At 44.6% G+C, this 119,169-nt stretch overlaps 1 protein-coding gene across 1 annotated transcript; it reads left to right on the forward strand.

Moving 5' to 3' along the window:
* Positions 1-44,272: 44,272 nt before the first annotated feature.
* ST14 (ST14 transmembrane serine protease matriptase) lies at positions 44,273-79,650 on the forward strand. The gene is made up of 19 exons (XM_075280124.1): positions 44,273-44,443; positions 64,811-64,970; positions 65,067-65,194; positions 65,301-65,371; positions 66,149-66,294; positions 69,047-69,082; positions 71,109-71,349; positions 71,511-71,650; positions 71,745-71,842; positions 71,941-72,050; positions 72,367-72,497; positions 72,881-72,985; positions 73,209-73,319; positions 73,404-73,517; positions 74,789-74,917; positions 77,259-77,445; positions 77,527-77,804; positions 78,107-78,243; positions 78,706-79,650. Exons 1-19 carry the CDS (start codon positions 44,405-44,407, stop codon positions 78,865-78,867), a joined length of 2,523 nt encoding a protein of 840 aa, XP_075136225.1. The 5' UTR covers positions 44,273-44,404; the 3' UTR covers positions 78,868-79,650.
* The last annotated feature ends 39,519 nt before the right edge of the window (positions 79,651-119,169 follow it).

Raw genomic sequence — 119,169 nt, forward strand, 5'->3', positions numbered from 1 at the left:
AAACTCGATTCCCCTCCCACCTTCCCTGGCGCCTTTTTTGCACCAATAACAGCGCTGGGGAGGTGGGACAGGAAGTACGACAACAGGGACATTGAAAAAAAAAAATACTAAAATCCCATTGGCTGCCGAAAACATGTGACCTCAGATTCCTAAGAACAGCGGCGGCCAGCTTTGATTCAGACAGAGCTTGCACTTCGACAGGGACGGAGGTCTCCATCCATTTAGATAGGGATTAGATTCTGGTAGACAGGGATAGGAAGGAGAAGAAAACCAACAGCTTTTTTAAGAGCTACATTCCGGTGTCTTGTCAGTGTCCATCACATTAACGTGGCATTGACAGGCTCAATCTGCGCAACCCAGCTTTCCACAGTGTGGAGGATCCTGAATGGAATACACTGAAAGTGTATTCCCAAATACACTCTATACCCCAAATCCACATGCCAACAGTGTGCCCCCACCCCTGAAACTAACTTGAAAACACTGTGTGTATATCCCCTAACAATAACATTGGGGCTACATACACCCTCCATTTGTTGCTATTGGCATATAGTGCCAGGTTCTGACTGGTAATTGAAAAAGGATACTGGGGCTTTCATACCACCCTCAATTCCTGCTATTGGCATATAGTACCAGGGTCTGACTGGTAATTGAAAAAGGATATTGGGGCTTTCATACCACCCTCAATTCCTGCTGTTGGCATATAGTGCCAGGGTCTGACTGGTAATTGAAAAAAGATATTGGGGCTTTCATACCACCCTCCATTTGTTGCTATTGGCATATAGTGTCAGGGTCTGACTGGTAATTGAAAAAAAGATATTGGGGCCTTTATACCACCCTCAATTCCTGCTATTGGCATATAGTGCCAGGGTCTGACTGGTAATTGAAAAAAGATATTGGGGCCTTTATACCACCCTCAATTCCTGCTATTGGCATATAGTGCCAGGGTCTGACTGGTAATTGAAAAAAGATATTGGGGCTTTCATACCACCCTCCATTTGTTGCTATTGGCATATAGTGCCAGGGTCTGACTGGTAATTGAAAAAAGATATTAGGGCCTTCATACCACCCTCAATTGTTGCTATTGGCATATAGTGGCAGGTTCTGACTGTTAATTCCAAAAATAATTTGGGGATACATTCACCCTACATCTCAGACTCTTGCCATATTCACCCAGGTTGTCAGTGCTGCACCAGCTCGTTCCCAGACAGCTCGGCCCAAAAAACCCATTACCTATATAGAGGATTCGGACAATGAAGACGACATGTTCTAAATCTAATCTGTCTGCACCTTCTCCTTAACTAAAATGAAGGCAGCTATTAACTTTCAAATAGCACTGCACAAAGGAAGATCTTATCAGCTTGTCTCATGACATGCTCCTAAAAAGTGACATTTGTGTATCGTAATGTAAATATAGTTGTAAGCTTGTTGGGTTTTAGGCACTGCCAAGTTATTTATTACCACCCGCTCCCTTATAATGACGCCAAAGTCACTGTGGGTGTTCAAAGCTCACAGCTTTTGTTGACATTTGTCTTGCTCTCTGTCAGTACCAGCTCTCTTTTTGGATACTGTAAAGTTACATAGACTTTATTAACAGCTATAGAAGCTTTAGCCAGGTTGTGACTGTGTGTAACCCCACCAACACTAAGTGGGATACATATTAATAGTCAGTCTATGCACGCTAAACGCATCACTTTAGCATTTTTTTTCCCTCTCCCCTAATATAACAAAGGAACAGACATTAGACCTATACCGGGGTTCGAGGCTTGCAAAAATCCAGTATTATTTGCTCTCCATGATGTGAAGTATGCATTTGACTCTTGAAAAGCAACCAGACATCAAGTCAGCCATGTGTGCCAGTGTGTTACTTGGCATGCCTTTGCTGGCCCCAACTGTAAGGGTCACTCTCCATTTCCTTCATTTTCCACTCCCCTTCACACCATCTGTGGTGAAGCAATGGGATGCACTGAAGTGCACCCTCTAGCCTCGTGTGGGACCGGGACATCAGATGCTACTCCATCTTCCTCGTCTTCCTCCGCCAGCCAACGGTGCAAAGATGAGAGGAGTGTGCTCTGAATGTTTTCTGCCTAGCAGAGGCTAGTTCTCACTTACAAAAATGGCCACACTTTGACCTGTATATCAGGCACAATGGTGTAGGTTTCTAAGAAACATGGCACCAACAAGTTGAAAACGTGGGCCATGTGTGGACCGTGTTTGAGTCTGGCAAGCTCCAGATGTGCTACCAGGTTCCGGCCATTATCACAGGCGCCAAAATGCCAGGGCCCAGGTGTAGCAGGGAAAAAAACATTGCCATCTCAGCCAGGATGGCATCCCTGACCTCGGAGGCACTGTGCTGTCTGTCCCCCAAGCTGATGAGCTTCAGCACGTCCTGCTGACATCTCCCCACGCCAGTGTTTTAGCGTTTGCCGCTAGTAGCTGGGGTGGAGGTTGAAGCGTAGTAGGGTTTCAGTCTACTCCTGCCATGAATTTTGGCCTGGGAGAGGAGATAGGCCACCCCAGTTTGCACCCCGGGACCAGACTCCACCACATTCACCCTGCCTGTCATTAAAGATAAGCAGTATCCCTGACCACAGGCGCTTGTCCATGTGCCGTTGGTCAAGTGGACCTTGCAGCAAAGCGCAGAGCTCTGGGCCCGACTGATGTTATGGGACACATGCAGGTGCAAGGCAGGGACAGCACACCAAGAGAAGTAGTAACGGCTAGGCCCAGCATAGGGAGGTGCCCCAGCTGCCATCTGATGATGGAAGGCCTGGGTATCCAGAAGCCTAAACGCCAACATCTCCATGGCCAGCAATTTTCAGATGAGGCCATTAAAGGCTTGGGCATGTGGGTGGCTTGCGCTGTACTTCTGCCTGGAATTAAATGCCAGGGAGATGGGGAGTGGCTGGGAAGAGGTGCATGCTGGTGCAGGCAATGCTGGATGCTATGCTATCTGCCTAGAGTAGGTTGGTCCAGGGTTCTCTTACAGCTAATTGCCAAGGGAACTCAGATGAACAGCACTGAAGCCAACTCCTCTGAGATCCCAAGGGAACTTCACAGGACATGTGTATTGCAGAAAAACTGATTAGAAAATAAGTGTAGGGCACAGAGGGATCGGAGAGGACAGAGCTGGGGTCGGCCAGGCACTCCCACAACATGCGCCTATACTTGTCCCTCCTGGTGACACTAGACCCCTCAGTGGCGGTAATTTGGCCAGAGGGGCCATTAACGTGTCCCAGACCTAGGAATAAGTCTTCCAACAGGCTAGAGTTTTGCAAGCCTTTGCCTCTACCCACTGTTTTTGCTGCTTAGCTTCCTTCCACATCTACACTGCTTTCGCCCCTACACATCACCCCAGTTTATGTCTCTGCTTCCACCCAGTATTTTGGTTGATTTAGCTTCCCTCCACATCAACAATGCTTTCGCCCCTAAACCACCCCAGTTTATGCCTCTGCTTTTACCCAGCTTTTGGTTGATTTAGCTTCCCTCCACATGCACACTGCTTTTGCCCCTAGACATCATCCCAGTCCATGCCTCTGCTTGTACCCCCAGTTTTTGCTGCTTAGCTTGCCTCCACATCCACACTTCGTTTGCCCCTAGACATCACCCCTATCCATGCCCCTGCCTCTAGCCATAACTCTGCCACCCATGGAAACTCATGGTGCAGAAACTGAGGGAGCTGACTTTGAGGAACCCTTGGGTTTTGTAGATGGAACTCCATCAAAGGTCTCTGCTGCTCACACACCCTGCTCAACAGACAGTATCTAGGGTTTGAGCGTGTGTGGACGACGGACAACAGTCAGTGTTCGGGCAGATGTAGGCCTTGCTGGAGTGTCTTGAGGCTAACAGTGGCTAGTGTAGACTTGGGAAAGTGGGTGTCCAAGTGCCGCACTTTCACCCTTAGCTCCGCTAATTTGGGGTATGATTTTAAAAATCGTTGCACCACTACATTGTACACGTGGGCCAGGCATGGAATGTGTTGGAGGCTGGCAAGCTCCAGCACCCTCCAACAAGACAAAAAAGCCTGGCCCCAGGGGCAGTGGGGATAAACAAATTGCCATCTCATCCAGGATGGTAACCCTGGCCTCAGAGGCAGTGTGCTGTCTGTCCCCCAAGCTGATGAGCTTCAGCACGGCCTGATGGGGTCCACTTGACGGCGGAGGAGGAGGAGGAGGGTGGTGTTTCAGCCCTCCTCCCAGGAATGTTGTGTGGGGAGACAAGTCAGTCCACCACATTTTGCGACCCGGTCCCTGCCTCAAGTACATTCAACCAGTGTGCCAAGATTGAAAGGTAGCGTCCCTGTCCGCATGCACTTGTCCACGCGTCGGTGGTCAAGTGGAACTTTTGTGCAAAGCGCAGAACTTAGGGCCCGCCTGATGTTACGGGACACACGCTGGTGCAAGGCTCAACTCACCCTAAGGGCCAAAATCACTGCTGGTGAATTTTGTTCCGTTCAAAAGGATTCTGTGTTTACATTTGGCTCAGTCACAGCTCCAGGACATGCCTTTGAAGGTAAGGTTTCCTTTAGTGGCTCCATCTCAGCAGGATGATGATGATGATGATGATGTTGTTGATGAAGCTTTGTTAAATCTGGTGTCAGAAGGGAAAGTGGTTTCTGATCTACAGCTAAAGTACTGGAGCATGTTGTTTGGACTATTAACACCTGATCAGAACCCTGTAGAAGTAATGTAGAGTCCCATATTAGAGGACCATTACCGGTAGTAGTGGTTTCAGCCAATTTTCCACCTTTGCGGCCCTCTAAATAAAAGTTAACCCCAGGACTTGATGCAAATGTTATCAATTTCACAGTGAAAATCAAGGTCAATGTCTGGGTCCTCAGTCCCATCCACTGCATCAATCCAACACAATGAGAGTGATGGTTCTGGAACCACTGTTTTAGGGGCAAAGTGTTTTAAAGGGGCTAACACTGCTGGTGCAAGGCTTTACTCACTCCAAGGACCAAAAACACTGCTGGTGCAAGGCTCTACTCATGCCAAGGGCCTCAATCTCTGCTGGTAGCTCAGCTTGAGGTCCTGTAACTTTGTTTGGAAGGGCTCACGTTAAGGGCCATAAAAGTGAATTTTGGAAGGTCTTACCACATCACTCACACACGCACACATACACAATGACAGTTGAGGGTGAGGACTAAAGGATTTCCCATTGCCTATTCCATCTGTGGTTGTCATGGTTTAAAGAGGTGGTTGTTAATGTTTGTTGAGCTAAAATTGGGGTTTGTATCCATCCATTTGGGGAGTAAAGAAGGTTTACAGGTATTTTCCCACTTTGATAGAGTTTTTTTTTGAATATGTAAAGTGTGTAGTAGTTAGGCTGTGATGTTGGGGTAATAGAGGGTCTTTGGTGTGTTAGATGCCCCCAGGCATGCTTCCCCTGCTGTCCCAGTGTCATTCCAGAGGTGTTGGCATCATTTCCTGTGGTGTCATAGTGGACTTGGTGACCCTCCAGAGACGGATTTGGGTTTCCCCCTTAACGAGTATATGTTCCCCATAGACTATAATGGGGTTCGAAACCCGTTCGAACACTTGAACAGTGAGCGGCTGTTCGAATGGGATTTCGAACCTCGAACATTTTAGTGTTCGCTCATCTCTAGTCATTATTTATTTAGGGCCATAACATGGGGGTTCCACTACCACATTAATGGTAGTCCAATAATCAGATAACATAAACCGATACTGTTGCACCCTAGTAAGTAATATTTAAGGTTATATATTCAATTTATATCAGCATGCTCAACAAATAAAACATAACTTAATATTGCATTTACAGTAAAAGGTCCCTGTATTGGATGCTTGATAAAAAAAAAAAACATTAAAAAAAAATTATAGTAAAATTACTAATCACCAAATTTGAAGTACCGTTGCTGAGCTACAGCATTCCCAACACAATGCCCCCCCCCTTAGCCAATACAAACCCACAAGTCTTTCACTCATATTCCAACTGCAATACACACAGTCACTCCACATGCACAATCCAACACTGATATCCAAACTGAGATACACGCATCAGAGGATTAGATACACAGATCAGCACACAGTATCACATGCCAGAGGATTAGATACACGCGTCTGCACACAGTTCCACATGCCGAAGGATTAGATACACGCGTCTGCACACAGTACCAGATGCCAGGGCATTGGATTACATGCGTCTGCAGACAGTACCATATGCCAGAGGATTGGATACGCGCATCTACACACAGTTCCACACACCAGAGGATTAGATAGGCGCGTCTTGCTAAATCCCCATCTTGTGCTGCTGTTTGGGCTAAGGGAAAACAGATTATCTTCATAATCTTCCATTCCCCCTACGCCCAACAGCAGCACAAGATGGTGATTTAGCAAGTATAACCCCTACTAGGGTGGGTGATCTTGGCAGGCCAATGCCAAGAGAGAATGCCCGAAGGCTACAGAGTCCGCAGAGCGCCAGTCCAACCTATAGTGTCTGGCAAAGGTCAGCTGCGAACTCCAGGAGGCAGCAGCACATATCTGCTCCAAGGAAAGAGAGCGTTTTTCTGCCCAGGAGGTTGACACCGCTCTGGTAGTGTGGGCACGAACAAAGTCCGGCACAGGAAGGTCCTGGGTGTGACGGGAGCAGATGATGGCTTCCCTGATCCATCTTGACAGGGTTACTTTTCATGCTTTGCCTCTGTTGTGGCCAAAAACATTAATTAGCAGATTCTCCGACCTTCGGAAAAAAGCTGTGCGATCCAGGTAAATACGTAATGCTCTGACCAAGTCCAGCTTGTGCATCCTTTCCTCCCACTCAGAAGTGGGAGAGGGAAAAAAGGCCGGTAAGGAAATTACCTGGTTGATATTATGACAGGTAGGTACCTTTGGCAAGAATCCCTGGACGAACCTTAGTTGTACCCTATCAGGGAAGAAGGTGATAAAAGGTTCGGAGGCCGCCAGGGCCTGTAACTCTCCAACCCTCTTGGCTGAGGTTATTGCCAACAGGTAGGTAACCTTGTAAGACAGGTATTTCCAATCCACTTCAGACAGGGGTTCAAAGGGGGGAGAGCAAAGCCCCTGTAGAACCGGAGGCTGTATCTGGGGGCGGAGCCTAGCGGCCCCTCTGAGGAACTGCTTGATTAGAGGCTCTTGTGATAACCGGGTCCCTAGGAGAGAGGAAAGAACTGAAACCTTAACCTTCAGGGTGGCTGGTGATAACCCCTTCTCCAGGTTGTTTTGTAGGAATTGCAAGACGGACTCGATGTCAGAGATGCGCTGTTTATCCGCACACCAACTCTAAAATATCTGGGAGATCCTTTGATAGTTCCAGTTAGTTGATTCTGGAATGGGCCAAAGTTCTTAGAACGCCCTGGGACAATCCTCTATCTCAGCATATGGCGCAGTCAACCTCCAGGCAGTGAGATTGAACCTGTCCAAGTCCTGGCAGAGCTGTCTGTTTAGAGTTACCAGGTTTTGGACTGGTGGAAGCCTCCAGTAGGTCCTTCGACCCATTAGAATGAGGTGGATAAACCATGCCCTTTTTGGCCAGAACGGCATGATCACTATTGCCGAAGTCTGGTGCTGCCTGAGTTTCGCTAATACCTTCGGAATCATGGGAATCGGAGGAAAAACATATGCCAGTTTGAACCTGCATGGTATTGACAGGGCATCCACCGCCAAAGGATTGTCTTCCCGGTAGAGGGAGCAAAATTTCTCTACTTTGGAGTTGTACTGGGTGACCATCAGATCCACCTAGGGGAGACTCCACATCATGGTGAGATGGTGAAAGATGTCCTGATTCAGGGACCATTCGTCTGACGTCACTAGGCCTCTGCTGAGCTGATCCTCGTACCAGTTTATTAGCCAGCCCAGCTCGTTTAGGAAAGCCACTGTGGAATCCAAATGTGTGGCGAGGACCTCCCTTGACAGGGCTTTTAGGAGCCAGTCGTCTAGGTATGGGACTATGAAAATTACTTGGAGGCGCAGGGTGGCTGCGACCGGAGCCACTACCTTTGTGAAGGTGTGGGGGGCTGAGGATATGCTGAATGGGAGGGCCATAAATTGGAAATGAGATAGCTTTCCATTTAGGTATACAGCAATTCTTAGGACTCTCCTGTGAGGAGGATAGATGGGTACATGGAGATATGTGTCCCTTAGATCCAGGGTGACGAAGTAGTCTCCTGTCTGCAGAAAGGGGAGGACCAATCTGATGGTCTCCATACGGATCCGTACCTTGTGGATGAATCGATTTAAGTATCTGAGATCACTGAGATCAATGATCATGCGCCATCCGCCTGAAGACTTGGGTACTAGGAACACCGGAGAGTAGACACCTTGACCGAATTCTGAACGGGGAACTGATTCCAAAGCAGCTTTGTCCACGTACTCTGGACGGACTTTTCTAGATGAAGTTGTCTGGTGCCCTGAAGAGGGCGGGTTCTTACATATTTTACTGGTGTTGGTGAGGAAAAAGTTATTTTGTAACTGTCTCAGATCACTTGTAGGACCCAGGGATCCTGAATGAGACGGGACCAGGCGGACACATGTTGAGAAAGGCGACCGCCTACCGCCGACGGAACGCGGGGGAAGGGGGCAGAATAGTCAGAAGGATCTTTTCTTCTCAGGGTCACGGGAGGACCCCTGACCTCCGCCTCTGGACTGGGAACCAGGGCGCCTTTGTCCTCGAGTGCTTCCTTTGGGGAATCTACGGTCACGAAGGGAAGATCTCTGTCTACCACCGGAGGGCTGAGGGAGGTTCTTCCCCTTCGAATCCAAGAGGCCCTCCATTATTCGGTCTAATTCCTTCCCGAATAGCTTCCCTGGCTCAAAGGGAAGGGCACAAAGACTAAATTTGGAGGCGTTATCCGCTCTCCAAGGTTTCAGCCATAGTGGGCACCTGGCCGCGGTGGCTAGAGCCATGGCCCTGGATTCCAACTTTGTTTGGTAAAAGGTCGCTTCAGACAGGTATTCGACCATAAGAGATATATTTGACATGGATGTCAGGAGGTCATCACGGTGAATTCCTGAGTCAATGTCTTTCTCCAGGGAAGAAAGGTCAGCACGGAGACTTGCCACCACCTTGCTGGACCAGGTCTGAATTAGCTCTGAAGGACTCGGATCTTCTAGCTAATCCCTCATCTCCGTCACGGTCCTTAGACCTGGTGGTTTTCATCAACCTGGGCATCTTTTCAATTGGGAAGACTGGTTTCTCAACTTTCTCTATTTCTTCCGCCGAGGAAATTTCGTCCACTATGGTGAGGTCCTACAGAGGGGGGAGGGACACCTGGCGGGGCTCTCCCCACGGTCTTTTTGCTAGGTGCGTCATAGACTCTTTCACCTCCCTCATGGATTGCTCTACGAATTCTTTGACCCAGCCAACAACATCCCGAAGGGGTGTGTTTTCTGATGGGGGCCCTCTGCAACCACGGCAGCAGTGGTATTCGTAGCCATCAGGTAACGTGATCCCGCACTTCCTGCAGTCTAAGTGCTTGCGTTTGGAGGCTGACTTTCTCCTAGGACCCACGGAGGAGGAAGAGGAGGACATCTGGAAGAGCAAAATAAATGTTAATAACTCAAACAAGAAATAAGCCTCCCCGCCATACCCGAGCCACCTACGCCAAAATGCACCGCAAGGGTAACACAAGATTTGCTAAGGAGCAACACAGTAGGCAGTGCTTGTGCACCGATGTGAACAACATAGCTCTAAGGGCATGGGGGGTTTAAATAGCCTGGGAGGAGGCGGGGGGGGGGGGAGCTTACCATGACCCCGCCCCCTAACCCTCCGAATCTCCCTACTCCTGACAGATACACTCAGCCCCACCAGAGCGCAGTGACTCCCCTCATCCTGCTTATCAGATGGGCTGTACACCATGGAAATTTTTGTAAACAATGGGGGAATAATCTCACAGAGCAGACAAAGCAGGGTTGCTAAAGCAATGTATCTAGGAATTTTCTTGAATTTACATAAGCTAGTAGTATGGATAGGATCCTTCAGATAGGAATACCTCTTTAAGGCTAAGGTACCATGTAGCAAGCTGCACCTGAAGAACACTCCATGGTGGAAACATTTTTTTCTCCAGTGTTTTCACAGGCAGGCCACAGAGTTTTCCTCTGCGGACTTTCTTCTTCTATTATAACTGTGCAAAAAATGACAGCATTTCGGTTGGTATAATTGACACGCTGCGATTTACAAACAAGCATTATCACAGCATTTCTGCTACAGATATTTCCTGGCAATGGGTGGATGGGATTAGCCAAAATCCCATCCACTTAGCAGTTGCTGTAAAACACGGTGTTCGGTGTTCGTTGATGCAGTGTTTCTGCTTTGAGGGGGTTTCAATGGGGCCCCAGCCTGAGGGTGAATCTGTTCTCTTTTGTGTTCACAGAGCCAAGAATTAACCCTTTAATCCTATAACTTTTTTCACAATTTAGTAGTAGGGTTGCTAGCCCACGCAGATAATGAAGAAACTACCGTACACTTCTTCCATATAGTAGATGCAGGGGTATATTATACAATGTTCCAAAAGTTCATTGTGACTGTATCATGAAAGTGTTCAAACAAAACATGTCCCAGAGATGTTCTGGTAGTGAGATGCGACTGCGACAATATATGGATGTTTCGGACAACCTTGGCCTTTTTCAAAGTCTAGAAGACAAACAGCATACAATTATATATGTATATACATTCACATACCCATAAACATAGCTGGGATGTGTATAATGCTACAGTATATTAGCCAGTTTACAGAAAAAAAATATAATATGGTCTGTTATTTTGATAATTAAAGTTACAGGATAATAGTCCTTAAAGCAGTACATATAGACATGTCCCAGGTGGTCTGCAGGGTCTGGCTTACATTATAAGTTAGCGTAAATTACAGGAATGATTGTTAAGACATGATGCTCCAATACAGAGAGGGAAAGGATGGTGTACGATAACTAGTAATATTCTAGGATGCTTCTACTCATAAGGGCAGAGTATATAGTAAAAGCCAAATACATACTAAAAACATGTATGTAGTAAACCCAGCAGGGAGCCATAAATGACGACAAAAAACATGGAGTATTAAGACAAGGAGGGGTATAATGACTTCCAAAAAAGTAGAAATTATAGATGGAGTGAAGGTGCTGTGCAGCACAAAAAGGCAACTTTTGTCACTGCCCATTGCCGCGGCTGGGTTTATATCGGCTCCCTGGTTGTGGGGGGGGGGGGGTGTGTGCATGGTGATGTCACCCCGCACCATAGTTATGTATACACCTCATCGTGTGCGACTCACATCACGCCACAGTGAGGTCACAGGAATGGAGGAGGTCTTGTCAGCGAAGGGCTAATTATGTCTCATGTGCCGCCATACTAGGAGAGGAAAAGAAGCTAATGGGATAAAGGAGATACAAGGGCATATGTATGTAACTGGATTATGAGATGTAATAGGCAAAATGCAAAAGGTACAAGGACATTAACTGAATTACACTAGCCTCCACTCGAGGCACATTCTCATACCACTGGAACACAACACCAGCAAACAAGGGCCCTACAATCACTTAGGGACAATTATGCTATCATTGTGAAATCCACAAACAAAGGGGGAGCTATTGTCATTATGAACCATACAGACTACATTGAGGAGATCACCCAGCAGTTATCAGATGCAAACATATACTGGGCACTAAGTATAGACATAATACCACTCCTAATTCATACCTTCCAATTTTCAAAGGACAGACAGAGACCTGTCCAGGTACCCGACAGTTTAATGTCCTTTCCAGTTGCCCCTAATTTGATGTCCCTCTCTATCTGACCCCAAAGGTTAACATTTAAAATAAAAACCCCTGATACTCCACTCTCCTTGCTGTTCTGTCTGAAGTCTCTGCTCACGGAGGTTTGGAGAAGCTGCAGGCGCGATTTGAGTGATATCACATCGCGCCTACAGTTCCTGGGGCTGGAGCACACAAGGGCACGTGGTGAAGTTGCTTCACCACTGTAATTCATCTGCATCTTAGGGACATAGATGAGCTGAATAAAGTCGCCACCCAAGGCAGGAACTGGACTGTCCCGCTGAATTTGGGATGGTTGGGAGTTATGACAATTGGCTGAGAGGCCAGAAGTCCACCTTGGTCACAAAGGCCTCCTTTTCTCTATTTTTTACTGCACATTACATGTAGTGGTGGCCATTTTATTTCACCCAAGATTAATTACAAATGTTTCAGTTTTGGTAAAAACCGAAACTTTTGGAGAATTCAAGTTTTTTTTATGAATGAATTTGCTCATCTCATAAATTTGCATTGTAGATACAACTTAGTAATTCGTTACTATGGAATATACAACTGCTGCTATAGAAATATGGTAACTGGTGCTCAGCACCATATTGTTCAATGAATTTACGCCAGACAACTAGCAAATATAGCCATACTTTTCCCTTTACAGCTATAAATTTTCTTCTTTCCATTATAAAGTAATAAAACTATCTGCCTTCAGCCTTCATATTTACTGGGCTCGCTAGAGGGAGCTCAGTACATAAGAATGAATGCAGCCATCCCATCATTAAACTCAATGGTAGCGCTAAATATCTTTGTGCTGAGCTCCCCTAGTGGTAGCTGTTAGAAATTACAGCAGATCTCTGTTGAGCAGTGGCAGTGAGCAATAATACATTTTATTTATATAGCACCAACTTATTCTGCAACTCTTTACAATTTGTAGGGTTCAAATACAAACAAAATGAGGCATTGCAAAGTAATAGTCAGTTTACACAATGGGACTGAGGGCCCTGCTCGCAAGAGCTTACAATCTATGAAGTGTGTGTGTGTGGCATAGGAGGTAGTATTACTTATACAGTGATTCAGCCGTTTTTGTGATAAGGGTTATTTTCATCACTCATGTAAATTATGCTACATGAGCCATCACCAGAGAGTGTCCTTTAATGCACAGATGATACCTGGTCATATAATGTTACAGTCTGATATGGCATATCTTATGGGATTGTAATCAGCCAGCTACTCCACTGCAAGAAGGAGAAAAGTACTACCCTGGAAAGATAGAGCATGAGCCCCAAGGGAGTCCATTGCCCGCCAGGAGGATCAGTCAGCAAGGCCCCCTGAGAGACTGTAATAACTGACAGTGCTACAAAGGCTGTAGTTATACCCCTCCTGCTACTTACCCAAGTTCTTATAGAGACAACATCCCTACTGCATATGATCTACCTTAAGCAATAGTTCAAGAGTCTGTTGCTATATTCCAGAATCATAATCAGTAAAGCCATTCCTGTTTTACTCTGAGCAAATTTGTCGCCATTCACCTGCACCTCTTACAGGATAATACAGGAACGTGAACATTGGATGCTTAGTTTTAGGGATTCTAACTGCAGAAGGGTTTAGATTAGTTTTTTTTTTATAGGCCTGTCTGAAAAGATGTTTCTAAGATTTATTTGACGTTGTAGTAGTTGGGAGTTAATCTGATTGTCCAAGGTAGAACATTTCAGAGAAATGGTGCAACTCGTGAGAAGTCTTGGATATGGGAGTGGGAAGTTCTAATAATAGGGGATATTATGTGGTATGCTTACATGGTATGTACATCACTGGTTTCATGTCAGCCATTTAACATTACAGTATAATGCCTAGGAACTGCCATTCCTTCTGCCCTGGAATCGTATAGTCAAACAGTAGATATTATAAAGGATTATCTTATCTTATAATGTCATACTTTCAAGCCTTTACATGAGAATGCCTGGGGTGTGAGTGTCTGCACTCGTTTTTACCAGTGATACTACCCAGTGCCACCCACTAAAACAAAGACGGGATTTAGGGTGACCACAAGCAAACGCTGCTGCACTACCTGCCAGTCAAAAGTTTCTTCTCAGTAGAATGATTGTACTTTGACACAAAAAAGGTATTTTTACTATTGCCCTGCACCTACAACAGCATATAAGTGGTTTACAAGCAATTTTGGTGGTGGTAGATTCTTCAAGCCCTCCATGCCAAGAAAATGCCCTATGAACAAATACTCTAGGGCATATTTCCATAAACTCCACTTTTAGTTAATTTTCATGTGGTAATCCCTCGTAAAAAAAACATAATAGTTTGGGAGATATGCCCTTGGCTCCGTGGGGTTTACTCTTCGCCTCCTGTTCACATACATTCACAGCCTATATGTAATGCTGCCTACAATCTGCCAGTGAGAATGGAACATTGTATGAAAGATTTGCCTCAGATGGCAGACACCATTACAGTTAGCTGGATCGTGTTTATACATTGGTGGGCTATTTTACCACATTGGAGGGCCTAGTGCATACATTTCTTAACTAGTACCCACAAGGATGGAAAGAAGAATGATTATGGCAGTGCATGCTTTTTGTTTTGTGTGAAATCATACCCCGAACCCTGCCTAATCCCACCCAGTCCCTTGGTGCTCCCACACAGTACGAAACTCCCTTAATACCCTTACACTGTGTAATACCCTCACAAAGTATATTGACCCTCTGATGCCCACAAATTATAATGCCTTCTCAGAGGTTCCGCATAATATATTTTATTTTAAATATGATTTTTATTGAAAAGAAGAAAACTTTTACAATATAAAAGAAAAACAATTACAAACATAAGAAAAACCGGCAGAGGTCCAATCAGTAGAGCAGGAATTACAAGTTGGAACTTCAGATTGCAACCCAAATACAGGGATGACACAAACATGACCAAATAAACAAAGACCAAAGGACCAAATACACAAACGCTACAAAGACACCAATTCTACGAGAGGACAAAAAGGAGGAAAAGATCCGCAAAGAATGACGAAGAGAGATAGAAGCTCTGAAAGAGAATGAAGAAGGGAACATATCCAGAGAGGTACAGGAAAGGAATAGTGAAAAGAAAGAATAAGAGAGACGGGATAGAGACAAAAGAGAACGAGAAAACCAAACAATAACATAAACAACATACCTGAATACAATACTGAAGAAACACAAAGTACAGCCAAAAAGAAAATAAAGCCACCTGGCATAACGGCACAGTAGATAGATAGTGATCAAGGGGTCCCCATGGGAGCAGCCTGAGGCCGAAGAGAAAGAGCTCCCTTATTAGACTCCACATATGAGATCCAAAGGGACCACTGGGATCGAAATTTGGCGTAAGTATGGTTTTTATTGGACAACAGACGTTCCAAGGTGCATGCTAAGTTCACATGGTGGAATAATTCAGCTACGGTTAAACAAAGAGCGGACTTCCACTGACGAGCGATCATGGCCCGAGCTGCGAGCACAATCTGCCCCAGAACGACCTGCATCTCTGAGGGAAAACTACCAACATCTAAGAAGCATAGGGCAAGACCAGGAGAAGGGCTGATATCAAAACCGGCTATGGTGGACATGAAGTGAAATACCGCTATCCAGAAGGCTCGAATCGGAGGGCAGTCCCACCACAAATGCAAGAAGGAACCTACTTGGCCGCATCCCCTCCAGCAGAGTCTGGAACAAGAAGAATCAATGTGCGCCATTTGGGTTGGGGTCCTATACCACCGCAGCATAATTTTCAAGGCCGTTTCTCAATGAGACGCCCCCCTAGATACACGTTTAACAAACCCAGCTGCAGCATACCAGTCCAACAGAGGTTCTGGCAAGATCCGCTTCCCAACGGAGCAGGTGAAGAGGCTTGACCCGCTCCGGAGGGACAGAGAAAAAGCCATAAAACACAGACAACCCACCTCTAACAGGCGAGGACCTATTCCACAGCTTTAAGGCTAGTCTGGGAAAGGACAATCTAGAGGGCTCGTAGGATTGAAAAAAATGACGCAACTGTAAATATTTAAAGAAGTCCGTTTTAGGGAGATGGAACTCTTCCTGTAACATAGAGAGTGACTTAAACCCGTCATCAGAGTACAGATGGGCCACTTTATAGAGACCCCTAGAGACCCACCCACGGAGTCGCAGTTGAGGAAGAAAAGAGGTCAAATATAATAGGGGTAACTTCGACAAAGGGACCAGGTCTTCCCTGGAGGTATACGACAAAAAGTAGCGCCAAGCAGTCACTGAGGCCCTAATACTTAGCAAGGGAGGGGAAGTGATGGGGGGGCTCAAATCCTTAGGACGTAAAATACTCATAAGCGGGGCATCCAGAAGGCTTTCCTCAATTTCGGCCCAACGCCATTTAGAAGTCTCATCCCACCCAACCTTAAGTTGATCAAGGATAGACGCCATATAATATTTCCTAACATCTGGGACACCCACACCCCCATGGGACCAAGGACGCGTCATCACTTTCAGTCGAACCCTGGACCTCTTACCCTCCCATATATATTTGGATAGAATAGACTGTAGTTTAGTAAAATATGAGTCAGGGAGGGGGATGGCAACTGTGCGAAACATATACAAAATTAGAGGTAACACCATCATTTTGACAATGGCAATTCTGCTAGCCCAAGACAACATCGGTTGTGAGAAGGAGGCAAGGAGAGAAGTAATCTTGGTCAGAAGGGGGATATAATTGGCAGAGAACAGATCAGAACTAGGGGCCGTCAGGGAGATGCCAAGGTAAGCTAGGGAATCATTCCATTGGTAGGGGAATTGAATACTAAGGTCCCGTCTCAACGAGGGAGAGATGATAACAGGCAAAATCTGTGACTTAGAGGAATTTACTTTATAATAAGAAACTTTACCAAATCTCCTTAGGACCTCCATAGCAGCACTCAAGGAGGGACCGGGGGAAGTCAGGGCCAGTATAACATCATCAGCATATAGGCCAATTTTATGTTGCTGGCGGCCCACAGTAATACCCTCAATATTTTCCGCCGTCCGAATGGACTCCATCACCAGCGCAAAGATAATAGGGGAAAGAGGGCAACCCTGGCGGGTACCATTCGAGATCCGAAAGGGCTCAGATAAGAAGCCCGATGAGAGCACACGAGCCGACAGGTGGGAGTATAGAGCTAGAATAGCAGATTTAAAGACGGGTCCCATACCAAACCTATCCAAAAGGCTATCTAAGTAATCCCAGTGGACCCTATCAAAAGCCTTCTCAGCATCCAAAGCCAGAAGCAAAGAAGGCATACCATCCCTTTCGGCTTTTTGAATAAGGTCTATGAACCTCCGTGTGCCGTCTGGAGCCTGCCTACCAAATACAAAACCTACCTGGTCAGGGCTAACTAACTGGGGGAGAAGGAGGAGCAACCGCTCAGCAAGGATTTTAGCGTACAATTTGATATCTGTGTTCAGAAGGGAAATAGGTCTAAAATTAGCCGGGACAGTGGGAGATTTGCCAGGTTTAGGGATGGTCACTATAGTGGCTGACAACATTTCCTCCGGGAAGCATTGCTCCTCCGCCGCCTTCCTGTACACAGCTAAAAGATGAGGGGATAAAATATCTGCGTATTTCTTGTAATAGATCCCTGAGAAGCCGTCAGGGCCAGGAGACTTTAGTGGTTTCAGCGAGGCTATAGCTTCCGTAACCTCAAACAAGGTGATAGGAGAGGCCAGGGAGACAGATTGCGCAGGGGAAAGGCGGGGCAGGGCCACAGAGTCTAAGAATCTATCTATTTCCTCCTTAGAAGGCTGGTATGTCTGGGGATCATCCCTAAGATTGTATAGAGACTTATAATATAAGCGAAACTGCTCTGCAATGAGGCGGGGGTCAATTACTTTAGTACCCGAGTCATCCACAAGGTAGGCAATACGGGTTTTGGAGCGTGACTGTTTGAATTTTTTGGCTAAAAAGGCACTAGCCCTACTGTTATGCACGTAGGCCTGACATTGAAAACGCTTAAAAGCTAAGTCCTGTTGGCAAGCCAGAAGGCCCTGCAATCGGAGTTGACATTGCCTAATCTCCGCAGAGACAGTAGGGGTGGGATTAAGCTTATTAATTGCGGAGAGGGAGGATAGGGAGCGAAGTGTAGCATCTATGTCTTTAGACCGTTCTTTTTTTGCTCTCGCGCAGGCCTGAATTAGTATCCCTCGCATATATGCCTTATGGGCATTCCAGAGCACATGAGGGTCTGACACGGAGGGGGAATTGAGGGAAAAATATTCCCTCAGGGCTTCACGGAGGTGCTCACCATAGGAGGGGTGATCTAGGATATACTCATTCAAGCGCCACTGGGTAGGCAGAGCAGTGGAGAACTTCTCATGTAAGGAGAGGGACACCGGAGCATGATCAGTCCAGGTGATCAACCCAATATCAGTAGATTCTGCCTGCATCAGCCCAATTTTATCAGTAAGAAAAAAGTCAATACGGGAATAGGAGGAGGATGAAGAGGAGAAATAACTATAATCTCGTTCCCCGCCATGTTGGCAACGCCAGACGTCATAAAGGCCCTGGTCAATCAAAGAGGAGGATAATATAGGGGAGCGTCTCTTGGGGTTGGAAGAGTCTAGGGAATTATCTACTAAGCAATTAAAATCCCCACCAATGATCAACATACCAGTAGCAAAAGTTCGGATCTTGGAAAGCACAGATTTCCAATATTGCGCCTGGGAACGATTCGGGAGATAAACAGTTACCAAAATATATTTAACATTATTAATAAGGTAATTAAGCCCCAAAAACCGACCCTTTGGATCAACTAAAGTGGAGTCAAGGGAAAAAGCTACTGAGTCCCACACAGCAATAAGAACACCCTCACGCTTAGCATCGCAAGAAGCCTGATATATATGAGGAAAAGAGGGGTTAGAGAACCTAGGGCTTTTGCCAGCATAAAAGTGAGTCTCCTGGAGAAAAAGCACATCGCAACGAAGGCGACGGGCCTCTCTCCAGACAGAGCTCCGTTTACAGGGGCTATTTAGACCCCTAACATTAAGTGAAGATATACGGAGTACCATAATAACAAACTAGAGAGGAATGGCAGAAGACCCAGGTGGCTATACAAAAAAACAAGGATGCATAAAGTATATATGAACAGGCATAAAAACCATACGACATTCTAGGTATAAAACAAGAACAAAAAATGCAAACAAAATAGCCCACCACAGTCCATTCCTTAGTAAGATGGGAGGGCCGCGCTGAGGATTCAGGAACAGATGAGAGAGATTCAACAGGGGCAAGTTTCCATTTACGGAGGAGGGACATGCCCGCCTCCACATCAGGGACGGAATGGAAAACCCCATTGCGGGGAATCAGCAGTTTGGTAGGGAAGCCCCAACGGTACCGTATGCCCCGGTCTCTGAGGATCTTGGTAATGGGAGCCAGTTCATGCCTGATCTGCATAGTAGCTGCGGATAAATCGGGGAACAAGGAAATTGATGCAAACGGGGCTGGTAAGGTACCACATTTTCTGGCTTCCGCAAGAATCGAGTCCTTAATCTGATAGAAATGGACCCTCGTTAAAACATCCCTCGGGACATCTACAGGAGCAGAGTTTGCTTTTGGAATACAATGGGTCCGATCCAGGGTGAGCTCCAGTTCAGTGAGTTGCGGGAGAATTTTCTTAAAAAGACGCTGGACATAGGCCACCAAGTCCTCCGATGCCACATCTTCGGGGACACCACGGATCTTAATATTATTGCGTCTAGACCGATCCTCAGCGTCAGCAGCTTTAATTTTGAGCCATCTGACCTCCGCTTCAAGGGTGTTGTGAGCGTCAACCAGGTCATTACGAGCAGACGAAAATTCCTCCATTTTATTTTCAAGATGGTCAGTCCGCTCTCCCAAAGCATCGATATCCTGTCGCAATTTGCCCACCACAGAGGAGACAGTCTTGTTAATCCCCGCCTGTAGAAGAACAAGCATCCCTTTCAATGTATCACACGTTAAAGGGTCTGAGGAAGCTGGGAAATCAGAGATGTCCGAGTGAGCAAAGACAGAGGAAGTATCAGAGGCAGGTAGGACATCAGCAACCCGTTTACACAACGGCTCCTTGCCAGATGGAGAACCCTGAGAAGACACAACAAAACTTCTCTTACCACCATCGACCAGCAGGGGAGGACGTTCAGCTGAGAGAGAGCCCTCTTCAGGTAAAGAGTCCACCAATTCAGACCGTGGAGGCGACTTTGCTGGGGAGCGGGAACCTGATGGTGAGGAAGGCAAAGAGTGCGACATGTTGCTCAAGAAAAAGTCAGAAAGCTTCCTAGGGGTTTTGGAGGAGGATGGTTTCTTCCGAGGCATAATAGAAACAACAGGAAAGGTCAGGGACGCAACTGAAGCTGGTAGAGCAGGAGGGTAGTTCAATGCAACAGGAACAAAGTTTGCGGAGCAGTGCAGGAGATCAGACAACAGCAAATTCCAACAGGGCTGTGGGGGCCGTATAACAAGAAGCCTAATAATCAGCTGAGAGCCGCCAGAGGTGACACTGTTAGCGATTTAAACAAACATGGTGAAGTAAGTGGCCGGCAGTGAGGACACACAGGCAATTGCAGTTCCACGGGAGCCCAGTGTGAGGAGCCCCCCCCCTGGTGGTGGAGTAGGGGCTCGGCACTCACAAAGGGCTCAACCAGAAAAGGCAGGGAGCAGGCCAAGTAATATGCAAAGTCCAGTCCAGGTGGAAGATGAGGAGCCCCCCCCTGATGGTGGTGTAGGGGCTCAGCACTCACTTAAAATCTCCAAGTAATATCACTCAAGCAGGGGAGCAGGAGGCAATGTCCAGTAAAGTCCAGGGGGAAAGAGAGGAGCCCCCCTGATGGTAGTGTAGGGGCTCAACACTCTCTCAACCCCCCTTGAAGCTGCAGAACACAAGTGCACAAGTGCAGAACACAAAATGGCCGCCGTCACTGCCAGTCCCAATGCAGGAATGCACAGGCCGTACAACAGGTTCCATACAGGCAGAGAGCAGACGCAGGACACCGGAGGCAGCGTGCAGGAGCCAGGAGAGACACCACTCACCTCTACACACCAGCCGCATCAACAGTTCGGAGAAGGAGGATGGAAGCCAGCCGCCGCGATCCACGAGAGGGAGCCGGAAGTGAAGATGGCGTAGCAGGACAGGCCGGTGAGTAGGCCGCAAAACCTCCAAGGTCCACAGGTCCGGGGGGAGAAGGAAAAAACAGCCCAAAATGTTCCGCCAGGGTCCAGGGATATACCGCCGGGTGCCACCGATCTGAAGCAGGCAAATGAAGTTCGGATGCCGAAAGGAGAAAGCCGCTGATGCCGGGAGCTCCAGCAGACGCGTCCTCTCTCCTTGCCGGCTAGCCACGCCCCCCAGGTTCCGCATAGTATAATGGGCAGTAGCCCAACAGTGTAAGGTGCTTTCAATATCCCCCACACAGAAGTCTTACACAAAAAAAAAAATTTAAATGGTCACCAAACCCTATTCCCATAGCTATTGGACGGCCTCCTGCTCCTTTTTGCTGATAGCACTTGTCACAGCCATAATAGTGAGCAGGGACCTCATTGCTGCCAGATCTGAGATGGCTGACGGGGGCTCCCACTCTGCTGCTACAAGGCTTGGGGCAGGTGAACCATACACCCTGAGTTTACACAACTCTGGTCCCACTGTGCCAAACCCACTCTGAAAGAAATCTAGGAAAGAAAATAGGTGTGCATTAGGTTCACATCTTCATGGGAGGTAACAATCAGAATCTCCATTTCAAATATCAAAAATCAAAAATCCCAAACAAAATGTCCAGTATACTTAAGATATTTAGACTGGTAAAAGGAGAGACACCAGAGTAGAGACCCATTCTTTCATTTTTATGTTCTTATAAGGATATAGACAAATGGAAAGATCAGCTGAGACGTGAATGTACATACATGTCAGAGTGCACATGTAGGTGAAAAATACATATTTTGGTCCTAAACCCACCATCCCTCCTGCTTCTCATTCACGCCAAGATGGCAGTTCCAATCAGATGCAATCACAGGTAGCCCAGGAAAAAAAATCCATATCCATCACATCCAATGACTCAGAGGTGATGTTTCCTCATCTTCTGCATTCAGTGTAGACTGCTATTAATGGGGCTCTATCCTTGAAAAAAATCATTTTTAACTAATCACATCCTTGCATAGCCTTTAGAAAGGCTATTCCACACGTACCTTTTGTATGTAAATTGCCTCAGTAGATTTTGAATAAATACGTTTTTATTCATATGCTAATAGCCTCTCTGTGCACCCCGGACTTCTATATATACAGCACAGGTTGCTGCTGCTGACTCCTCCTCCCTGCTCTCATACACAGCAGAGAGAGGAGAGCTGACTGATAACTTCCTGTGCAAAGATGATGAACTGTTTTCTCTATGTTGAGTTTGAATAAATGGGGCAGAGAAAAGAAGCTACAGCAGCTAGACACAAACTCTGGAAAACAGAGCGATAGTGTCTGGTCCAGAAAGATATATTTGAGTGGCGTTGGTGTATCAATGATATTGAGAACCATATCATTATATGAGTTGACCAAGACTGTAGATTGAAAACAAGAGGAGTCAAGGGATGAAGTAACAGTGCAATTATAGAGGGCAACAACAAGTTGTGGTCAGAGTTAGAGAGGCTGCATAGAGAGCATAGGCAGATAAATATGATGCCCAGTATTTTTCCCTTTGTGTGAGTAGCAGAGGAGGACCATTGAGAGAAACCATAAGAGGTGGTGAGGGACAGGAGATTGGAAAAAACGGATGGGTGGTTTAAGGAAGTTTTACGACCAAAAAATTATTTTTTGTTTAAAGGTCTGTTAGTGCTATTAATTGGTTAATAAATGCACCCATATACTTTTATCAGTGTTTTGAGTGTTTACTGGGTGTCTTTGGGAGCTCCTGGTATCTTCTGCATTTGTTTAAATGGTTCAGCTTCCTTCTAAACTGCTTCCACGCTAGCTACCTCTCACCTCACTCTCCGCCATTTTCTCTCTCTCCCTCCCTCCCATACACCTCCTCCTTGTCTCTCTAGCTATCCCGCTCACAACTACTAGCTCTTCACTTCCTACTCAACTCCTGACCCCATTATATACTTACCACTCTTTTCCTCCAGTCGTCCTCCTGTAGCACACCCATCCTTCTTTACTGACTACCTGCACGTGCTATAGACTCAGTGCTGCTCTGTAGCCGATGATCCACCTCTACTGTTCAGGTCTATGATGCGGATCCCACACCTGAGTAGTAGAGGTGGATTATCAGCTGCACCAAGCAGCGCTGGGTCTATAGCACGCGCCGGTAGTCACAAAACAGGGAGGAGCCGTCCCACAGGAAGAAGCCTGGAAGGAAGAGGATAGGCAAGTATCATGTAATAGAGTAGTAGTAGTAGTCACGTTCTATTTCTGGAAACTGATCGTCACCGGATGACCAGCAAAGGTCCCTGGGGTGGTAACATGAAAATATACATTTTTGATAATCTACATAGAAAAAAAAAAAAGGAGCCCCATATAGGACTCACAATGTACTTTTTTTTTTTCCTTTCAGTATGTCTTTGTAGTATGGGAGGAAATACATGCAAACACGGGGAGAACATACAGACTCCTTGCAGATGTTGTTCCTGGCAGGATTCAAACCCAGGACTCAAGTGCTGCAATGCTAACCACTGAGCCACTGTGTTGCACCTTTGATAAACTATGTTATTTAGAAACTAGGCGAGGGAAGGTGTTTAGATTAGCATAGGGATTTAAATGTATCCCTGTCAATTCAATCACAGTCGGTGAAGGATGACCCCCGTATCAGTATTGGTTCCAGGGAAATATATAATAAAATACAACTTTTAATAACAATACTCTTAAAAACTTCTGACAATGCAGTAAATGTCAGCTCACTGTGACCAAGCCAACCCAACAGGGCTCTATACCCTTTTGTAGTTACAAATATTATTTATTGGACCATTAGGGACAGTTGTATGGTGAGTAGATCCCCCATTGTAGAGGACTACTCTCTCATGCTCATAAACTGGGTTGGTTTGGTCACAGTTCATTGTGGGTAACGTTTACTGCATTGTCAGAAGTTTTTAAAAGTATTATTAAAAGTTATATTTTATTTATTATATATTGCCCTGGGACTAATACTGTGAATATATCCCGGACAAGGGAATGTTGAAGTCACCCATGATGATGGTGGGGGTGTCTGTGGTCTGTGGATAGGAATTGCATTAACCACGTGGTGAAATGGTCGATGAAGGCAGTGGTAGGTCCTGGTGGTTGGTATATGATAGCCAGTTGGAGGGTGAGAAAATGCAAACACAGTGTACTTCAAAGGAGGGAAGAGTGAGTGCACATAGCAGTTGGATTGGCACAAAGGAGCAATTGTCAGACTGGAGGATGCCTACACCAGGTTTGCTGTTGGGGTGGAGAATGTGCAGTAATTGCAGACTGCCATAGGAGAGGGAATGTTGTGTCTGAGGGTGTCAGCCATGTATCTGTGATCCCAAGGATGGAAAATTCACAAGAAATTAAGAGGTTGTAAATGTAATAAAATTTATTACGCATGGAGTGAGCATTCCATTATGCACCGAAGAGGGCAGGGGGAGGTGTTGGAGGGGCAGGAGCAAGGAAGATAAGTTTAAGATTTAGAGGGTTCTATGCGCTGGTTGTGTGGTAAGAGGGAGAAGATCTGACAGTAGGGAAGTGCTGAGATGGTCCAGGATTAGGAGATAAGTCGCTAGAAGAAAGGATAAGCAGGGAGAGAGATATCAGGTCTAAGTAGGAGAGTAAGGAGAGATTGAATATTTGTGGAGTGGAAAGCATGTAGGTGTGAGAGTAGCTGTGCATAGAAGATTAGATGGTGGGGTAGAAGAGATGGAGAGATAAAGAGTTTGTTAGGCCTCGCTCACATCTGCGTTGGTAATCCGTTCGGGGAGTCCACATGGGGACCCCCCAAACGGACTATTGAACGCATTGGCAAGCAGTGTGCAGTGAAACCACACGGACCCCATAGACTATAATGGGGTCTGTCAGGTTTCCGCATGATTAATGCAGACAGGAAAGCACATGGACCCACTTATAAGCTATAACTTAACTTTCACTGTACACCACTTGCCAATGTGTTCAGTAGTCCGTTCGGGGGGAGGGGTCCCCATGCAGACTCCCTCGAACGGATTACCAATGCAGATGTGAACCAGGCCTTACTTGCAATGGTGATTTGGGGTGGAAGAGTCACTTTTACAAGTAAGAGAAGAACAACAGTGAGTAAAGTGATAAGCATTCTTGTTTGTATTAATAAGGTTTTGTTTTGATGGTTTTATGGTAAAATTTTGCAGTTACCTTCAGTTCCAACTCTGGTCTGTGCACTTTAGGAGTTGCATTTTGTGATGGTGGACACAACTGGCCTCTGGACTTTATTTATACTAGTTAGTAATATATTAAAGGGATTCTACCATTAAAACCTTTTTTTGTGGATAAGACGTCGGAATAGCCATTAGAAAGGCTATTCGTCTCTTACCTTTAGACGTGGTCTCCGCTGCTCCGTTCCTTAGAAATACCAGTTTTTACCGGTATGCAAATGAGTTTTCTTGCAGCGATGGGGGTGGGCCCCAGCGCTCAAACAGAGATGGGGACGGGCCCCAGCACTCAAACAGGGATGGGGGCGTCCCCACCGCTGCCAGAGAAGTGTCTCCAAGTGCCGCCTCCTTCTTCCTCTGCAGCGTCATCTTCAATGTCTTCTTCCGGCGTAGGCTCGTAACTTCTAGACCTCAGGCCTTGGACAGAGCAGACTGCGCAGGCGCACATGTCACAGGAAAATGACTGCTTGAACAGTATTGTTAGTAGCCATTTCCCCGTGGCCTGTGCGCCTACGCAGTCTGCTCTGCTCTGCTAGAAGTTACGAGCCTGCGCCGGAAGAAGACATTGAAGATGACGCTGTGGACAAAGAAGCAGGCGCCGCTTGGAGACACTTCTCTGGCAGCGGTGGGGACAGCCCCATCGCTGTTTGAGCACTGGGGCCCGCCCCATCACTGCGAGAGAACTCATTTGCATACTGGTAAAAAACGGTATTTCTAAGGAACGGCGCAGGAGAGACCACGTCTAAAGGTAAGAGACGAATAGCCTTTCTAAAGGCTATTCTGACGTCTTATCCACAAAAAAAAAGGTTTTAATGGTAGAATTCCTTTAATTGTATGTGTTACAGGTGTGAATAGGGATGGGAAAACATGGAGATAGAATCAGAGACAGGGAAAGGATCAGCTGAGAAAATGGGGAATACACAGGAGGGAATAGAGACATTTATAAATACCGTCTATCTTTGCACTTGCCAGTAGTTTTAGATATATCTATGAATTTTAATCTTCTAAACTTCATAAATATGGATACTTTCTAGAAGCTTCAAAATTCTGACTCATCACGAGACAAATATTTGGCGCAAAAATGGAGACAAGTATTTGGCGCACACATCAAAGACCCTATAATTCTTGATATAACATAAGTAGACACAAATCATCTCTCTCTTATTTAGAGAAATATGTGGCACATGACAGGAATTTTTGGTGCAATTTTTGTCGTAAATTCTTTACATTATTTTAAACTTGGTCTATTTTGCGCAGGAAATTTGCAACATATTCACATATTCAAACGCACTTCTAAACCTCGCCCATTCAAAAGTGTTGTATTTTTATTTTCTTTTTGGTGTAGACTGTTCATAAATATGTCGGAAATGCTGTGCGGTATGAATTTTGGCGCAAATGTAGACAGGAAAGTGTCGGATTGATAAATGTGCCCCAGGGTCTTCAAAGCTCATATAATTACAACAACATAGGAGGACATCATACCAAAAGAGGTGATAATAAAAGAAAGCAGAGGTGCAGGTATGATGGAAGCTGGAGTGTTTTAGTCTCTGAGTCCATGTGGCAGGAACATACCTGTGGAATGGCGATAGAAGAAGAGGCAGATGAGAATGAAGAATAGTGGTTGCCATTGTCTATTACATTCTAGCCTAAGTCTGGTCTGTGCACTGTAAGAGTTGCACTTTGGGATGTTGGACAAAGGTGACAAAGACCGAGGCTTATAACATAAACTGCCCACATTGTTGTACACCTCTTCACACTAAGCTAAAATTTCTTTTTCTAAGCTACCCTTTCTACTCTATTCCTCAGAACCTGACCCTCCATCCCGAAGTTACACTGCACTCCATACACTTAATATCTTTATATTTACAGATACCGGCTGGTGACGGGCTCATACAGCTTCAGTTATATAACATACCTGAAACCTCCCAACTTTCAAAGAACAGAAAGAGGGTAATTTAGCTCCACCCACTTCTGTTAACTCTGCCCATTCTCATCAAAGTCTCCCCTCCATCTGCCCCCAGTCTAATGTTCCTCCATCACTGCCACCAGTTTCATGCAATATCTGCCCCAGTTTCATGTCCCCCTGTCATCTGCCACAAGTTTAATATCCTCAACTTCATCTTCCCCAGTTTGATGTCTCCCTCTTCATCTGGCACAAGTTCAATGTCCCCTCCTTCATCTGCCACAAGTTTAATATCCCCCTTCATCTGCCACCAGTTGAAAGTGTCCCCTTCATTTGCCATCAGTTTCATGTGCCCCCTCAATTTGCACCCAAAGCTTAACATAAAAAACACTGATACTCACCTCTCCTTGTACCCTTGCTCTGTCTGTGGTCCCAGTCATGGATTGTTCTGGGAGCTGCAGGCATGAAGTGAGTGACATCATCACATCACGCCTACAGCTTCCGGGGCCGGAGTGCATGGGGAGCACAGTAGTGAAACAGGAGCTGTTCACAAATAGCTCCTGCTTCAATTACTATCGTATTCAACTCATCTGCGTCCTTCGGTTTAATGTCCTCCTCCAGTTGCCCCCATTTTAATGTTCTCCTCTTGCTACCCCCGGGTTTAATGTCCCTCTCCATCTGTCCCCAGTTTCATGTCTTTCTTCATCTGCCCCCACAATTTAATATCCCCTTATCTTCCTCCAGTTTAATGTTCTTCTTCATATGCCCCTCAGTTTAATGCCCCCTCTATCTGTCCCCAAAGTTTAATGTCCTCCTCTATCTACCCCCAAAGTTTAATGTTCCCCTCATATGCCCCGTAGTTTAATGACCTCCCTCCATCTGTCTCCACAGCTTAATGCCAGATTTATGCTAAAGTTTAATGTCCTCCTCATTCTGCCCCCACAGTTTAATGTCCCCTTCATATGCCCCTACACTGTCCCTCCTACATCTGCCCCCACAGTTTAATGTCCCACTTTGTCTGACAACGTTTAACATAAAGAACACTGATACTCACCTCTCCTTGCTCCCCTGCTGCTCTGTCTCAGGGTACTTGTCCAGCAGTGTTGAGGGACCTTCAGGCGCAATGTGAGTGACATGATCACATTGCGCTTACAGCTCCTGAAGCCAGAGCACGCAGGGGCATAGTGGTGTCCACTCCCGCTTCACCACTCTATTAAACTCATCTACGTCCTTTACGGACACAGATGAGTGGAATCTGGGACATACCTCCCACTGACTGGGACCACAATACACAAACCGGAATCCTAGACTGTCTCTCAGAATCCAGGACAGTTGAGAGGTATGGTATAACCTTATTTATTAAAAAATGGTTGGACCATTGTACAAAACCAGTCCTCTTATCTCTTTTGTCACCCTATCTCCTCATAGAATGTAAGCTCTTGTAAGCAGGGCCCTCATTCCTATTGTTTGATACATTAATTCTTTGTTACATTGTAATGTCAAATATTGTCTATTCACATGCCCTCTGATGTGTAAAGTGCCATGGAGTATGTTTCCTCTATATAAATAAAATGGCTTGGCTTGAATACAGGTTATGGATACAGGGTTTATCAGTGCAATGCAAAATAAACAAAGGAGGGAATAGGGAGAGGAGGATAAGAGCCACTTTCTGGTTTATGTCTTCCTTGGCTGGCATTGACATTCCAATGTTGCTAGGCCTCAGTTTTATGGATATAGATGATTTTCCAAATGGCATGGACATTGTGCTACAGTGGGGCAAAAAAGTATTTAGTCAGTCACCAATAGTGCAAGTTCCACCACTTAAAAAGATGAGAGGCGTCTGTAATTTACATCATAGGTAGACCTCAACTATGAGAGGCAAAATGAGAAAACAAATCCAGAAAATCACATTGTCTGATTTTGTAAGAATTTATTTGCAAATTATGGTGGAAAATAAGTATTTGGTCACCTACAAATAATCAAGATTTCTGGCTCTCACAGACCTGTAACTTCTTCTTTAAGAGTCTCCTCTTTCCTCCACTCATTACCTGTAGTAATGGCACCTGTTTAAACTTGTTATCACTATAAAAAGACACCTGTGCACACCCTCAAACAGTCAGACTCCAAACTCCACTATGGTGAAGACCAAAGAGCTGTCAAAGGACACCAGAAACAAAATTGTAGCCCTGCACCAGGCTGGGAAGACTGAATCTGCAATAGGCAACCAGCTTGGATTGAAGAAATCAACTGTGGGAGCAATAATTAGAAAATGGAAGACATACAAGACCACTGATAATCTCCCTCGCTCTGGGGCTCCACGCAAAATCTCACCCCGTGGGGTCAAAATGATCACAAGAACGGTGAGCAAAAATCCCAGAACAACGCGGGGGGACCTAGTGAATGAACTGCAGAGAGCTGGGACCAATGTAACAAAGCCTACCATCAGTAACACACTACGCCGCCAGGGACTCAGATCCTGCAGTGCCAGACGTGTCCCACTGCTTAAGCCTGTACATGTCCGGGCCCGAACTGTTTGGTAGAAACACTACTTTACGTGTTTGAAGGAAAAAGAATACTGAGTTGCATCCATCAAACACCATACCTACTGTAAAGCATGGGGGTGGAAACATCATGCTTTGGGGCTGTTTCTCTGCAAAAGGGCCAGGACGACTGATCCGGGTACATGAAAGAATGAATGGGGCCATGTATCGTGAGATTTTGAGTGCAAACCTCCTTCCATCAGCAAGGGCATTGAAGATGAAACGTGGCTGGGTCTTTCAACATGACAATGATCCAAAGCACACCGCCAGGGCAACGAAGGAGTAGCTTTGTAAGAAGCATTTCAAGGTCCTGGAGTGGCCTAGCCAGTCTCCAGATCTCAACCCTATAGAAAACCTTTGGAGGGAGTTGAAAGTCCGTGTTGCCAAGCGACAGCCCCAAAACATCACTGCTATAGAGGAGATCTGCATGGAGGAATGGGCCAACATACCAACAACAGTGTGTGCCAACCTTGTGAAGACTTACAGAAAACGTTTGACCTCTGTCATTGCCAACAAAGGATATATAACAAAGTATTGAGATGAAATTTTGTTACTGACCAAATACTTATTTTCCACCGTAATTTGCAAAAAAATTCTTACAAAATCAGACAATGTGATTTTCTGGATTTGTTTTCTCATTTTGTCTCTAATAGTTGAGGTCTACCTATGATGTAAATTACAGACACCTCTCATCTTTTTAAGTGGTGGAACTTGCACTATTGGTGACTGACTAAATACTTTTTTGCCCCACTGTAGGTCAGATTTATAGCTGCCAGAACCATGATCGTGCTACAGTGGAAATGTGTGCCCTGCTTGATGGTGGTGGAACTCATTCAACATGTCAATTTGGCTTATGCTATGTAGAAAATGCTGACGTCTAAGAACTATAGGTATCCTAGCTTCTGGTCTAAGTGGGCACTTTGGTCTGATTATATAGATCGTACTGGTAACCTTTCACTTAACAGGCCAGACCCCCCACCTCCCCGTAGTATTCCTTCATATTCTCCGTACCCCGTTCTAGGATGCGCAATGGTGGTACTTTTAGCTTTAGTTTTGGTTTACTTTCTTTACAAATTTATCGAGCTATGTGATGTTATGTTGTTCTGTTTTCTCCATTCCTTCTCCCTACATGTGTGCCCACTTTTGCCTTCTTTCTTCTAGGTGAAGACTTTGGCCAGGTACTCATTACTTGTAACTCACACCCAGTACTTATACTCCTGTCATTTTGAAGCTGCAAACTTGTTGCAATATACTGCTGCACTGTGTGATGATACATTGTTGGTACTTATTATCCTTGTTCTTGTCCTATTATTATAAAAATATTTTCACTCAATAAAAATTTAAAAAAATTAAAAAAAAAAGAAGATATATTAATCTGGGTCAAAACAAGGGTTATACAAGCGCCGAGTCTCTCTACTAGTAGTTATACTAGGTTCACGCTATCATTTGGCTATCCGTTGTTCAGGTCCTCATGGGGACATGAAAGAGGGAGAGCCTGTCTGCTTAAAAAGCGGACAGGACTTTTCTCTCCCCCGATTTTAGGCAAAATCTCCAATGCAGATGTGAACCTAACCTTAGATTGCTTTAGTCTTGGATGAGTTGTTTATCACAGGATGAGGAGGATTCTGAGTTTATCAGATGTTTGGAATTTTAGCCTTTGATTCTTGTAAACATTCTGAGGATCGCTCTGATTCATGAACCTCTCCTACTCCCACACATTACTCTTTTCCAAACTTTTTTTTTCTTGGAATTATATAGTAAAAATGTGATGTATTCTCTCTCTGTAGCTCTTATGTGGTATCAGACTAGACAGGCCACTGTTCGCTCCCAGGAAAATCAATGAGCCTTAGATACCCATGCACCATGGATTACTTCATGTTTCTTGGACTAATTTTGATAGGTACATATCAGTTTGTTCTAGGAATACCCCACAAGAACTGTCATTTTTTAGATGCTCTGACGCTATTGTCTAGCCAGGGGCATATCTGGCCGTAACATAACCCACGTAATTGTGCGGGGCCCTAGAGATTAGGCCACTGTACTTTACAATCTGATACTGGTAGTTAGATAGTGGCTTAACATGTCCCTGTTTTGGGGCCAAAAATAGAGGACAATATACTGTGTGAGGGTCAAAAAGAGGGACAAAATATTATGGAGGGTAAAAAGGGGGTAATATTATGCGTGGGTGCTAAAATAGGGCACAATATATTGTGTAGGGGTCAAAAAAGGGGGCAATATACTGTGTGTGTGGTTAAAAAGGGTCAATGTTATTTGTGGAGCAATGTAATGTGTGGGCCAGTAAAGCAGGTAATGTACTGTGGGCGCAGGTCTGCTTTCCAAAGACTTCATTTCCTTCTCCATTTCCCCATACTCTTCCAACTTCTCTTACAGATGTTACCCCATAAACATTCCTTTTACTCTTCCTTATTGTAAATGCTCAACTACTGTTTCTTGTCCCTGCTGATCTCTCCTCTTTCTCCTCCTCTCATCAGCAGCATCCCACTGGTCATTGCAAAATGTTTTAACAGTATTCATGATGTATATGCAATGTTTCTATGGTATTTTGCTTATAGTTTGTGTATATCCTGTGTTTTTTCCCTTAGAAGGGCTGAACAGTGTGATATTTCGAGATTTGTCATTGGACTCTCATGAGGGAAATGTGTTGGCTTTTTTAGCCCTTTGAAGAGGCCACCAAACTTGACAGCAGAGACAAATGAAGAATCAGCCTTATAGGGCTGTCAGCACAGTTTACAATGATGTATTTCTTACTCGGGACTCCTCCATTCTTGTAAAAATCGGCCTTATATCCCTATGAAATTGACAAGAAAAGGGTTTTGAGTGTATCGCTTTCCATCAATGGACTTCATTATCTTCTGCTGCTAACTGCTGCTCAGATCCACCCAATAGTTAAATACAGTGAAGGAAATAACTATTTGATCCCTTGCTGATTTTGTCAGTTTGCCCACTGACAAAGAAATGAACAGTCTATAATTTTAATGGTAGATTAATTTTATCAGTGAGAGATAGAATATCAACACAAAAATCCAGAAAATCAAATTGTATACATTTATTTATTTTTTGCATAGAGAAATAAGTATTTGATCCCTCTGGCAAACAAGGCTTAGTACTTGGTGGCAAAACCCTTGTTGGCAAGCACAGCAAGTAGTTGTAGTTGATGAGGAGGTTTGCTCACGTCAGGAGGAATTTTGGTCCACTCCTCTTTGCAGATCATCTTTAAATCATTAAGGTTTTGAGACTGTCGCTTGGCAACTTGGAGCTTCAGCTCCCTCCATAAGTTTTCTATGGGATTAAGGTCTGGAGACTGGCTAGGCCACTCCATGACCTTAACATGCTTCTTTTTGAGCCACTCCTTTGTTACTTTGGCTGTATGTTTTGGGTCATTGTCTTGCTGGAAGACCCAGCCACAACCCATTTTTAATGTCCTGGTGGAGGGAAGGAGTTTACCACTCAGGATTTTACAGTACATGGCTCCATCCATTCTCCCATTGATGCGGTGAAGTAGTCCTTAGAAACATAGAGAGAAAGATCCCCAAAACATAATGTTTCCCCCTCCATGCTTGACAGTAGGGATGGTGCTCTTTGTGGTCATAGGCAGCAGTATTACTCTTCCTCCAAACACGGTGAGTTGAATTAATCCCAAAGAGCTCAATTTTGCCAACAAGGGTTTTACCACCAAGCATTAAGTCTTGTTTGCCAGAGGGATCAAATACTTATTTCTCTATGAAAAATGCAAATAAATTTATACAAAGTGATTTTCTGGATTTTATTTTTGATATTCTATCTCTCACTGTTAAAATTAACCTACCCTTAAAATTATAGACTGTTCATGTCTTTGTCAGTGGGAAAACTTACAAAATCAGCAAGGGATCAAATACTTATTTCCTTCACTGTATATCTCTCTCCTCTGCCTCAGCACACAGTACTAACTGCACTGTGCATGTATGATGATGTCACATTGCACTGAGTGTGTCATTATCAGCCATGCGCAGTACAATTAGGAGTAGAGAGATGTGTCAACTAACAAGGGTGGAGCTGAGCAACAGTTTGCTGCAGCAGATAGTGAAGCCCATTGATGGAAAGTACCACCACTAAAGCCCTTTTTCCGAATATTTGCATAGAGATAAAAGCACAACTTTTAGAAGAATCAAACAGCAGTCCTGAATAAGGAATACATCATGATAACCTGTGCTGACAGTTCTGCCTACATGTGTATGACCTTTACATGTACTCGATTTGTGAATCTGAGCTGCCTGACCCTTTGGCTGCTTACAACTCTGCTTCACCGCTGCTTGCCCCTGAACTTCAGACCAGATTCAAATATTTTTTGCCTGACCCTCTTCTGCTTTGCACTGGCATCTCTATGGCCTTTGTGTTAGCTGCCACCTACAGTGGGGCTACTACAAAAGGTAGCGACCTGGTAGTGCCCTGCAACGAAGACTACAACCCTGTATAGGGGTTAAATGGTGAAAAACAAGGGACCATTTACATAAGTCACTTAGGAGTAGAACAATGTCAAACTGGTTAAATGGCACAGTGGGTCTACATCTGTTGTCCATTACACATATCCTCTGCAGCAGAAACAGTAACTCTTGGTCTTCCTTCTGGGGTGGTCCCCCTGAGTTTCTTCATAGTGTTGGTTGGTTTATATTACTGCACTTGAATATACCTTCAAAGTCCTTAATATTTTCCAGACTGACTGATCTTTTCTTAAAGGTAGACTGTTTCTCTTTACTTAGTTGAATGGGTCTTGCCATAATCAAAACTAAATACTTAGTGGAACTGTGAATTACTGATGGGCAAATCTCCCTGAACTGGAACTGCTATTATACCCTGGGTTCTTTCAGACCCCAGATTATAATAAGCAGAGGCCCAGGGAAGGGGCGTAAACATAACAAACAGTCATTCTCACCTTCCCTGGGCTCTAGTAGTGATATGGGTGTATATATATTCTATATAGAGATACCAGTCATAAGGGTTGCATATATTCTGTACATACAGACATATAAAGGGAAAGTATAGAGTCTGTACCTTTTCCTGCAGTCTATCTCCTCCATCCATGCCAAGACTTGTCTCTACAGAATTCCCATGTAGACAGGGCTGGCAAATGGCAGAAGGGCTGGTGCCCTAAGAATAAGTTCACACAGAGAATATGCCTCACAATCTGCCTAAAAAACACCTCCCAACTCTCCCATTTATTTAAATGGGAATCAATATATCTGTGCCTAGTTAGGAAATATAAAAACAAAAAACTTGAGTCTTCAGTAGTTGATACCTTTTTTAATGGCTAACTAATAATGATGACAGATGACAACATTTCGAAGCTCTCGGCTTCTTCTTCAGATATATCTAAAAACTATTTCTGAAGGCTGCATATTTATGTACAAGAGGGATACATAGTAATAGAATTCTAGGAGGGAGGGTAGAAGAAGGTTATTGGTTATTGTTACATACAAATACACAATTCATCAATTTTCAATGTTCTTATCAGTTCACAGAGTGTCTTTATGGCTGGCTGTCTCAGTTCAATGATTTCTGTAGGATGCCATAAAAAAAAGGTATCATCTACTGAAGACTCTCAAGTTTTTTGTTTTTATATTTCCTACCCACTGGCTAACACGGTACAAAAACAAACATTTTCATTGTGCCTAGTTAGTATGTGTGCTTCACTATGTCTCAAGCATTGACAGATTGCACTAAACCATCCAGATCACGTCCTAAATGGAATAAAATTGTATCCTTTCAAGGAATTTATTAAAATGGAACTATAAAGTCTCAGGCAGTGGATGAATATAATCTGTCACCACATGTATACATGTATGTTTCTCACGGCCTTATCAAAGTACAGCAATAAATAAAAAGACGCGTTTCTCCACCGGGTAGTCGGCCCAGTGGTTCATTAGAGGTGCTAATAGGTGGGTCGGGACGGAATACTTGGACAATGTCTCATTGCTGAGTTAAATTACACCTTAATTAATTTATCCTTCCTAACAAGAAGTCTAGTGCCAGCTCTGATACATGGTCACAGGGCCGCCATCAGGAATTTTGGGGCCTCATACAGCCTAAATGTCTGGGCCCCCCTCGCCATTTTAAAACTACCTTATTTTGCGTCATACCAATTCTGTATTACATTTCCCTTTATTTAGCAGCATTACAAGGCTTAATCAGATTCTATTTGCAGGTAAAATCTGCTACGTGTGACAGCGCCTATAGAGAGCCAACACCATCTATAAGAGCCCTCTTAATAAATCCTCAGGGCTTTTTCACATTGCGTTTTTGGCCTTTCTTGCCGGGATACATTGGTAACCAGTCAGAATCAGCTGTCAACTTATCCCTGCACGAAGAACTGGCCATTAAAAAAAAAAGGGGGGCCTGCAGTTCTCCGTGCAGGGATAAGTAGGGAGCTGATTGTGACTGGTTACCAACGTATCCCAGCAAGAGAGGCCAAAAACGCAATGTGAACACTCCTTTAAAGTGAAAGTCCTACCCCCAAACAGGCTGCTATGCTAGTAACATAGCAGCCTACATCATTATTAATACAAAGCACACATACCTTTGGAGGTATTGTGTGCTTTGTAGTTCTCCAGCTAAAAACTTATATATTATATATTATTGCCCCAGTTCCCTCTCCGCAGTGCCGCACACCCAATGCCCCAACAATCCCCCCTCTTCTAACATCTTTCCATTGCCCCCTGTACCCATACCTCCCAACTTTTGAAGAACCAAAAGAGGGACAAATTGTGCAAATTTAGCCCCACCTACTTTTATGTTGACTCCGCCCATTGATTTTTCATGTGCCCGCACACAGTATAATCGTCCAACAGTCACCCGTACATTATATGTCCCCCCTCTATCTCTCCCCCAGCTTCATATACACCCTTCATCTGCCCCCAGTTTCATGTCTCCCCCTCCATCTCTGCCCCCAGATTCATGTCCCCTCCATCTCTGCCCCCAGATTCATGTCCCCTCCATCTCTGCCCCCAGATTCATGTCCCCTCCATCTCTGCCCCCATATTCATGTCCCCTCCATCTCTGCCCCCATATTCATGCCCCCTCCATCTCTGCCCCATATTCATGTCCCCTCCATCTCTGCCCCATATTCATGTCCCCTCCATCTCTGCCCCCAGTTTCATGTCCCCTCCATCTCTGCCCCCAGTGTCATGTCCCTCCATCTCTGCCCCCAGAATCATGTCCCCTCCATCTCTGCCCCCAGATTCACGTCCCCTCCATCTCTGCCCCCAGTGTCATGCCGTCCTCTCCATCTCTGCCCCCCAGTGATATGCCGTCCTCTCCATCTCTGCCCCCAGTGTCATGCCGTCCTCTCCTTCATCTGCCCCCAGTTTCACGTTCCACCTCAGCGTACACAACATTACACTTACCTTCTCCTTCGTTCCCTCGCAGCTCTCTGCGCGCCTCTCTCTCACTGGCGCACAGTTGTAGACGCGATGTGACGTCATCACATCGCGACTACAAGGCAGTAGCAGCGGCGGCAGCGGCGAAGCGAGGAGCTGACACAGGTCAGCTCCTCGCTGCAGCCGCATATGTGTCAGCGAGAGAGGCACGCAGCGGCGAAGCGAGGAGCTGACCTGTGTCAGCTCCTCGCTTCGCTGCCGCCGCTGCTACTGGCTTGTAGACGCGATTGCTGAAGCAAGGAGCTGACCTGTGTCAGCTACTCGCTTCGCCGGCTACTGGCTTGTAGACGCGATGTGATCACATCGCATCTACAAGCCAGTAGCAGCGGCGGCGGCGAAGCGAGGAGCTGACACAAGTCAGCTCCTCGCTTCAGCCACATATGTGTCAGCGAGAGAGGCGCGCAGCGGCGAAGCGAGGAGCTGACCTGTGTCAGCTCCTTGCTTCAGCCGCGTATGTCTTCAACTCAGATCTGCGTCCTCTGGATGCAGATCTGAGTTGAAATAGGACATACAATGACTGCTACGGGCGCCAGGGGGCCGGCACACGGTGGCGGGCCAAAACCGGGCCCCCCCCATTTTTCAATTTGGCCGGGCCCCTGACGCCAGTAGTGGTAGTACTGGCCTATCGGCGGCCCTGCATGGTCATGTCGAGCCAGCTGAGTTGTTGGCAATTTATCACCTTCACTCTTTCAGGGGGTTGGAACAGGTCTCCCTCTGCAGTAAATAAACGGCCACTTCACTATGACATGGTTTCTGCCAGGGAGGTTACACCATTCCGTTCCCCCATAGAATGATGCTATCCAAAGCGTGTTTTTACTATAGAAACCTGAGTCGGTCACAATGCGTCACGTATAGGTAAGTATATGTGGCATAAGATGTTGCTAAAATCAAACCTGAAAACTTTATCACAATATCAAAATACATAAAAGTATCCAGAAAGAAAAGGATACCAGGGGACAAGAGGTCAATACAAACAGAGGGACCCACATTCTGAGAGGTATAATAGATCTACAATTACGGAAATAATTATTTGATCCCTTGCTGATTTTGTAAGTTTGCCCAAGTCTATCATTTTAAGGGTAGGTTAATTTTAACAGTGAGAGAATACAAAAATAAAACCCAGAAAATCACATGGTATAAATTTTATAAATTTATTTGCATTTTGCGCAGACAAATAAGTATTTGATCCCTCTGGCAAACAAGACTTAAAGGGGCTCTATCAGCAAAATTATGCTGATAGAGCCCCACATATGCGTGAATAGCCTTTAACCCCTTCCCGACATGCGCCGTAATAGTACGGCGCGTGTCGGGTCTGTAACTATGGCGACCGCCCGGGAGCCGGGCGGCCGTCATAGCCGCCGGGTGTCTACTGCTTTAAGCAGTAGACAACCGGCTCTAATGCCTCCGATTGGTCCCCGGACCGATCGGAGGCATTAACCCCTCCGGTGCTGCTGTCAAAGGCGCCGGAAGCGCCATTTTCCCGGCGGCGCATGGGCGCCGCCATTTTGGCAGGGATCGCCGGCTCCTGGAGCATGCTCCAGGGCCGACCCCCCGTTGCCATGACAGCCGGGAGCCTTGTTAAAGGCTTCCAGCCGGTCTGCAAATTCTCTCTTTTGCAGACTGGTGTATGCAGCCTGCAAAAGAGATGATGATTTTTTGCAATGCATTGCAATGCATTAGCATTGTAATGCATTGCATTAGTGATCAGACCCCCTGGGGTTCAACACCCCTAGGGGGTCTAATAAATTAAAAAAAAAAATAAAAAAAAAAGTAAAAAAAAATATAAAAAAATATAAAAAGTATTAAAAGTTCAAATCACCCCCCTTTCCCTAGAACAAATATAAAAGTAGTTAAAAACTGTGAAACACATACATGTTAGGTATCCCCGCGTCCGAAATCGCCCGCTCTACAAATCTATAAAAATATTTTTCCTGTTCAGTAAACACCGTAGCAGGAAAAATAGTCATAAGTGCCAAACCGCCGTTTTTTCACTGTTTTGATTCTGATAAAAATTTGAATAAAAAGTGATCAAAGCAATAACATTTCCCGAAAATGGTAGAACTAAAAAGTACACCCGGCCCCGCAAAAAAAGACGCCCTATGCATCCCCGTACACCTATGTATAAAAAAGTTACGGCCGTCGGAATATGGCGACTTTTAGAAAAAAAAATTTTTTAACACCGTTTTGGAATTTTTTTTAGGGGTCAAAATGTAAATAAAACCATATAAATTTGGTATCCCTAGAACCGTACCGAAACACAGAATATAGGGGACATGTCATTTTGGCTGCACAGTGAACGCCGTAAAACCAAAGCCCGTAAGAAAGTCGCAGAAATGCATTTTTTCTTCAAATCCACCCCATTCTGAATTTTTTTCCTGCTTCCCAGTACATTATATAGAATAATTAATGGTAGCATCATCAAGAAAAATTTGTCCCGCAAAAATTAAGACCTCATATGGCTCTGGGAGCGGAGAAATAAAAAAGTTATGGGGTTTAGAAGGAGGGGAGTCAAAAACGAAAAACGAAAATCAAAAAATGCCATCGGCGGGAAGGGGTTAAAAAGGCCGTTCAGGCATTGCTAATGTTATATTAAACTACCCCCCAGTTTTAAAATAATACCCTAAAAAAGAATATGATAATCATACCGTATTGTGCACGCTGGGCGGGCATGCACGGTCCAACGTCATCTTTAGCCACGCCTACATCTTCTTTCTTCTTGCAGCGATGTCCTCGGGTCCCGTCTTCCGGCGTCATTGCTTGTAATCCCGCGCCGGCACAGTAGCAGGGGAACTGAGCATACTCAGGGGAACTGAGCATACTCCTCGGGTCCCGTCTTCAATCCTGCGCCGGCGCAGCAGCAGGGGAACAGGAGGGTATATATACTGTACATACTTTCACCGGTGACAGGAGGGTATATATACTGTACATACAGACACCAGTGACAGGAGGGTATATATACTGTACATACAGACACCAGTGACAGGAGGGTATATATACTGTACATACAGACACCAGTGACAGGAGGGTATATATACTGTACATACGTGGACTTTAAGAAGGCGTTTGATTCAGTATGGCACCCAGGCCTGCTCCTGAAACTCCTAGAGAGTGGAATAGGAGGAAGAACATATGACGTCATCAAGAGCTCCTACACCGGAAACCAGTGCAGTGTGAAGGTGAATGGGAAAAGGACAGCATACTTCCAACAGGCCTGAGGGGTCAGACAAGGCTGTAGCCTGAGCCCAACGCTCTTCAACATCGATATCAATGAACTGGCTACAGCCCTGGAGGCCTCACCAACCCTAGGCCTCACCCTGAACAATCGGGAGGTGAAGTTCCTGCTATACGCTGATGACCTCCTACTCCTGGCCCCCACCGAGAAAAACCTCCAAGAAAGCCTGTCAGTGCTGGAAAAATTCAGCACCACATGGGCCCTACCCATCAACCAGAAGAAGACCAAAGTCATGGTATTTCAGAAGAAGGGCCACAATAAAGCCTCCACCACCCCACAATTCACACTGAACGGCTCCACACTGGAGAAAACCAACAGCTAAACCTACCTGGGGCTGGAGCTCAGCCAATCAGGAAGCTTCAAAGCAGCAATAGAAACCCTGAAAGCAAAAGCCTGCAGAACCTTCTACGCCATCAGAAGACAACTGTACCACCTCAAACCACCGGTGAGGGTCTGGCTGAAGATATTTGACACAGTCATCTCCCTGATCCTTCTCTAAGGCAGTGTTTTTGGGGCCCAGCCACCTACCCAGACCAGTCAAAGTGGGATTCCAGCCCAACAGAGAACTTCCACCTGGAGTTCTGCAAATACCTGCTCCATGTCCATCGCAGCACCTCCAACATAGCCTGCAGGACAGAGCTAGGCAGACTCCCCCTATGGCTCACCATGCAGAAGAAGGCGCTATCATTCTGGACACACATACAGGGCAGCAGCCCTGGCTCTTACCACCACTAAGCCTGGCTGAGCCACAGAACCCAGAGAAAAACTGGTACCCCCCAACCAAGCGTCAGCCATCTGCCAAGCCAAAACCCCCAACATGCCCTGAACAAGGCTCAAATAAAAGGAACCACTGAGAGAGACAAAGAGCGGTACATCGAGGAATGGAGAAGCGCAATAAATAACTCCAAGAAACTCACCGTGTACCAGTCACTGCAAAGAGACTACACCATGGCCACCTACCTGGAGAGAATACGCCACCCCAAACACAGACAGACCCTGAGCCGGTACAGACTGAGCGCCCACAACCTGGAGATGGAGACGGGGTGACACAGGCAGACGTACAAGCCACGGGAGAACAGACTGTGCCAGCACTGTGACCAGGGGGCCCTAGAAGACGAGACCCACTTCCTGCTACACTGCACCAAATACTCAGCTGTGAGGGCCGTCTACTACCAAAGACTCTCTGCCCACATCCCAGACTTCACATCTGCAGACGAGAATAGGAAACTCTACATCCTACTGGGAGAAGAAGAGACCACTGTGGAGATCGCTACCCAATACGTGTCCAGCTGTCACCAAACAAGAGGAAGATGAGACTCCACGGACTGTTATACCCCAAACCACTTGCCCCACCCCACCTCCCCATATAGCGGTCACCAACTAAGAGGAAGATGAGACTCTACAGACTGTTATACCCAAAACCACCTGCCCCACCCACCCCACCTCCCCATATAGCGGTCACCAACTAAGAGGAAGTTGAGACTCCATGGACTGTTATACCCCAAATCAGCCCCCCCCCCCCCCACTTTACTAGCTTTGACAATGCCAAATATCCATTCACACGTGCCATTGAAGCCTATTTGATTTGATTGATCATACACCAGTGACAGGAGGGTATATATACTGTACATACATACACCAGTGACAGGAGGGTATATATACTGTACATACAGACACCAGTGACGTAGGAGGGTATATATACTGTACATACAAACACCAGTGACAGGAGGGTATATATACTGTACATACAAACACCAGTGACAGGAGGGTATATATACTGTACATACAGACACCAGTGACAGGAGGGTATATATACTGTACATACAGACACCAGTGACAGGAAGGTATATATACTGTACATACAGACACCAGTGACAGGAAGGTATATATACTGTACATACAGACACCAGTGACAGGAGGGTATCAAATCAAATCAAATAGGCTTTATTGGCACGTCCGAATGGATATTTGGCATTGCCAAAGCTAGTAAAGTGTGTGTGTGTGGGGGGGAGTTGGAGTCGAGGGTGAGAGTATGGGGTAAGGGGGTGGGGGGTGGCTGATTTGGGGTATAACAGTCCATGGAGTCTCAACTTCCTCTTAGTTGGTGACCGCTATATGGGGAGGTGGGGTGGGGCAAGTGGTTTGGGGTATAACAGTCCGTGGAGTCTCATCTTCCTCTTGTTTGGTGACAGCTGGACACGTATTGGGCAGCGATCTCCACAGTGGCCTCTTCTTCTCCCAGTAGGATGTAGAGTTTCCTCTTCTTGTCTGCAGATGTGAAGTCTGGGATGTGGGCAGAGAGTCTTTGGTAGTAGACGGCCCTCACAGCTGAGTATTTGGTGCAGTGTAGCAGGAAGTGGGTCTCGTCTTCTAGGGCCCCCTGGTCACAGTGCTGGCACAGTCTGTTCTCCCGTGGCTTGTACGTCTGCCTGTATCGCCCCGTCTCTATCTCCAGGTTGTGGGCGCTCAGTCTGTACCGGCTCAGGGTCTGTCTGTGTTTGGGGTGGCGTATTCTCTCTAGGTAGGTGGCCATGGTGTAGTCTCTTTGCAGTGACTGGTACACGGTGAGTTTCTTGGAGTTATTTATTGCGCTTCTCCATTCCTCGATGTACCGCTCTTTGTCTCTCTCAGTGGTTCTTTTTATTTGAGCCTTGTTCAGGGCATGTTGGGGGTTTTGGCTTGGCAGATGGCTGACGCTTGGTTGGGGGGTACCAGTTTTTCTCTGGGTTCTGTGGCTCAGCCAGGCTTAGTGGTGGTAAGAGCCAGGGCTGCTGTCCTGTATGTGAGTCCAGAATGATAGCGCCTTCTTCTGCATGGTGAGCCATAGGGGGAGTCTGCCTAGCTCTGTCCTGCAGGCCATGTTGGTGGTGTTGCGATGGACATGGAGCAGGTATTTGCAGAACTCCAGGTGGAAGTTCTCTGTTGGGCTGGAATCCCACTATATATACGGTACATACATACAGCAGTGACAGGGGGGTATATATACTGTACATACAGACACCAGTGACAGGAGGGTATATATACTGTACATACATATACCAGTGACAGGGGGGTATATATACTGTACATACAGACACCAGTGACAGGAGGGTATATATACTGTACATACATATACCAGTGACAGGGGGGTATATATACTGTACATACAGACACCAGTGACAGGAGGGTATATATACTGTACATACATATACCAGTGACAGGGGGGTATATATACTGTACATACAGACACCAGTGACAGGAGGGTATATATACTGTACATACATATACCAGTGACAGGGGGGTATATATACTGTACATACAGACACCAGTGACGTAGCAGGGTATATATACTGTACATACAGGCACCAGTGACAGGAGGATATATATACTGTACATACAGACACCAGTGACAGGAGGGTATATATACTGTACATACAGACACCAGTGACGTAGCAGGGTATATATACTGTACATACAGACACCAGTGACAGGAGGGTATATATACTGTACATACAGACACCAGTGACAGGAGGGTATATATACTGTACATACAGACACCAGTGACAGGAGGGTATATATACTGTACATACAGACACCAGTGACGTAGCAGGGTATATATACTGTACATACAGACACCAGTGACAGGAGGGTATATATACTGTACATACAGACACCAGTGACAGGAGGGTATATATACTGTACATACAGACACCAGTGACGTAGCAGGGTATATATACTGTACATACAGACACCAGTGACAGGAGGGTATATATACTGTACATACAGACACCAGTGACAGGAGGGTATATATACTGTACATACAGACACCAGTGACAGGAGGGTATATATACTGTACATACAGACACCAGTGACGTAGCAGGGTATATATATCCTTACATACAGACACCGGTGAGTGGCGGTGCTGTACATATTAGGAGGGTGGTGGTTTCCCGGCGGGGGAGGGGTGGGTACAGTAGGAGGGAGAGAGGACATTCTCAGTTTCGCTCCCCCCTCTTTAGTTTCTGTCCCTCTCCTGTGGCCGCTGCGCTCATTCACCTGCAGCAGGAGGCGGGGCCGCTCTCATCACATGACTGATCCCGGCCGGTGACACACCTGGGCAGGGGGGCTGAACTGCCACTGTCACGTGATTCCTCCCGGGGCCGAGGACACACCTGGAGATTCGTACCTGAGAGGAGTCGCAGCCTTATCGCAGTCGGAAACCTAAAGACTTCGGGAGCAGCAGAAGCGCCACAACCGCCGCCAACATGAAGGAACCGGACATCAAGTACAACAACCGGCCGCAGGTAAGAGCGGAGCTAGGGGTGTGCCCGGTGTTTCCGTGTGTCTCCCTGTCAGTATTGGGGCTGGCTACTGGAGCGATCTGCTACCCTCTGGTTTGGTAGAAAGTAACTGCACCTCCCATTATAGAGCGAGTGTCCGGGTCTAATGAGAGGCGTAGTCAGTGCAGCTCTCAGACTACATAGGTGTACTATGTGTGACTACTGCCCCGGCAGACACTGCAGCATTGCTTATCTTCTCTCTTATCCTCTGTACACATCTCCAGGATTCCTTGGGGTTTCCATTATTCACAATTATGTTGTGATCTCTGAGAGTTACTGGGTTATTGTATGGCTCATGGGTGACTGAGTGTCAGCTCTTCAGTCCATTGTCTTATTTGCCACAAGATTCCGCAGTATATATGTGCACACGACTGTCCACAAAGTGTCCTGTGTCTTCCCGCTATACTTCACCTACCAATAACCAGAAATAACTTGTAGAAAAACAAACAGCGAAGGGCGGAAAATGTATGACGCTAAAATGGATGATTCACTGTATAGAACTCTGTTTATTTTAACGTAGACAATCCTCTGTCAGCTAAGTTTCTGTTCACACCTGTGTGTTACTTATGGTGGTGTTTTCCGTCATAGTAGCAAAACAACAATATAATGGAGAGTCTGATCCCTGACATGACATATAGCCATATACCAGCAGCGCTCAGTGCACCTCATTGACTGTAAAGGGCGCCGTCAAGTTTCTATTATAAGATTATTATAAGTTTCTATTATAAAGCTTTACGTTTTTACCGGATGAAATAGCAGAATACAGTACGTGACTCTGTTATGCCCAAAAGTCAGAACTTTTCATTCTACAAGGACTGCACTGGCCCTTTAACTTCGTGTTGTCTTCTATAACATGAAGAGGGTTGGTTTGTTTACATACATTACATAGTTGTATATAGTCTGTTGCTCTCTGTTATCAGCCAGTCATTACCTCTTCTGTCATGTTTGTTTTAGCAAATACAGTAATTGCATTCCCTATAGATAGAACTTATGGAACCTAGTTTCTCATAAGTCTGATGAGCTGTTCCTCTGTGATTCCTCCTGGATATATGACTAAATTTAGAATGGAATGTTACCATTTGTGAAGTGGGAATCCTTACATAATGTGTCGCTGTCCAATCAGTGCTGACAGTATCGTACAGTGTAGTGACACACCCTTGTGTCAGAGGGAATGGTGGCATCCAGTTCTCCCATTCATTACAAGGGTTATGTCACTAAAAGTCTTTATACTCCATCCAGAGTATAAAAGATCCAATAATTGGCAAGACCCCCACGATCCGCAGAATGGGGGTGCTCCCCCCCATTGCAATTTCAGGTTGACTATAGGCCTGTTGCTTGGTGGACAGATGAACTCCGGGCTCATGCTAGATAGGTGAAGTACAGCACTTGACTATTTCTGTCGCTCCTGTTGAGGTGAATGGGCGCTCTGTACACCAAACACACCTAGACTCGGCATGGCTATGCTCAGGCTGAATTTGCAACAGGGGAAAACGTCCCCTGTTGTCTGGATCGTGGGAGGCCAAAAAAACTGTAATTCTTCAGTGGGATGGTTAACAAGAAGCGCAGATCTCTAACTACTTTACCACCTTATTGGTCATCGATGCATTTAGGAATGTGACGTTGTGGGAACATTCACTCCTGAACACTTCAGTTCAAGTTGTCCATCTACACCTACTGCTTTGTCTGAAAAGAGAACCTTGATGCTGATATGTGCGCACTTCTTTATGGAACCGATAACCATCAACGGATTCAACACATGAAGTGTTAGGCTATGTTCACACAACGGAAAATAAAGAGCATCTCCTCTTCATTTTCTGCCACCGTATTTGGCCGTGGTCTAGCCGTGACAGAATGGTGCAGGACATCTGCATTCTGTTGTGGCTTTGCACTGCTGTTTTGGCCCAGATGAATGGACCTAATCAGCAGGGAGTCTTGAGATGCAGAATCCGTGGAAAGATCGAGCAAGACGTTTTTTTTTGTTTTTTGTTTTTGTTTTTTTTTTCTGCTGTGATCTCTGCTTTCCATTGTAAACAATGGGGGGCTGAGTCGGAGGCCCCCAAATCCACGGCAAATTCCTATGTGTGAGTGTACTTTTAAACCTTATTCTGTGGACTGAATTTTTTTATTATTTATTTATTGTTTAATCCTTTATGGTGCTTTGCTCAGTTTGCAATCCAAAGAAGCTAATTTGAAGCAGAATATGATGCGCCTCTTCTTCTTCATATGGAACAAGGAACAGAATGGGAGGGGAAAAAACTCATTAAGTTCAGTATGGCACATTTATCAAGCTACTGAGGTTTTTTTTTATTTTAAGTTGTGCCTTTTTTTAAACTGTAACTTTTATAAAAATTTTGTTTAACAAGGTATGTAATAATAAAAACAGAGAAACAGAAGTAGAATATGTAGCCAAAGGCAAACTGCCACAACATGTGTCCAGCACACCAACCATCTAGGAAGAATGCAAAAACAGTTCAAATGAAAAATAAACAATGAACAACACTGAGGAACTGACAAGGAGAAAGGGGGAAAAGAGAGTCAAAGAGCTTGAAAAGTGCAATATTTATCCCAGGCTGACCACACGGCACCGAAGGCCTACACTCTATGGCTGCGGGAGGCGTTCAGGAGCTCCGTGCTACGGACATCTTTCATGCAAGCAATGAAGTGAGTGGGGAAGTTTTCCTCCAATGAAGAGCAATTAACGTCTTGGCGGCAGTATATAGGAAAAAATTATTTGGAGGTCTCCTTACCCAAATCTCTATGGAGGAAATTAAGCAAGTAATTTAGGGGGGTCTAGGGGAACACCCTGTATAATAAGAGCATCTGTAAGTAGTTTGACCTCCCTCCAAAAGGGCACAATCAGTGGGTACTTCCAGAAAATATGGTATAGTATACGCACCCCCACCTGGCAGCGACAGCAATGAGGGAATGAGAATGAAGCAAGGTGGGGAAGTTGTGCCTTTTAATGTGGTTGGTTGTTGTTTTTTTTATGTTATGCTGACCTCGCCACTTTTTGTTGGAGCAAGAGGGCATAACCTAAATGGGGAGCATAAAAAAAAAAAAGTCGGGTCAGACAATAGTAAAACGAGGCAATAGTACTTTTTTTTTTTTTTTTTTTTTTTTTTTTCCTTTATAGCAAAAGGGGCAAAGTACACATACCTTATTAAGGTGCATTGAAACGAACACAACCGCTAACAAGGTGGTGCGGCGACAACGCAAATGGACACCACAGAAAAACTAGTTTAATAAAAGGCGCACTGGCGAAAAATATTGCAAAGAAGGCCCCCTCCCGTGGGTCTATGTGCCATCATACTCTGACTACATTATAGATGTTGAACTTGTATGACACTTTATTTATCTGAGTGCGTCCTAAGTCACACTAACTGTAGTGGACTACAAGTCCCAGTTGTCACATTGTTAGCTGCAGTGGTGAGAGTGCTAAGAAAAAGGCCAGGCCCACTGGGAAAGTTTATAGGGATTGTGCAACCTGCTTACACATCATATTGTGGCTTCATTTTATGGCGGTCATTACCTACAGGAAATTGGCTGCAGCACAAGATCTGCAGAGCATCACTTCTATGGGGCATGTTGTTTGTTAGTATTGATTTGGTCACTGTCTCAGGCCCTGATCCCAGGAGCTTACAATCTAATCTTTCTGTCTCATACCCTTGGGGGGGTAATATGTTTGATTTATCTCTATCTAGATACACTGTAGCGCCCAGCTGTCATAGACTCCTGAATGTTCTGCACTGCAGTAGACAAACCTCTATATAACTAGTCAGATTTGGTGCTTCTAATACTTGGAGTGTTTCGTGATGATTTATGGGTTATGCCGCGCTGCTTTTCTCGAAAAGTTGATTCGAATCATTGCCTGGAAGTGACAGCTGGGGTCAACTGTGATATCTTTGCCACAGCACTCTTTCCTCAGAACCTTGTGCAGATGACTCATGTATGAAAAAGAACTATTATTGGCAAATAGCTTATGGTTGGGTCGGTCATCTGGCCCTGATTTCTGTGTCTAGATCTATGCAGTATGTCTATGACTGATAACGTCCAAATGTGGTATTTACAGAGCAATAATGGGAGTCAGATGTGACTCCATTTTAGGAGATGTTGTAAAAATGGAATTCCTGCAGCATCCCTGAGCTGTGTCTGACTAAGGTCTTATTCACATGCCAATGTATTGCATCTCTGTTTGTAAGCGACAAGCAGGAGTAGGTTGAAAAGTTTCTGTAGTCTGCCCTCTTGAATTTGGGTTGCACATGTGACCGTGGCCTTAGGAGTCTTTTCAGTGGTCCGTGTATTGGCCATATTTCCTGATTCAACTGGCAGGAATCTATTATTTGTTGATGTGTAATATAATACTGTAAGATTCAGAACTACCATAAGGCTGCAAGCCACAGTAATTCTGCAGTTTACGATAAGGCACTGAGGCTGTAAGTTCACAGGAGCTGAAGTTGGACTGGGAAGTACGACCGACTCACAGACCTTTTGCCGCCATTTGAAAGGGCTCTCATGATTCAGCAACATTGATAACTTCTGAAATATAAAAAAAATTGAGTCTTCAGTAGTTGATTCCTTTTTTAATGGCTATCTAAAATGATGACAGATTGCAAGCTTTCAGGACTTCTCAGGTCCCTTCGTCAGGCATAGTTGATAACATAAAATAGTCCCGAAAGCTTGCAATCTGTCATCATTTTAGTTAGCCATTAAAAAAAGGTATGAACTACTGAAGACTCTCAATTTTTTATATTTCATATCCACTGGCTAACACTGTACAAAGATATTTTTCCTGATAACTTCTGGTCATTGTGAGTCCCTGCCTTGTATTGCTAACGTGGTTACAGGCGCCCTGTTGGGGTACTTACTTGCAGTAGGGTTTTCTGCCTCTTAATGCAAGTGCCAGAGCTGAAATCTATGAAAGGCAGAGAAAGATTTAGCTTTCAGCTCTAAAGTTACCTTCACACACTTTTTCATTGGCATTTTTCTTTTCTTGGGGAAAGGGAGGAAAAAAAACAATGATCTTTTATTAGTTTTAGTCACGCAATGTTTTTCCTGTGGTTTCATATGCAGATTCATATTGTATAACCTGTAACATCTGGCCACAGTGTTTTTAATGGTGTTTTTGTGGTTAAAAAAAAAAAAGCCATTGAGGCTAAGGCCCCAAATTGAGGGGAAACATCTTTTTTTGTTGCGGTTTTTGGAGCCAAAGCCAGGGCCTCAGGCTAAAGAGGCCAAAAAAAAACCCAGCCCCACTAGCACCAGTTTTCTATAATAAGTTGCGTGATCTGAGACATAGGTGTCAAACTGTGTATTAAGTTTTGTTCCAGATTCTTTGTTTAGGCTAAATATTTTTCCATATGAATGGTGGGGGGGGGAGCTTTACTAAATTTACTGAGATAAATGATGCTAGGTTTACACCTGCATTCAGGTTTCTGTTTGTGTGGTCTGCTTGGGGACCCCAGAAACGGAAACCTAAACTGCTTAAAAAAGTGGTTACCTGCGGAAATCCGCAAACCCCATAGACTATAATGGGGTCTGCTGGGTTTCCACCCGAAAAATGCAGGACTATTCGCTCCACTTTTTGTTTTTTTAAGTGGAATGATAAATTGAATGCTCGAACGGACAACATTCACAGGTGTGAATCCAGCCTTATAGTGCAAATCTGCAAGCTGTGTTTTCTAACCTGTGGACAACTGATGATGTGCCAAATGTATTATTTATGATAAATTTTACGCATCTTACTCCTACATACATAAATTTCATTTTCATCTCTGCAACACGGTCCATGTGTAAATCAGAATTACTGACCTGGACAGTATGTTGGGACATGAACTCCTAACATTATAGCTATCTATGATGCTAGGAATCCCTCTCTCCTCCAGAAATACTGTTCAGTAGTGACTGGGAAACAGGGACTCCTAGCATCATACATAACTGTAATCTATTATGTTATCAGTCCATGTCTCCCGGCGAAATATTATTCTATACTGTAATCACAACAGAATAGTATTTCGGTAGGAGGTAGGTATCGCTAGCATCATTGATATCTAAAATGGTAGGAGTCCATGTCCAGCCATAATATTCAGGTATAACAGATGAAGCTCATTTGTGTAAAAGCAGCCTTATACTGATAACCTGTCCTCAAGATAGACCACCAGTACTATATAAGTGGGGTCTGACACCTGAACCCCATAAGAATCAACTACCTGGCACTGTAATGTACTTCACTGGGTTAGGTGTGAAGCAGATCTGTTATCTGACAGTAAGAAAGGCCCAAGCTGTCTCACACTGCCAAACCACTTCCCTGCCCATCTTCACACTTATTTCTGTGGGTTAAATGGAGAAAAACTGAACTGTGAACATCTGCACCACCTTACACTCACCGGCCACTTTATTAGGTACACCATGCTAGTAACGGGTTGGACCCCCTTTTGCCTTCAGAACTGCCTCAATTCTTCGTGGCATAGATTCAACAAGGTGCTGGAAGCATTCCTCCGAGATTTTGATCCATATTGACATGATGGCATCACACAGTTGCCGCAGATTTGTTGGCTGCACATCCATGATGCGAATCTCCCGTTCCACCACATCCCAAAGATGCTCTATTGGATTGAGATCTGGTGACTGTGGAGGCCATTGGAGTACAGTGAACTCATTGTCATGTTCAAGAAACCAGTCTGAGATGATTCCAGCTTTATGACATGGCGCATTATCCTGCTGAAAGTAGCCATCAGATGTTGGGTACATTGTGGTCATAAAGGGATGGACATGGTCAGCAACAATACTCAGGTAGGCTTTGGCGTTGCAACGATGCTCAATTGGTACCAAGGGGCCCAAAGAGTGCCAAGAAAATATTCCCCACACCATGACACCACCACCACCAGCCTGAACCGTTGATACAAGGCAGGATGGATCCATGCTTTCATGTTGTTGACGCCAAATTCTGACCCTACCATCCGAATGTCGCAGCAGAAATCGAGACTCATCAGACCAGGCAACGTTTTTCCAATCTTCAATTGTCCAATTTCGATGAGCTTGGGCAAATTGTAGCCTCAGTTTCCTGTTCTTAGCTGAAAGGAGTGGCACCCGGTGTGGTCTTCTGCTGCTGTAGCCCATCTGCCTCAAAGTTCGACGTACTGTGTGTTCAGAGATGCTATTCTGGCTACCTTGGTTGTAACGGGTGGCTATTTGAGTCACTGTTGCCTTTCTATCAGCTCGAACCAGTCTGGCCATTCTCCTCTGACCTCTGGCATCAACAACGCATTTCTGCCCACAGAACTGCCGCTCACTGAATGTTTTTTCTTTTTCGGACCATTCTCTGTAAACCCTAGAGATGGTTGTACGTGAAAATCCCAGTAGATCAGCAGTTTCTGAAATACTCAGACCAGCCCTTCTGGCACCAACAACCATGCCACGTTCAAAGGCACTCAAATCACCTTTCTTCCCCATACTGATGCTCGGTTTGAACTGCAGGAGATTGTCTTGACCATGTCTACATGCCTAAATGCACTGAGTTGCCGCCATGTGATTGGCTGATTAGAAATTAAGTGTTAACGAGCAGTTGGACAGGTGTACCTAATAAAGTGGCCGGTGAGTGTACAGTAACATTAACAGACAAACTGCAAGGGCTTCCGGTTATGTGACGTCTGCTAAGTGCTTGTTCAGACGGTCATGTGTGTTCCTGGTAGTGGTCTATTTGACAACTGCACTTCTCTCAGTGACCATGGCTTGAATGAGCTGATCTTGCTACAGCATAGTGATCTCTAATGAGTTCCTGCCCAACCATAGTCCTACTCAAATGATGCTGTGCATACAAGACAGTAGACCCATGGTCAGCTGAAACACTAGGCATGCTAGATCACTATGTTGCAGGTTTTGGCTGTGACTGGTTGCATTTCACAACACAGCCAACTTTCTTAAATTTCCCCAATATTTCCAGGATTTAAACAAGTCACCCCCTTTTAATGTCCACTTTCCTTCTGGATCCATAGGCACCATTTTTATGTGCTGGGAAGTTGGTGAGATAGGATTATTAGTTAGTGGTATAGGATAATTGGGGGTTATTTACTGTTCTCTTCCCTTGTCCTAATAGCTAGAGACAAGCTCTGGTGCCCTTTGGATTCCTTTATGAGCAGGTATTGGGAAGATCCTGTTGTTCATACTTTGTGCTTGAGAACTAAGAACACTAAACGAGAAATGCATCCTTATTGTCCGTGTGTACTTCCCATTCATGATGTGGGTGTTGAAAATGTCTGACCTGTCATAACATAGTGGGCAAAGAGCTGGTAAAACCAATCCGTGCCAAAACATCTTTTATTTTTGATACAATAATGCCATGTCTGGTTTTAGCTGCTGAATGTGGATCTACCCTTACATCCCAATACCAGCCACACTTATTAGAGGTCCCAGTTTACCTCTGGTTCCAGCAGTACAGGAGATTATAGTGACATAAATATACCTTTAGCTACGCTTCTACTACCTGCGCATGTTGTCTCTTAGAGCCACTGATCTGAAGCATGGCAGGCAGGGTTATGTAAGACACTGCTTAGGAATGTGGAGATCCCGGTTTCTGTTAACGACACAAACATGATAGACAGAACACTAAATCTCATTTTCTCGAGTCACTTCTGACACAGATGCAGCCCTGTCCTCTGTACTGCAGCTCTGCACCTATTATCTGAATAGATCCTGTGGGGCCCTAGAGGCAGGTGGATTAGCAGATCAGTACAGGTTCGGGATCCTCACCGATCACATACTAATGTCCCATCCAAAGGATAGATACCACCTGGGTGCTAGAAAATCTGTTATCTGTACACTCACATGGACTAAATGCTTACAATCAAAGTGGCGGTTTTGGCTCCCTGTTCTGCTTGTTTGTGGGCTCCATATAAGTGCTGACATTCACTGTAATAATATATTATGCTACACATTTATACTGCACATTTGATAGTTTACATAAGGCACACGAAATACACAAATACAATACGAACAGTGACCAACTAGCAAAGTGGAATAGAGAGCCCTGCCCACAAGGGGTTACAATCTATATGACTGATGTTGGTAAATGGTTTATAGCTCGGAGCAGAGTTTGGTTGTTTAAATTCCAAGAAAAGTCTCATATGTATTAATATGCATAAGACTTTTTTTTTTTTTTTTTTCCATGTGAAATAGTGCTTTGAAAGGTGTCTATGCAACCTCTACAGTGAGTGCCTCGATCTGTGCCTCGATCTGTGGGAGGCGCGGCGCTGGTACTGTATTCTACTATGCATGCATGGCTTGCACAGACTCTCTGTACAATGAGATGCACCGTCCTCTACATGTTGAACACCAGGGGGCACTATTACAAACTGATAATTGTGATATTTCTCTGAGGCAACATTTAATTTTTAATAACTATAATACTTTACAAAGTTTCTCTAACATGCATATTTCATTTTGGATATGATTTGTATTGATGGTATCTGAATATGTGAAGATGGGGAAACAACCAAGGTGTCCTCCGATACAGGAACCTTAGGGATGGGTTGTCCAGGGTAAAGGTGCATGGATGTACATAAAACCAGAGCCTGTAATGGCTTATAAGTGTTTAGGAGAAGTAAATGATATAGGTGACCCATAAGAAGCTAAATGTCTTTTGAGGCTGTCTGCATTGGAGGTACGTGACATAAAGAAGTGATCGTGGGGGCTGGCAAAGTTCTGCCCCATGAAAAAAAACCCTCTAGATTTTGCCCTTCCCCAGCCTGAAATGACTGATAACAGAGGGCAGTAGTAGGCACTTGTCTTCCAGTGACTTCCTCTCTTCCGCAGACAGTGATGTAACTTTTGTTTTGTCACTTATTTCTCTGATCTATTACTCTCAAACAGAGAAATGAAATGTGACTGTGGTTTCCGGTGCTGTATGATCCGCAACAACCCAGACCGGAGGTGTGGGGGAGAAGTCTGTCTCTGAATCTGGCATCACCAGGGCGAGGACATGACTTTGGATTCAGTTTATATTTTATTAGGGCAGAGGATGCAGAGCTGAGGTGAAGAGGTGTGTACAGTATATGTGTGTCTTGGCACAGCTACTGACTAGCTACACTATGACTAAGGGGTTTTAGGAATTGTATATGACCCAGCCTGTGGCAATAGAGCACCCACAATAGAACAAAGATGCAGCTAATGTTCCCTGATGGGAAAGGTAGTGGGAGCTTGAAACTTCACATCTTGTAACAGTACTGCTTTCCTCTTGTGGTCAAGGGATCCTTATGATACTAACCAGTTGTACAATAAAATGTTCTGCAACTTTATAATATGTTTTTCTTCAAATCTCTGCATGTTGTCAATGAATAGTAACATTCTTTACAAATGTAGGCTGTACATTTACAGAATTATCGTGCTGCCACCTCCAGGGTTTCGTAGGTAAGAATTTGTTCCAAGTGTATTTAGCCTAGGAAAGGAAATGACACATTGCTTCTGGCGGTAGTCAAATGATGAGTATGTGTGCTGTCCTCGACTGGTTATGTAGTGCGCTCTGCACTGGTGACACAGTGTTACTTACATATAATTGGTCCAATAACTGTTTTTAGTGTGTGATTATGGATTTAATAAGGTTCTGGGAATGACCTAATGACTGCTAAGTAATCATCTCTATGAGGAATGTACATGGTACAGTCATCAAAGAGGTGAGCAGCAGCCGCCAAGCCATAGTCTACTGAATGATTCCTAGTTACCTTATGCAAGTTGTGTGTCTTTAAAGAGAGTCTATCAGCAGAACCTAGCATATCTCAAGATATCATCTGTTCTGTCAATATGCACTTGTGCTCTTTGGAGCAATGAAAGAGTAAGCAACAATGCCTTTGTTGCGCTAAAGAGCTTTTTGGTATTTTGGCAAAAACATTGTTATCTCTGCTACAGGGCTACACCGATTTGCAAGGAAAAACCATTTGGGGTAGGGCTACCTGAGTTATTGCATCTGCAGGTCTGGGTTCCCTTTAGGGCACAGGGCTTCACGTAGTGTAATTGTCACTACCTGCAAAGTGGATGGGATTCTGGCTAATGCCATCCACACATTGTACAAAAATATTTGCAGCAGGCATGCTGCGATTTCGAAAACCATCCCGTTTTTGTAAATCACAGCAGGTCAGTTATACCTACGGAAATGCTGGCGTTTTTCATATAGGTATAGTAGAGGCAGAAAGTCCATAGAGGAAAACTCTTCTGTCTTTGCGTAAAGCACTGCAGGAAAAACCACAATCCGTTTCCGCCGTAAGTTTTTCCCATAGCACTTTTTGGCTGCAGCTCATGATGTGAGGCCTTAGCCTAAGACTTATGCATGGATGATGAATAGGGGATAATGAGTTATGTGGTGTTGAGTTGCCTACAGCAAAAAGAATTGTGACTGCAGCTCTGGGTGTGAGCGGAGAATAAGAGCTGATCATACTTGGGATCAATGAGCTGTTTACATAAAGTAAGACTAAAACACTCTATACAGTGCTGATATCAGCATGTAGAGCGGTTGTAGCCTGTTTATTTGGCTTATGTGCTGCTTCACACGGTACAGTTAATACTGCATAGATTTTCCAGGTGTAAAATTTTGAAAGTGTTTCACCAGTAAAATTAAAAAACTCTTTGAAACCTCATGCTGTTTCTCCAGGTGCATTATAAAACTGTATCTTTGTGAATGCACAGATTTGTATTTGTACTGCACAGGTTACAGAATGGAAACATTGATCTGATTAGTTGTGACGAATAGCGATTCAACATCCCCATCCTGTACCTCTCCCTACAACAACATGGTAATTGACCTGTTGTCCTCTACCCCAGGTGGCTTTATGTATCACACTTTTTTCATATACACAGGGTATGGCAGTACTTTATCAGAGGGGAACCAGCAGCTCTGTTCATCCTGTGCCTGCTGCTTTATAATCTGACTAGCTTCTACCTGCGACTTCGCCTGCGTGTTGTTGACGTCGATGATCCGACGTCAAAGTGCTGCTGTCAATGGTTCGCCTGCTTCGGCATTTCGGCAGCTCTCTAGCTGGCCTGCCGCTGAACTTGTTCCTTGCGCTGTGCCTGTGATTGTTCCAGCATCTCAGCAATTCACTTGGGCGCTATATAATGAGCGTGTTATTGGCGTCGATGATCCGCCTGCTCCGGTGTTTCAGCAGCTCTCAAGCTGCCTGCACTGAACTTGTTTCTCTGTGCCTGTGATTGTTCCGGCATCTCAGTAGCTCGTTGGGACCTCATATAATGAGAATGTTGTTGGTGTCGATGATCTGCCTGCTCCGATGTTTCAGCTGCTCTGAGAGTCGCTTAACACCCAGCTTGCAAAACGTTTCGTAAAATTCCGCTCATACCAGGAAGAAGTTCAATCCAAATCCATAATAGTTGAATGAAAATTAACTTTTATTATTGTCCTTTGATAAAAAAAAAAAAGGTTACATAGTAACTGTAAGTGTAGTCGCATGATGTTTGAGCTACGTGTTTTGGTATTAATACGTACCTTCCTCGTGGCATGAAAGGCATACTAACACTCATTCCTTTTAAAACAACCCAGCTTGCTCAATCCTCCTCAGCTTCGCTTGAGGAGAAAGCATGTTGACTTCTGACTACTGTCATAGCTCTTGTTTTTTGAGAATTTTGCAACAAATTATATTTTCATTTTCCCGGAATGTTTAAAATTGGGCAACTACCAATTTGGATTAAAGGGATTTTCCCATCTCAGTGTCTCAGCACGCTGCCTGGAGTGTCTGCTTCTCATTTCTTGTATTTGTCTCCTCCTCCTCCCTCTGGCTGAATGGGACACAGAACACTTATGCAGATCAGATAATATGCAGATTCTCGTGCAGAATGGACTCAATGTTATCTTGTGCTTATATAGAAAGATAACAGACCAGGCTTTATCAGGCAAAAAACCATGAACAGACGTTACTGCGGTATCACTATCTCACACTCAACTGACTGACAACAGCTCGGTAATGGTTTCTCAGATCCTTGCAGTGTTCTCTGTAGACAGCCAGAGGCCATGACACCAGATCTGTGCGAAAAATGTTCAGACTTGGGTGTTTCTCTTTGTCTCGCTCAGTCCGGCTGCTTCTGGTTTGAGCTCTCTTCTGTACATTGAATGCACCTGCCCACAATGTGTCAGCCTCAGTGAAAAATGTCACCACCTTAAAAAGGACCTATCATGTCCTCTAGCACTGGCGGTATTACATACTGCTGGAAGACTGACAGTGCGCTGAATTCAGCTCACTGTCAGCTTGACACTAGGTTCACACTAGCGCCCGGAGTCCGTTCATCTTCTGCATGCAGAGGACTGAAAGCTGTCAGAGCAGATCCGGCCGTGTGCGCCGGTGAGCGTTTTATGCTCTTCGCCGCGAAACCGTTTTTAAAAACCAGACACAGAGTACTGTATGTCCGACTCTGTGTCCGATTTTCAAAAAATCGGATTCGCGGCGGAGAGCATAAAACGCTCACTGGCGCTCAAGGCCAGACATTTTTCAAACCCAGCCAAATGCATGGGTTTGAAAGAGTCCTGCAGGTTTCTGTCTCCTGCTCAGTTTTGTGCAGGAAACAGAAACCTGCAGAACGGAGACCGGGCGCAGATGTGAACGAGCCCTTACCAGTATGCTTCCCAGTGCTAGAGATGTCAGTGCCCTTAATTTTGGCACGGATATCCTTCCACTGTCCGAAAGGAGGGACTTACATCTCAATGTCATCTTTGTGCTGTGAGGAATGCCCCCACCCCCCCTTCCTTCACACGACAGTGTTCTTCCATACTATAGCCTTGTACTATTAGAGGTGCGTTCCTCACAGCCCAATGATGACGCTGAGCTTGTAAGGCCCACCCTATTGACAGTGGAGGGACATGGGTGCCAAGACTAACGGTACCAATATTTCTTCCACGTGGTTGCATACTGGCAGAGCTGACGCTGTGCTGTGCGATTTACTGATGCTGTACTTTGTAGGTAATGGTTGGACATTGATAATGAGAACAGTTGTCTGGCCTGCTCATATACACCCAATGGAGGCTTTATGTAGAATATCATTGGCTCCTGACTTCTATTTTTACTCTATTACCTGCTTTTTCTGGTCTGTGCTTGTGAAACTACCGCCTCCTCTATACACACATTCCTGCTGGAGTAGACTGGGCTGTGGCCTCTGCTATGCAAAGCTGCTATACAAGTTCCTGTAGGTGACTGTGACATCCTTGTGTGAATGGGGAGCAAGACAGAAAACCGAAACCTTGTATAAGATCTGTCAGTCTGGAGTCCAAGACAGCTGGCTGCCTACAATGATACATTGTAAAAAGGGACCCTCCGAACGGAAACCTATACGCATTAAAAAGCAATTACCTTCAGGAGATCCACAGACCCTATAAACTACAATGGAGTCCATGTGGTTTCTGCACAAAACATGCGGAGAGGAAAGTCCTGCGAGCACTTTTCTCTCCACATGTTTTTTGTGTGGAAATCACACAGACCCCATCATAGTCTATGGTCCCCGTGGATTTCCTGAAGGTAACTGCTTTTTAATGCGTATAGGTTTCCGTTCGGAGGCTCCCCAAATAGACTCCCCTAACGGAAACCCGAATGCAGATGTGAACCGGGCCTAAGAATAGTATTTAAAGACTAGGTCCATATTTGCAGGGTTTTTTTTGTTTGTTTTGTTTTTCTTGCTTCAATAGATGTAAAATGTTGCATTATATTAAAAAAAATATAAAGGAAAAAAATAAAATCTTGTGTTTACAGTTTATATATAATATTTGCAACAAACCTTATATAGTTGGATTCTGCAGTCACATGTTAATCCCTGCTGTTGATCACCTAAAGAAAGTAGAGAGGTGGCAGGTGAACAGTTGACTAGTTTAATTATTTTTTATTTATTTATATAGCACCATTAATTCCATGGTGCTTTACATTTGGGGGGTTTGTTTCCAATCCTTTTTTTATTATATAGCATGGATGAGATTGGAAATCTTTTGCCTGCATTTCTGCTGCTACATATTTAACACTCACTGTTCCATGGCGAACAACCCACAGCCACCTGTAGGGGGGGTTTACTGCATGCTTGTATTCGGTATTGCTGTATGCAGTGAGCTCCCCCTGTTGATGAGTACAGGTAGTAAAAAATTTTATCCTATCACTGCATTATGGCAGAGCTGTGAATCATAACTTTAATGGTTGGATCATAGTGATGTATTATGAAATTCCTTGGCATAGAATGTAGGAGAAATTTTTTTTTTACCTGGTGTTAAAAGATGGAAATTCGCAAGGGTGTGTTCACGTATGGCACGTGACGTTTTCATGAGTATTGCTGCAATATTTTCTCGTTTTACAGAAAAAAAGCAGTGAAAACAAAAACGCATACTTTTCCTCTTTTGTTCTAGACCCCAGGCTAATAGCTACACTGATGCATGCTACTGTACAAACCATTGGCTTTGATGTTTTGGATCTTAATGTGAACTATATTGTTCTGACAGTAAACAGACATCTTGAAAATGAGAACTTGAAGTGCTGAATGTCTTCTGCTGTTACCCTGCAGCCTTGAGCATGTAACAGTGTTGTTGTTTTATATTAGTCACTCGCGGGGTTTCTTGCAGTATCTCTGATACTTGTTCTGCTTCCGTTTTTCTCTTTATTCCCTGCAAAAATAACAATCCAGGCGAAGTTTCTTGTGAGTCACTTGTACCGGGTCTTGTCCTGAGATGACTTCATCCTGTGATGCTCTTGAGTGACGTCTCTCCATATATCAGAGCTGTTTGCACACCATCTCCAGATGTCTTGGCTTTATACTGAGGTTTCAGGCTTCATTCAATTATTGGGGGGGATTTCCCACTATAGACAGTTCAGGGATAAACTTGATTCCCCCACTGCTTTATAGTTGCTGAGGTGTGGACACAGTTTGTATCTATAGGTGACCTGTAAATGGCCTATTACACTATCTATTTGGTCTGATTTGGGAACAGACACCCTCTTTGTATGTGTGAACCCACAGACTCCATACAGTTACCATGTCTGTATGATTTTGTAGGTAATACCTGTCTTGGCAGTAGGGCTGCTATGTGGCATAAAAGATGGCGGATTATCAGCAGTACAGTAATCTGTGTGAACGGGGATGTGCCGCTGCTGGTCAGTACACCTGAATGTAGTGGGGAGGGGGACTGTAATGTAAAGCTGCATCAATTGGTGCATTTTACATCGATTTGGTTCTTGTCTTGATTGGGCCTTAACATGTGGAAGAATTTTTGGCTTAAATTTCTGTGTATGAAAATAACTCCATCCATCTCAAGGGGGTTTGCAGAACACGATGTACTTGCCACTAAAACAGGTCAATGAAACAGATTTTCATTCATCCCAAGACTGGTCATATATACATTAGCTGTTGACTGTATGTTCATTCGGCCTACTGCTATCCCTCTCAACCCTTGCTGGTGTCCTTCAGACAAATATGCGTACTCTCTAAATAGGGAAGGGGATTTCTGGCAGCCATCTATCTACCCTAAGAACAAAAACGATAGGGCATTTTGAAATTCTGCTTCTCAACAATGGATGTCGGGAGATTCCGTAGCCCCCATAAAAGGTTAGATGGTCTGCAAGTTTGGTCACCGTCTCCATATCAAACCAGCAAGTGCATTGTAGGGGGCTTTATAGCGAGCAGCAGCTTACATTTTAGATGGAGTGTGTTTTTTACACTTAAATACTATCGTCAGGATTTTTCACATAAGTACTATCAAGGTGTCTGTGGAATTCCTCTATTGTCCCCCCTTTTTTGAAATGTAAAAAAATTCTCTATTTTGCCCTTAGACTTACTACATTCACATAGAAACCTTACAATATACAGTAATTTGCTTTTGCTTTGCAAAGCAAACATTTTTATAAAAAGTAATTTCTGGCCTGTTTAGGTCGAGAAGGACCAGGTTGTATATTCATTATGGTGCAGAGTTCAACAGTATAATAATAATAATAATAATAATAATAATAATAATTTATATTTATATAGCGCCAACATATTCCGCAGCGCTGTACAATTTGTAGGGTGCAAATACAGACAGATACATAACAAAGTCATTTCACACAATGGGACTGAGGGCCCTGCTCGCTAGAGCTTACAATCTATGAGGTACAGGGGGTGACACAAGAGGTAGCGGGGGCGGCATTGCTTATACAGAGGTCAGACAATTTTGTAATAGAGGTGACTGTCATTACACAAACATAAAACTTTGAGCTGTCACCAGTCGTGTCCTTTAACATGTGGATGGAGCTTGGACATATAAAGTTAGCCTGAAATGGCATCATATCATGTGGGAGCGGGGACAGAAGAGGGTTAAATTTTGGGGATTCTAATTATATTATGGAAGGGTTTACATTAGAAATTGTAAAAGGCCTGTCTCAAAAGATGCATCTTTAGTTTGTGCTTGAAGCTGTAGACATTGGGAGTTAATCTGATTGGCTGGGATAGAGCATTCCAGAGAAGTGGTGCAGCTCGGGAGAAGTCTTGTATACGAACGTGGGAGGTTCTGATAATAGCGGATGACAATGTTAGGTCATTGAGTGAACGGAGAACACGGGTTGGGCGATAGACAGAGATGAGGGAGGAAATGTATGGAGGTGCAGCATTATGGAGAGTCTTGTGGATGAGGGTGATAACTTTATATTTTATTCTATAATGAATAGGCAGCCAATATAGTGACTGGCACAGACCAGAGGCATCATGTAGCGGCTGGACTGATAGATGAGCCTGGCCTCTGCATTCAGAATAGATTCTGAACAGTTTCTAATCTATAAGTGGAAACGCAATAATTAATGAATGAATTAAATGAGTTAATTAGCTATGCAGCTCTTCATGTCCTCATAACTAACAAATCACTGAGCAAATCTCCACCAAATCAACACCACACTTTGTTTCTATTGGTTGAAAGGTCTGTGGGTGGAGCTTCTGATCAGATACTGGAATGTAGAATTATGGGGGAACAAAGACTGGAAGTTGTATGACAGTACTTAAGGGTTAAAAAAAAATATCCAATGCATATCTTATATGAGATGACACATGCCAAAGTCACCGAGGGTTCTGCATTGATGTTTGAGACGAAGAGGCTCTGGCATGCCCTCATTGCACTTGAGTCTTATTTGCTGATCTCTAAAAATGACTTCTCTTTTTTATTTTTTTTATTTCTCTAAGACGTAATATGGTGCAACTATTAGATTGTCCTAGGCCTCCTGCACATGACCGAGTAAGCCAATGATTTTGTAGCAGAATGCTCTCATATAACATCAGTGTCATTGGAGTTCTTTCCACCGCTTATTGATTTCAGTAGGGGGCTCTGATCGTTCTCTTACGATTTCACAGAGCAGGGTAGGACCTCCTCTAGAATTATCGGAATGGAGCGGAGTATCGGACCTTTTATCGTAGACCCTGGGCTGCACACTCTGCTCTTGAATTGAAATTCAACACGCCCATCCCTACTTTTGAGACACCGCTGTTCACATTAGATGTTAGTTCAGTTTTCTTTGGGTACAGTGCTATGCTGGGAATTTAACCCATTACAGGTATCACACTTTAGACTGTTGGGTGTCTGTCTGGACTATATCATTGTTCAGGATCTTCATCTTTGCCAATTCTCCACATCTTTTTGTTGTGTAAGAGGAAAGTCTGACGATTGCTGCTTGGCGTCCGCTAAGGGACAATTGGCAGGAACAGGCCTCCAGACTCTTTCACAAGGGCGTGATCTGTACAGACACAGCTAGTGTAGTCAGAGTCTCCTCCTTTCTTCTCAGGTTATTTTAGTGATTCTTAATAGGTAGTGTGTCAGTCATGCATCATCGCTGCTTACAAGATGGATTGCACGGCACGTAAGGGCGTTTCAGGGAATGTAAGCCTGCCCTCCTCCTGAAACTACCTGCTCTTGTGTCACTTCCGGGTGGAGAGTTCAGTTTCTGTGAGAGTCTGACGCCTTCTGTAAAGCATGCATCTTACAGTGGTGGTTTCCCTGTAAAAATATGGAGAACACACAGAAAGATCCTCCAAAATATGTATGGAAATGGAGAGAATCATTCCAGAGATCAGAAATACGTTATTATACACTGCTTTGTACTATGTCTCGGTCTAATACATGTATTAATACCACAGTAATACCCTAGCAGAATAGTGAGTGCAGCTCTGAAGTAAAATATGGACTCTCCTCAGGATTTGCGCTAGATATTTAACGTAGGACTTCTTGGTGGAAAAAATATCACTTAAATTTAGGAATGATCATTTTGGTTGCAAAACTCAAAATTAATGTTATATACAGATTAAAAAGGTGTTTGCACTAGATTATGATCTCACTTGTACTGGTGTTTGCCCTATAAAGTGGTGGCAAATGAATGTGCCCATATGACTTTCTCCATTTTATTATGGAAGTTATGAAAAAGTGTACCTTGTCTGTCTTTTTCCGTAACTTATAGAAGTGCATGTACACGGCCACTTTCCTTTCCTTCACTGGTAGCAAATAGCTGTTTCACCAGATGAGACAAGGTAACTGGAGCTCTATAACGCATGTACACTGAACCCAGCAGAATAGTGAGTGTAGCTCTGGAGTGTAGTACAGACTGTAGCTCAGGATCCGTACTCATAATTTTATGAGAACGTTATGTGGTTGCACTGTGGAAGCAGATTTAGGGATCGGATCTGCTGCGGGTTTGCCGCCATGGCTTTTACTGCAGAAAATCCACAGCGTTTTACAGTTCTAGCAAAGAGATTTCACATGTATAATGCATTATGCATAAATCTTGGTGTTTTTCCCCTATACGGATTGAATGAGGAGAAAAAACCCACAATTAATGATATTGTAAATTGCATGTACAAATATGGAGTAAAATCTACGAAAGAAGTAAATGCTGAAAATAAACTGCAGATCTGCAATTCTGCACAGAACCCTAAGGCCCCGTTCACACGGGACAAGAGGGGGTGGATTTTGGGACGGAATCCACGTCATAATCCGCCGCCTCACAATGGTGGTCAATGTAGATGGCTAGCGTTCTTTTTTGAGCTAGCGGCATGTTGCCGCTAGCAGAAAAGAGAAGCGAGCTGCCCTTTCTTCAGGCGGAATCCACGGCTGATCCAGCTCGCGGCAGCACACTCCGGACCATTCATTTGGGCCTAATCCGGAGTGGAAAGCCACGACGGGATGTCGTGCACTGTAGCGGCATCCCATCGCGGCAGCCGCAACAGAATATACACCCGTGGAATTGCATGTGAACTAAGCCTTCGTGATGGATTACTGTAATCCATTTACAGTTCATAGAATTTAATGGAAATATTTATTTTCAGATTCTCTATTTTCACTGACCACATTCCGTTTTCTTTCAGAGCTTCAATGGAATTGAGGAAATGGTGGAGTTTCTTCCTGCAACAAACTCGAAAAAGATGGAGAAAATGACTACAAAAAAAAAACTCCTGATAGCTGGCATAGTGGGCACTGCTGCACTTATCTCTGTTGCTGTTGGCCTATTAGTCTGGCACTTTGCTTGTAAGTGAACCCATGCGTCTTGTATGTGTGTAATGTGTGAGGTGGAGGGATTGGTGCTGGGGGTGGTTCTTACATTTTTTTATTTTATTTTTTCAGACCGGAATGCGCCAGTGTATAAAGTTTATACGGGTTATTTGACGATAGGTAATGTCCGTTTTCTTGATGCACATGAAAACCCAGCATCTCCAGAATTTGCGGACCTGGCTTCAAAAGTGTCTGAAGTGGTGAGTGGGTTTATCTCAACATTTATCTTCATTGTTCAGAGTTCGGTGTCTGGAAGTGAAAGGGCGATAGACTTGTAAAATTCACAATCCTCTCTTTCCTGTGCAGTTACTGAATGCCTACCAGAATGATCCCGCCATAGGGCCATATGTGGTCAACTGCAATATCACGGCATTCAGGTAGGTGCTAAAATATTAATATTCAGTAGAAACAATAATATAAAAAACAGCATCATAATGTCTATATGACATTGTTAAAATGAGCTATAAACTAAACAAAGTCCTCCCAACTGGTCCAAGTTTGTGTACAGTGGAGCATATGCATATATTTTTTTGCAGGCATAGTTGTGGTCACTCAGTTTCCATCTCCTTCATGATTCTTATCTAGGGGCTATATATTCATGCTTCTAATGTATAAGTAGTGGCTGCAGTGTGGAGCATATTTTCTAATTTTTAAAGGGGCACTATCATTGGGAAAAGTCATTTTTTAACTGAACACAGCCTTTAGAAAGGCTATTCCACACATACCTTTTGTATGTAAATCAGCTCAGTAGTTTTTGAATGAGCGTGCTTTTATTCATATGCTAATTAGCCTCCAGAGAGTGCCGGAAGTCTCAGTGAGCACTCCCCTCTCTCTGCTGTGTGTGAGAGCAGGGAGATGAGTCGGCAGCAGCCTGTGCTGTACACACATAGCAGAGAGTGCTTGCTGAGACTTCTGGGGTGCACGCTGGAGGCTAATTAGCATATGAATAAAAGCGATCTCATTCAGAAACTACTGAGATGATTTACATACAAATGGTATGTGTGGCATAGCCTATCTTAAGGCTATGCAAGTATATGTTTAGTTAAAAATCACTTTTTCCAATGATAGAGCCCCTTTAAGTATCTAGTTATGTGACTTGGTTAGATTAGCAATGAATATGAATATCCTACAACCTGAATTTTCTCATCTCACAGTGAGGGTGTCATCAGCTATTACCTGTCAGAGTTTAAAGTGCCAGCATATCGGGAGGCTGCCCTGGACAAAGCCATGTCTGAGCTGAAGGTGAAGACCACCAATTTGCGCCGGTTCAATCTGGCAGTGGATACATTTGTGGCATATCGTAAGTTGTTACCCTAGTTTCTCTATTCAACATAGCACATAATTATAATAATTTTAATAATATGTATAGTAATTGTGTCATAGGTTAATTCAAAAATGTTCCCAAAAAAACCTAGACGAATTACAGACAGTCTACTTGTCCAATAATAAACCCAATATTAAACATGCACATAGTCTTTACATATATTGGTATGTGTATTATACCTATGAAGTACTAACTACATGACTATAATGGAGGGATGTTGTTTGTTAAATGCACTAGAATTCTGTGTTTAATATTTGCCAAAAAAAATGTACATGCTCTGTTTATGTGCTTAAAGGGGTTGTCCGACATAAACAAAAATTCTTCCTATGAACTAAGCCTCCTCCCCTACCTACCTTTAAATATAAATGTATAATTGCCTATATCCCTGTGGCGGGTCACTTTCTGATAATCCAGTGATGTTCTGTTTCACCGCTTCCAAAACAAAACGTCACCAGTACTACCCCCCTCCCCCACACACACACACCTTCCTTTCGCATCCCCATCAATACTTGTGTGTCTTCCTGTGTCCAGAATGGGTCCACCTCTCCTGTTCTCTTCCAGTGCCTGCGCAGTATGGAGGGAAGTTCAAGACATGTGTAGTAGAGCTGACAATCCATCTTTACTGTGCATGCCTTAGCTCCTCTTGTCTGTGCGCAGCCTGGAGACACTGTGCACAGACTGAAAGTAACGGTCTCCCACTATGGAAACTGGGTAAGTATGGTTCTATGGGACCTGGGGAGGGGGGTGCTTATCAGTCGACAGGATAGCCTAGTTTAGCATAGCTAGGGAGGGAGGGGGCTAGTAGTGGTCAGGATAGCTTAGTGTAGTTTAGCTAGGAAGACAGGGAGGGAGATGTAACACAATGAGGGGGAGCAGTGATGGGGAGGTAGCTTGGAAGTTACATAGTAGGAAGCTACACAGGTAAACAAATGCAGTACATGCCACAAACACCTAGAAATCACTCAAAACACTGCTAAAAGTATATGGGTATACTTTTAACCCATTAAAACACTAACAGACCTTTAAAAAAAATGCCTGGAAAACCTCTTAATGGGGTTTTCTGGGTTTTAGTTGGTAAATTGATAATAAGTAGGGGTGCGACACCCAGGACAATCAGGCATCAACTGTTTGAAACGGCGAGAGCGCTGCTACGCAGGGCATGTGACTTCGGTCATTGGCCACATATTGTGTTCAAAGCTCAATCTCATTCCAGTGCTGTGTTCTACTGTACATAGCTGTACGGTAGTGTGCTTTTTCCTTGGAGAGGCAGCATAATTTGCCCAAATGCTGTGCGTTACTGCAGGTAAAATTAAAAATGCTGCATTTTTAAAAATTCTATGTTTTCCGCTGCATTTTCATCTTTCCTGCAATGGGGAGACTAAATTAAATAAAATCACATTTACTTTGTTGGAAATGTGAATTGTGTTTTTTTTTTTTTTTTTTTTTTTTTTCTCTTCTCCCCTCCCTTGCCCTGTTTCTGCTGTGTGGGGACTATGACTCTGATCACCTGTCCATGGAATATGTCATGAATATTAGATCAGTAGAGCCTAACACTCGAAACCCCCACAAATCAAGAGGTTTGAAGGAGTTTGTGTTACATACAAAAAAAATGTATCTTTGTACCGTATTAGCCAGTGAAATGTAAAGATTGAGAGTCCTCAGTAGTTGATACCTTTTTTAATGGCTAACAAAAAATGATGACTTATTGCAAGCTTTCTGAACCTGTGCCAAAACACTTCTGCAATCAAAATCATAATATCATCAATGACATGAAGGACCTGGTTTTAAGAGGAAATTTCAAAAGCAAAAAAGATCGGCGCATGTGTGAATACAAGCTAATGATGACCTTTGACACACTCCAAGGGGGGGGGGGGTTAAACCAGTCACATGGTTTTATGACGTTTTACAACAACTAAACACCACGTCACTGATCATAAAACTCAGAGAGCCGTCCTGTGAACTGACAATTTTTTTTGCACTTATGTGTTTATTTACTAGTACTGCTTTCCATCAATGGTGCATCAAACACTGTATTCTTGTATATATGTGCTTGCCTTCAGATACTGTGTTCTACCAGCCTGACGATGGAACCGAGTAGTTCCGAAAGCTCGCAATATGTCATCATTTTTTGTTATCTATTAAATAAGGTATCAACTACCAAGTGTTACATACATACATACATACATACATACATGTGTGGTGGCCCCTTCATTACTTACAGTCTGCCCTATGTCCTATTTCTTTTTAAGGATTACTAATCTATTTAAATCTGAGAGGGATCTGTGAAAAAATGCTGCCCTACAGATACAAAAAGGCAGTGAAAAAGTTGATCATTTTATCTGTTTTTACTTGACTTAGTTTCTGACCAAAAAAACAGTAATTTTGGCTAACTTTTGAAGAATTGTGTGTTACACCTTGAGCTAGGAGCAGAAAATGAATGTTATTAAATGTAGTATAAAGCATATGTAACAGGCTTTTTGTTAGAGTTCCTTAATACTATTGCATTGTTTTAATAGTACATCTATCCCAATAACTACTCAGCCTATATATATATATATATATATATATATATATATATATATATATATATATATAAAAATAATATAATATATGCAGGTTCTGTCTCTACATGCCTGGTATTGCTATATACATAAGTGCATGCTTGGCCTATACCGAAGTATGATCTCTATACATGGTAAACCTAACTAATATTATTTGTTTATTCCAGCAACTGACCCACAGAATGCCAGAATGTTCCGTGACAGTGAGTATTTTTCTTTTTCTTTATCGTTTTATTGGGCCCATCATATTCATTGGATTTTCTTTTTTTTAAAATGTAGGTTGTGAGCCCCATATAGGGATCACAATGTACATTTTTATTTTTTTTTCATATACAGTGGGGCAAAAAAGTATTTAGTCAGACACCAATAGTGCAAGTTCCACCACTTAAAAAGATGAGAGGCATCTGTAATTTATATCATAGGTAGACCTCAACTATGAGAGACAAAATGAGAAAACAAATCCAGAAAATCACATTGTCTGATTTTGTAAGAATTTATTTGCAAATTATGGTGGAAAATAAGTATTTGGTCAGTAACAAAATTTCATCTCAATACTTTGTTATATATCCTTTGTTGGCAATGACAGAGGTCAAACGTTTTCTGTAAGTCTTCACAAGGTTGGCACACACTGTTGTTGGTATGTTGGCCCATTCCTCCATGCAGATCTTCTCTAGAGCAGTGATGTTTTGGGGCTGTCGCTTGGCAACACGGACTTTCAACTCCCTCCAAAGGTTTTTTATAGGGTTGAGATCTGGAGACTGGCTAGGCCACTCCAGGACCTTGAAATGCTTCTTACAAAGCCACTCCTTCGTTGCCCTGGCGGTGTGCTTTGGATCATTGTCATGTTGAAAGACCCAGCCACGTTTCATCCTCAATGCCCTTGCTGATGGAAGGAGGTTTGCACTCAAAATCTCACGATACATGGCCCCATTCATTCTTTCATGTACCCAGATCAGTCGTCCTGGCCCCTTTGCAGAGAAACAGCCCCAAAGCATGATGTTTCCACCCCCATGCTTTACAGTAGGTATGGTGTTTGATGGATGCAACTCAGTATTCTTTTTCCTCCAAACACGTAAAGTGGTGTTTCTACCAAACAGTTCCAGTTTGGTTTCATCAGACCATAGGACATTTTCCCAATACTCTTCTGGATCATCCAAATGCTCTCTAGCAAACTTCAGACGGGCCCGGACATGTACTGGCTTAAGCAGTGGGACACGTCTGGCACTGCAGGATCTGAGTCCCTGGCGGCGTAGTGTGTTACTGATGGTAGGCTTTGTTACATTGGTCCCAGCTCTCTGCAGTTCATTCACTAGGTCCCCCCGCGTTGTTCTGGGATTTTTGCTCACCGTTCTTGTGATCATTTTGACCCCACGGGGTGAGATTTTGCGTGGAGCCCCAGAGCGAGGGAGATTATCAGTGGTCTTGTATGTCTTCCATTTTCTAATTATTGCTCCCACAGTTGATTTCTTCAATCCAAGCTGGTTGCCTATTGCAGATTCAGTCTTCCCAGCCTGGTGCAGGGCTACAATTTTGTTTCTGGTGTCCTTTGACAGCTCTTTGGTCTTCACTATAGTGGAGTTTGGAGTCTGACTGTTTGAGGGTGTGCACAGGTGTCTTTTTATAGTGATAAGTTTAAACAGGGGCCATTACTACAGGTAATGAGTGGAGGAAAGAGGAGACTCTTAAAGAAGAAGTTACAGGTCTGTGAGAGCCAGAAATCTTGATTGTTTGTAGGTGACCAAATACTTATTTTCCACCATAATTTGCAAATAAATTCTTACAAAATCAGACAATGTGATTTTCTGGATTTGTTTTCTCATTTTGCCTCTCATAGTTGAGGTCTACCTATGATGTAAATTACAGACGCCTCTCATCTTTTTAAGTGGTGGAACTTGCACTATTGGTGACTGACTAAATACTTTTTTGCCCCACTGTAAGTATGTCTTTGTAGAATGGGAGGAAATCCACGCAAACACGGGGAGAACATACAAACTCCTTGCAGATGATGTTCCTGGTGGGATTCGAACCCAGGACTCCAGCGCTGCAAGGCTGCAGTGCTAACCACTGAGCCACCGTGTTGCCCCATTCATTGGATTTTGTGTTTTATTTAATGGCAATGATGATAGATAAATCTAATTCTAATTGCTGATCCTCATGTAATGATTTTCATGTTAATGTTGTGACTTTTTTTTTTTCTTTTCCCCCTCTCTTCCTGTCCATGTTCCTCAGATCGCTGCAGTTTTTATCTTCATGCTACTCCTTCAGTTGCTACTCGCTTCTCTACTCCTGGCTTTCCCAACTTTCCATATAGACCTAACTCTAGGTGTCAGTGGGCACTGCGGGCTGATGCTGGCCACATGATACTGCTTCACTTCAAAACCTTCAAGATGGAGGCCTGCAAACCAAATAAAGGAGATTATGTGACGGTGTATGATTCTCTGACTGCCTTGGAGCCACGCATTATGGTGAAGTGAGTGTGTAGTAGAGGGACCCTCACCCTCAGTCTGATTATGCCTTAATGGTTTATAAGGGTCCCCATGGGGGGTGTTCGGGGGTTTTGGGTTTTTTTTTTTCTCTCCTTCCTTCTCGTTTTGTCGTGATCGCTTATTTCTAACCTCTTGGTCTTTACAGGTTATGTGGCAGTTACCCTCCATCCTACAACTTGACCTTTGTCTCCTCCCAGAATGTCATGCTGGTCACTATGGTATCGGACAATGTGGGGAAGCATCCTGGCTTTATGGCTGAATTTTCTCAGATACCAAAAACAACACGTAAGACCTATCCTATCATATTTATCAGCCAGTCATGACTTGCATGTTATACTTTGGAACTTGTAATAAATGCGAGTATTACTGTGTCTTTCAGTGTGTGGAGGAATGTTAAGAGATGCCAGCGGGGTGTTCAGCACACCTTTCTACCCGGCTCATTATCCACCCAACAGAGAATGTATATGGGATATCCAGGTATGTGCCAATGGATGCATTATAAAGCTGGCTCTTACCTAAACCTTTGCATGTCGTCATCAGCATTGTTTTGGTATTTCTATATGTCCCTTTTTTAGGTTCCTGGAAACCAGCATGTAAAGGTTCGTTTTCTTATGTTCTACCTTCTGGAACCCTCAGTACCCATCACCACATGTCCCAATGACTATGTAGAGATCAGTAATAAAAGGTAAGGATCACGCAACATTTCTTGAAACTTGTACGTTACAGGGCATTAATTTTGTGATTAGTAGCTAAGGTTTGTGGGTTTTTTTTTTTTTTTTTTGTTTGTCTTTCTTTTATGCTTTCAGTGTGCTCTAGAATATTTTGCTCTGATCATTTTTATGGCAAAGAGAAGGAAGCTTTATACTACTCAGTAGTTAGGGGCAGGGGAACACCAAAAGCATTTTGTGGAACATTGATATGCATGTCTATTTGAGGTTGGATGCAAGGTTTTATTTCTCCATATGGTTCTCACCATCATCCTTGTGATACACTTTTGGCAGATACTGCGGGGAACGATCTCAATTTGTTATTTCCAGCAACAGCAGCAAAATGATAGTCAAGTTTCGTTCTGACCAGTCATATACGGACACTGGATTTATGGCAGAATACTTATCTTATGAACCATTGAATCGTGAGTACATGTTTGGGTTGGGGTTTTTTGTTGTTGTTTTTTTACATTTAAAGGGAGTCTGTCACCAGACTCAAATGATGATTTCAATTTGTAAATCTAAGCCTTCATTGACGAGATATGCGTTTTTCTATTCAAATGCAAATGAGCTCTTTGGAGCATTCTGGTGACGCACATCATCTTGCATGCTACTGTGCATGTAAATCAAACTCTATGGAGGGATGAAGATCACCATTGTCTCATTCTTATGTTCAGAGGCCAGAATGTGTTTGTTCCAGGGGTCTAAGCCACTGCTGTAGGATGGGCATGTTCATGGGATCTTTGTTTCTGGTTTCTACAATACTTCATGTTTGACTGTTTTGTTATTTTTTTCCTGTATTCTGCAGCCTGTCCTGATCAGTTCACTTGTAAAAGTGGCCGCTGTATAGACCTGGTCCGAAAGTGCGATGGGTGGAATGACTGTGGAGATTCTAGTGATGAAGCATCATGTAGTGAGTAATATGCACATATATGCAAAGTAATGCTGCAGCTGGCTGCCACATGTACAGAAATGGGGAAGGGGAACAAGGTCCTTAGCCTATTGTTTGCATACAACCTGTGCATGGGATCTGGCCTGTAGGGGCACATGCCATGCAGTGCTGTATCAGAGGTTCATGTAGCTGCTGTTTATAATATAATACCTCATTATGTCCCCCTATACTCTACTTTCTGAAGACTGTTCCGCTCAGCAATTCCGCTGCAAGACAAATCAGATGTGCAAACCTAAGTTCTTCTTGTGTGATGGTGTGAACGACTGTGGAGACGAGACTGATGAATTGGACTGCAGTAAGTTTATGCACTCTGAAAAGGTCTATGTTTGCCTGCGTCACATTCTTATTTGATTTCTAATGGCTTTTTTATGTGTTTCAGAATGTCCAGCCAACCATCTAAAATGTAGAAATGGCAAATGTATTCCCCAGGAGAAGAAGTGCGACAGAACTGATGACTGCGGTGATGGCACAGACGAATCAGAATGTGGCAGTGGTGAGTCTCGGACTGCAAATGCCCCATAAATGTATAGATAAAAATAATCCAGACTGAGATGTCCTTGGCTAATGCCAAAAAGTGGACCAATCCTACAGAACACACGTATTTTGGCCAACAGTCAAAAAATTTCGAGCATGGCTGGAAAGCCTGCTGTCGGCCATGAACAACTATTTGCAGTGTCTGTGATAATAGCTGGCTGTTCATTAGCCAATTGGCCTGTTCAGCTGAAAAACAAATCTGTGTATGGCTAACTTTAGGTCCTCAGCTCAAGAGAGAATTGAGTTGTATGTGTTGTCCTACTTTGTCTTTTAACCCTGTGGTACCCTTCAGTGCGTGTTTTGTTTGTTTTTTTGTTTTTTTTTTATAAAGTACTAACAAGTTTGAATACCTTGGCACAATCCACAAATAAGGCCAAGTTCACACCTGTGCTGATCTCTCCATTGTTCGGAGCCAGTCCACTAGATCAGCGGTTACCTGTGAACCCCATAGACTATAATGGTGTCTGTCGGGTTTCCACCATTTTTATTTTGAAACCTGAGGAGCGAAGTGTTTTGTGCAGGAATCTTTTCTCCGCTGATTTTCTGCAGTTTCTACAGCAAAGTCTGCAATGGAGACTTTGCAGATGTGAACCTAGCCTGAGGTTGTTCTTAAATGGGTTATCTGGGATTAGAAGGAAATGGCTATTTACCAGGAACATGACCATCACCCCCATCCCATGTGTTTGTTATATACTTGAGTAAAACTACTAATGCAAGACACAGCTGTGAAAAGTTGGGGTGTTTTAATTATCGATAACCCTTTTTTAAAGGGCTTGCCCCGAATTTTCTGAAAATGTTGTTAAAGGAGTATAGTTAAATCTTATGTAAAAAAAATTATATATATAATTAACAAATTAAACATTTGATACAATAAATATATAATATTTGTGGTAAGTTCACATCTGCATTTGACTTTAATCTGTTATAGGAACAATAACATGACAATAAATGACAATAACTTGGTCCAATGGGTATCAGTGATAGTATCAGTCTTTGCTGGGTGGGAAAAAAAATTCTACTACAAGGGCTCCTAATGGACACATGTGAACATGTCCTTACCATTAAATCCCCTGCCCGCCCCAGCATTGATCTCGCATACGTCAGCCAATTGTTAGCTTCAATGATCACAAAACTTACATCCAAATGTCATTACTGAGGCTAGTTATTGTCTATTACAGTCACGTGTACTTTGTGTAGGAGATGCTACTTCATGTTGGTTTGTTGTTGCAGCTCTGACAACCACTTGCACTGAGAACACCTACAAATGTGACAATGGAGAATGCATCACCAAGATGAACCCAGCGTGTGACGGTGTGACAGACTGTTCTGATGGTTCGGATGAGAAGGAAGCATCCTGCAGTAAGTTCCATATTTCCACTGCAGTTAGGATTCTTTGTAGCATGCGATGAGCTGCCGCCAAGTGCAAAGCACAAAACTAACAGAAAAATAGGGACAGATATAGAAAATTGCTAATGTAGATAGTGGCTAATGTCATAAATATAAACATGATTTTTCATGTGATCCATGATATAAATAATATGGCTGTTTTTCTATACAAGTGGATACAGTAAAAGGAAAAGCAGTGAAAAACTGCAGGGTATAGATTACTTAATGGGAATCAATGGCTGAAGTATGCCTAGACAGTGGCACATGTGGTCATAGGATGACAACAACGGATATTAAATTGTCGCAGAGAATGGTCAATTTTGTGTCTGTTCCCATTGATACTAATGTTAACAAGCTTCCACCATGTTTTATTTTTGTAACATCACTTCTATCATGTTTAGTATCATTAGTGTGAATGGGAACGGACACAGAATCAGTCTGACATCGTTCTCTGTCAGGGGATAATCGTACACATCAGGGAGGGTGTTTACTTACATAGGCAGTACGGAGACTTACAAGTCATTCCTGCTCCGCTAGGGATTCTGGGAAAAAAATATGCAAATCTATTCTCCAGGATGTAAGTAGGAGAGCAGTGCAACTCTGCACGCTGCCCTCTAGAGGGCAGCATCCTTAACCCCTTCCCGCCGATGGCATTTTTTGATTTTCGTTTTTCGTTTTTGACTCCCCTCCTTCTAAACCCCATAACTTTTTTATTTCTCCGCTCCCAGAGCCATATGAGGTCTTAATTTTTGCGGGACAAATTTTTCTTCATGATGCTACCATTAATTATTCTATATAATGTACTGGGAAGCAGGAAAAAAATTCAGAATGAGGTGGATTTGAAGAAAAAATGCATTTCTGCGACTTTCTTACGGGCTTTGGTTTTACGGCGTTCGCTGTGCAGCCAAAATGACATGTCCCCTATATTCTGTGTTTCGGTACGGTTCCAGGGACACCAAATTTATATGGTTTTATTTACATTTTGACCCCTAAAAAAAATTCCAAAACGGTGTTAAAATTTTTCTTTCCTAAAAGTCGCCATATTCCGACGGCCGTAACTTTTTTATACGTAAGTGTACGGGGATGCATAGGGCGTCTTTTTTTGCGGGGTCGGGTGTACTTTTTAGTTCTACCATTTTCGGGAAATGTTATTGCTTTGATCACTTTTTATCAAACAGCGGTTTGGCACTTTCGACTATTTTTCCCGCTACGGCGTTTACCGAACAGGAAAAATATTTTTATAGATTTGTAGAGCGGGCGATTTCGGACGCGGGGATACCTAACATGTATATGTTTCACAGTTTTTAACTACTTTTATATGTGTTCTAGGGAAAGGGGGGTGATTTGAACTTTTAATTCTTTTTATATTTTTTTATATTTTTTTAACTTTTTTTTTAATTTTTTTTTTTTTGCATTTATTAGACCCCCTAGGGGTGTTGAACCCCAGGGGGTCTGATCACTAATGCATTGCAATGCATTGCAAAAAAGCATCCTTTCTTTTGCAGGCTGCATAGACCAGCCTGCAAAAGAGAGGATTTGCAGACAAGCCTGGGAGCCTGTACAAGGCTCCCGGCTGTCATGGCAACGGGACGTCAGCCCTGGAGCATGCTCCAGGAGCCGGTGATCCCGGCCAAAATGGCGGCGCCCATGCGCCGCCGGGAAAATGGCGCCCCCGGCGCCTTTGACCGCGGCGCCGGAGGGGTTAATGCCTCCGATCGGTCCGGGGTCCAATCGGAGGCATTAGAGCCGGTTGTCTACTGCTTAAAGCAGTAGACACCCGGCGGCTATGGCGGCCGCCTGGCTCCCGGGCGGTCGCCATAGTTACAGAACCGACATGCACCGTACTATTACGGCGCATGTCGGGAAGGGGTTAACATCATGCATGACTCAGTTAAAAAGTCTTTTTAATCATGATGTGGATTTAATTGCCAAATTAGTATTTCTATCCCAAAAGGAACTGGGAATCTGCTCCTTTTGGGATAGAAATACTAATTTGGCAATTAAATCCACATCATGATTAAAAAGACTTTTTAACTGAGTCATGCATGATGTTAAGGATGCTGCCCTCTAGAGGGCAGCATACAGAGTGCACTGCTCTCCTAATTACATCCTGGAGAATAGATTTGCATATTTTTTACCCATAGTTCTCTGACAGTTTAATGTCAGTTACTGTCATCCTGTGACTAAAAACAGCAACGGACATTTACAACGGTAGTGTGAACTCCCCACTAGGGATTATGCCTGATCTTTACCGCAGACAGAAGCAAGATACAAAGCATGAACAGAGCCTCACTCTCATTCACTTCTCATTCAGGTTGCGGGAAGCGTCCTTACAGCAGGAAGACCCGGATTGTGGGCGGTGTAAATGCTGACATTGGTGAGTGGCCTTGGCAGGTCAGTCTGCACACGAAGAAGGATGGCCACACGTGTGGAGCCTCTCTGGTCTCTCCCACCATTCTAGTGTCTGCTGCTCATTGCTTCCAGGATGCCTCTGGAATACGGTACGGGACCACCTTCCCTTTAGAACATTATAATGTACAGTATTCTGGTACAATCTAATCTGTGATCTCATGCCTTTCTAGGTATTCTGATCCCAGCACATGGACTGCTTATCTGGGGCTGCATAACCAGGCCACACGGACTACCAGTTCAGATGTTGTTGAGCGTAAGATAAAGAAGGTTGTGGCCCATCGAGAATTTAATTCCTATACTTATGACAACGATATCGCTTACCTGGAACTGGAGAGCCCAGTCACCTACACAGACTTTATCCAACCCATCTGTATCCCAGATAGCAGCCGTGTCTTTCCAGTAGGAAAATCCATATGGGTGACAGGCTGGGGGGCTCTAAGTGAAGGAGGTGAGAATTAATATATATATATATGGGGGGAGTGTATATTAATGTGTATTATCTGCATAGGATAGACTTCATGATTGTTCCAAAGAGGGCGCTCAATAACCTCAGGTCTGACTGAGCCATTATGTCCTGCTAGCTCACATATACAATGTAGTATACTATACAGGGTACCCCATTACTTTGTGTTTCGTGATGATAGATGCTGCCATAAGATGTTCAATCATCTTGTCTTCTAGCTTTTCCAGAGTGTAGAGTGGCAATTAAGATTGAGAGCTGTAGTATTAATTTTCTGATTTTTGCCGCAGGTTCTGGAGCCCAAGTTCTACAGAAGGCAGAAATCCGGATCATCAATCAGACTGAATGTAACAAGCTCCTGGAAGACCAGCTCACACCACGCATGATATGCGCTGGATATGTCAGCGGTGGGATTGATGCCTGTCAAGTGAGCACATCATATGTCATGACTGTGTCCATAAGGACTCTTTTATATGTACTAAAATTCATCAGTCTGACTGTAGAATGTAAAGCCTGAATCCCCAATTGTATGAGTCAACAGCTACACATCTGAATATGAAATAAAATATTTGGTCTACTGTAAATTAAGCTGAATCTTGCTCACACAACTAAGGGCTTCTTAGCCTCGAGTCACACAAAAAAGGTGAAAAATGGCCTTGAAAATTTTTGTCTGTGACAACGGGCCATCAAAATAATAGCCATGCAAATAGTCGCCATTCACTGACTGAAACTAATGCTTCCGTGTCATGTCCGTTAAAAAATAATGTACATCACACAGCCAGTATTCACTGACCTTGTTGTTCACCAAATTCTGTATGTATTGACGTTTGACTCTAAAAACTTACTGTGCTTATCAAAGTGATTGCTGATTTATTTTTTATTTTCGCAGGGTGATTCTGGGGGTCCATTGTCCAGTGTTGAATCAAATGGGAAGATCTATCTAGCCGGTGTGGTCAGCTGGGGAGAAGGTTGTGCTCGCAGGAACAAGCCAGGAGTGTACACAAAAGTGACAGGCATGAGGGACTGGATCAAACAGAACACGGGCCTGTAACAGCTGGAGGGGGTCACAAACTTGTTTTTTAAAGATATATAAATATATTTTTGGATATTTCTTAAATAGTTTTAAAGAGACTTGAACTCTGGATGAATTTGTGACCATGAACAAGACTCTGTGGAGGGAGGAGCTGGAAACCCAGAGCCATTTGTTCTCCTGCTCCTTGTCTGCCACACTGGACCAAAGTTGGAGACTTGTGCGAAGTAGAAATAATAATGAAATAATTTCAATACTGGGGCATCCCTGCTTGTGATGAGGGGAACTTTATGCCACACACACTCCAAAATGGCAGATTCTCCTGCCACCTTAACACCGAACTTGAACATAATGCCTGATATCGGACATGAGCTTCCTGCGCTGGAGTCCATAGACCAGAATGGGAGGTGCAATCTATATAACGAATTTCTTGAATTGGTGGCGGCAACGTGATGAAACCTCAGCTCTGTGATGGTGTCACACATCCAGACAACGTAATACCTCTCTCTTGTTGGAGCTTGATCCATACAGATATAGCAGGCAATGTGCATCAGCCACTGGCATATTGGCACAGATTTTATCTGTTAACCACTTCACTTCTGTTTTGTCAGACATGTATTAATGACTGTTTTGGCTGTTGTATAGTGCTGTCTGTCTTATTGTTTGTGTTTGTGCTACTTTATTGCCTTAAATGTTCAATTTATCTTCAAACTGTTAATGTCCAACAACAATCCCGAGTGGATGTGGTGAATCAGATGCATTGAGGTTCATGGTTACATTTCTGTTGTTGCTCCAATCATGAAGCTTCTGCAACTGTTTTTTTTTTTTTTTTTTAAATAAAAGTTGTTACTAAAGTTGTGTGTGTGTATGTAGGACTGTCAGGAACGTATCTGATAGGATACCTGACCTGGAGATGGCTGGATGTGAGCGACCGATCATGTGTTGAGCATTATAGATGTGCCTACAGAGAGGCTGGTATTTATAAATTATATATGCGGTACATTTATCATTAAAGGGGTATGCAGGATAATTTTTTTTTTAAATTAAAGGGATCCTATCAGTCAGACACAATTTTTTTGTAGGTACCACGTCGGAATAGCCTTAAGAAAGGCTATTTGTCTCCTACCTTTCATCGTCTTCTCTGCGCCGCCGTTCGCCTACAATCCTGATTTTTCTCGGTATGTAAATGAGCTCTCTCGCGGCACTGGGGGCGGGCCCCAGCAATCAGACAGCACTGGGGGCATCCCCAATGCTGCGATAGAACTCTCACCAGCACCACCTCTTCTTCTTCAACAGCGTCATCTTCATCCTCTTCTTCCGGCGGTGGCTTGTAACTTCCAAGGCCTCGAGCCTTGGGCAGAGCAGACTGCACATGCCCACTGGCCACGAGAAAATGGCCGCTTACAATACTGTGCAAGCGGCCATTTTCTCGTGGCCTGTGGGCATGCGCAGTCTGCTCTGCCCAAGGCCTTAGAAGTTACAAGCCACCGCAGGAAGAAGAGGCTGAAGATGACGCTGCTGAAGAAGGAGGCAGAGCTGAAGAGAGTTCTCTCACAGCATTGGGGACGCCCCCAGTGCTGTCTGAGCACTGGCACCCGCCCCCAGTGCTGCGAGAGAGCTAATTTACATACCAAGAAAAAAAACGGGATTGTAGGCGAACGGCAGCGCGGAGAAGATGACGAAAGTTGTCTGACTGATAGGATCCCTTTAAGCCAGGGAAGGTGAAAAAATACTCACCTGTCCCCATTGTTCCAGTTTCTCTCAGTGTCTCAGTCCTACTGCTCCAGTGTTTTCTTCCGGCGGATGTCCCCACCGCACGACTGCTGAGACCAATCAGCGGGCTAAGGAAAGCGACATGGGACGTCATAGTGCAGCAGGGACTTCTAGCAAAACAAGACAGTGAAGTTGATTGCGCTGGGAGACACCTGAACACCTTTTTTTACCTTCCCCTGCCTAGTGTAAATAATAAAAATTTTATTTTTTTTAATCCTGGATAACCTTTCTTAGGGCTAGTTCACATGGGGCAAAATGATCAGGATTTTGACACTGAATCCGCGTCAAAATCCTGCTAAAAATAGGCCTCCCATTGAAATCAGTGGGAGCCGGTCATTTCCTTTTTCCGTGAGCGGTTTGTTCTGGCTCGTGGGAAAAAAAGAAGCGAGCTGCCCCTTCTTCAGGCAGATTCCGTGGCTGAGTCAGCCGCAGATAGCTGCTTCGCAACACCACACTCCAGACTAGGTCCATTCATTTGGGCCTAATCTGTAACGAGATGCCGGTGCACTGCACTGGCATCCCGTCGTGTCAGCTGCGACGGCATGTGCACACACAGAACCCAGTGTGAACTAGTCCTTAAGGACAATTGGAGAGAGCTATAAACAATAGTAAATAAACAATAATAATAGAACTGCATTAAGTGCACTCCCTCTAGTGGTGACTGCAGGTATGGAATATTTGTCATATATTAAGGGGACTCTGTCAAGAAAACATGGGCCGCTAAACCACCAGCATGTTCTTATGGACTGGTGGTTTAGTATCCCAGATATTTCTATGGTAAGCCTGTTGGTTGTGTACCCCTTTAAGGACCAGGCCAATTTCTGTTTGCTGATTCAGAAGAAGGAGCTTTGTTATTGGGTGTTTTGTGCCACAGACTGCGGGTGAATCAGCAGTAAGATCAAGCAGGACCCTTACTTTTTTTTTATTCAGCAACCTGCTTCTATCTCCAAAGCAATGAGGGACGAAGCTGGCTGGAATCTGCCTCAAAATCGGTGACCAATTTCTGCTTTGTGAACATGCCATCAAAAGCTTTCTGTTTAACCCCTGCTCTAAGGCATCATTTCCATTGGATGGAGCCGAGTAGCCTAGTTTTAAATTATAAGGTACGTTATAAAATAGTTGGTGTGAGGTCAGGTCACAAGAGCTTACACATGCTATAGAGCTTTGTATCCTGTCTTCTCTCCAGCTGGAATCCATCAAAAACTGGTTGAATTTTTATTTTTTTCTTGCCATGTGTTTTGTACATCAAAAAAATTGCAAATGTTCTGTTCACATGTCTCCAGCAAAATATAAGCAACAAAACTGAATTACAGACCACAGCAGCGCAGCATGTCTACTGTAGCAGTAGTGACTACTGTGAGAAATGGAGATATTCTATACTACTGTTGCAAAATAAGACAATGGTGGCCAATAAAATTAATACAAGGCCACAGTAAGAAAACTGCAGAACTTTTTGATATGGTCATTACCATGCAAGATTTGACCTACCCTTTAATGTCCAAATCTCTTTTTTTTTTTTTCCTTAAGTACCAAACTTTTTATTTTCCCATTGTTTCATGTCAAGAGCCGTACTTTTTACTTTTATATTTTTTTTAAAAAAAAGTGCCTCTTGGACCTTTGTGGAGGTTTTTTTTTTGTGTGTTTTTTTTGTCTGAGTTGTATAATTTTAATTGTCATCATTTTGGGTAACTTGCTGATTTTAACCTTTTATTAACACTTTCTTGGAAAATTGGGGCAAACCAATTTTGACATACCTTTTTTTTTTTGTGGAATTGTAACTTTTTTCTGTTTCAGTATGAATACAATGATATAAATATGTATAGGTTTGAATAAGCCTCGAAAAATTGAAGACTTTTGGAATGCGCTCTTGTATACTCCTTTGATCTCCCTGTGTGATAGTGGTGACTTCCCAGAGCCAGATGAACTACGTTCCCTGGATGCTTTTGGCAAAATTGCCAATAAACTGTCCTTCTTACATTTAAGTCATTATGATAACTGCAGAAAGGCCTTCGAGGCCTCTTTTGACTGGAAGAGGGGATCTACATATTTTGAACAGATTTACCTCCTGGCCAATCCGAAAAAGTACAAGTCTTCTTCCCTGTTGTACAAAGTGATCAGACCGCCTAGGATCATTAAACCCTTCTACCTATCTAGTTGGGAATCTGAACTACAGGTCACACTTGACCCTTCAGAGGTTGCAGTGATTCTCTCTAGGTCCTATGGTATGTCGACATGTGTGCGGATTCAGGAAACGCACTTCAAGCTGCTTTCGAGATGGTACTGTTCCCCTGACTGGCTGGCTACGCATGGTCTGATAGATTCTGGAACCTGTTGGCGATGTGGCTTGGAAAGAGGCACATTACTGCACCTATGGTGGTCATGCACGAAGCTGAGAGATTTTTGGTCTGGGGTGGAAACTAAATTGAACGAGCTTTGCCCAAACTTACCTGATCTTACGCCATCATTACTGATTTTCTTCCTTCCACTACCGAATATCCCCAAGCACACTCAGAGATTAATTTATCATCTCCTTTCTGCAGCTAAAGCCCTGATACCGTTGTATTGGAAGCAAACCTCAGCCCCTTCCTTATCAGAGTGGGTGGCCAAAACAAATCAGATTGCTCATTTTGAGGAGATGTTGAGTTGGAACAGGAGGAATAGAAGTTCATAACTCAAGGTCTGGCAACCCTGGCTTGAGATTAGATAGGTTCGCTCACTGTGTTGATTTGCTATCTCCTTTGGAGACAAATCCCATGGGATGTGCTACCCTTCACTCCTGTGTGTTTGGAGGGGAACCTGTGTCGAGAACTCTGCTACGCTTATGTCTTTATTTCTCTTCTTTATATCTGTTCTTACCCTTCCCCCCCCCCTCTTCTGCTTCTTTCTTTTTCCTTTCCTCTTTCTCCTTTTCTCCCCCCCCCCCTTTTTGTGAAAATGAAAAAGAAAAAAGGAGTTTATTGACTTTATTATACCATTATCTGTGTTGTGCTTTGCTATTTACACTCTCATGTTAATTTTCAAGCGCTGCCGGGCTGTGCCCTGTCTGTTTTTGATTTGTCATTTGATATGGTTTTTGTATACTTTTATGTCAATAAACCTGAATTAAAAAAAAAAAAATAAATAAATATGTATAGGTTTAACTTTCTTGTACTATTTTTGCACAATAAAATTGCTACTTTAAAAAAATATATATATATATATATATATATATATATAGTTTTTGTGTTTGAGAACCTTACCTTTTTAATTTTTTTTTTAATTTTACTTAGTGAAGCTACATGAGGTCTTGTTTTTATACAGAATTAGTTGCTCTCTTCAGTGGGACAATTCTGAAAGAAAGATTATGAATGATAATCTGTTTTCCTTTAGCCCAAACAGCAGCACAACTGGGGGTATTCCTGCCCCTAATGAGCTGTTAGGACAGGTGTAATTTTTAATTACCTAACAGCTTTTGACCCCTATAAGAGGCCGGAAGACATGCTCCTCCCTTGTGTTAGTAACAAGTATGATATACAGAGAGCAATTTATGCCAAGAGCTACACACACATACACAAAATCTGTACAACAGTACCTCCTAGGGAGGGAGCCTTGTGCTGCTGTTTGGGCTAAGGGAAAACAGATTATCATTCATAATCTTTCTTTCCCCCTACGCCCAACAGCAGCACAACTGGGGATTTAGCAAGTATTGTTTCCCCTAGGGCGGGTCCTCCTGGCAGGCTGATGCCAAGACGGAGTGCCCAAATGCTGTAGCATCGGCCGTACGCTACTCCAATCTGTAGTGTTTGGCAAAAGTCAGCTGTGAGCTCCACGAGGCTGCTGCACATATCTGCTCTAGAGAGAGAGAGAGAGGAACCGTCTCTCTGCCCATGATGTCGCCACTGCTCGGGTGGCATGGGCTCGTAGGAAATCTGGAACAGGAAGATTCTGGGCCCGAAGGGAACAGCTGATAGCTTCTCTGATCCATCTCGACAGGGTTACCTTTGATGCTTTAGCGCCTCTATTGTGGCCAAACACATTAACCAGAAGATTCTCTGATCTTCGGAACGGTGCTGTACGGTCTAGGTAAATACGTAGTGCTCTTACCAGATCCAGTGTGTGTAGCTTCTCCTCCTGCTCCGTAGCAGGAGAGGGAAAGAAACCCGGTAGGGTGATCACTTGGTTGGTGTTCTGAAGTGTTGGTACCTTTGGCAAAAATCCCGGAACGAACCTTAGATGTACCCTGTCAGGGAAGAAGGTTATGAAAGGTTCAGAGGCCGCTAGGGCCTGCAATTCGCCAACCCTCTTGGCGGAGGTTATTGCCAGCAGGAAAGTCACCTTAAATAACAGGTACTTCCAGTCCACTTCAGTTAATGGTTCGAAGGGGGGCGCACATAGCCCTTGTAGAACCGCGGCCAGGTTCCACCTGGGGACAGGGGGCCGTACCTGGGGGCGGAGCCTGGCAGCCCCCCTAAAGAACTGTTTGACAAGAGGATCTTGTGATAACTGTGTCTCCAGGAGAGCAGATAGAGCTGACACTTGAACCTTGAGGGTGGCAGGTGCTAGTCCTCTCTCCAGGCCGTTCTGTAAGAACTCTAGGACTGCATCTCTGTCTGGATCGCGGTGGCTGCCTGTACACCAATCTCGGAATATCCAGGCGATCCTTTGGTAGCTCTGATTGGTTGCCTCTGCTCTTGAATGGGCTAAGGTACTTAGCACTCCCTGGGACAATCCTCTGTCTGCGCGTATGGCGCGGTTAACCTCCAGGCAGTGAGGTTGAATTTGTCTAGGCCCAGGCACGGCCGACTGTTCAGTGACACCAGGTTCCTGACTGGTGGAAGCCTCCAGTAGTTCCCCCGACTCATAAGGATACGGTCAGTGAACCATGGCCTTTTTGGCCAGAACGGCATAATCACTATTGCCGAAGTCTGGTCCTGCCTGAGTTTCGCCAATACCTTTGGGATCATCGGGATGGGAGGGAACGCGTATGCCAGTTCGAACCTCCATGGTATTGACAGGGCATCCACAGCCAAAGGGTTGTCTTCCCGGTACAGGGAGCAAAACCTTTCTACTTTGGCATTGTGTTGGGTGGCCATCAGATCCACCTCGGGGAGACCCCACCTCCTGGTCAGGTAGTGGAAGATGTCCTGATTCAAGGACCATTCGCCTGCGGTCGGGCGGCCTCTGCTGAGTTGATCCGCTAGGATGTTCAGGCGGCCCTGGATATGTACCGCGGCCAGCTGGGAGAGGTTCCGTTCTGCCCAGGAGAAGATCAGGTTGGTGACTTGCAGGAGCGAGGGGGACCTGGTTCCTCCCTGCTTGTTGATATAGTGGACTGTCGTCAGATTGTCTGATCTTACTTTGACCGCTTTCCCTCGTAGAAGTGGTGCAAATGACAGAAGGGCTCGATGAACTGCGGTAAGCTCGCGCCATTTGGATGAGTGTGTCCTCTCCCACTGATTCCATGTACCTTGAACCAGGGTCTCCCCCAGATGAGCTCCCCAGCCTGTGAGGGAGGCATCTGTAGTCAACAGGGTCCAGGCGGGCTGGACCGAGGACTTCCCATCTCGCAGATGGGTCCACCAGGGCAAGGTTTGCCGGGTGCTGATGGTTAACTGGATTGGCTTCTGTAAACCTGAAGGACTGTGATTCCAGACTCTCAAGATCTCGTTCTGCAGTGGGCGCATATGCCATAGGGCCCAAGGAACTGCATCTAGGGTAGCGGACATCAATCCAAGGACCTTCATAGCCGTCCTGATGGTGACCTTCCATGTAGAAGACAAATGATGAGCTGCCTGAGCAATTTTCCTTTTGCGAGGAGAGGGTAGAGACCCCGTCATGTTGAGAGAGTCTAGAATAAGTCCCAGGAACTGAACTCGTGTTGATGGCACCATTACTGACTTCTGCCAGTTTACCAGCCACCCCAACTTGTCTAGTAGAGCTACGACGGTCTGCACCTGAGTGGTAAGAACCTCCTTTGAATGAGCCTTCAGAAGCCAGTCGTCCAGTTACGGGACTATGAATATGCCTTGAAGGCGCAGGGCGGCAGCGACCGGAGCTATGACCTTTGTGAAGGTGTGGGGGGCGGAGGATATGCCGAACGGGAGGGCTGCGAACTGGAAGTGCGCCTCTTTCCCTTCTATATATACGGCAATCCTTATGAACTTTCGGTGTGCCGGAAAGATGGGTACGTGGAGGTAGGCATCCTTCAGGTCCAGAGTGACGAAGTGATCTCCAGGGTGCATGAAAGGTAGCACTGACCTGATGGTCTCCATGCGAAACCGCAGCCTGCAGATGAAGCGATTCAGATACCTGAGATCGATGATCATACGCCACTCGCCTGATGACTTGGGGACCAAGAAGACTGGAGAATAGATGCCTGTGCCTTGATCTGCGCGAGGAACCACCTCCAGCGCAGCTTTGTCCACGTACTCCTGAATCAATTTCTCCAGATGAAGTTGTTTGGGGCCCTGAAGAGGGCGGGTTCTTACCATCTTGTCTGGCGGCTGGGAAACAAAATTAATTTTATAGCCTTCCTGGATCGTCTGGATGACCCAGGTGTCCCGAATATTCTGGCGCCAGGCATCCACATAGTGGGAAAGACGACCGCCCACCCTGGGGGAGGGGGTGAGGAGAGGGTAGGTGGGGTGGAAGGATTAGAAGGTAGTGTCCTTACGTTTATGAGAGGAGCCCCGACCTCTACCTCTGCCGGATCGTCGCTGGCCTCTAGTTCCTCTTCTGGAGGTGCCTCTTCCTCGAAAGGAGGGACTCCGACCTTCAAGGGGCTGTGGCAAATTCTTGCCTTTAGAGTCGGCCAGAGACTCTATAATCCGGTCGAGCTCCCTCCCGAACAGCCGTCCCGGCTCAAAGGTGAGACCACACAGGCTATTCTTGGAGGTGAGGTCAACCTTCCAGGACTTCAGCCACAAGGGCCGGCGAGCAGCAGTAGCCAGTGCCATAGATCTGGCGGCCAGACGGGTCTGAAAATGGGTCGCCTCCGTCAGATGATCCACCAGCAGAGAGATGTCCGACATTGCTGCCAGGAGGTCATCTCGATCCACTCTGGAATCTATGTCCTTGGCAAGTGACGAGAGCTCTGCCCGCAGACCAGTGGCCACCTCGTTCGCCACCATGCCCAGGGAGGCCTGGGCCGAGGAGGCCGAATAGACTCGTCTCAGTGATCCTTCCACCCGACGATCCATCGGATCATTGAGACTCGACCCATCCTCTGTCGGGAGGACAGTGCGCCTTGACAGCTTCGCCACAGCGACGTCAACCTTCGGCGAAGGACCCCACGCCTTTAGTTGACCTTCAGGGACCGGGAATAAGGTCTTAAATCACTTGGATGGCGCAAAGGGTTTTTCCGGGTGCCTCCATTCGCTCTCCATCAGGCGAAGCATTTCTGAGGACGGTCTGAAGGTACGAGACCTTCGACTTGGGCCTTCACCACCTTCCCGGTCTCTGATCCTAAGTGTCTTGAACACCCTGGACATCTTCTCTAAGGGGAAGATCTCCTTTTCCTCCTCAGAATCGGATAATGACTCCACGTCCCTAAGGCGCAGGTTCTCCAGGGGCGGAAGGGACAACTCGCAGTCCAGCCGTGGTCTTTTGGCTGAGGACTCCATCCTTTTCATGGAGTCCTGGACGAAGCCCTTCACCCAGGATACCATCTCCCGCATGGGGGTTGCCTCAGAAGGGGGGGCTCTACATCCTGGACAAAAACGAAACTGGGAGTCGTCAGGCAGTGGGACTCTGCAGGTAGCGCATGAAAGATGTTTCCTCTATGACACGGCCTTCCTCCGAGGAGGAACAGTAGAGGAGGAAGAAGAATACATTCTGAGAAGGAACAAAGAAAAAGAATACTAACAACCTTTGCCCTCCCATAGTGGGAACCACTACCACCCCTTCCCCCTGGCCGCCTCCCCCAAACCTGAATCAACGGAGCTGCTTTCTAGGACAAATTGACCAAGGAGCTTCTCTAGTTGAGGTGCCAGTAACTGAAGCAACAGGCACTGAAAGATGGTTTTTGGAGGGGTTATATAGGCCAGGGGGCGGGACTACAAAAAGGAACGCCCATTCCTTCTTTGAGGCAATCTTTTTGGGGGGCAAGGCAAAAACTCACAGATGGGGGGGTCCCTCAATACTGACAGGATCCCCAGAAACTGGAGGGGGCCCCCCCCTCAGGAACCCTGGTATCCGCTCGTCTCCAGGGGGTTTCGTTCGCTCGCCGCGCGACCGCATACCACGCATGCGCGGCAGACGAGTAGGGCGGCGGACCCTGGGAACCAAAAAAACGGTTCCCAGGAGAAAGGTTACTAGCCGCGCAGGGAAGCCTGGCTCCGGCGCGGCAGCACTCCAGGCGCACGCATGAGCCTGCGGGGGAGGAAGCAGCAGAGGCTCAGAAGAGCAAAAAGAAAAGAAAAATATATCAAAGTCTTCCGCTTGTCAGGTAAGAAGGAGGGGGGAGAGAGAGTAGCAGACCCCTATGAGAGGTCAGAACCCCTGCTCCCCCTACCACCTGTCCTGTCCCACAGGACAGAAAAAAACACAAGGGAGGATCATGTCTTCCGGCCTCTTATAGGGGTCAAAAGCTGTTAGGTAATTAAAAATTCCACCTGTCCTAACAGCTCATTAGGGGCAGGAATACCCCCAGTTGTGCTGCTGTTGGGCGTAGGGGGAAAGTCTTTGCTTTGAGTTGACCTTTGCATTGGTACAATTTTGAGATACATATGATGATTTAGTTGCTTGGGATAAACAGGATACAGCTGAAATTGATGGTTATTTTTGTTGTGTAGGTTAAATAATATTTTTTTAAAAATTTTTTTTAAAAGACCACTTGAAGAGTTGCATGCCTCTGAGCTTGCTCTCCAATTCTGGCAATTGTGACCAAACGATTTATTCTCCTGGTCTGTGCTGCTGATTGCACAGGCACAATGACCGCACTGTAATAGTACAGCATTGGTCTCCTGAAAATCCTGTTATCGCTATACTTTAAGGTTGAAGACTACCAATGTGCTACCAATATGCACACTAGAGTCATCACTTGCATTGTTAATGATTTATTGATTTCTGGTTACTTGTTAGGACACCTGGTCTCTGCTTTAGGCAATCCGGCGGGTTTCTGTCTTCTGCTCAAGAAACTGGACAGGGGATGGAAACCCGGCGCTCAGTTTTCAAACCAATTCAATTGAATGAGTTTGCAAAGTGACCGCCGGTGTGTGTCTTCTGCCTCTCCACGGCAAAATAATTTTTTTTTTTAATCGAACACAAAGTCGGACATGCAGTCCGGTTAAAAAAAATGGTTTGAAAATGGGTTTAAAAAACTGAATAGCGGGTTTCCGTCCCCTGTCCAGTTTTTCACGGCAGAAGACTAAAACCCGCTGGAATACTTAAAGTGGAGACTGGGCGCTAGTGTGAACCCGCCCTTACTGTGTAGTCGGTTCTCTGTAAAGCAGGTTACTGATGTGTCTGATTACAGGTGTTATGCTCAGACCCAAACAGCAATTTTGCTCAAAATCCCTGTTTTGTGACAGGAGATCACATGTCACACGGACCGCACCTACTATGAGGTGACCGCTTCCTGGCATACACAGAGGCTTAAAGGGGTATTCCCATGTACATAATTATTTTTAAATTTGTAGATAATTAAAAGTTAAACATTTTTGCAAATATAAGTAATTTAAACATTTTGCAGAATTTTAAAGATTTTCTCTAACTATCTTGTGGGAAGTCGGGCATGTTGTTCAGGGTACTTGCTCTAGAGGGCAGCGTAACAGAGGCACTGTCTCCCTGTTTACATCTTGGGAGACAGATTTGCATATTCTTCCCATGTTCCCTTGCAGTGGAGCAACTATGGTTGTATAAGTCTCCACACACCTGAGAAGGTGGTCTCTCCCTAAGGATAGACGTTATCCCCATTATCTTGTGGGCACAGTCTTGTTATCTTGATCAGTTTACAGTGGATACGACTATGAATGCAGGCACTTTCTAAGGTCAGAAAATCAGCCATGATTTCCTTATTGTGGCCGGGATATCTTCTGATACATGTCGTAACCATTGGCAACTGATCAAGATAACAGACTGTCACCACTAAGATAGAGAAAATCTTTAAAACGCTGCAGAATATTTAATTACTTATATTTGCAAAACTGTTTAACTTTTATCTACAAATATAGATCTGATTATGTACATGGGAATACCCCTTTAATATTGTTAAAGATTTATTCCAACAGGTAGCGGGTGATTGATTTGCTCACTGATCCCTGCTCTAGTCCAGTCTAGCTTCCATTTCTTCTCCTAAACCGCACTGCAGTGTTCTTCAGTGTCACCCCTGGAGACAGAAGTGGATACCAGATACAACAAGAGTAATTGGTGAGTAAAAAAAAATCAGCCGATACTTGTTGATATGATCCAATAGGTAGCGACCGAACTTGTGTTGCACCAAAGGAGGTAAGTCGGGGAAAAAAAAATAAAAATCATCAGCTTTCCAGAGTGTTCGCCGGTCCCAAAGTGTCCTCTTCTGGCTTCTGCTTGATGTCATGTGCCCAGGGTTACAGTTGAGACTTGTGATTGCGCCATAGCAGTCACATGGGGCGCGCCAAGCAGCATGAGGTAAGGGGAGTGTAAGTGTTTGTTTCTTTTACTCTCCTCTAAGGCAGTGATTCCCATCTGGGGTGCTGTGCAGACTTACCAGGGTGACGGGGCAATATGGAGGGGAAATTAGTATGTGTTCTATCAACTACATCAGCATCCTTTAAGATGCCAATGTAGTTGAATAGAATGGTAGAGCAGGCAGTTTTCCTGCTCTATAACTTGGGTATCTACTAGTAGGGGCTAAAAAGGGACAATATATTGTGCGAGAGTTACTAAAGCGGACTATAGAATGGGGTAGGACCAGTAGTGTACTGTGTGGTGGTCAATGAAGGGGGTCTTATACTGTACCAAGATTTTTTTGATCTGTAAATGGGGTATGGCCTAGGTCCGTGATGGCGAACCTATGGCATTCGTGCCAGAGAGGACGTGCAGAGCCCTCTATGCTGGCATGCGTGCGGTCGCCCAGATTGCTCACTAATGGGGAATCCAGTACAGGAATCCCCGTTGATGAGTGATTGCTGCTTTCAATTGTATGTGCAAATGCAGGGACGCTGGGGCCCACGGGCCGCGCTGCAGGTGGTTTGCGCAGGCATCAGGGGGCTGCCGACGAACTCGCGGGTTATAGCTAGTATATATATATATATATATATATATATATATATATATATATATATATATATATAGTACTTTCCTTTTTTCTACATTTATTTAGATTTAAAAAAAGAAAAAAAACAAAAAAAGTAAAAACATGCAAAAATAAAAATTACATAAAGCCCAACCAAAAAATTAAATAACCGACACACACACAAAAAAATTATAGCCTCCAAAAGCCTATGTACCAAAAATCCCAGATCATAAGCAGGAAAAATGGCCTGAACTGGTTAATAAAGACCTTTAGGCTAAAGCCCAACGTTGTGTAAATGCAGCTTTTTGTGTGTGTGTTTTTTAGCTAGGTCCAGGAATGGATTGAGCAGAAGGGAGACCTATAAGAAGCTTTCTAGATATTTCCCATTCCTCCTGTACTCATAGGCTTTGGCTCAACAAACTGCAACAAAATTTACAATAAGAAAAATCTGCATTTCCGCAACGTGGGGCATAGCCTTACAGGGGATACTAGCAAATTACATTATTTATGATGATTTTATTTTTTAGGATACGCTCCTGATTTTTGCGTGCCATTACTGGTGCAAAATACTCACTAGAATACTGGAAGAACTGTAGAGGAGGATTCACTACTTCTGTTATGATCCAGTTGTTGCCTCCTCTAGATATAGAGGAAACTCAAGGAGCTGGTATCATCTGCTATTTGAGTGAGACTGCTGTCATGGCAGCTATTCTGGGCTTCTTCCTTCATCACACAATCTCTGTAAACACTCAGACAGTAAGGTCACAGTTTATATCCCAGGGTCGTGACTTTTGGCCTGTGGTGGGGAATTCTATCCGCTGCTGCTGACAGACTTAACAGGTTACACTCAGCTCCTCTATATTTAGTGCTGCAGTGGAATGTCATCATCTTTGGAAGCTCCAGGGGGCGCCAGATGCCAGGACAATGTAACATCGCATCAATGACTCCCTTTACATGTCCTGTTATATCTTCTACTTTTCATAACAAAACATGTTTTCAGATTTCATGTAAATTATGATTTAGCAGTGAATAAGTAAATAAAATGTTCTATGACAGTCTCATATGCATTGCGGTTTTATTCCTCATTGTTTTTAAGATCTTTGTTGGCTGTCAGGGATTGGGAATGCTACTTTATATCTATTGATTGAGATCTTGTCCTGACCTTGTCACGACTTAGAGGTTTTTTTGCAGGTGGATTTGGAGGCTGAATCCATCTAAAAATCTGCTTCAGAAAACACCTCCCAACTCTCCTGTTCTTTTCAATGAGAGTCGAGCAGATTTTTTTTCCCTTGAGTATCAAATGTGGATAAGGTGGAATATCACTATAAATCAAATTGAAAAGAAAACAACTAAAACTTAAAGAGGTTGTCTCATCTCAAGGATCCTATCTATACTGGTAGCTTATGTAAATTGAAGACTTTTCCTACATATATTGCTTGAGAAATTCTGCTTTCTTTGCATGCAATGTGACCTTATTCCTCCCATTGTTTACACAGTGTTGCTATAACACTGGACCTATAGGACAAGTGATGTCACTTAGTCAGTTCCGGCAGGACAATCCGTTCAACTAAATGCAGGTTGCTGATAAAGCCTGGTCTGTTGTCTCTCTATGTAAGCACACAGATAACACTGTGAGAAGTGAGGAACAGATTGCAGGCAAACTGCTGAAACACTGAGATGGGAAAACCCCTTTAAGGGCCCGTTTACACGGAGTAAACGCGTGTATTTTGGCAAAATACATGTGCAAAAAATACATGTAGAAAAATAAGACTTCCATTGATTTCAATGACATTTTACACGTGTATTTTTTACACATGTATTTTACTCCATGTGAATGGGCCCTAACTTTTAATATATAATGCAGCCAATAAAATCAGTAATGTATAATATCCTGCTTAAAAATAAAATATATCTGGTCTTGTAATATGGAAACATTCAAGGATAAGTATGATGGCAGTGGCATAACTAGGAATGGTGGGGCCCCCCTCCCACTGACACCGAAGATCTTGACCGAGCCCCTCCTACGCATTCATGCGCGCTCTATTATGCCCCATAGTGGCCCCTGCACACAGTATTATGTCCCATAGTGGCCCATTACACAGTATTATCCCCCATAGTGGCCCCTGCACACAGTATTATGTCCCATAGTGGCCCCATTACACAGTATTATCCCCCATAGTGGCCCCTGCACACAGTATTATGTCCCATAGTGACCCCTGCACACAGTATTATGTCCCATAGTGGCCCCTGCACACAGTGTTATGTCCCTCAGTGGCCCCTACAGGACTAAATACTGTCACGTCACCCGCTGACTGTTATACCAGGACAATTGTGGATAAAAAGTCTGGTCATGTGCATTGCAATTTAGTAACTCCATGTGCCTCATATTAATAGCAGTTAACCCCATCATGTCCCTCACATTAACCCTTGTGTACCTCACATAAGAGTTACTGATATGTGAGAGACATGGAGGTAATAATAAAGTATCTTCATTATTATTACCCCCATATGTCTCACATATTAGTAACTCTTATGGTGAGGCACACAGGGGTTAATATGAGGGACATGATGGGGTTAATTGCTATTAATATGAGGCACATAAACAAAATTAATCATCCTAAATGCCTGATATTAATAAGTATAGTAACCCCAGTATGTACCTGTGGACCTGTGTTTTCTTTTTTTAGTTTCACTTTCCTGGAGCTTCTTCTGCTCCTTCTCTTGTGTGCAGGACATCAGGAGCTTGGCAGGGGTCCATTTTCTGTATAAGCCCCGCCTCCTGGGCTCTCCTCAGCCTTCTCATTGGTGGGCAGAGAGCCAGAGAAAGGGAGGTGGGGGGGGAAGAAAAAGCGTCCTGAGAGCGCTGAGTGGAGCGAGACCTGCAGCTCCTGCATCGGCTCTTGTTTATTAATAGGGAAAGTATTCCATCGTCAGGGGGCCCCTGCAAGTGCTGGGGCCCTGGGCAATAGCCAAGTTTATTTCCCCCCCCAGTGCCGCACCTCCCATGAGGCGACCTGAAGCGAGCGCTTCAGGCGGCACTATGCCAGAGCCTCAGGGAGGGCGGCATTTTTTGCTTCCCTAAGCTTATCACCGAGCGGTGGTTTGGGGAGGCCACTGGAGAAGCGCTGCTCCAGCAGCCTCCCCTCACGCACAGGCAGAGAGCAGGCAGTCTCCGGGCCTACTCTCTGCCGGCGAACGGCGCTAAGCCCCGCCCCCTTCACTCGGCCACGCCCGACCCGCCCGACCACGCCCCCGCTCCGCCCCCTCCACCCAGCGGGGGGGGGGGGCGGCTTTCTACAGTTAGCCTCGGGCGGCGAAAGGAGCAGGCTCACCCCTGCCCCCCCCCCAACACCGACCCTGCTTACCTCTCCCGGGCCGCCAATCATCATACTCAGGGGTCCGAAAAGACCCCCGAGCATAATGATCGCAGCGGTATCGGCTGTCACAGGGCACCTAATGTCCCGGGCCCTGTGGCAGCTGCTACCACTGCTATCACGGTAGTTACGCCACTGTATGATGGGAAAATATCATATTAGAGGGTCCCCTATGCAAGGATAAAATTCCCAAACCTCCATGTTGAATATGTATGTTTGCGATGGGATTGGCATACTAGTCCAAGAGAACCTCTCGGTGTAATACACAAATTCACCTCCTAAAGCAGCTGACTAAAGCGACCCTGGTAGCTGTATGTGCTCCAGATATTACTAAGCAGGTCACCCTAGTAAGCCGAGCAGCTGCAAGGACGTGAAACTAAGATATATTTCCTGGTGAAAATATAGACACTATACTGAGCTTTTAGGTAATAGCAATTCCCATCACTGCTTAGGAGCACTCACATGCATCTAGTGTATTGCTGTGATGAACTAAGCACCTATGGACTGCTGCCTGTCCAGTTATAGTACTGTATATCGACAAAGGACGACTGAGAGCTGAGGAGTAGGGTTCCATCTCAAAATCCAGCTGCAAAAAAAAACTCCATGTGTCCCTTAGGACCCTTTAATATGAGTGCCTTTCACATGCAAGTTCCGTACTAGTTTATAATGACCAGGACTCACATGTAACACTCTGGTTCACATCTGGTTCACTATCAATTTAAAGGGGTATTCCCAGGGGTGAACCTTCCCCTTTCGCCGCCCGAGCTAACTGCAGAAAGCCGCCCCCCCCCCCCTCCGGGAGGAGGGGGTGGATCGGGGGGGGGGGGGGGGGCGGCGTGACCGTGTGGATCGGGGGCGTGGCCTGGTGAAGGGGCGGGGCTTAGCCCCGTTCGCCGGCAGAGAGTAGGCCCGGAGACTGCCTGCTCTCTGCCTGAGCGTGAGGGGAGGCTGCCGGAGCAGCGCTGCTCCAGCGTCCTCCCCAAACCACCGCTCGGTGATAAGCCAGTCCAGGACAGCTTGTCCTGGACTGGCTTAAGTTAGCAAAAATGCCGCCCTCCCTGAGGCCCTGGCATAGTGCCGCCTGAAGCGCTCGCTTCAGGTCGCCTCATGGGAGGTGCGGCACTGGGTATTCCCATCTCAAGACTCCTCTCAGCTAGTTCATGTAAATTGAAGAGCAGCACTTTTCTCTCCACATGATTCGTGGGGGACCATACGGAAAACACACAGACCCCATTATAATCTATGGGGTCTGTGCGGTTTCTTAGCTAACTTTTTAATGCGTATAGGTCAGGGAGTCCCAAATGGAATACCAAACACAGATGTGAACCAGGCCTAAGTGTCATCATTGGATTTCTGTCACAGATATTGTGGTAAGATATGTCCAATTTGCAATGTGTAAATCCAACATGTATGAACCTATAGAAAACTGATGAAAAGGTCCAATTTAATGGCCAGTTTTTATCAGTGGGGCACCTGTATTCACAAATTCCTCATCCATTTTTTTATTCGTGAAAATTCGTGAAACGGGCAAGTGCATAACACAACCATTTGTCAAGCTCATGTTGATAAGGACTAACAGTGCACAAACGAGCTTGGGGCTTAAGTCCAAGTAGGAGCAGAAAGATTTGTGCTGCTGAAGTTTTACCTCCTGGAGGCCTGTCTGCTCTGACACATTGTTATATACTCAGCTGTGAGACATCTTAGGTTTTTACCCTCTAAATCTACTCCGTTTTCCTATTCATTTTCAGCTAGAAGAAGTCTTAAAAAGTCTGAATTGAAACACAATGTGAATTAGAAAGTTGCAGAAGATTTCACGATGTTGCGCTTTATTTATGGCCAGCTCCTTTTCACTATCATGTATCACTTTCTATCTACACAGAGTGGCGAGTATTACAGGACACTTAGGAAATCTTCTGAGCTCTTCATTTGACATGATGTAGATACATTAAACAGACAATGTCCACAGTTCTTCCAGTTTTATGGGAATTATATCTGGATGTCTACAATCACATGGTATCAGAGTTGGGGCTGCTCTTTTTGCTGCCTCCTCCTTTCAGGATTTTGTCTGTTTCCCATATTCGGTTTTATTTTACACAACATTTTTTAGATGTTTGTCCAGGTTTGGAGGACTTGGAGGGGGGAATAGGGGGAGGATTGTGATGTCCAGTACAGCAAGTCTTACATCTCTTGAGATAAGGCCAGTGTGTGGCCAGAAAGTCTGGATATTTAGAAATTTGGATATTTCAGGAATGTGAAGTTTACTGAAGATTCCCGTCTTATGGCCCCTGGTGATATTGATGGAGCTGGAGTTGGATCCGCTGTCACTATGACACAGTGTCACATAACAGATGGTGGTAATGAATGAAGACTTACGCTAGATTCACACCTGCGTTCTTCTTTCCGTTCTGTGCTTTCCGTCTTCTGCATGCCAGAAGACGGAAAGCACAGACCGGGTCCGGCCGTGAGCGGCGGTGAGCGTTTTATGCTTTCCGCCGCGAAACCGGATTTTTTTAACCGGACACAGAGTACTGCATGTCCGACTCTGTGCCCGGATTATAAAACCCGGTTTCGCGGCGGAGAGCATAAAACGCTCACCGCTCAAATGAATGGGTGAGAGAGACTCCTGTAGGTTTCCGTCTCCTGCCTCTGTTTTAGGCAGGAAACGGAAACCTCAAGTACGCAGAGGGCAACGCAGATGTGAACGAGCCCTTACACCTATGGTGCAGATTTGTCAGAGCAAAACATTTTTCTTGTTATTGACTTTTTTTTTTACAACTTAAAAAACAATTATACATAGCAATGAGTGTAAATGGAGAGACTGCTGCAAACCAGCCAGGACTCTGGGACCACCAACACTCTGCATAGAATTCAGCTAAAACAAGGTCCTGTATCAGGTTACCATCTGTGCTGTTAATTCCTTGTGATGTGTCTCAGTTTCTCTAAATACAGATAAAGACTCCTAGAATCTGACTACTTATTTACTGGGTTCAGGGAAAAAATCAATCTAATAGACTGTTAAAAGCAGGAACATTGATTTTTACTTATGCAAATGACAATTCACCTCTGCCACTGCTCTCCTCTCCTTGCACCTTCAGAGCCATATTGTCACCTCTTTCCTGTTGCACACTTTTGGGTTTTGAGCTATGTTGGTTCCTACCGGCAGTGACTGGGACTTGGGTATTCTGTAGTAGCTGCTGAACAATTGGTCCAACTGCAACAATGTTCCTCCTGGCAGCCCTGGTAAATTGTTGTTACCAACAACTACTTCTACTATGCAGTGGACACCTTGCTCTCATATCAACCCCTGTAAACCAGCCTATGTGGGTATGGTTATCAGCATAATGATGGGTCTATTTATGACTGTACCCTATTGGATGTGTGATTTCAAGTTTGAATTTTTTTAAATAAATTCATTGTAAAGTTTTGGGAAACCTAGGAGTGAGGTACACACTATGTTTTTGCAGTGACCAGATGGAAGGTAACGCTGCAGTTGGAATTGTGGGGTGTAGACAGCGCAGACTAGTCACGATCTCTGGGCACAAGGGTACAGCGCTGGTGCTGTCCCATGTCACTACCACTTGTCCCAGTGATGAGGGGGCTCCACTTATGTTGGTGGTTATTGTTTCTCCAGGGAGATTCCCCTATACTGTGCTGACTGGTGGTGTCCGGGGTGCCCTGATGTTGTCGGTGCAGAGTCAGACACAGAAACCATTGTAACGTTGAAACAGAGATGAACTTTTACTTACAACTCTTCCATGGATGTGGAGGTGCAAATACTTAAACAGTTTCTTCAATACACGATAACAGGGGACACCTGGTGACACAGCAAAGTCCTGGGGTGCAAGGTGGATTTGATGAAAGGTGTTCCTAGCCCTTTAAATGTCAGTGTTACACCCCTAAGGTGCATCTGGGTTCCTATTTCACCACCATCCCACCACCATACTAGCACACACTATTCCACATTCATGTTATGTGGTCCTGATAGCTCAGAGTTTCGGGTTGCAATAATCAGGGTGGGGGGATGTTCCACAGGTCTGACCTTGGCTCCTGTGATACTTGCTATGGAGCTCATGTTCCTGAATGTTCTCTCCACAGGCTAATGCTTACAAGAGGATGATGCCTGACCTCCTTGAGGGTGACGCTAGGCAGACAGGGGACAGGATCTTCTGAATAGCTGGGGTATGCCATCTCCCCAACTTCTTGGTCTGTCTAGAACTTCAGGTACCTGCACTCAGCTTTCTGTTTATGTCACAGGACTTCACTTCTCTCTTCTTCTCCTCGCCCCCCCCCCCCCCCCCACACACACACACACACACCATCTCCTCACAAAACACACACAGCAACTTCTTGCCCGGAGTGTTACCAAGGACACCAGTGATCAGCTGAACCCTCCCCTTTACCAGGTGATGTCCTCCCATTGGACATTTGGTTACTATTCAATCCTATGGGAGGTGTAATGTAGGTGTGAGACTCACTAGGTGGCACTGTGTGGTGAGACTAAGGATCCCCTGCTATGTCACACAGGCTACATAATGTAATACAATTATACCAGAGATTACCTTTAGCCCAACACCGCACCTCTAATGAGGCAAGGTGAGGTGACCGCCTCGGGCAGCACTGCGGGGGTGGCAGCAGCACGGGCGATTTTTTTAAACATTTTTTTCCCCCTGAACTAACGCCAACTACTTTGAGACGCAGATGTCTTATTGTATTTATTGTGATGTTACCGCTTGCACCCCCAAACGGGGAGGGGGGGGGGCATCTTTTGATCGTCCGCCTCAGGCAGCAGGGAGGCTAGGTTCACCACTGGCCCAGCCACAGACAACTCTGGGATGCCACACCTTGTCCTATTCTCATAGCTATAAATGCAGGATAAGATAAGGTTGGCCTAAGATTGATGCTAAGTTCAGTCTCAAACTCTTGTATACAAAGGCCAGGCATCCTAATAGCTGAGCCACAGACTCTACTATTCTCAGTGACAGGATTTCTCCGACCAAAAGCTTTAACAGTAATTTCCTTTAGATGCATACTGCTCTGGTATATAAAAATATTACTCTGTATGCCAATATGTTGTACATTTAAAAATATATCTATTTTTCAAGCATACTATATAATGGCATATAGAGACATAGTTCTATATACCAGGGCATTACACATGACATTACACATGTGACATTACTCCTGTGTTTAGCTGTACTCTTTTCTAAAGGCTACACGCCTTGAAAAGGCTATTCCAACTTTTGTCGCAATCTGCCATTCTCAAAACACTCTGTGAAAGGGTGTCCAAGGTTGACATTTCTGAGAAAGGAAGCTGCATCCACTATCCAGAAAGTCTGCTGTACTATATACAGCTTCTAAACAGTACACAGTACTTTAACCTCTACTTTTCTGTCCACATGATTCGTGCAGTCACCGCACAGACAACATACGTACCCCATAATAGTCTATGGGGTCCGTGTAGTTTCTCTGCCAACCGCTTTTTAATGCATTCGGTATTCTGTTCGGGGGTCCCCAAGTGGACTCCCTGAACGGAATACCGAATGCATATCTGAACCAGAGGTCATCTTGACTCTTAAAGTATAGTATAAAAAGTGATCAAAAAATCATATGTACCCCAAAACTGTACCAATAGTAAACACAGTTTATCAAACAAAAAATAAGCCCTCAACCAACTCTGTCAACAGAAAAATAAAGATGTTACACCTCTCAGAAGATAGTCCTAACAGCAGTACAAGTCTCCCACCCTTGTTTTATTTATTTATTTATTTGTTCATTATTGAGCTTTATAATAGACATTCAGGAGAAGGGGGTAGTTCAGATTAGTTATAGGCTCATGCAGGGGTGAACCTACCTTTTCTGCTGCCCGAGGCAGACGACAAAAGCTGCCCCCCCCCCAGGGGGGCGGGGTGGAGCGAAGGGGGCGTGGCGGGGCAGCGTTAGCAGGCAGGGAGAGGATCTGCTCTCTGCCTGAGCATGAGGGGAGGCCGCTGGAGCAGCGCTGCGTCCCCAATCCACCGCTCGGTGACGCTAAGCCAGGACAGCTTGTCCTGGACTGGCTTAGGTAAGCAAAAATGCCGCCCTTCCCGGGGCCCTGGCATAGTGCTGCCTGAAGCGGTCGCTTCAGGTCGCCTCATGGGAGGTACGGCGCTGGGCTCATGGGTTTGGTGAGATAATTGAGTTAATCATTTTATTGATGTTCATTACAATTTCCATCTGTCTTAACCGTACAGAGGGGCAGAAAAACCCATATTATGCTGCTGTCAGGACTAAGGCCTGTTGCATACAACCGTATGTGGGCTTCCAGATGTGATTGAACCTGAGTTTTGTGGCTTGGACTGTGGGTCCATTCACTGAGTCATGTAATACACGGTCATGTGTGTGGACCATCAGAAATGAATGGGTCATTATGCTGTGAGAGAAAACCCTGAATAGCACACTGACCTAGCACTCGGTTATGTGCAAGGGGCCTATGGGAAAACAGATTAGTCATCTAAATGAATAAATTTGCACTAGTATTTCCATTGTTGCATTATTACTGTAGCTAAACAATGAAAGTAATGGAAGCACTGGATCTATTACATAATGGACAAAAAAAAAAAAGCATTGACTGTAATGTATATAATGAGTGTTCCATTAAGAGGCTGGGCATTTACCCAGATATGGAGTCTCCTAATGTATCTGGAAACTTAAATGTGAACTTGGCCTTATCAAGCCTATCCGTGGCAGAAACCACAAGGGAGTAATCACTCTGGGCTGGCTGCAACCTGAGAAATCAGTGGAAACTGTTGCAGCTTTCTGTCCAGCTTGGAGCAGCTTTAAAAAAAAGCTAAGTATAAAGCGAGTGTGGGAGCTTGTGAGTGTAGCTTGTTCCTAAGTGTGGTTTGGTCTAGTGTGATTTAAGATTAAGTGACTAGAGATTCAGGGACTTTACAAGGAAAACCCTTTCACTCTTTATTTGAATTTGTGTGTTTTGCTGTAATATTCCCCATTAGGTAAGATGAGCTACATATTTACCAATGCTGTCCAGTGTGCATCTTGCAACATGTATGGTCTACTTAAGCAGCCGCTTGAGGGGGCATACTGCTGTATAAGATGCAAGCACGTTGCACATTTGGAAGCCCAGATCATGGATCTAAATGAGCAAATTGTAACACTGAGATCCATTGATAACTTGGAAAGGAGTTTGTTGCTCACAGAACAGCAACTTGCTGGGCAAGTGCAGAGGGGGATGGTAGCATAGAGGTACAGGAACTTGAGGCAGCTAGCTGGGCGACAGTTAGAAACAGGGTCGGACTGGGGTGTCTAGGGCCCACCAGTGGAATTGTTTCTAGGGGCCCACCACCAGGACCCTGCAGATCAGCGATACCGAGACAGGGCAGCTAAAGGTAATACCATCTTGGGAGCCGTGCTGCTCACCCGCCATACAATGTGCAACAACATACTACCTAAACCTACCGCTACACTCTGTATGGAAAGTGAACAGTGCAGCTCCTAGAAATGTTACCATTACCTGTAGCCCACTGTCCTGGAAGAGCTGATCTGCAGAGGTCCTGGCTGTTGTATCATCACAGATGTAATATTGATGGCCTATCCTAAGGACAGACCATCAATATTATAAAGATGGATAAATCCTTTAAAGATTTGTCCAGGAATTGGATCAACCCATGTGCCTGACGGAAGGTATAAAATAAAAAATAAATAAAAAGTGCCTTCACCTGTCCCCATTGCTCCATTGTCCGCCGCCAGTGTCCATTTAGTCTCGTGCCGGCACCTCCTTGCTGGGAGTCCTGCACCTCATGGGACCACTGAAACCAATTAGATACAGGATTTGCAGAAATAAGGCCATGAGACTGAACAGACACAGGCAGGAGGATAACGGGGTGCTGGGGACAAAAGCTGAATAAAAAACACTGTGTCTCACTGTTGCGCCTAATCCTTAAAGAGGACCTTTCACCATTTGGGGCACATGCGGATTAATACACCGCTAGAAAGGCGTTTATGTCAGTCAATCAGTAACACCCTTCCTCACAGTAGCGTCTATTGCGCTGTACTGTGTGAGGGGGCATTGCTTACCGCCTAGTGATGACGCTGAGCGGTGAAGAACGTGACCTCCCCCAGTACACATCTATGGACGAGCATTATCAGGAGGGGAGGGGGCGTTCCTCCCCGATCTCACAGTACAGTGCAATAGGCGCTGCTGGGAAGAAGGACGTTCCTGACTGACTGTCAGAAACGCCCTTCTGACAGTGAAGAGCTACGGTACCGGGACCAATAGCTCTTTACCGGGGGCACAGAACAGGAAAGCTGCACTGAATTCAGCACACTGTCGGCTTTCTAGCGGTATATAAAACCGCATGTGCCCCAGGAGGTGAAAGGTCCTCTTTAACATCTCAATATACTGTACATCACACTATAAGGATAAGACCTAACACAGCGTCCCACAGCCAAAAAGCGCTGCAGGAAAACCCCCGGCGGCAACATATCAGTTTTCCTGCAGCGCTTTTTTCAGAAACTCCACAGAGGTTTGCTCTGAGGACTTTCTGTTTCCATTATACCTATACTGCAACACTACACACTCATACATATACATTCATATATACTCTCACACACATATATATATAATTAGCATATACACATTTATATACATTCATATACCATATATACTCACATATATACATACACTCACACATTATTATAGCATACTGTATATACACACACATACCTGTATACAAACATACAGTCCTCACACAGTATACAAGACACATGCTTTAACCCTTAAAGGGGTACTCCCACGTCGCATACTCACCAGTCTTCGTTCCTCTAAAATCTTCTGTCTTCCGGCTTTGTTTCGTCATTGGTGGGCGGGGTCACATATGCAAAGCCAAGCGGCGAGATGCCGCCGGCCCTGCGTGCGCGCTCATACACCAGTCTACCCTTCACAATGCAAATACAGACCCAACACCCTGCGGGTCTGTATTCGCATTGTGAAGGTTAGACGGGTGTATGAGCGCGCACGCAGGGCCGGCGGCATCTCGCTGCTTGGCTTTGCATATGTGACCCCGGAGCGGAGCGGAACAGCATTGCTTCTGCCGCTGCTGTCTTCATGCAGGGCAGAAGCATAGCGATGTGCCTGTGCCGGCGTCTAACAGTCCCCAGCATCCGCCTATTACAGTGGATGCCGGGGAGTTAGACGCCGGCACAGGTGAAGCCAGCAACATCGCTATGCTTCTGCCCTGCATGAAGCAAGCAGCGGCAGAAGCGATGCTGTTATTCCGCTCCTCCGCCCCCCCTCCCCCCCCGGGCCGGCGTCTAACCCTGTATTGGCGGCCCCTTCCCCCAAAGGGTAAACTACCCCCCCCCCCTCCAGGCTCGCTCCTGTGCACTTAGCCCCTCCTCCCTCCCCCTGAGAGCAGGCAGACACATCACTTGACTCAGGAGCAGCTAGGTCAGGGCTGTGGCCACAAAAAAATGAATAAAGTAAGATAGTGGCCAAACAAAGCAGTTTTGCTGAAGCATTGTATTTAGGAAAAGTCTTACATTCACATTAATAAGCATTATAGATAGGATCCTTGTGACGGGACAACCCCTTTAAGTACTATCATGGTGTCTATCATAATGATATGTGTATGGTAGTGGTGTATGATAGACACCATGATAGGACTTAAGGGTTAAACAAATGTACACATATACATATTAACCCCTTAGCGACCCTTGACGTAACTGTACGTCATGGGTCGCATGGGGATGTATGGAGCGAGCTCACACGCTGAGCTCGCTCCATACACGGCAGATGCCGGCTGTATAATACAGCCAGGACCTGCCAATAACAGCAGCGGTCGGTGCCCGAGCCGATCGCTGCTGTTAACCCTTTACACACTGCGGTCAAACGTGACCGCAGTGTGTAAACGGCGCCGGCGGCATGGGCGCCGCCATGTTTCGCCGATCGCCGCCCTCCTGAACGTCACAAGAGGGCGGTGATCGGTTGCTATGACAGCCGGAAGCCTATTGAAGGCTTCCAGGCTTGTCTCTGCACTAGATCTATTAGACGATGCCAGAGGCATCGTCTAATAGAAGTGCTGCGATTTTCCTATTCACTGCAATACTGTAGTATTGCAGTGAATAGTATGAGCGATCAGACCCCCTAGGTTTCAAGGTACCTAAGGGGTCTGATCATAAATGTAACAGAAGAAAAAAAAAAGTTTTTAAAAGTATTAAAAAAATAAAAAAATATAAAAGTTCAAATCACCCCCCTTTCCCTAGATCAGCTATAAAAGTAATTAAAGAACATTAAACATAAACATATTAGGTATCCCCGCGCTCCAAAATGCCCGAACTATTAGAATATTAAAACATTTATCCCGTACTGCGAACGGCGTAGCGGCAAAAAAAATAAAAACAGCCAAAAAGCGTTTTTTTCAACACTTTGCCTCCTATAAAAAATTGAATAAAAAGTGATCAAACCATCAGATCTTTCCCCAAATGGTATCAATAGAAACGTCATCTTGTCCCGCATAAAAAGACACCACAACCAGCTCCATACATGGAAATATGAAAAAGTTACAGGTGTTAGAACATGATGACACAAATTTTTTTTTCTATTTTGCAAAGTTTATCATTTTTTTAAAAGTATCAAAACATTTCAAATACTATATAAATTTGGTATCACCGCGTTCGTACTGACACGTAGAACACAGGTAACATGTCATTTGTACCAAACAGTGAACGCTGTAAAAATTAAACCCATACGAAAATGGCGCAAATGCATTTTTTCTCCAATTGCACCTCATTCTGAATTTTTTTCCAGCTTCCCAGTACATTGCACAGCATATTGAATGATGCCATTACAAAGTACAATTTGTCCTGCAAATAATAAGCCATCATGTGACTCTGTGAACTGAAAAATGAAAAAGTTATGGCTCTTGAAATGTGAGGAGGGAAAAACGAAAATGCGAAACCAAAAAATGGCCGGGTCCTTAAGGGGTTAAATATTACATTTTACTAAAAAAAAGGAAAAAATATACTTTATACTCACATTTGTGGATCATTGCAGCAGCAGACTCCTCTCTCCCCACACGGTTCGATGTAAGGATGACTCACTGCTGGGAGGGGGAGGGGGGGAAGTCCGGGCTTGCAGAGAGATCGCTTCTAAAGATTGCAGGGATAGCAGCTGCCCCTGGTGTGCTCCGGAGTCCGATGTATACTTATTAATAGGGAAAGTATACCCCTGGCAGGAGGCCCCTCTGTGTAAGTGTCGGGGCCCTGGGAAACTGCCAGCAGCCGGGCATCTTTAGTAATTACAGCGCTGCCGGCAGCCTGGGGCCCCGAGCTTACCGATCGGGCCCCTGCCACTATCAGTGGTCAGTTTATCAATGCAAATGCACTGGACAGGGGCCTGAACCAGCCCCTGACATCCCGATGGGGCCCCTGACCAGTGCTTCTGCATTAACAAAATGAGCACTGACAGTCCAGGCTGGGGCCTATCGGGGGATTCCCCGGTCCCCCGGCGGGCCAGTCTGACCCTGGTTAGAAAGCAGCGGGATAGAGGGAAGAGTGCCAGGGAGGTTAATCCTGAACTGGCACACCCCAACAAGTTTGCTAAGTTGGCAGATGAGGGGGATGTTAGTACAGGGGTAACATTGCTGCAGCACGATACTTCCTCTGAAAGCCAGGGGAATGTCTGCTCCAGTAAGAAGGTGGACAGGAGTGCAGAGAAGACTAGACAGGTGCTGGTAGTGGGAGATTCAATTATTAGGGGAACAGATAGGGCAATCTGTCACAAAGACTGGGATCGTCGTACGGTGTGTTGCCTTCCTGGCGCTCCAGTTCGACACATCACGGATCGGGTTGACAGATTACTGGGTGGAGCTGGTGTGGATCCATCGGTCATGGTGCACGTTGGCACAAATGACAAAGTTAGCGGTAGGTGGAAGGTCCTTAAAATGATTTCAGGGATTTAGGGAGCAAGTTGAAGGCAAGGACCTCCAGGGTAGTATTCTCAGAAATACTGCCTGTTCCACGAGCCACACAGGAAAGGCAGCGGGAGATTAGGGAGGTGAACAAGTGGCTCAAGAGTTGGTCTAGGAAGGAGGGGTTTGGGTTCCTGGAGAACTGGGCCGACTTTGCTGTGGGCTACAGGTTCTATGCTAGGGATGGGCTGCATCTCAATGGGGAGGGTGCAGCCGTGCTGGGGGAGAAGATGGCTAGATGGTTGGAGGAGTGTTTAAACTAGGCACTGGGGAGGAGGGTAACAGATGTAGAGGGAAAGATAAGGTAGAAATGGAAAGAGGGCTAGATACTATAACTGGGGGTGGAGCAGGGGGTGGGGTTAGAGCAGTCAGTAGGCAGTGGAAGAGTAGGGAAGATAAATCTATGAAATGTATGTATATGAATGCCCGAAGTCTCACTAACAAGATGGAGGAACTAGAAGTGATGATGTTGGAAGAAAATTACGACATGGTGGGGGTAAGTGAGACATGGCTGGACTCTAGATATGACTGGGCTGTAAATATACAAGGGTACAGTATGTTTAGAAAGGAGCGTACAAATAAGAAAGGGGGAGGGGCTTGCTTATACGTAAAATTCTGCCTTAAGCCAGTCCTGCGTGAGGACATCAGGGAGGAAAATGAATATGTGTGGAAATTATGGGAGGAACAAAAAATAATAAAAAACTGATAGGGGTTTGTTATAAATCTCCAAATATAATGGAAGAAGCTGAAAATATACTAATAAAACAAATTGATGAGGCCGCAAAGCTTAATAAAGTCATTATTATGAGGGATTTTAACTACTCACAGAGGGACAATTTACACTATCTGCCCTAAATAATAAACACATAACATTTCACTTTTATTGATAACCTTTAAAATCAATCAAAAAGTAAAAAAAAGATTGTGTAACACCTGCTCAAATACCTTCAAAAGTGAGGAAAATATATAGGGAGGGGAAATCGTATGTTCACCTATATAATCCCTATAGGATATTGAAATCCTCACTCCCTAACCAAACATAGTGGCTTCTTTCCCAAACAGTGTACTGTGAACAGGATCCAAAACATGAGCGGTCGGCAAATCACTCCCCCCCCCCCCCCCCCGAGGTTACTGGCCTATTGCCACACCAACAGAGAGAAGAGAGGCACCGCCAGTCAGGTCACCGTACAAACACTGAATTGGGTGATAAGTCCACTGACTAAACTAGGAAATGACCCTACGCGTTTCTTCTTAAATTCAAAGAATCATCAGGGGTCTTTTATTGCCTCACAAAATAAACAGCATTACGCTGTAAAATATGATAGCGGTGTGGTGTGCTGACCTCTGGCAGGACCGCCGCTCAGACATTCAGCGGTGAGTTGCCCTGCTCCACACAGATCTTTTAAGTTTCCTACTCCGACCACCAGGTTGTTATAATCCAATCCTCATCACGCTAAGAACACACCTCCTTCCATGTGCTTCTCCCTACCCACGTGGGGCACACCTCCCTCCTATACTTCAGTATAACACCCAAACAAGTTCAAGCTGCCCTGCAGTCCGAGGGTACAACAGTGTCACCCCGTACTATCCGTCGGCGTCTGAATGAAAAGGGACTGTATGGCAGGATACCCAGGAAGACCTCACTTCTTACCCAGAGACATAAAAAAAAGCCAGGCTGGAGTTTGCCAAAACTTACCTGAGAAAGCCAAAAACGTTTTGGAAGAATGTTCTCTGGTCAGAGGAGACAAAAGTAGAGCTTTTTGGGAAAAGGCATCAACATAGAGTTTACAGGGAAAAAAAAGAGGCCTTCAAAGAAAAGAACACGGTCCCTACAGTCAAACATGGCGGAGGTTCCCTGATGTTTTGGGGTTGCTTTGCTGCCTCTGGCATTGGACTGTTTGACCGTGTGCATGGCATTATGAAGACTACCAACAAATTTTGCAGCATAATGTAGGGCCCAGTGTGAGAAAGCTGGGTCTCCCTCAGAGGTCATGGGTCTTCCACCGAAACACACTTCAAAAAGCACTAGAAAATGGTTTGAGAGAAAGCACTGGAGACTTCTAAAGTGGCCAGCAATGAGTCCAGACCTGAATCCCATAGAACACCTGTGGAGAGATCTCAAAATGGCAGTTTGGAGAAGGCTCCCTTCACATCTCAGGGACCTGGAGCAGTTTGCCAAAGAAGAATGGTCTAAAATTCCAGCAGAGCATTGCAAGACACTCATTAATGGTTACCGGAAGCGGTTGTTCGCAGTTATTTTGTCTAAAGGTTGTGCTACCAAGTATTAGGCTGAGGGTGCCAATACTTTTGTCCGGCCCATTTTTGGAGTTTTGTGTAAAATGATCAATGATTTGACTTTTTTTTCATTCTCTTTTGTGTTTTTTCATTGCAAGCAAAATAAATGAAGATATTAATACCAAAGTTTGTGCTTGCAATCATTTTCTGGAAGAAAACAAGTATTATCTGACAGAATTGCAGGGGTGCCAATAAATTTGGCCAACACTGTACTTGTTAAAGGGGTATTCCCACGTCACATACTCACCCATCTTTGTTTCTGTGAAATCTTCTGTCTTCCGGCTTTGTTGCGTCATTGGTGGGCGGGGTCACATATGCAAAGCCAAGCAGCGAGATGCCGATGGCCCTGCGTGCGCGCTCATAGACCAGTCTAGCCTTCACAATGCGAATACAGACTACAGACTAGGGTGTCGGGCCTGTATTTGCATTGTGAAGGCTAGACTGGTGTATGAGCGTGCACGCAGGGCCGGCGGCATCTCGCCGCTTGGCTTTGCATATGTGACCGCGGATCGGAATAACAGCATCGCTTCTGCCGCTGCTAGCTTCATGCAGGGCAGAAGCATAGCGATGTTGCTGGCTTCACCTGTGCCGGCGTCTAACAGTCCCCAGCATCTGCCTCTCTATTACAGCGGATGCCGGGGAGTGTTAGACGCCGGCACAGGTGAAGCCAGCAACATCGCTATGCCCTGGATGAAGCCAACAGCGGCAGAAGCGATGCTGTTATTCCGCTACTAGTAGAATATTACAAGGGGATATAAGGAAACTGGAAGCATGGGCGGAGACTTGGCAAATGAAGTTTAATGTTGACAAATGTAAGTTAATGCTCTTTGGTTGACCTAATAAAATGTATGATTATGTGCGTAATAGTAAATTACTGGGTAAGACTGCCAATGAAAAAGACTTGGGGATTTTGGTGGACAGCAAGCTTACCTTTAGTGACCAGTGCCAGGCAGCTGCTGCCAAGGCAAATAAAATTATGGGATGCATCAAAAGAAGTCTAGATTCTCATGACTGGGTTTTTATACTGACTGCCAGATTTGGATTCGGGAAGGAATTTTTTCCCCCGAAATGGGGCAATTGGCATAAGCCTCATGGGCTTTTTTTTGCCTTCCCCTGGATCAACACTGTAGGGATTGTAGGGTTATAGGTTGGACTTGATGGACTGATGTCTTTATCCAACCTCATCTACTATGTAACTATGTGATATGCCAAACAGCTATATATCACATCATATACTCTACACATTAGGGAGAATGTGTGCCTACATAGGCGTACGGAGACTTACAAGTCATTCCTGCTCCGCTAGGGGTTCTGGGTAAAAAAATATATGCAAATCTAGCTGGGAATCTGTTCCTTTTAGAATAGAAATACTAGTTTGGCAATAAACCCTGCATCATGTCAGTAGGCTTATTAACTGAGTCATGCATGATGTTAAGGGGGCTGCCCCTAGAGGGCAGCATACAGAGGCACTGTTCTCCTAATTACATCCTGGAGAATAGATTTGCATATTTTAATCATATACTCTAGTAACAGCCAGAGATGCATTTAAAAATCTGTTGGTTGATCAGGGAAATCATATATGTGAATCATCCATCTTGCAAGGAAAATTGTTTTCTGGTCAGAAAGCTTCTAGTCTGGTCTTTCCACCCTATAGGCAGTTGTGACTCTGGGGTTTCTCAACTCCCGAGTCTGTAACTCTTCTGCTTACGTCCATTGTGACGTCTTCAGTGCATTCCTGATTCTTGTGTTCAGACAGTTATATATTTTTTCATAGTTTGAAAGATTCTGTAAAATGGAATTTGGCCCCTGAGCCAGAGTTAGTAAATACAGACTAATAGAGAACCTCAATAGCTTTTAAGCCAGCACCGTCAGATTACTGGCAAATACTAAATCAATAAAAGGTCAACTTTAATGATATGACATACAATATATAATGGGTGCAATATATTTTATAGCATATCATTAATAGTTAAGTTTTATTGATTTAATATTTGCCTTTATCTATGACACTCCTGAACCAGAGTTGCCAACTACCCTTCAATCCCTGGGCAGTCAGTATGGATACCTTCAATCCCTGGGCAGTCAGTATGGATACCTTCAATCCCTGGGGCAGTCAGTATGGATACCTTTAATCCCTGGGCAGTCAGTATGGATACCTTCAATCCCTGGGCAGTCAGTATGGATACCTTCAATCCCTGGGGCAGTCAGTATGGATACCTTTAATCCCTGGGCAGTCGGTATGGATACGTTCAATCCCTGGGCAGTCGGTATAGATACCTTTAATCCCTGGGCAGTCGGTATGGATACGTTCAATCCCTGGGGCAGTCAGTATGGATACGTTCAATCCCTGGGCAGTCGGTATGGATACCTTCAATCCCTGGGCAGTCGGTATGGATACCTTCAATCTCTGGGCAGTCATTATTGATACCTTCAATCTCTGGGCAGTCATTATGGATACCTTCAATCTCTGGGCAGTCATTATTGATACCTTCAATCCCTGGGCAGTCGGTATGGATACCCTCAATCCCTGAGCAGTCGGTATGGATACCCTCAATCCCTGGGCAGTCGGTATAGATACCTTCAATCCCTGGGCAGTCGGTATGGATACCCTCAATCCCTGAGCAGTCGGTATGGATACCTTTAATCCCTGGGCAGTCGGTATGGATACGTTCAATCCCTGGGCAGTCAGTATGGATACGTTCAATCCCTGGGCAGTCGGTATAGATACCTTTAATCCCTGGGCAGTCGGTATGGATACGTTCAATCCCTGGGGCAGTCGGTATGGATACGTTCAATCCCTGGGCAGTCGGTATGGATACCTTCAATCCCTGGGAAGTCGGTATGGATACCTTCAATCCCTGGGCAGTCATTATTGATACCTTCAATCCCTGGGCAGTCGGTATGGATACCCTCAATCCCTGAGCAGTCGGTATGGATACCTTCAATCCCTGGGCAGTCGGTATGGATACCCTCAATCCCTGAGCAGTCGGTATGGATACCCTCAATCCCTGGGCAGTCGGTATAGATACCTTCAATCCCTGGGCAGTCGGTATGGATACCCTCAATCCCTGAGCAGTCGGTATGGATACCTTCAATCCCTGGGCAGTCGGTATGGATACCTTCAATCCCTGGGCAGTCGGTATAGATACCTTAAATCCCTGGGCAGTCGGTATGGGTACCTTCAATCTCTGGGCAGTCATTATTGATACCTTCAGTCCCTGGGCAGTCGGTATAGATACCTTCAATCCCTGGGCAGTCGGTATGGATACCCTCAATCCCTGAGCAGTCGGTATGGATACCTTCAATCCCTGGGCAGTCGGTATGGATACCTTCAATCCCTGGGCAGTCGGTATAGATACCTTAAATCCCTGGGTAGTCATTATTGATACTTTAAATCCCTGGGCAGTCGGTATAGATACCTTAAATCCCTGGGCAGTCGGTATGGGTACCTTCAATCTCTGGGCAGTCGGTATAGATACCTTCAATCCCTGGGTAGTCATTATTGATACCTTAAATCCCTGGGCAGTTGGTATGGGTACCTTCAATCTCTGGGCAGTCATTATTGATACCTTCAGTCCCTGGGCAGTCGGTATAGATACCTTCAATCCCTGGGTAGTCATTATTGATACCTTAAATCCCTGGGCAGTTGGTATAGATACCTTAAATCCCTGGGCAGTCGGTATGGGTACCTTCAATCTCTGGGCAGTCATTATTGATACCTTCAATCCCTGGGCAGTCGGTATAGATACCTTCAATCCCTGGGTAGTCATTATTGATACCTTAAATCCCTGGGCAGTCGGTATAGATAGGGAATATTTTTCAGTGTACATGAATAAAAATGAATGTGTCCAGAACTTTTTGAAACTGGAAGAGTTTGTACAGATTATTGTAACCATCATCCAGGAATGGACAAAGAGATTCTAACAATCTATAAACAATTCACACTTCTGCATTAAATCTTAAACTCCAGCCAGACATTAGCATAGTAATTGTTAGCCAGGAAGTTTATTAGTAAAAATGGACCTCTTGTTTTGTACTGAGCTAGTTTTAACCCAAATATTCCAAATTGTTTAATTTTTAATTTGCAAAACTGAAAAAATGGAGATTCTTCTCAGGTGAACTAAAATGACCATATATTATACACTGGGGTCTCTTCAGAGCCCAGAGTATAATAGGTGGAGGCCCAGGACAGTTGAAAAAAATTCATACTAATGTTCCTTTACCACTTTGGGCCTCCTTGCAGAATTTGACGCTAACCTGCTGACAAGGGCGCCTGGTGACAGTGGCCCCTGCAACCTCTATTATGCCCCACAGTGGCATAATAGACTGTGGGGCATAATAGAGGTTGTATGGGCCACTGTGGGGCATAATAGAGGCTGGGTGGGCCATGTGGAGCATAATAGAGGTTGCAGGGGCCACAGTGGATCCTGATATCAGTGCCCCACGGTTGCCTGCCAAACCTCTATTATGCCCCACAGTTGCCCACCCGAGTAATATTATGATACTATGGGGTCTTTTCAGACACTGGAGTATAATAATCGTAGACTCAGGGGAGGTGAAGAAACATAAAAAACAGTGTTACTAACTCACCTCTCCTGGATCCAGTGTTACTTCTAGCAGGCTTCAGGCTTCTATGCCAATGTCCCAGACGTTACGTGGACCGTCCACGTGACATCTGGGCATTACCAAAAAGGACAAAAGCCTGTTAGAGGTAACACTGGATCCAGGAGAGGTGAATTAGTAACACTGTTTTTTTATGTTTCTTCACCTCCTCTGAGTCTGTGATTATTATACTCCGGAGTCGGAAAAGAAGTAAACATAAAGAAAAAGCTTAAAAAAGTAAACATAAACACATTAGGCATCCATAAGTTCAAAAATACCCAAACTATTAAAGTATGAAAACATTTGCCCCATATAGTACAAAACCATAGCAGGGAAAAAAAATTCAAATGGCTGAACTGGCATTTTATTTGCCAGTTTAGCTCCCTAAAAAAATGGAATAATCAGTGATATGGAAATAAACATCATACATATAGAAATAAACATCATACATGTCCCAACATAGTATCAATAAAAACTACATATTGTCCTGCAAAAAGACACCTCTGCATACTGAAATATAAAAAAGTTACAGTTGTCTGAATATGGTGATTCAAAGAGATTTTTTTAATCCTTAACATTTTTAATTTTTGTAAAGTTATTAAAATGTTAAAAAAGACTATATACATTTGGTATCACTGTGATTGTACTGACCCACAAAGTCACTGGACCCAAGGCTAAGCCTGTGGATTTTGGGGATCATCATGGTGTGGCTTTGGGCTATATTTGCAGTCATTGGGATGTCACTGCATATCAGTCACATCATCCTGCTGGAAAGATATATAGATGGCTTTTCGTATGGTTTACGGTTTTGCATTTTTTATTTTTTTTTTAACACTCTGAGCATTTTAAAAGCCATTCCTTTTTTCCATTCACATGGCCTTGTAAGAACTTGTTTTTTGTGGGACAAATTTTATTTTCTAATGGCACTACTTAATATCCTATACAATGAAGTGGGGAATCTGTTTTGTTTTGACGCTATTTATTGTGTGGATCAGTACAATTACATTGATACCATTAGAAGATCCATCACTGATATCTGCACCGTAAGAAACCATCCAGCGGTGTGTCCATGTGCACATGACCTGGACAGGTTTTTATCCACTAGAAGTACTGTATATAGTAAAGCTTGATACAGAAATATTGAAAAAAATTCTAGAAGTTTACATTCTTTAAAAAGTAACATTTATGTGAGATACTGAAATACCACTTCGAAATATTCTATTCTCAGTGACATCTGTTTCTGGAAAAGCTGGGTAACAACCAATGAGGGCACCGCTGCAGCTGCTTTAGTGGTAATGTTTCATTCGGTTACAGTATGACGCATAATGTAATACATCACTTTTTCCTAAATTTTTGTGTGGTTAGAAGGATTCATTGTCCAGGAGTCTTAGAAAAATTGGGTAATTCTGGGAGCAGTAACTGGAGCCAAGATACTGGAAACTCTTATGTTCGCTGTTCTGTTTCCAGGAATTTTGTGACTTCAGGACAGTTTAAATCTTCTGATCTTAATCTTAAAAGGCTCGCGCGTCGTACGCTCAATGTCCCATCTAGTGATGGTGTATACTGTGGTATCCTCTCTGTGCATCTAAGATATTTATCACCTTCCATTTTGTCATGGAAATCTCAGTGACGTCTATCCAGTACAGATGTCAGATCTCCAGCTCAGGGATCTGCAGGATATCAATCTACAAATAAACCTTTCTGCTGTATATAGATCTATGAAGACAATTCTTTAAACCTTTTCTCACTGCAAACGTTTTTTTTTTTTTTTCTCTATTTGCAGGTTACACAAGGGTTTATATTTTTGTAGAACAAATTTTAATTAACCACTTCAGTACCGGGCCAATTTGTGGTCCAGGACCAGACACATTTTCGGGTTTTTTTGTATGTGCGGTTTTGAGGGCTGTAACATTTTTCCCGTATGTCTCAGTCAACTAATTTTTGCAAAAATATCCAAGTGAAAAACTTTTATCCAGCACGAAGTGGTAAAGCCTCTAAAACATAACTTTTATTTCAGTAACAAATTGTCCATATAACTCTGCTCACGACATTTAAGCATAAAAATAAAGTTCAAGAGACATACCAAAAACGAGACGAGACACTAGCAACACGACATGAAGAACCGCTTACGCTATGACTAAGGGGTCTCTCCCCGAAACGCGTAAGTGGTTCTTCATGCCGTGTTGCTAGTGTCTCATCTCCTTTTTGGCATGTCTCTTGGACTTTATTTTTATGCTTAAATGTGAGCAAAGTTTTATGGACAATTTGTTACTGAAATAAAAGTTATGTTTTAGAGGCTTTACCACTTCGTGCTGGATATTTTTGCAGTTTTGTCATTGCCCGGAGGATGGTGTCTGTGCAGCGGTGGAGCCTCCATTATATTAGTACAAGAGTCCGGCTGTGTATTGTATTTGTTTGTTTGTTTGGATTGCTTTCCGGAACTAATTTTTGCATCTCTTTTTGGGGACACATAGGGCTTTATTTTTAGGTTGTTTTTATTTTCGAATGTGTTTTAATTTTTTTATATATCTGGGAAAATATAAACATAATAGGAGGGAAATTGTGTCTGGTTTTCAATGTATTTTTTATTTTTTTTATTTAATAACACAAAGTGTCACTGAAAAACTTTATAAAATAGTTTTTCCTCTCTGTTACGGTAATTTTTATTTTGCATGGTGTCGTCGGGGGTGGGGCTATAACCTTTAATAACGGCGTTTTATTAGATTATTTTTTTATTTACATTTTTTAAAAACTTTATTATATTTTTATTTTTTTTTCAGATTGTGTCCCCATAAGGTCATAAGAGACCTTTTGGAACATCTGATCACTTTTTTCTTTGTTAGGGAGGCTGATTTCTCCTGCAACTGAGGCTGGTACATTTAGCCTCAGTTGCAGGAGGAATACAGCATCCTGCAGGCTGTATACGCAGTATACAGAGCTGATCTTGGTCCTGTAGGACCCAGCAGCTCTGGTAAGACGCTGCTCCTGGCGGATCACATGGCAGCCGGGTCAGAGGGCGGCCGCATCATGGCAGCGTCCATAGCCATGTATACAGCGCTCATTGAGCACTGTATACACAGCGACGTCCAGTCAGAACACAACAGCTGCACGGAGATCGTGCAGCTACTGAAGCTGAGAGCCGGCTGTAATTTCAGCCGGAGGTCCCAAAGAGGTGGCATGCAAGAAGACGGAAACCACAGACCGGGTCCGGCCGTGAGCGGTGGTGAGCGTTTTATGCTCTCCGCTGCGAAACCGTTTTTTAAAATCCAGACACAGAGTACTGCATGTCCGACTCTGTGTCCGGATTAAAAAACCCGGTTTCGCGGCGGAGAGCATAAAACGCTCACCGCCGCTCACGGCCGGACAGCTTTCTCACCCATTCAAATGAATGGGTGAGAAAGAATCCTGCAGGTTTCTGTCTCCTGCTCTGTTTTATGCAGGAAACGTAAACCTGCATAACGGAGTGCCGACGCAGATGTGAACGAGCACTGACACTGATAAGAGATATAATAAGAGGAATAGTAAATACAGAGCAGCACTCACACAGTAAGGGTCCAAAACTTGGTGATCTTCAGTAGTTGATACCTTTTTAATGGCTAACTCATAATGATGACAAATGGCTAACGTTTCGGAGCGCAAAAGGCTCCTTTGTCAAAGCAAATTTAAAAACATTTTTGAAGGATGCATATATATATATATATATATATATATATATATATATATACACAGAGCAGGCACAAAGGGTGTTAGATTTCAGGAGGAGGGGGGGTTGTTAGTAATTGGTGAGACAATGTAAGCACTTGGTAGAGACATTTGGTAGAGACAATGTAGTAATTGGTAGAGACAATGTAAACACTTACAGGTCCTTATCAGTTCACAAGTTACTGTAAAAAGACATGAACCCCTGTGATGCATTAAGCCCACACTCTAGTGTCTGAAACAGTGTCTGAATTTATATTCATGTATGCGCCTTTCTCTGTTTGATCTGAAATTCCCTCTCAAAACCAGAATCTTCATGTCATTTGTGATGTTGTGATCCCCCCTGCAAAAATGTTTTGACACGGGAAGGTCAGTTCTTTGTTCTTTAATAGTATGGCGATGTGAGTTCATGCGCAGTCTGAGCTGCTGTCCGGTCTCAGCAGCGAAATTCATAGCTTTGTGCACAAAGAAGTCTATGCAACCACCAAATCTATGGCCTGGAGGCCCGTGCAAAATACTTTAGTGTGAAAGCAGCTACTGAGGAGACCAGAAGTGTTTTGTCAGAGCGTGCGTGTGTATGTGCATGCGTGTGATCCATGAGTATGTATGCATGTGGTCCATGTATATGTATGTATGTGCACGTGTGATCCATGTGTTTGTGCGTGTGCAGTGAAAGTGTCTATGCTTGCAGTAGTTGTGTGTGCTCTGTTCGTCCGTGTGTATAGTATGCATCCATCCAAGTGTGTTTGCGTGCATTTGGTATTTTTGGGGTAGTGTTTGTGTTGTGTGTGTCTAGAGTGGTCTGGTGTTTGTGTGGCATTTGTGTGGTGTTGTGCTTGTGTGTTGGTGTATGTGTGCTGTTTGTGTGATGTTTATATGGTGTATGTGAAATGTGTGTTGTGTGATGGTGCGGCCCCTTCAGCAGCGACTCTTTAGCACAGTCACTATAATCCGTCCCTGTCAGTCACAACTGTTGTTTTCCCCTCAGCACTTTCACATTTCCCCATTATATGTATAGGGCCTAACTTCGGGGACCCAAATCTCATGACGGGGGGGACACTAGCGAGATGTAACCTGCGCAGTATTCTGCTCCTGTGGGTGGAGAAAGGGGCGTGCAAAATTTTACGCTAATCGGTCAAGAACTGTGGATTTGTATAGAGCAGACTACTACAGAATTTGAGTTTTACATATATAGATTTTTCTATAAGGGCCTGGAAATCTTTTAGGATTAAAGGACTTGTGCTGTTATGGACACTTATCCCCTACCCACATGACAGGTGACCGATTGCTGGGGGCCCAACTGCCCCATAGACTGTAATGGGGTCCGTGTGTTTTCCGCGCAGTGTCTACACGAATCATGCAGAGAGGAAGGTAGTTCTTGAAGTACTTTTCTCTCCGCATGATTTGTGCGGACACCACA

The sequence above is a fragment of the Leptodactylus fuscus genome, chromosome 6, assembly GCF_031893055.1.
Source record: "Leptodactylus fuscus isolate aLepFus1 chromosome 6, aLepFus1.hap2, whole genome shotgun sequence".
NCBI classification, from domain to species: domain Eukaryota; kingdom Metazoa; phylum Chordata; class Amphibia; order Anura; family Leptodactylidae; genus Leptodactylus; species Leptodactylus fuscus.

Excerpts from the sequence above, each read along its gene's own strand:
- ST14 (XM_075280124.1), top strand. The coding sequence starts at position 44,405 with ATGAAGGAACCGGACATCAAGTACAACAACCGGCCGCAG. Across the intron at positions 65,372-66,148 it reads TGCAATATCACGGCATTCAG|TGAGGGTGTCATCAGCTATT; the intron begins GTAGGTGCTAAA and ends CTCATCTCACAG. Across the intron at positions 72,986-73,208 it reads TAGTGATGAAGCATCATGTA|ACTGTTCCGCTCAGCAATTC; the intron begins GTGAGTAATATG and ends TACTTTCTGAAG.